Source organism: Zootoca vivipara, chromosome 2 (genome assembly GCF_965207765.1).
Source record: "Zootoca vivipara chromosome 2, rZooViv2.hap1.1, whole genome shotgun sequence".
NCBI lineage: Eukaryota > Metazoa > Chordata > Lepidosauria > Squamata > Lacertidae > Zootoca > Zootoca vivipara.
In genome coordinates, this window is record NC_142584.1 from 55785461 (window position 1) to 55929639 (window position 144179).

Here is a 144179-nt window from a genome sequence, read left to right on the forward strand (position 1 = left end):
AAAAATAAATGAAACAACCATATATTTATATTCTTTGTCTAATCCTTATATCATCATTGTACATGCCAATGTATTTATATGACAAATGGAGCATTATCCCTGTGTGCTCTTTTTGTTTTCTGTCAATCTGCTTTTCCCTAAGCAGCATCCTTCTTAACATATAACCCATAACACTGCACTCTACAGTGGTCCTATCTGTGGGGAACATTGATACTGCATATTGATGTTGAGACCACCATGAGACGGAGCAGAAGGTGTGTGTGTGTAAAGTCAAACAGGAATGGCTGAGCTCTGATGGCATCACCTCCCCCTGCTTTTGAGCTGATGCAGGAACAGTCTAAGGCAGGCACCCCCAAACTTTGGCCCTCCAGATGTTTTGGACTACAATTCCCATCATCCCTGACCACTGGTCCTGTTAGCTAGGGATCATGGGAGTTGTAAGCCAAAACATATGGAGGGCCGCAGTTTGGGGATGCCTGGTCTAAGGATAAGTAGTCCCCTCTTTTGGACTAAAGGCTGCCTGTAGCTTCCGGCCTCCTGGACCAAGGACTTCCCCACCTCTAGATCATCCCTCTGTCCACATGCAAGGAAATCTGAGAGTGGAGGCAAAGATCTTATTTGTTTGCTTTGCAAAGTAAGCCAGGGAAGAAGAGTATGGGCTGCTCTCTGCTGTCTTTTCCTTGTTGTTGATATTGCTATTGTACGTTTTCTGTGCGGCTCAGGGAATCATTAGAGGACTTAAACTGCCTGTGGTGATAGAAGCTGGCTACAAAACATGTAGCCCTAATGGTATGTGCCGGGCAAAATGGAGGGGTGATGATGGATGGAGAGAAGAATCGTATTTCCCCCCCTTGACGTTATTTGCACAAACCAGAACACAAATGAATGAAGTTTTTCATAAGTCAGTTGGCCATGCACATAGACAGCTGTACAACATGACAGAACAGACCTACAGATTAGATTGTTTATAAACAGGTTACTTGAAAGCCAGTGTTATGGCTTGCTTTGTCAGAACTTGAAAGTTTCTTTGATTAATCCAATGTTGCTGTTGATTACAGAAGGGGTAGTTTCCATCAAACTGTAGCTGCTTTAGAAAGCTGCAAGGTCTAGCATATGAGCCACTCACGTAGACTCCACTGCAAGGATGACAGTTGTGCAGCACTGCACTCTCACAATGGCAAGCCCCAAAGTGAGCCAGAACACACTTCCAGTAAGACTGACCATCATTTTACAGTAACCATCCTTCATATTGGTAGATAAGGATCATACTTGCTAGATCTGCCCCAACTCCTGATGAACAAATGTTTCATGCCCAGAGCTTCCTGCCCATGAGGTAGACTGAAGCAGCCACCTTGGGCAGTGAAATCCCATGGGACATTGCTCCCGTGGGTGTCCCGTCCGCCTTTTGCCACTGGGGTCATGTGGCTGCTGCTGCTGCTTCTAGCAAAATCACACGAGATGTTACAGAACTCTTGTTCCCGTGAGATCTCGCTGGAAGCTGCTGCCGCTGGATGGCAGGACAGTGGCCCCTTCCTGTTTGCCTCTGGCAGCAAAACTGGTTGGGGACTTGGAAAGCTTTAAAGATGATTGGATAAATTTGTGGAGGAGAAGGGTGTCAGTGGTTATTAGCAATGATGATCTATGCTTTGCCTCCACAGTTGGAAGCAATATGCTTTTGAATACCAGATTCCCATGGAAAAACTTGCCCTGCCCACCTGAAGAGTTATTTGCACATCAAAAATGGAATATATATGGCATAGTGTGCATATTGTGATGGCACAAGGGGAATACGGTAAATACTCTTTGACCTTGGAAAGGGGAGAAAGGGCAAATTGAAAATTGAAAATGTTGCCAAGATTTACAAATAGCTTTGCCTGAAGCAAATCTGTAGGGGTCCCCTAAAACTGCAAACATGCCACATTTTTATGCCATCTCTAGAGCTGTGGCAACAAAGCTCACCTTTACAGGTGAGCACCTGTAATTATTTGAAAGCATAGCTCTAAGTATAAAGGCATCTTTTTACCTGTAGCTTGTCAATTTCCATCCCTTTCCCCTTCTTTAAGGCAAATGCCAGTCTTACAAGGAGATGCTGAATGTAAGTTAATTACACAATAGGTGCATTCTTCCATTCAGCCCATCAGCTATTATTGAAGTGAAATGTCCTCATGACATAAGTAGCTGAATGCCAGGCTTATTTTTAGTAATAGCCTTGTCATTGCACGGTAGCCCTTGATAGCGGATTAGTGCTATTAGTTCAGGTTCACTACAGAAAGGCTATGCATTACAAGGTGATTCGATGCTGAACATGCCAGCAGAGTGAATGACATGCATTATATGCTGTGTTCATAGATAGAAAGACATCAGTGACACATGCCTTGTAGGAGAATATGGTGTCAATCTTTCATTTGACTGTGAAGAAGCTCCCCACTTGCCAACAGAGAGTAGGTATAAGAAGTCCTTAATATTGCACAACATCTGGCTTGTGGGGATTAAAGGGAATGGCTACTTCAGGCAAATTTCCAGAAGCTTGATATAGAGAGCCAGCGTGGTTTGTGGTTAAGAGCGGTGGACTCGTAATCTGGTGAACCAGGTTCGCTTCCCCACTCCTCCACATGCAGCTGCTGGGTGACCTTGAGCTAGTCACACTTCTCTGATGTCTCTCAGGCTCACTCACCTCACAGAGTGTTTGTTGTGGGGGAGGAAGGGAAAGGAGATTGTTAGCTGCTTTGAGACTCCTTAGGGTAGTGATAAAGCGGGATATCAAATCCAAACTCCTCCTCCTCCTCCTCCTCCTCCTCCTCCTCCTCCTCCTCCTCCTCCTCCTCCTCCTCCTTCTTTGCTATCCCTTTGGTAGATGGCAATTTTGATATACAACTTTCAACAAGCTGCCGCTCTGATGAGAAGGACTCTAAATAATGTTAATGATATATAAGATACTGCAGTGGCTGTCCATAAGATACCACCGTCATGCATGTATCCAGAGTGTGGAAAGGGAGATGAGACTCTGCTCCGCATTCATGATGCCCACACAATCAAGTCTGGTCCATTTCCACCTGATTTGGAAGGGCCTTGAGTGACTCTAGCTGCTGTTGAAGGTGCCAGAGACCATCTCACTGTACGTCCTGCAAGACCTGGTCCCTGCTCTCTGTCTGGTTCATTTCCACCTGGCTTGGGGCGAAGGGATGGGGTAGAAATTCAATTCAGTTTGCCTTTAAAGGCAAATCTACCCAATCCACAGTTTCTGGAACAATACACGAACTGAAACACAGCTATCCTTTGAAATTCAAACTTCTCTGAATTTTGCAATGCATTTCTGCATTCAAGACAACTGTACAAAATGCTTATAACAGGGTAAAGTGTGCATTAAAATGCACACATCCAGGAAATGCACACATATGCAAGCATGCAATTATATTAGGTAAATTTGCTTTGCAAAATTGCGTATATTAGGCACAATTGCATACAAAACCATGCTTATTAGGGGGAATTAACACCCAAGTGCTGAATTTTCATGATGACTTTTTTTAAATTGCAAACTCATGTGGAAATGTGGCGAACTGAAGATGAGAAAAGTAAGAAATGGAGAAACCAAAATTCACCACCTCTGTCTACTGTAGGAGGGCAGGACTCTTCCTGACTCCAGTTACAAAGGCTGTTCCTGTGGTTTAGATATAATCAGGGTCAGGAATTGTTTATGGGTTGTTACTGGGATTAAGATTTAGTTTTGGAGTTGTATTCTTTTTGCTGTTTTCTGAACATGATATCACATTTTTATTGTTAGACCTTGTTATGACTTGTCAGTGGATTTTTAAAATTTTGTATTGTGTGTTTATTAATAGGCGGTGTTTCCATGATCCTATTGTCAAACAAGTGTTATCCCACACATCCTAGCTCATTCCCCATGGCTTTTCTTATCACCAAAAGTCCAAATGTGAAAAGTTCCCTATCGCAAAAAGTCCAGTTGTGGAGGAAGTGACTTCTTTGTGCAAGATTGCCAGAGCCCCTTTAATTTGTGAAAGCACACAAAGTTTGTGTGAAACAGACACCACTGCTTTGAATCCAACCTCATTTATTTCAACAGGTTTTTATTCCGCATCAGAATTAATTATTATTATTATTATTATTATTATTATTATTATTATTCTGTGGTGCTGCATACTTCCTTTTTGCAGAGGTTAATTCGGTTCTTGGTCAATTTGTATTCTTGGTTTGTTGAGCATGTTGGGTGAGAGAGGTCAGCAATTGCTTGGCCATTTCTATTCTGCATTGTTGGGCTGCGCATTAATTCAGAAGCTTGCATGTTGGTGAGGGGTGAAATATTCCTGCTGCCTATCTTCCTTTGGATATGAATCTTTGTTTATTTCAACCCCCATCTCTCTCTCTCTCTCTCACTCACTCTCATTCTCTCTCTCTCTCTCTCTGTACAACTAAGTGTGCCTGTCACTGATGTGAGCTGAATAACAATTGTAAAATTCCCTCATGCTCCAGCTTGAATTCCTGTAACGTTTGGTAGGCTCAGTGGTGGAAAAACATTGGAAACAGATTTTTCTTGATGCAGAGTAAAGAAGGACTGAACAGAAGCCAAATGATAAAATAGATTTTCTTCTCATATTTCTTATTTTCACAACTTATGCCAAGGGCTTCTTAACATCACTCCCCAGTGCAGATTTTTTCCCCTAGTAGTAATGTTTGCCTAAGAGTTTGGGTGGGTTCTGTCTTGGTTGTTCTTTTTAAGCTTCCTCTGCTTTCATCACACTAAAGCATACTTTAAAAATAATTAAAAGACTTCAGTGTGGAGGGAAAAGTCTGTTTTATTAAACCAAAAAACAAGACGTCATAAGTGCCTGCTCCCTTTTAGGCTACATCACGTGCATTTAGGAGTAACACAGTGAGCCTTATTTCTGAAGAAGTGTGTTCTGGGATATGCCTTAAGTCCTACTGATTTCATCTGGAGAGAGTATGCATAACTTTCCCATTCAAATCAGTGGGTTTCAGATCACAAAAATCTTTCAACTTTTACTAAAATAAAAACAAATCATTCCTGTCCCATGCATGTTGACTGAGAAGTAAACTCACTGTGTTCAATAGGGCTTACTCTCATGGAAATTGGGGCATGAGATTGCAGCCTTAAAGTTTTTCCCTTTAGCTGGATTTTGTGTAACACCTTAGTAGGCGAGTAGTAGCAGTCTGCCAACTTACTTCCCTAGCTGACCAAAATTTCATTTCCACTATTTTCTAGAAAGAGGTGAACTTGGTCTTAAAACCTGAAACTTTAAAGCAATCTAATGCTGTTATAAGTGTTAACATTTCATAAGATGTATTGGTGAATGTCAGCAATGATTATGACACAGAAGACTACCTCCCCACCCCAACACTTGCACCCATACCATGGCATATATTCAGTCATTTACAGGATTGAAATAGGGATGGGGTGTAATTATTTACCAAAGGCAAAATGTTAGAATTTATTGAGATGAATGTATATCCCTAGCTGTACAGAGTCACACACAAATGTGTTATATACACATGGTTCACAGGACAGAGGATTGTTCCATCTAGTAAGACTATTGGCCCACCCACATTGATTCCCCAGTCCTATTGATAACCAAGGCAAAAAGTAAAATAAAAAAATTCCTTCAGTAGCACCTTAAAGACCAACTAAGTTTTTATTTTGGTATGAGCTTTCGTGTGCATGCACACTTCTTCAGATACAGTGAAATAGAAGTCCCCAGGCACTTATGTAGAGAAGGGGTGGGGATGGGGAGGGGAGGGGGGATCACTCAGAAGGGTGGTGGAAGTGGGTGATTGACTGACTGATAGCTGTTGATGACCGAAAACGACTGCAAATGGTTTTGCATGAAAAAGCAAGGGTTGAGATGGCTGAAGATCGCTTATCATGTATAATGAGATAAGAATCCGATATCTCTGTTCAAACCAGGTCCCTCCATGGTTTTGAGCTTGGTGATAAGTTGTAATTCAGCAACTTCTCTTTCCAGTCTATTTCTGAAATTTTTTATTTTACTTCGACCCAGACCAACACGGCTACCTACCTGTAACCAAGGCAAAAAGGTAAGGCAAAAAGGTAAGTCTTTACAACATGACTGAGGCATTCACAGTACGGAGCAACAGCAGAAAATGCCAGTTTTCAGGTCAACAAAATAAAATATAAGATGGCCACCTATAAAAACGCCCCAATATATTGAACTAATACTAGTGGTTCTATAAAAAAAGCAAAACATTTTTTTCAAAAAACCCCATAGAAATGCAAATATTGAAAATGAAGTAATATACCTGTATGTATATAAGGCTACATATACCTGTATGTATATGATTGAGGGCACTAGGAGAAGGGGACGACAGAGGACAAGATGGTTGGACAGTGTTCTCGAAGCTACGAACATGAGTTTGACCAAACTGCGGGAGGCAGTGCAAGACAGGAGTGCCTGGCGTGCTATGGTCCATGGGGTCACGAAGAGTCGGACACGACTAAACGACTAAACAACAACAACAACAAAAATGTATATAAGAGAAAATTCACACTGTGAAAATCAGTTCCAATGATTGAAAATAATTGGCAAGGTCCCATCTTGCCCAGGACGTTTCCCCTAACTGGGCAAATGGGGGTATAATTAGGAAAACAGAGAAGAGAGGAAGGGATAAACTCTCTCCTTACAGGAGTTTTGGTTTGTGACCATGAGTAAGATCCAAGCTGAACAGCCACTGTGGAGAATCTTCAGGCACTGTTTTAAACCCAACAAGAGTGACAGCCTTTGCTGTTAGCAAGGGAGAAAAATATGTCATGCCCTGGAAGGGTTAAATCAAAATAACAAGGGTGATTTATCTTGTAGCTTTGGCTGGCTATTCCCAAAGGGCCCAATCCCAAATCTACCTATTTGTCAAGTCACTGACAATAGCCTATTTCTTTCTTGCTACCATATGCTTTATTAAAGAAACACTTGACCTACCTGTCATATCAAGCGGCTCTCTTTTTCCAAAACAGAATAATATAGACATTTCCCTTAAGGGAATCCTGATGCAAATATATAAGGACAGGTTGCCAATTTGTTGAGCATATTAGGGTACTGCAAACTGTCAAGGGAAACAGCTGTAATACAGAGAGTTCTAACAAGCTCATTTTTCCGTTTCTCCCCAGCTGCATTTTGGGAGATTTTCTCTCTCTTTCTTTAGTTTATATATCACACTATTTATCCATTATATTTTTATGGACAGCTGTCAGATGCAACTCTCTGGTTCCCCCCCCCCCACTTTTGAAAAGAAGCCACTTGGAGATTTTGCAGCATCTCCCTCTTGGCCTTCGCCAATAACCATTGCAAATCTTTCCGCTACAAATAGTTGCAGAAAAAGTTAGAGTGGCAAACTTTAGATAGCTTCTTCTGTGAAGCAGGCGGACTAGGCTACAATTTACAAGAAGCCTGTGTTTTCAAACAGGGCTTTGTAAATGACTTCCTTTATTGGATCAATAGATATATTTTTGAAATTGCACAGGTAGTAGCCTAAATAATGCACGTTTCACCTTCAGCAGGGAGCTTTTTCTTAACAGAGTAGGCTGTACAGTTTAAGCTACGATATGGTTGAGGTTTTTCTTGTTTGAAAATCCTCCGCTCTTTTCATCTAATTTTCAGCTGCTTTGCACTTAAGATTTTCGGAAAGCATGCAAGATTTAAGAATTGATTGGCTATTTCACAAGGATTCTACACCAGCTTGGGGGAAAACACAAAGACTACACAGTGCAGCCACATGGAACAAAGCATAGATTAAGACATTGGCTGAAGCTCAGCTGAAATCAATACAGTTATAGCAGGGATTAATTTGGCCTGCTGCATTTCTTTACATATGTGATACTGTAGACTGTTTGCTGAGTGTAAACGATTGAGTGAGAAAGATCGAAAGTTCAGACCACAGAACGATAACGCAAATCCTGTAAATATATGGGGGGAAACACGAGAGAATCCAGTCCCTGTTTTAGTTGGTTTATGTCAGTGATTATTACAGATCTTGACTAGTGGATCATTTTCAGTCTTGTGGCTTGCCATTTGTTACCCTTACCCAGCTGCTGAGGATTAAAAATGGCTGTAGCAATTTTAGTCATCTATGGCAAAGCCACCCGATTTGTGACCTACTAAACTAAATGTAGCCCATCGGCCATAGATTGGACTTGCCTAGAACATAAGAAGACCCCTATATGATCAGGCCAAAGTCCTATATACCCACGGTGGCTACTGAGTTGCCTCCAGGAAGCAGGACAACAGCACTGAGTACAACAGCACTCTTCCCACTAAGGTTTCTCAACAATGGGTATTCAGGGGGTATAGCAATGGACTGATAGCCATTGATAACTTTATTATCCCCTTAAAAGCCATGCAAATTGGTGACCATAAGGGGTGGGGAATAAATTTGATGCAGTTCACTTTTAAAAGGCTTTCCAAAACAACTTTCTGAAATAACACATGAACGAAATCATAGCCACCCTCTGAGATTCACACTTCTCTGAATTTTGCAAAGCAGTTTTCCAGCCTTATAACACGACATATTCCTCCATTACTAGCGGCCATGATGATATTTTCTGGTAGCAAATTCCAGAGTATAACTTGGAAAGTTGCTTCTATTTGTTTGTCCTGAATTTCCAACATCTAGCATCACTGGAAACTGGGTTCTAGTCTTATAAAAGAAGTAGAAAATTCATTTGTTTTTAATACTCGAGCCACCGCTGGGAGCTGCCCAGAGTGGCTGGGGAAGCTCAGCCAGATGGGTGGGGTATAAATTATTATTAAAGGTAAAGGTAAAGGTAAAGGGACCCCTGACCATTAGGTCCAGTCGTGACCGACTCTGGGGTTGCGCGCTCATCTTTCATTATTGGCCGAGGGATCCGGCGTATAGCTTCCAGGTCATGTAGCCAGCATGACAAAGCCGCTTCTGGCAAACCAGAGCAGCACATGGAAATGCCGTTTACCTTCCCACTGTAGAGGTTCCTATTTATCTACTTGCATTTTGATGTGCTTTCGAACTGCTAGTTTGGCAGGAGCTGGGACCAAGCAAGGGTAGCTTACCCCGTCACAGGGATTCGAACCGCTGACCTTCTGATCAGCAAGCCCTAGACTCAGTGGTTTAACCCACAGCGCCACCTGGGTCCCCCCCACAGCGCCACCTGGGTCCTGTGGAGAATAATAATAATAATAATAATAATAATAATAATAATAATAATAATAATAATAAATTTCCTTTCTTTATCTACACCAAGGATGTACCTCACCAAAGGAGGTTCTCTGGTGCTCTGATAATTTGCACCAGTTCTACATATCCCTTTTTGAAATGCAGCAATCAGAACTATTCACAACATTCTAGGTGAAATCACACCATGGTTTTGTATAAGGCATTATGCTATTGGCAGTTTTTTTGTCTATCTGGTTTCTAATGATCCATAGCATGCCACCCTGTGGAATGCCCTCCCACTAGAGGTCAAAGAGAACAATTACCAGACCTTTAGAAGGCATCTCAAGGCAGCCCTGTTTAGGGAAGCTTTTAATGTTTGATGGATTTCTGTATTTTAGAATTTCTGTTTTTTTTTGGAAGCCGCCCAGAGTGGCTGGGGGAACCCGGCCAGATGGGCGGGGTATAAATAATAAATTATTATTATTATTATTATTATTATTTACCCTTTTCATAGGAACTGCACACTGGCTCAGTGTTTTCATTGACCTATTTATCATCACCCAAAGATCCCTTTCCTGGTCATATATTGCCAGTATATATGTGAAGTTGGTTTTTGTTTTGTTTTTTAATCTGAATGTTCATCATTTTACACTTGCATGCATTGAACCGCATTTGCCATTTCATTGCTTTTTCACCCAGTCTGGAGAGCTCCTTTTGCAGTTCTGTGCAATCCCTTTTAGTTTAGCCACCCTGAATAATTTGATGTCATCAGCAAGTTTGACCATGTCACTAGTCTCCCACCTACGGATCATATATGAACAAGTTGATGATCTACTGATTTGTTGTTTCTCCCAGATCCCTGCAACACTCCAAGAGCCTTTTGGATAAATTTTCAATGTGATAAGCTATACGGCTGCACCAATATTCAACCTATATATTTGCAGATAAACTCAAGCTGAAGCCTACAGTAACCTTCTAAAGCAGGATTCCTCCAACTCAGCCCTCCAGATGTTTTGAGACTACAATTCCCATCACCCCTGAACACTGGTCCTGCTAGCTAGGGATCATGGGAGTTGTAGGCCAAGAACATCTGGAGGGCCAAGTTTGAGGGAGCCTGTTCTAAAGGAAATTAAACCTGGATCAGCTCATGCAGCACATCTGGAATTTCTTCACTGCTTGGAGATATGGGAGAAGCAGTATCAATATGGATTCCAGAGAGGAAAGGGCACCAGGAGTCATTATACTAATGCCATTCACAGCACCCAGGTTATTAGAATCTAATGATTATCCCTTCAGTAAAGACCCTCATTATGTGTAGAAAGCAGGGGGGGAACCCATCTTAAATGAAAGCAACCTCTAGTCTAAAAAAACCAAGCAGAAGGCACGCAAAGGCTGCAATTCCATACACATTGATTTCAGAGTGAGACCACTAGTGCACCTAATGGGAGTTCCAAGTAAACAAGCATAATATCAGGTTGTAAATGTTCATTAGGCCAAATGCTGGAAACAATATTTGCAAACCATTGAGAACTAAGTTGGGATTGTCCCTCTCCATTTAAATGTCTGTGTAAGATGCAAACTGGATATAAAATGAGCTAAAAGTACTTTGTGCTTTCATCTTAATCGTCCCAGTGAAATCTTTATTAGGTTCTGAAATGCTACTTGCATGACCAATGCAATAATCATATGCTAGGGTTCTTAATGTGGAATATTCTCTCAGGCCAAAAGATCGTATGTTGTTAACATTGTATTTGTTATTTAGTTAAATAACAGGCGGGTCCAAGACTGTATCTAATTTCAAACTTTGCTCCCTCATTTATATCTGATGGTATGGTCTTACTGTCAGACATGGCTGCTGCCAAGGCAGTGAGGCAACAGCCTTAGAAGCAAGACAAGGCTATGGGGAGAAAGAGAGATTGAGAAGGGAATTTTGGGTAGGGAGTGATGGCAAGAGAGCATGCTTGACCCATAGACTTTGATAGGGGCACAGGCTTTCTCACACAACGCCCTCTGGCCAAATGCAGTTCAACTGGCTCCTTTGCTGATGTGGTTTGTTACCCAGAAATCATCTTCTTTGGCCAGACCTTCAAGGGGTTACTCAGCCTGAATCCCCACTTTTTGCTGCAGCCAGGGGGTGGCATGTTGTTACATTTATGCCATCAAAATGTTTTTTGTATGCTGTTGCATTTACTATATGCTGCTGTTTTATTATTGCTGCTGTTATGAAAATGTTCTTGTGACTGTTGATTTTTGTGTGTGTTCTCAATGTCATAAGCTGCTTTGAGATCCTGTTGAAGACTCTTGCTCAAGTTTGGGGACAGGGCTGTCTTAAGCATATGCGGAATCGGAGTGCAAAGACCTGCCCAGCACCCCCCCGGTTGCCCAGTCCAAGGCGCGCAGGAGGGCAGAGCTGACTGGCTGCCTCAGCGTCTCGCTGGCTCAGTCACCCCCGAACTTGTGGGCGCAGAGCATCCCGCAGCAGAAGAGCCCGCCGTGGCTCTCCAACCAATTGGCGGGCTCTTCCCCGGACTCAACTCTCAGGCCCTGGACTCCCAGCCTGCCTCCCCTGAGAGCCTGGTGCCCGGGTGCCCCGGACCCCTAGCACCTATGGTTAAGACGGCCCTGGTTGGGGAACCATAGGCCTGAAGCCATATGCATCTTTCTAGGTTTCTGGGAAACACACCCACTCTCCTTAGACCCTTTGCCAGGGTGCGCCTTTCCCATGACCTCCTTGAGTGCTGGCACGTACCCTTGAACTGCATTCAACCTTCTTGCTTGCATGGATGGAAGACAAATCAATGCATCTTATGCAGAAAGCCTCTGGTTTTTGCACGGATGGAATATAGCTTCCAGTACAAAGGGAAGAGTTGCACCTGTTGCTCTGCCCATTTCTGCCCCTGGTCCTGTCCATTACTGGGATACAGACCCCAGAAGGTTTCCTATGAGGGAAAGTGATCCTTGGAGTAGAGAAGGTTCTTCACCCCTGCTCTAGCTGCTCTTCATAATCCTTGAACGCACTGTGGATTTCTTCCTGGGTAAGAGTAGCATGACAGCTGTTCTGAGGCAGAAGACAAGGTCACCGCAATACACTAACAATGGGGTGGGGAACCTCAGGCCTGGTGCTAGACATCTCTGTCCAACCCATACTCTCCCTAGCTATGTCTCCTCAGGTCACACCTCCTCCCTCCCTTTACAGGTGCTGTTCTATGGCCTCCTCAAGTGCTCCTGCCTGGCTTGAACTGTCATGCCTCTTGACTGGACAGAGGGAGAATGTGTAGACACCCCTGACTTTTGCATTGCCAGAATGCAGTCCCCTGTACAAAGATTGCTCCAGTTGCTCCAGCCATTGCTCCAGTTGCTGTTTCCCTCTGGTCTCACATTCCACTAGCATGCACCTCTCTTCCTGAAGATTGTCCATGAGGGAACGTGACCCTCAGGATGGAAAAGGTTCCCCCTCCCTGAATACATATCAAAGCATCATGTACAATAGCTGTCTACCACTAATTCATTTCAAAATCTGAATAAATGGCCCATTTCTGAAATGCTCAATGTACATGACTGGTCAGCTGCATTCTGCCTGGTGGACCGCATGTTATGGAGGGCTTTTGTACAGAAGAGAGAATAATGGTAAATTAAGTGCCGCAAGTACTTTCTTGGGCTCCTTGATCACTGCAGATGGTGACAGCAGTCACGAAATTAAAAGACGCCTGCTTCTTGGGAGAAAAGCAATGACAAACCTAGACAGCATCTTAAAAAGCAGAGACATCACCTTGCCTACAAAGGTCCGTATAGTTAAAGCTATGGTTTTCCCAGTACTGATGTATGGAAGTGAGAGCTGGACCATAAAGAAGGCTGATCGCCGAAGAATTGATGCTTTTGAATTATGGTGCTGGAGGAGACTCTTGAGAGTCCCATGGACTGCAAGAAGATCAAACCTATCCATTCTTAAGGAAATCAGCCCTGAGTGCTCACTGGAAGGACAGATCCTGAAGCTGAGGCTCCAATACTTTGGCCACCTCATGAGAAGAGAAGACTCCCTGGAAAAGACCCTGATGTTGGGAAAGATGGAGGGCACAAGGAGAAGGGGATGACAGAGGACAAGATGGTTGGACAGTGTTCTTGAAGCTACGAACATGAGTTTGACCAAACTGCGGGAGGCAGTGGAAGACAGGAGTGCCTGGCGTGCTATGGTCCATGGGGTCACGAAGAGTCGGACACGACAACGACTAAACAACAACAAGTGCCGCAATAAATCTGAAGGAAAATACATTTGATGCAAGGCAAGTGTTCTGTTTGCGGATGCATGTGATTTGAATCTGAATGCAGAATTCCCTCAAATTAACTGTTCCAACCACCACAGCACTAATTAAGCAAGATGACAGGAAATGAAAGTGAGAGTTGTGCTCACCACAGGATAAGCCAGCAAATAACACTACATGGTGAGACTGGCAATTTGCATTAAAAAAATGAAAATGAAACAAATGAAACACAAAGTGGTGAAAGGAGTAGCTCAGTGAGAGAGCTTCAAAGATACAAAATGATTTCTGTCAAATGGAAGTTGCAAAAGGGAGAAACACAAGACCAAATGATCACTAAAATGACCACCTTTTGTCAACTTTTATTCACAAATTTGGAGACAAAACCCTTTTCATTTCAACTCTAGCCCAGCAGATCTCACAGTAAGATGGTTTTAATAGTGCAGGAAAACATCTAGCTGACATTTTTGTGTTAAACAGCATATCTTGATATGTTACTCATTTGGTTTTAATTCAGTCTGCTGCGCCATGTGGTTACAGGCTCGGCTTGTTTTCGTTCCTGCTTATTTTTTAGCTGCTTTCAGTTATTTCCTCTTTTTTCACTTCGGCTTGTGAATTTCAAGGTCAGGCTGAAGTCAAACGTTGCTGTTTTAGTGATGAAATGCAAGCAGATGTGGCCAGTTTGTGTGACATTGTCCACACCCTTTCAGCTGAGTTCTTTTCTGTGTGTAGTGTGTGGCAGTCTGAACAAAGTCTGATCATTTACAAGATCCTTCTTTTTTAGATTCAGATTTCAAAGGCAATGCCTGTCAGGCTAATGTTTCTCAAAGGACATCTGAATAGGGAAGTTAACTTTATATTAAACAACACTTTGTTGATTGGTTTAGGCGAAACAACAACACCCCCCTTCATTTTTGTAACCAAAAGTCCTGTTAAAGGCCATTTGCCCCCTAGATGCAGGTCTGTTTCTGTTTGCTATAAATGACTTCCTATTCAGTTGCTCAGCAGTCTGCCTTCTATGTTTTTTCAAAGTCAGTATGTTTCTGAAGCAAAGTGCAATATAATATTGGTTGATGAATAACTTGACTTGAAAATACATAATACAGATCAGTGCTTATATTCCAAAACCTACATACTATTAATAATAATTTACTTATACTCCTCCTTTTCTCCTGATGGTTCCAAGGCGGCTTACAGATAAAAACAAGAACCGCTAAAACAATTGATATTCAATCTTTTTTTAAAAAAAATAAATAAACATTGATAGAATTGATAGAATTAAAAACTATATACATATATAAAACCAGCTTAAGACAGAGAGGGAGTACCCAAGTCTGGGAGCAGCCACAGAAAAGGCCCTCTCCTGTACCCCTACCAAGGGTGCCTGTGAGAGTGGCAGGATCGAGAGCACGAGTCTCTTAATCTCAGGGACGTGGGTCCAAGTCCCACCTTGGGCAAAAAAAAAATTCCATTGGTTTATGAATAAAACCCCAAATTTGCACATGATCCTCTTTCATATCAGTTTTGTTCAAAAATAATATTCAAAGCTGACTATGTTGAATTTCCTTTCCTGGTTAGTCACTGTTGATGATTACAGCTACCTTATTCTTGTGCTTTATTGATATATTTTTTTGAGCTGCTAAAACAAACACACACATTCATTTCATTCTTTAAAAGAGTAAACCACACCTTTCATCCACACATGGATTCCTGGGTGGTGTACCTAAATATACAGAAAATCAAAATCAAAACAACATAATAAAATCTAAAGTAATAAAGCAGGAAGTACTCAACCAGTACAGTGTTTTAAACAGCACAAGCAAATAACGGTCTTGACCTGGGGCTGGAAAAGAGTACAATGTTGACACCAGTCTTACTTCCTTCAGGAGAGTATTTTCAAGCCAGGGCATCACCACAAAGAAGGCCCACACCTTCATGAAAAATTGTTTCATCTCATAATTGGTGAGACGGGGAGGAATTCAACATTGCACTCTTCTTATAACTCCATTAGCACAACCATTTCAGCTTGCAATGTTGAACTACACACCCACGCTATTCCAGGAGTTCCCCCAAGTTCCCCCAAGCTAATTTAGAGGACACTGGGGGCATGTGGAGGAGGGGTGAAGCTCTGTTGCAGAGAGCTTGCTCTGACAATTATCACCACAAAGACTATGACTAAGAATTCCCACCATTTTAAAGCCTTCCTGGAAAACTTGGAGAATTGAGTCCCTTTACCTAGTCTTTAACTACCTGGATTGCTGGAATGAAAGCTAGATAGAGGTAGAGATGACAATGAGCAATAATAATCATATTATGGTTTTATACTGTTTTAGCTTTGTGGATTTTATTCCTCTGGCCTCAATTTTAAACTGATCTGTTGCTGCAGAGAATTTATTTCCCACTCTGTTCTTGGATTTAAAGTGAGTTATCATTTTATCAAAGAGTCTCATGGTGCCTTAAGGAATAACAAATTTAGTATAACATAACCTTTTGTGGATCCTCCACTTCTCCTCAGATGCATGAAGTGAAATATTAGTTGGCAGGTGTATAAAGATGAAAATGGTAAGGGGGGATTCAAGTTAGAATGGTATTATTTCTAATGTTGTTCTATTTAATCCCTGCCAGCTATCTTTAAGTTATTGGGAAGCCCATAAATTGTGTGCATGTATTCAGAAGCAGCTAGCTGGGTGAGGCAGAGCTGCTATACTGGCTTTGGGGCTTGTTGCTTTTGCTTGCTGGGGAAGATGAGGCCTTGGGGAGGTTGTCGCAGTGCAAACTTACTGGCAGAGCCAATCTGGTACTCCTGCCAGTGTGTTTGCACCACATCACCCTGCCCACTCCCTCGCGCCTTTCTCTCCCAGTGAGGAAGAGTGACATGGAACAGGATCAAATGCTGTGAAGGGCTAAAGAACAAAAGAGTGAAGGGCTAAAGAACAAAAGTGGTGCATAGGTAAAATTAAGCCTCCCCCTTTGTTGTTACCTCCTCACTATCCATTGCCCTAGGCACTTTTCTCCTAGCTGCGCTCACCCTCCTAATAGGAAGATCTGAGCAATGGGAAGGAGTTTGAACATGGGATTGCAGGGTGGCAAGCTGTGCTAAGGGAAGGGTTTGGCTTTTCTCATGGACACACCTATTAAAAAACCAGGCACCTAGCTGCTGCGTTCATCTGCAAGCAGGGTAGACCTAAATTTAATCTGCTGCTGTCAGCCCTATTTGCTCTGCTGTTTGCTCCCGGTAGCACCTTCCCACAGCGTGGAACTCCCTCTGCTTTTTGTGTCAAGGAGTGGTGTGCTTGCCTGTTATTGCTGCAGCTAACAGTTAAAAAACAACGCTTCGTAGATGTTTTCCACCTGTTAAACTTCCTTCTTTTAATGAGCAGAGACCTACCTTTCCCCAGCTGTTATCTCAAGGTATGCACAAGATATTTAGTTCCCCGCCTGAGGTTAAACCAGTGCAGAAAACTGATGCTCTTTGTGGTTTGTTTACTCCAAGCTGATTTAGATTAGCACCTTGCAGCTGTAGAAAAGAGGCGCAGATATGAGAGAATAACGGTACACATATAAAAACTTTTGCCTCAATCTCCATAGGTTTTCTGGTGCTTATTTTAATACTTTAAAATAAGGAACAAAGACCCAGTTTTGCAAATGCTGGGGGTGGGGATGGGGAGAAGACACATTTCCACAGACAGTTAAGGGATGAAAGTTAATCATATGCACATGTATGATCAGCTCCTTGAAGCATAACATTATGTGGGGGAAAGGACCCATGCTAGAAGGATAATTCTAAGAATCTACCTATACCAAGACAAAGCCTTCGGTTTATTTGTGCAATTGCCTGCATTTCCTTGGCATAATTTATTAAGCGTCTTTAGGTTTTGGTGAAATGGGCGTCTACAGTTGCCATTGAACCTATATGCACTGGCTGCGAACCTGACATTTCCTGAGGAGGGATCGCAAGGGCCATTTATTACAACTCCATGGAGTAAGACAGATGAAACAAAGCAGAAACCATCCCTAAAAGACAACATTATGAGGTTTTCCTTAGGAGGCTGAGATGAAGTTAACTTTATAATTTCTCCACTCAACTCTTTCTATCATTGTCCAACTGCTAAGTCAGTGCTGAAACATCTAAATTTCCTTTCTCGCCTTCTTTTGGCTGTGATGTTTTGTTTTTCAGTATTGGATCTTAATGTGGGAATCTGTTTGTTTCAATTGGTTGTTAAGACTGTGCTTCATTTGCTCACATATATTAAATGCATGCTGGGCTGCAGAAAGATGGAGCTGTGCCTTTTGGTAAAAATTCTGGGTTAAGCTTATCACAGAATTCCATGCCACACGGGCAAGACTCCAGACATGTGTTTGTAATTTCCTCCATGTTGGTCTGCCTTGGTTCTGAGAAATGGTGCATTTTTTATATGTCTACTCAAAGGATTTTGGACTTCTTGAAGACCCATGTTTGAGTTGTTTTGATGATAACCACAGTAGTCAAACTCTGGTTCTCGGTTTGCCTTCCAGCAGACCTTCAAACACAGAGACATTTCATTCTCCCTTTCTTCCTTTATATGGTTAGGGAGAAAAAAAATTAAAGTATTTTCAGTAGAGGAACATCAGATTTCCCTTGCAGTGTTCTCAGGCAATGTGCTTTCTTCCAACAACAAAAAAAAGCTTTTTAAGGATTTCTGTCAAGAACCACAGAGTGGTTCCTTCTGTGAGCTGGAAAATTGCATGTTATGAAGAAGTTGAAACTAGAAACTATGGTGGAACTGGGGGAGTGACGGTTCATCTAAGCAATGAGAGCACTATCACACCCCATTTTCAGGTTTCTGACAAACTCTCATCATCAGGACCACAATCTGTGTCAAGTGATGTTTTGCCCATATAGACTACTGAGAAAACATTAGAGTAGCAGCTAACGTGAAGGTTAGGACTTCTCACAGTATTCAATACTTGGAAATGCATTAATGGAAAAATACCCACAATGAGTTGTCTTTGGACCAAAAATTAACGTGCTGGAAAAATTAAGAGAGTCAGATCCTTTGGTTCATAATATCCTGAAATATTTTCATAGTCTGTGAGCCAATATTTGTTCAGAAAGCAATGATACTGAATAAGAATGTGACATTCTAGCCAGTTTTTCTTCTTTGGGTGAAAAGATTGCATTTTTGGCCCATCTTTGTGTAAACTAAAGACAGAAAGTGTTTAAAATCCTAGAAGACCTATAAATGTATTGCAATATAATTATTTTGGGAGGGGGGGGGGAAGCAATCTTAATATTTGTACATTTATTTATATTACCAAAAAACTAACATTTCACATAATGGATTGCTATTTCAAAGGCTGATGCAAAACAGATTGCACAACTGATGTGTGAGTGTATACACCAAAAAAATTGCTTATATTTAATAGGGGGGAAGATGTAAACATGCTTAAATACCATTCCATGTTTAAATACCATTTTAAAAAAACTGGTTTTTTTTTAAAAAAATAGTTGAGTTTTTGTAAAATAATCTATAATTGTACACTAAATTTCTGACATTGTCTAATGATAAAAATAAAGGTCAAGGAAGTCATTGCAATATCTCAGAGAACTGAACAGTTACCAGAGGAAAGGGAGATCCCATTTGTATTGTTTGTGAACTGGTTCAAAGAATTAAGGCAGCACACATGGCCAAAGTAAACTGAACTAGTTTATAGTCTTAGGTCCTCTGGTACTTGTCCCATTTCTAACACTTTATTCATAATGTCTTTTAGGTGGGGGTCTAACTCATCCTGATTTTTTTGTTGTTGTGCCCACCACAAGACTCCATCTGGAACTAGGGCTTCCCCAGATTTTCCCTGACTTATCGCCTGGTATATTTACATCATAGAAATTTGTATTTTTAGTAGTCCTGCACTTTCTGTTGGGATACTACTCAATTTACTTCCTCTATATACTTCTCTATTGGTTTGAGATCTCCCCCCCCTCTTTTAATATAAATCTGTATAAAACCTCACAAATTCCCGTCTTATTTCTTTTGGGTTATTTATGTATACTCCATCCTTTATCAATTCATTAATTACTCTTTGTCTATTTTCTTTTTTAAATTGCCAAGCCAGTAACTTTATTTGCAAATTCAAAATTCCTTTGTTTTATTATCATAATCTTTCTTTCTATTTCTTGGTTTACAAGCATTGAATATTGTAGTAGTTTAATCTCTTGAAGTACCTCTTTATTTCCTGTTTTTTTAACCAATTCTTTCTCTTTCTTTATTAATTTGTCTGACATTTCCAATGTCTTGCCTTCTCTTACTTTCCTCTGATATATACTTTGCTGAATAAAATAATCTCCTAGAACTGCCTTGCTTGCATCCCAAACAGTCTTTAAATCAACACCTTGATTACAACTAAATTCAAAATAATCTTTAATACTTTTTTTGCCTTTCTCTATTATGTCTTTATTATTCAGCAGGTCTTCATTTACTCCTCATCTTCTATGTATTGATTTTTCTCCTTGAAATATAACTAGTCTTGAATTGTGGTCAGAGAGTGGTCTCGCTTGTATTTCCACTTTCCTAACTCTAAGAGCCAGATCTTTTGTTGCTCACATCACATCTTTTCTACTTGCAGAGTTCTTGGCATTGGAATAAAATGTACTGTACTGATATAGCGATCAGATGAGTGTTATGTGGTTTGATCTGGTCGGCTTTGCAGAGTCAAAGAATTTAAATCATCTTTGATTAATTTCATTTGGTTTGCTGAGTGACGAAATATCTTCCTGGAACACAGATCCCTTTAGTGCCCTTCCTTTTGCCGTGTGTATACATCCCAAGCTACCTCAGCACTGACTTTATCAGCTTTTCCTAATGTAAGGATTATCCACTAGCTTCTTTTATGTCTCAAATAAATGCAATTTCCAGAAATGGCTGCTTCTTCTGGTACAGCAACTTCAAATAGGATTATAACCATTTCCTCAATGATAAAGCACTGTGTTATTGAAAATGATTTCTATCTAAATGACCAGACTGTCAGAGTTTGGTTTAGGCAACAGCTTCATCTCACAATGCTCTCAGCAGCTATATAATAAATGGCAAGATCGGCATGAATAAATGCTTTCATAGTTTTTCAGATATTTGGGACTAGTCCCTGGGAACCCCCCCCCCCCGTGTGTGTGCATGCGCGGGCACATGTTTGCCTCTTTTGGGCATTCTTGTAGCTGCTGTTCTGAAAGTAGATACTCTCCATATTGTGCAGGGGATCCACATGGCAAAGTGTTTACTTTAGATATCGTTGCAGTGTCGACAACTCACCAACACGAAGATTGTTTTTGAAAATCTGTGTTCTTGACTTCGTCTCATAATTTCATTTTAGTGAACACAGATGATACTCGCAGTGAAATCATTCTAATTGGGAATGACAAAAACAACAACAACAAAGATTTCTGTAAAGTTTTAAAGGAAGGCTTGCAATTTGAGTTTTCGTTTTAAAGCACTGGTGAAAACGATGCGTTTGAAATTTGCTATCAGGAATCACTTTAGCTCAAGTAGGAATTAAACTGAGTTTGGCAAAATCTCAACATTTTGTCTTTTGTTCTCCTCGTTTTTGGCTTCCTGAGTCAAAAACCTAAGCATCCTTGACAAAATGTAGTATTGGTGGGTTTTTTTTTGCTTTTTGTTTAAATAATAACATAGTTCAAAAAGGCACAAAGATGGTTGTGGGCCCCATGTTTCAGACAAAGCCATTTCTCTTAAATATAAAGGTCACAGATTATAGGAGGCTTCGATTTTGATGGTTCTCAGATGAAAATCCAAAGAATCGTTTAAAGCAATGCAAGATTGCTCAATGATGTGGGGCATGAAGTGGACCTACTGGAAGGTCTGCTTTCTGTTAAATGCCTTTCCTTTGTATTATCATCTTAGAAAATGATCATTTGCGGCCACGAGTCTTCTTTTCGTTGTTGTCATGTGCAGTATTTATATTAATAAACTCATTGTTAATATTCTTCTCCTATAGAACAACCCAGTCTGGCTATCCACAGTCTGGCTATTAACGTTTGATTTTGGCTTCTGTGTCAGCACTTGTATATGGTTCTCTTATTGTTTTCTTTTTGGATTAATAATACTTGATTGAAACTTGATTGAATCTTGTGCCCTTGCGTGCTGCTTGTTTTGTATTGGACTTTTGAAGAAATTGGCAGCATTAGCCCATTATCTCTGTTTTTGTTGTATTGGACTATCCACAAGAGGCAGCAGCTGACCTCACTCCCACTTTCCTCCTTCCCACTTCCCTCCTTGTAAACTGCAGCAACACTCACCCTGGGGCACTGCAAATATGGGCTGCAGACCAGCAAAATATGGACTGAGAGAATAAAGAGCAAATTATCTACCTTTTATTAGCAGCAAGATTAACCAGTACAAGAATCTGGAAATATTTGGAAAATACCTCTATTATATACTATTATTCTATATATACTATTAAACTATATAATACTATTATAAACAATTGGGTGTGGTTTTTGGCTCTGTTTGAAACGTTAACCCCAAAGGCACATTTATATAATGGTATAACAAAAAAGAAAGAAATATATGTTTTATTTGATGTGGTGTGATTTTATTAAATTTGTCATTCAAGGAATTGAGGCTCCATTATCCCAGGCTAGGTATGTGGGCATATGGAATTCCTCATAGCAGTATTCCACACTTTAAGTATTTCATTTAATATATATATATATATATATATATATATATATATATATATATATAATGAGGGACTGACATCATAAACTGTTCAAAACAAATGCAATCTTTAAATATCACATGTGGTTGAATCCAGCAACAAAACAGATGAAATAACAAAAATAAACCAATAAATGCATTGATTTAATAAATTTTGATACATATGAATTAATTATCAGAGGATCTTGTTGACACTGTTCAGCAAATGTTTTAGAAACCACCCACTTCTGTGCTTGAATTTTTAAAAAATCTGGTGCTCTTCAGTGCTCTGTCGGCAACATTTTGAACAGTCTCTATTTGTATATAGCCTATAGACCTAGAGAATCAGAGATACATATACAGTAACTATAAGGTGTGGAAAAGCATAAGCAAAAGAGAGACAGAGTGATGCAAGTCTTTGTGGGAATCCTTATCCAATTGAGACAGGGTGTTATTGGCACTTCACTTCAACATGCATGGGGGAGATTCCCAAATCACTCAAATTTGACTCAAATCAGCATAGCTGCCAAGTTTTCCCTTTTCTCGCGAGGAAGCCTATTCAGCATAAGGGAAAATCCCTGTAAAAAAGGGATAACTTGGCAGTTATGAATCAGTCCTTCCACAAAGTCGATGCACACCTCTAGCGCATACATGTAACTTCACAATCAACCTGATAAGGTTAAACGTAAAATTTGCAAAATGTTTAGCGTTAGCTCCTTTGTCACAATTTCAGTTAGCTAATACGATTTACACCTTGACACTTACTAATTTATTGAATTCAAGGAAAGTTAAGCTCATTAACGAGTCTGCATGGGATGCAAAACTATTTGTATTATTTACTGCACTTTTCAAAGAGCCCCCAGGTATATTCTTCTCAACCAATGAAGGGCTGGGTTACAAAGCAACAACACTGAACATGATGCTCAGTTTTTATCACATGATATCATCACTGTACAGGAAAAGTGTACAGGTGCCTGCCTCTAAAAACAGAGATCTAGAAAGACTTGTGTCGGTGCCTTGCCATGTCAAGGAATGGAGTAATGGGGATCTTGCCCTATTACCTCTTTTTTATCCCTCCTCCGGTTCCACTCAGATAGTCATTCCTCTGAATTAATCTGCAGCTTCACAGACCTGCACATTTTCTTCTGGAAACTCAGCTTCCTAAGCAGTGCAGCCATTTTCTTGAACATGAGACCAGAAGGCGCAGTGAAGTTGTGGCTCTCTGGATGCAGAACTCCCAGGCTCCAGCACACAAACAAACTAAGCCACATTTGGATTTAATCTGGTTTAGTTCCATTGAAAACTAAGTAGCTGCCAGGCTGCCAGGGCTGAAAGCCAACTTTAAGTGTGTGTGTGTGTGTGTGTGTGTGTGTGTGTGTGTGTGTGCTATGAGAGGGGAGGGGAGGCGCATGTAACTGGCTCCATGCCACACTCTTCACACAGCATCAGAATAATGCATTTGATTGTGTTCAAAAGGTACAGTCCAAATGGCCCCATCACCATGAATGGAAACTGTACAGCAGTAGTTCTCGGTGGGTTGTATCTCCAGCTGTCAAAACCAAAGAATTGAAGCCGAAGCTACCAAAGCAAATTAAATTTAGCAGAAAGTATCAGATTAAATCACTTAATCTCAAAGGGTGCTAATGCAGACTCAAATTTGAGTGACTCTGAAAGGGGGTAAATTTTCCAATTAAATGCATAAATTGGGGGAGGCAAGGCAATTCGATGTATTAAGTGGGGAAAGTTAAAGAGGCAAGACCAGGACCACCCCCCCTCTTGCTAACTCTCAGCAAAGTAGTCTTTCAACATTAGATCAAATCAATCAATCACCATCCACGAGGCTTCACAGGATCCCATGGTATTTCCATATGTCCCAGTCACGCTTATAGAAAGGCCAAAGAAGAAGCCTTTCAAGAAGAAAGTCAGGAAACTAAATAGCTGCCGCTTGAAAATCCATGCCAGAGAGTGGGATTTAGAAAAGAGCCAGCTGCCAAGCATGCTGCCTGTGTGGCAAACGGGTGTTGTTTTTGGGGCTGAACCAGGGGAACATGTGGCTTTCAATGGGCAACCAAGGAGAGGGAGAACGGTAGGAGACACATTTCTCCAGCCATTGCTGGAGGGCCGTGGCTCCGTGGCAAAGCATCTGCACTGCATGCAAAAGGTTGCCAGTTCAACCCCCCATATCTCCAGATAGGATTGGGATATCCCCTACCTCAAATCCTGAAGGGCTGCTACCAATCAGTGTACACATTGCCGAGCTGGATGGACCAATGATCTGATTCAGTGTAAAGCAAACATACCTGTGGGAGCACCTGATTGGCTCTGCTGCTGTGCCTGCACCACACCAGCCTCGCCACTGCCTCTGCCCTCTGGCAAGCACCAGTGAGGTCCTAGCACACCATCTCCTACTGCTGCAAAGTGTGAGCAGGAATTGTATGTAATCATAACTGGGAACTGGTTTGTGTTTTTAGTTTCTCAGTGTACAGCAAAATTGGATATTCAGTGGGAAACCTAGGTGATTGCCGATAAGGGCTTTATATGGAGGAAGTCAACAACAGGGAGAAGGTGCTTTATCCTTACTTTGCTAACAACGTCTCTCCAGTGTTTTACCCTTTCTCCTTACCTGTGGAGCACATGTGTCTGGGAACTACAATGCAGGGAAAAGCTGTTGCTGGAGGCCGTGGCGGACTTAGGTACTATGGCACCCTGTGTGAGGCCAAAATTTGGAGCCGCCCCCAGTCCTTGCCCTGCCTTCCTAAAGGTGGGTAAGGAGGCATGGGGTCCCTGGCAGGGTCCTAGAGCCTTCAACCTCCTTTCCAAAGCTGGAGAGGCACTAATTATGTTTTGTGAAGGAGAGGGAGGACTCTAGGACCCCGTCAGAGCCCTGATGCCTCCTCCCCAAAACCCAGCATCTTGCTTACTGGGCTTTGAGAAGCTGCTTCCTTGGCTCAATGCCCAGTGCATGTGAACCACTTGCACGGACCTGAATCTGTCCCTGCTGGAGACGGCTACAGGGGAGAAAGACATGAAATTCACAAGGGTTAAGCGCCCTCACCTTGCCCACTGCTTCCTCCATCCAAATTGTGCTTTCCTGCCACTGCTTTTGAGCTGTCCCATTGTGTCCTGGGTCCCATGTGCTCCTAATTCAAAAGTGGAATCACTTTTTTTGATCTTTGACTCAATAAGAGGTCCATTTTTAGGCTCAATACTGAAATAAAGTATACTATGAAATAAAGTACTATTTTTAAAAGTACTATGCAGAACTGTAACGTGATATGCAAAACCCGATGAAAATGCGGCTTTTACATTTTTCTGAATCCATTTCCTTGGTGGTTTGCGGCATAGCTTCTTTTACTTCAAAGGCAGGCATGGAGCCTCGCCCAAAAGTCATGTTCTCCCATCTTTTGCTCTCTCTCCTGCAAATTTCCATAGCAACTTCTCCCTAAGGTAACTGCTGTTGACAGACATGTCTTATTAGAACAAATGTGCTTCTCAGGCAGCTTGTCTCTTGCACACCTAATGATTTGCCCATGAATATACTGAATGTAGAAACTCTTGTAATGCTTCAGCAAAGAGGAAATGAGATAACTTCCATGGCCACTTGGGGGCTTTTTCTTGGTGGTAGTGGAAAGAACCCAAATAGACATGGAAATACCTTATTTGACAGCCAGAGTGACCGCAACTCTCGGTTTTCAAGTCCTTCATGATGCTGAGAGACCAGCTCCTGCACATCAACACTCACTCCATCATTTCAAACAAGAGAATTGTCTACTCTCACTTTTGACTGTTCCTTTGTTCATTTCTCCAGGTTGATGGTGGCAGTTTTCTCAGTATGCAGGAGCCTTCCACATTTTCTTGACTTAGGTTTTCAAAACGTATGTCAGAAAGAGGTTTGCTGTGGTCACTATTGAGCAGATATGCCACAGAAAGAAAGAAAGAAAGAAAGAAAGAAAGAAAGAAAGAAAGAAAGAAAGAAAGATGTCACTATAGTTGGCCAGGCACTGATATTATTTTATGTACTTTTATTTATATCATTTATACCCTGGTGTACATGTGAGGGAGGGGAGTTGGTGTAAAACCCTGATTTGCCTGACCCTTTTATTTTCTTGTTTTTATTACTTGATTCCACATTCTACTACACACAGCAGCATGATACAGTATAGGATGAATAGACCCAGAGTCTTGTATGTGGGTGGGGGGAGGCATAACCCCCAAAGTCTCAGATATCTTCTTTAAAAAAAGGAAATGACCCAAGCATTTATATGATTTCTCTCCTCTGTGGAATCTCTGGTGGCATGTAAGGTTTGTGCTCAGACTGAAACTCTTTTCACATTCCAAATATTTAAATGGCTCCTTCCCTGTATAGAGTCTCTGATGAGATGCAAGGCAGTTGCACCAACAGAAACTCTTTTCACTATGCATTCAAAGGGTTTCTGAACATGCAAAGTCTACAATGAGTGCTAATTACTGAATCACAATGGAAGTTCCCACCCAACCAAGCAGCCAGAAATGCAAGGAAGTATGTGCACAGCTGTTATTGAGGAAATGGCCCTGTATTCCTAAACATATCCAAAGGACCACTTTCAAAATGATTATTGATCTGTATCTTCAGAATATTAGTTGTTCCAGCATGGATTGTTACAGCGTTTTCTGTAAACAACTAACTACAAAAACACACACTCAACAGAGGTTATGATAGTAAAGTCTACATCCCAAGAGCTAAGACTCTGGTTATTATGAAAGTGCCATTTTTTTATATATAAATCCATTGCATGTCTCCCCCACTACACTATGGGAAACATGCTTAGTTCTGTTCGTGCTTCAAAAATTCTTCAGTACTGCTTAAGAAAAGCATTTTGGCTGGGGCACTTTCAATTCAGCAGAGGGAAGACATTTCATCTGAACAAGGATTTTCTGTGAATTCTGCATGTAGAAATATGGCAATTTAGCTGGTCATGGCTTCCCATCCAAGCCCCTTTTCTCTGTTAGTAACAATAAATAGTCAAACATGAAAAGACTGTTAAACTAGATCAACTACAAAGGATATGATTATTTCTGTAGCGATTGAAAACCTTGTGGGTTCAGGTCCAGTTGAGACCCATGTTAAACCAGTCCTTCCATCTTTAACTGGTATGTATGTTTCCTCCAAGTCCCTTCATTTAAAGGCAATGCTTTTCAACAGCTTTCACCATACATTCCATTGCTATTATTCTCTGTGTAGATAAATGGCATGCAACCATGGGCTGGTATGTTATTGTAGGGCAGAGCTAATAAAACATCTGGCTCATTCTCAGGAAACTTTCTGATTTCAAAATACTCCCCTAATCTTCAAGGTTACCCTATTTTGCCTTTTCACCTTTGGACTATATGGTTTTGCTTTAAAACCTTTCATCTTAAGAATCTTTTCCGCTTTCGAACCTTTGCAACCTTAAATGAGAGCAAAATATTTCAGGTTACAATAACCGGTTAATGCTTTTAATCAACACAGACTAATATGTGTTCAATTTAGATGTACTTAAGAAGGTTATTAGAGTCCCACAGATTTTAAAAGCAGGAGCTGTCACAAGCGATGCATCTTCAAAGGGGTTGATAAATATTATATAACACTAGATTTATTTCTATTTCTTCTATTTATCTATGAGAGTATTTGTAAACAGCCAGCTCATTAAAAAAATTAAAATCATGGCGGTGTACAATAGCATCATTAAAGCATCATAAAGATATAAAATCAAATCATAAAATATGTAACAAATGATTAATATTGCATCAAATTAATTCATGCTACATTGTTTTAGCTGACATGGCACAATCAAGCTTGTACCACAGCAGCTGAAGCGGAGCAATATAAACTTGACTTCTCAATATCCTGAAGTGTTCATATTGTTTAATTTCCTTTTCAATCAGGTGGGAGTCCTAGGTGAATTCAGAAAATGATGAGTATGCTCATCATCACCATCATTTTATTTGTATTCTGCCTTTCCACAGTTAAAACAATGCTCAAAGCAGTTTACAATAGGAAAATATTTACATAATTAAAAACATAGCAAAGTAGTCATAAAAATAAATAAAACACATCAAAAACTACATAAACAAACAGAACAATTTCTACATAAAAATATACAAAAAATTAATATCAATAACAGCAGCAAAAACTCCCAGCAAAACTTCTGTCCAAATACCTATTGGGCTGGTTTCCCGGGTGCATGGTATTATTACATCGAGAGCCAGTATGGAATAGTGGCTAGAGTGTCAGACTAGGCCCTGAGAGATCAGGGTTCAAATTGCCGTGAAGCCCACTTGATAACTCACCCTAACCCACCTCACAGGGTGGGGGGGATGTGAGGATAAAATGGAGGGGTGTGTGTGTGTACACCACTTTGATCTGTTTGGGGAAAAGATGGGCTATACTAAAATAAAATAAAATGAAATAAAATAAGGATTGGAATGATTCTGCCAGTAGAAGAAGGAAAGAGGTGGATTAGTTGAGAACCTCAGAACTGATGGCCATCATTCTAAATTATGCAATAGATCCATGGTGGAGTTTGTAAAGAGCTACTCTTGGAAGAGGAGCGTAAGACTTTAAAGAGCAACTTCATATGGATAGGAAATTGGCAAGTCTTAATAGCAACAAGGAGCAACAGCCCCAAATCGAAAGATTCTTGCATTCCTCTCTCATTTTTAACCCACTCTATGTCTCTGCAAAATACATCTAGTGATGGTATAACCCCACCTCATAAATTTAAAATCATGTAAATTGTTCCATGGAGTCATTACATCTCCATAAATATATATTTAAAGTCAGCAGGACATTAAAAGAACACAGAATATAAGCTTCACTGGAAATAAACTCAGAGTTTGATAGAGTTTGGAGCTGAAAGCTAAAGTGCTGGAGAAACGTCCTGTGGTTTTTAAGTAGGTGCTACTGCAATATAAATTGTTACATATTAGTTATTTACCCAAGTTCCCGTTTTAAGAACTACCCAATGAATTACAGATAGTCTTTACTCTAGAAGCTACTTCAAACATGACTTACAGTGCAATCAAATGCATTCTTACTCAGAGGTAAGTCCCACTCTCTTTGATGGGGCATATTCCCTAGTTGAAATCAATGGGACTTTATCTATCTATCTATATTAAACCTTTCCAAATCTAATATAAACATTTCATCATTATACTAATCCAAAAATTTAAGGGGCTATCCAAGGCTGTCCATGCCATGCATGAATGGAATGGGCTTCTATTCTTGCAACTAGATGCTACCATTGTCTTTGCCCTCTTGTGGGTTCATGCCCTCAAAATTTCCTCTGGAGCTTTGCAAGACCCTTTGGCATGGATTTTGGAGAAGTGCTGGGGGAAAAGAAGACAGTGAAGTCTTGTGGTGTGCAGTACAACATTGGATTCTGCCTTTGGTCAAGAAATATAATTTTAGAGATGCAGTGATTGCTTTGACTCAGTAATCATCATGCTCTACCCATTCGGAGTGGCTTACTAAGATACATAGATTCAAATTAGAGAATGTACAGTGGATTTTGTCTAGGGTTGCCAGATTCAATAGAGGACAGGACTTCTGTGCCTTTAATTGCCCTGCTGTCCTTTGAGTCTGGAAACCTTAAAGAGAAACCAGCAGACCCTTTGTTTAATTTCCAAGCAAAGGGTCTGCTGGTTTCTCTTTAAGGTTTCCAGACTCAAAAGAGAAAAGGGCAATTAAAGGCACAGAAGTCCTGTCCTCTATGGCGTCTGGCAACCCTAATTTTGTCAGTGGTTTGAAAGCTATTGATTATATTTTTAACACACATATTTTATTTGCTCTATGTATATCTTAACATTTATAAATTAGCATTTACTTTTTTCCGATTCCCATTCACTGATTGCAGATTGGCAAATAGTTCTGACCTGGATCGTCCATGTCATTCTTGAGCATTAGTCAAGCCACAAAGTATGACTCACAATAACATCATGAACAAATACAGTTCCTTTATAGTGATTAGGGCCCATAAACAAATCCACTGTTCTCTTTTACCAATGGAAATGTGGACAGAAGGCACATGTAATAAATAGGTCTGAAAAAAAGATGACAACTTCCTCACTGTCCTGCAGCTTTTTGCAGGTTGCTACCGGTAATGAACAGAACTGAGAAAAAACTTTTTGTGAATATGGGAAAGTGGATCACATTTTCTACTAAATTTGGGCACTTTTGAGAACCCACTTTGTGGTATTTTAATTCTTTTTCTTGGCATCAATATTCCTTTTACTTTGCCTTCACAGTCCTTTTACTCTTTTTAAAAAAAGCTTTATAATCCACTCCACACCTCAGCACTGGTGACTACTTTTGTCTACCTGTTCACCAAATCCAGCAACCTTTCCATTGACACTGAGCTGGGCAAGCTTACTGACAAGGCAGCTACTGCAATGGCTCGCCTCTGCAAAAAGAAATGGGAGAATATGATGCTAACATCCAATACCAAGATGAAGGTCTACCAAGCTTGTGTGTTGAGCACTTTATGGAAGTGAGTCGTGGGCAACTTAGCCCCCCAAAAGGAGTGATGCTGCAATACCTTCCATAAGTGCTTCATCGGGAAGATCTTGGGCATCCTATGGCAGGGCAGTGTCTCAAGCAAAGATGTCTTCTTCCAAGCCCACAGTCCCAGCTTGTTTGCACTTTTGTCTCAGTGATGTATACATTGGCTTGGTCATGCCCACAGCATGGAAGATGGCAAGATCCCCAAAGATGTGCTCTACCCAGAGCTGGGTTCAGGCACTAGGACTTTTGGCAGACCAACTCTGTGTTACAAAGTTGACCGCAAACATGACAGAAAGCTGGCAACATATGGGAATCCTTTGCAGACAATTGCATTGCCTTGAGACAGTCAGGTCATTCACAGCAGTGACCAGAGGTGGAATGACCACTAGGAGGAGTGCAGAGAGAAGAAATGCCATGGTGCACCTGTAGCAGCAAAACCGGATGCCTCCATCTGCCCTACCTGCAACCATATATTTCTCTTTCGTGTCAGTTTCTATAGCCAAAGGCACACTTTTGTATTGTTTCCCGAGACAGACAGGTGCAAACAACTAGTGATGCACATGATTTTACTGATCATATCATGATGATAACTTGCTATTATGATAATTTGGATGCTCATAAACAAAACCACATGCATCCACAGACTGAATCAGATTAAACAGCAGTGTGGAGAAATGAGATCAAGGATATGGACAGTAACATAGAAAAAGCGTGGTTCTAAGATGAAGTCTCATCAGCCAGGAGAACGAAAGGACACTGAGCAATATCTAAACAATGCAAATATTCCTTGAAGTTCTGGAGGCACTTCCCCTAAAGATATGCAGTTTGACGGCACTCGTTGATCCGGCGTTGCCACCAAAGGCAGAGGTGGTCTTGGTGGAGTGGCATTTATCAGTTTCCTCTGACAAATCAGATCTGACCAAACACATTTTGATTCAATTGTCAGAGTGCCGTTGACATATTGGGTCACACCTTCTGATGAAGGACAACCATTTACAAGCTAACTGGAGCTGTAATGCACTATGCGAAAATGAAGTTCAAGCAAAAACAATGTGAGGAGCATTAATTCTATTGCATCAGACTTTTACCCAGATCTCCTGGGAAAGCAAAGCAAGTGCGTGCTCTCGATCCTTCTGTCATTCAGTGGCATTGGGAGGTTCATCTGGAGCAGGGCAGCTGCCGGGGGGGGGGGGAGATGTGACCAGAAGAGGTGGTGCCCTCAGTACTCACTCACCAATCAAAATGTGCCCACAGGGTTGATAAGCCCTGCTTTGCTGTATAGCAATGATAACAATTTCTCAAGTGCCCTGGCTCTTTCAATGAGTATGGTGCATGGCATAGTTTGCCTTCCAGCTTCAACTGTCAGCTTTTGAAGCTGTTCCTTTTTGGTGACAAGCGACTATAAAGCTCTTGTTTGCACTGAGTGTTGACTCATCTTAGGTGGAATTATGTACAGAAATAAGTCAATAGTTCTCCATTCATTGTGATCTATATACAGCTCAGGCTGATGATACAATGCAAAGCTCCTGTATAGACAAGATTCTTGTTTATTGTGTACTTTTCCAGGTCGCTTAGCACGTTGCTTCATAAACATGCTTTTAGGAGTGTAAAGCCTGGTGTGAATGGACTTTGAGTTTATGTAGAGCAATTCACCCTTAAAAACTAGCAAAGCTAATTTTTAAAAATTTGCACTGCAAACACATTAAGGATGAGCTAAGCTGTTCCCGACAAGCTTTGGGTACCTCCCAAAATGTTAGGCTATTAGAAGATGCTGTGTTTGTTTTTAAGGCTGTGCTAGTATTCTCCACCTTTGAAGGAGGTATCATCCAGGGACTGTCATTCTTGGAAGCAGTTCATGGAGAAAAATACTTGTGGGAATGAAATTGCAATCACTGGAAGTTTCTTTTGGAAAAAATGAGCCATTCTTTCCCCAAATATTTCCCAAGCACGGCCCAAATTATTGTCCCAATCACAGGCAAAACCTCTGTTTGGAGAAGGTGACACCATGACACAAATTGGCTGTTTGCATTTTGAAAAGAATATTGGAAGTCAAAAGGAAAATTGATCTCCTCTAATATTAACCACAGACATTTACTGTGTGAAAGAAAGGATCAAATATTTGAAGTAGATTATATAGTGGGAAGAGTAGGAGCATTGTTATGGCTCCACATTTGCTAAGCCGGCAGTTAAATGCCTAGTATAGACATCTGCCACACATTCTGGCCTTGATCCATAGCTGCCAAGTTTTCCCTTTTCTCGCGAGGAAGCCTATTCAGCATAAGGGGAAATCCCTTAAAAAAAGGGATAACTTGGCAGCTATGCCTTGATCCAGAGATCATCATGCACAGCAGTGGTGGCAAACATGCTACTATATACACCAGCTACCTGTCTGATGGCTCATGTGTGTGATGCTAAGGTGCATATTGAGATGCTAGATGCACATGCTTAGGAATATAAGAAGCTTCCTTGAACAGTCATGCACTTTTTAAAAGAATAAAATGCAATGGAATATAAAAATATTTCAGAACTTGTAAAACTAAAATAATAACAACAACAATTTTATTTGTTTGCCGCCCATCTGACTGGGTTGCCCCAGACACTCTGGGCAGCTCCCAACAGAATATTAAAAAAAATCAAATCAAATCTATGTTGACATAACTAATTTTCCTCCTCCAATTCTGTTGATCTCTCTCAGACTCAGCCACACTTCCACTTCCCCAGAATAGATATATAAAAAAATCAAATCAAATCTATGCTGACATAATTAATTTTCCTCCTCCAATTCTGTTGATCTCTCTCAGACTCAGCCACACTTCCACTTCCCCAGAATAGATATATAAAAAAATCAAATCAAATCTATGCTGACAGAATTACTTTTCCTCCTCCAATTCTGTTGATCTCTCTCTGACTCAGCCACTTCTCCAGGGAAACCTGGTGTTTATCACTGAATTGGAGCAAATGTCAATCAGGTATTTTCCAGATTGATTTTTGCTCCAATTTAGCACTAAAGAGCAGGTTTTCTGAGGGGAAACAGCAGGGCAAATGCAAAGCCATTCAAACTGCCTATAAAGCAAGGGAGAATTGGAAAACTGCTTGGACTCATGTTTTCTAGGCACAGGGACAAGTGTGGATAAGCTCTTAACAAATGCAAATATAGCTACCAGAGCCACGCTAGAATTGTATTTATTATTTGCATGCTAGTCTAATCACTGGTGGAGGAAGAGGAGTACGGGGGGAGCACACCACCCCCGGCAGTGTGATCCCAGTAGAGTGCCATGCCCCTGCAGGCAGCGTGCTCTGCCCCCAGGACGCCTGCCAGTCCTGCCAGTCCTGCCCCCGCCTGCTCTCCGCCCCCCCCCCACCGGTGCTGGAGCATGAAACTCCACCACTGCATCTAATCCTAAAGCAGATCCTTTGAATAATAGCCTAAAATTGGACAAGCAATGCTAATAAAGTTTTAACATTTTCAAGAAGAATTTTATCTATTTTCAGAATTTTATTTTTAAAAAATCATGAGCACTTGATTTAAAAACATATTGTTCATCAAAACCATGTTTTTCACATAGAAAGATAAGTCTGTTAAAACGCTGCTGCAATTTGCTTAGAGGAGAAGGCTGGGTAAACTGGGTTTGGAAAGGAAGAGAACTCAAAAGGTGATGGCTGTATTTACACATCATACTTAACCATAATTTAGTGCAACATGTACAAGCAGGAACAAGCCACATTGAGCCTCTGACTCATGTAGCTGCCCCCAACCCCCAACCTGTTGCTCTGCCTCTGTCCCAGCTCCTGCCAACCTAGCAGTCTGAAAGCACACCAGTGCAAGTAGATAAATAGGTACAGCTGCGGCGGGAAGGTAAACAGTGTTCCCGTGTGCTCTGGTTTCCGTCACGGTGTTCCCTTGCACCAGAAGCGGTTTAGTCATGCTGGCCACATGACCCGGAAAGCTGTCTGTGGACAAACGCTGACTCCCTCAGCTTGAAAGCGAGATGAGCGCCACACCCCATAGTCACCTTTGACTGGACTTAACCGTCCAGCAGTCCTTTACCTTTACCTTTCTTACCAGATGGGAGGAGGAATTTGGAAGCTTTGGCCCTGCTTTTTATTCACCACAGCTTGCCATGGTTAATTTTATCTATGGCTTGTTTAAATCAGGAGTGACTAACCTCCTGTTCAATGACCTAATGCGGCCCTCCAAGGAACAATTATTGTTAATATTATTTTAAAATTAATTTAATAAATTGCCTGAAGAGTTCCTTAGTGATTTGTCTTGGATGTTTCAGTGAGTGCACATTTTTTCTTATTCTGGCAGGCAGGTCCTCTCCTTTCTTCCAAAGGGTTCTGAATCGTCTCTGTGATGGGAATGAAGTACGGTTGTGGATAGCAAGTACGTGTTCACACACATACACACACACACACTCTCTCTCTCACTCACTCTCACCACTCACTCTCTCACAGACTTTGTGTGTGCTAAATGCCAGTTTAGCTGTTGAAAAGCTTGTTAATAACCATGGAATGTGGTGATGTGGCAATAGACCGCATGGATCTGCACTCATGCATGGGAAAGCAATGTGCGATAAGGACAAATGCAGCTAAGAACGTAGGTGTGATTTGCTTGATCTCCCCAATCCTTCTCCCCACACCACCCAAGGGTAGAAGGAACACATCTGGGTCTCGTATTACATCCTTTTCGTGACGGTGCATGTGCAAATCCTTGACGTATGGTACTGCATGCTCTCTCATGGGGGCTACTGAGGATGCCTTATACACAGTGCTTTTTTTCTAGGAGTGCTCAAGTGTGTGCTGTACTGGCAACCCCCCCCCCCCCAGTGTTAAAAGTGTGGCACTTACTGTAACAACTTGATGGCGAGTACCGACACTTCTTTTTTTAAAAAAATTGCATTGCTTATACACTATCAGACTAGTGATCCATTCAGCTCAGTGTTGCCTACTCTGATGATAGTACCTGTCCTGGTATTCAGGCAGAGGTGATTCCCAGTTGTCACCGGAGATACCTCGGATAAGAGGCGGGGAGTCTGCATGCAAATCATGTGCCCCACCAATGAGTCATGCCCTCTCAAAAATCCAGCACTGTCTGTAACAGGTCTTCAGTATTCATGCCCAGCTAGCCACATGGTGGGGGGAATCACCACGCCCCGATCATCTCCTGAGAATCTTTCTTGCGAATATGCACATGGTAAAGGGACCCCTGACCATTAGGTCCAGTCGTGACCGACTCTGGGGTTGCGGCGCTCACCTCGCGTTATTGGCCGAGGGAGCCGGCATACAGCTTCCAGGTCATGTGGCCAGCATGACAAAGCCGCTTCCGGCAAACCAGAGCAGCACACGGAAATGCTGTTTACCTTCCCTCTGGAGTGGTACCTATTTATCTACTTGCACTTTGATGTGCTTTCAAACTGCTAGGTTGCCAGGAGCAGGGACCAAGCAACGGGAGCTCACCCTGTCGCCGACCTTCTGATTCAAACCGCCGACCTTCTGATCAGCAAGCCCTAGGCTCAGTGGTTTAACCCACAGCGCCACCTGCGACCCACAGCGCCACTGGCAGATTAATACCGTATACATTCTCTGATTCAGATGGTCTACCCTATCTTTTAATGTAAAACTACTATAATGGATAAATGCTAAAGAATACTTGTAACTGTTAGTCAGTTTAGGTGGACATTGTTAGTAAAACCCACCTTTCCTCATGCAAAATAGACTGGAGCACTTACTCTTTCCAGTGTGTTTCTTTGGAACACACTGTCTCTGTTTGTTGAATATGCTATTCTTTAAAACCTTGTAATAGTTAGTAGCATTTGAGGAAGGCCAGGCCCTCTGATGCTATCTTTATTACACCAGGGGCTGGAGTGACACTGCTATTGTCAAGAGGATTGCTTCTCCTCTTTCAAATATTGGGATATTTTGAATGGCTCAAACATCATTTGGTGACATTATGACTTTACGACCCTTCGGCTGCTTTGCGATACTGCCAGGGCCAGAGCTCGGGACTACAATTGGAATATGGCACAGCACTTTAACTGTGTCTCGTCAGTTCATTCTAAGTAGTGAGAAGAACCTGCTTCTTTTTTTCCTGTTAAAAAAAATTGTTATTTAAACAGTGCAGGATAAGAAACAATAATATTTTAACATTTTAAAGCAAAATTAGTATAAAATACTAGAAACTGGATTTTTCATTGGCAATAGTAACTTGTACTCCACAAGAAGACTTCAGAGCCAGCATATTAGTGGAAAGGTTATATTTATTAAAATATAATGTAAAGGACCACTGCAAGTCAAGAACCAAATGAGTAAGTAAGCACAGGTGAGTTTATACATCATATAGAGAAGAGGATCTCTCTTATCAGTCCCTGGCCATGTCAGCTGCCGCTTGCACTGGTTTCCTAGCCAAGGACTGGGTGTACCTCCCCCCCCCCATAACCCTTGATAGGTGAGCTTTGGGATACGAGAGCCACGCGTGTTGGCTACCACTGGCTAACAGCACAACCCTAACCCATAGAAAATCCTACTGAATTTAATAAGGCTTGCTTACAGGTCAGTGACCCACTGAGCCAAATGCAGCCAGTCCTCTTGGGCTCAACAACACTTCCAGTTTTGCAGTGCCAGAAACGAGAACATTTATTAGAGGAACTTAGAGGGCTGCCTGTTAGCTGGTAAGTTGCCTTCAGCTTGGCATTTCATGAATTGTGCAAATCTCCTTGAGACTGCAATCCCTTATGGATTTGCCTGGGAGTAAGATCCACTGAATTCAACGAGAGAAGAACACGCGGAGAGTTGCCGTGCTATATACTGAAGGTATTTGAAACGCTTTACTGTTCAGTTCCATAAGAAAAGTTATGTATATACTGTACATACGATAAATTGCTGCATTCTTCTGAGGTGGAAAAGGAACGAGCAGATAATTCAAAATGTGAATTTACTGGACATGAATCAGACCTGTTCCTAACTTCTCTAAGCTGGGAGAGTCTGAATAAATCTCTTTAATGATGCAATGCAATCAACACCCTGGTCTTAAGCAGAAGTATATGTAAAAGTAAGCACCCTTGAAATCAATGAAACCAATTTCCAAATGTATGCAGGATTAGGGTGCATGGGATCAAGCACCAGATGATGTACCACAAAATTAATTGTCTATGTTGTTTAGTTGACGGGAGCGGTAATATCCCCAGAACATTCTGCGTTTTGACTTATTTGCATGGATATTGACTTCCACTCATGGAATGGGGCTCTGCAGCTTCCCTGTTGTTGTCCCCCCCCAAACCAACAACTGTTCTGAGCACTGGGACACCAGTGGGAATAGGTTGGTGGCCATCACTGCCTCCTGTGGGAGTGAGTTCCATAGTTTAGTGCTCTCTTTTGTCTTGAATCTTCCCACAATCAGCTTCATTGGATGCTGACAAGTTCAAATGTTAGGCGAGAGGGAGGAAACTAATCTCTTCCCAGGTTCTCCATGCCACGCATGATTTCATAAACTTCTGTTACGTTGCTTCTTCCTCACCTTTTCTCTAAAGAAAAAAAGCCCCATTTTGGTTCCTCTTTTCTAAACCTTTCCCAACTCTCTGCTATTTGAGGTGACATGACCAGAATTGCACACAGTATTCCGAAGGTCTTTGGAATGCAATGTTTGTGTGCCTTCGTTGTGGATTCGAACCCCTCCCCTCAGATGTTTGGGATGGTCTTTCGAACCTTGTCCCTGGAAGGCCCTGTGTGCTCTGCCCAGAGAGCTGTTCAGCTGCTGTATGATGATGTGTTTCCCTTCCTCTCCTTTATGTGGGATGTGCTCCTAAAACTGTGCTTGTGACTCAACTACCTGCCTGCCTGGGAACTGGCAGTTGAGGGGTTGCTGCTGGATCTGCCACTGATGCTGATGGAATGGGGGGTGCTGTAGCACTCTCTTGCACATTGTGTGTGTGTGTGTGTGTATGCCTATGCGTGTGCACTAATGCAGGAGTGGGTGCTAGGGGTGTGTCCTTGTAATCATAATTTAATTGGCTCCCTTCTGTGTGGAGGTGGTATGTGGGCATTCTTGCCTGCACAGTCCTTCTTAATTGGTTGTGACAGAGTCTTCAGGGATGCTGGAGGCATCTCTGTAATTTGAAGGCCATCTTTATTTCTCTCCCCCCACTACTTTGTCTGGGCCATTCCAATGTTGTAGTGGCACCGTGTCTCTGGTCCTGGCATAATGTGCGGAGGGATGGGGAAAATATGCCAATTTTGGTTCAGTTCTCCACACTTACACATTTTAGTGCAGATTTCTCCCAATTTTTATATGCTATTTTCGCAAATATATGCAAGTTTATGCACACTTACCCTATTTTGTGTGCACATTATTTGGCTGGAGATATTTTGTGTGCACATTATTTGGCTGGAGATATTTTGTGTGCACATTATTTGGCTGGAGATATTTTGTGTGCACAATATTTGGCTGGAGAACTGCACTGCAAAATTTGGAGATGTGCAAATGGTATTTTACACACACACACACACACACCCCAATTAGGTGGGTTTGTCTTTAAAGGCAAACTGAAATGAATTTCTTTCTCATCCCTAAATTTGATTATAGGATTATTATTCCTGCAACTTATATCCCCCCTTTCCCCCACAAAGTGAACTCAAAGCAGCCTATATTATATAACAATAATACAATGCATGCAAACAAATCCAGTGTCAGATATTTCAAAAACCAAACAACCAGTAGCGCAACAATATCAGTCACGAAGGTAACAGCATTAAAATAACAGGATCGGGATGTATGTGTCAGGAGGAGGTAGTTAAGCATTTAATTAATCGTTCAATCAAACTAATGCTCTCTTCAAATTTGATGACATGCATATGTTTACACAGACTGTCATGCAGGCCCAGGATCTGCAAGGAGGATTTCCCCAGAGCTTTCTGGGCTGTCACAACCCTCACAGGTGTCGTCGTGTCCTAGACAATACTTGCAGCTTATGATCAGAACTTTCCTGCACCTGAGCCAGAGAAGTGAGCACATAGGTGGAATGGTTTTCTCAATTGTGCGAAGCCAGAAGCATGCCGAGTGGTCTCCGAAAAGAAGCTCATTTGCCTGAAAGTCAGGTCTTGCGCATGGTTCCAGCTCCTTGGAACGACTATGTAGCACATACGCACAGGACAGCTTTGGGATCAACATAAACCCCATAAATCCTGTATGAAAAGAAGGTAATAGGAACCAGACACATTTTAGCGCATGGACTACAGATACTCTGAGTTATATAAGAATTACGTCAGAGAGGCATAGACTTTTGCAAGGAAAACACCTATTAGCCGATATTCGAGTTAAGCCCATGTGGACCACCGCAAAGTTATTTCTTGTATTACTGTAGGGTTTTGTAGGTCAATACTTAATCCAGTTTACTGCCCAATGTCTAGTTACGAGGTTCAAGGTAATGGGAATTCTACCACATAATGTACTGCATTATTCCCCTGTGGTAGCTTTAGGCCTATGTGGTTGGATAAGGTTTTGCCTTTTCCTGAGCCCTGGCTGTAGAAACCTGGCAGCTTCCCGTGCAACACGGTTTTACACATGATTGGCAACCTTCTCAGAACACATGCTACAGTCGAGGAAAAACTCTGAGTCGTATTTGAGTCAGTTCTCTTCATCAATAAATGACGGGGCATAGAATCAACCCTGAATATGCAGAACCAGGACTTGGAAATACGAAAGCGGGGAAAGTCAAGTGTTGGAACAATTTGCATGCATTTCACCCTCAGCTTCTTATCCTCCCTCAGTGACTTTGGGTAAACCGTTGCTCTGCCTTCATGAGCCAGTTTGGTGTAGTGGTTAAAGTGGTGGACTAGGATCTAGGAGACCAGGGTTCAAATCCCCACTCAGCCATGAAGCTCACTAGGTAACTTTTGACTAGTTACTGTCTCTCATTCTAACCTGCTCCACATGGTTGTTACGAAGAAAAACTGCCTTAGAGAAGAAGTAGAACATAAATGTAATAAATAAACCTTCTTTACACAAGTGACCACACAAAACTGCTTGGGGGGGGGGCAAGGAAGGAAGGTTTCTTTCCATCACCTGCACTTTCACTAGACATATTCATTACCTCAGTTATTAAAAAGTATGTGTGTTTATGATCTTACTTATCTTAAATAGCCAAGGTAACTCACTTTTCAATTATTGCCGAAGCTAAATTACATCTGAAGTACATTTACATTTTAAAATTGCATTCAGAAAATAGCTTCTAGGACACTAAAGTTTGCTGTTGTGAAGAAGCAGTGAAACTTTCATGGAGGTATAAAGGTAAAGGTAAAGGGACCCCTGACCATTAGGTCCAGTCGTGACCGACTCTGGGGTTGCGCGTTCATCTCGCATTATTGGCCGAGGGAGCCGGCGTATAGCTTCCAGTTCATGTGGCCAGCATGACAAAGCCGCTTCTGGCAAACCAGAGCAGCACATGAAAATGCCGTTTACCTTCCTGCTGTAGCGGTTCCTATTTATCTACTTGCATTTTGACGTGCTTTCGTACTGCTAGGTTGGCAGGAGCTGGGACCAAGCAACGGGAGCTCACCCCGTCACAGGGATTCGAACCGCCGACCTTCTGATCAGCAAGCCCTAGGCTCAGTGGTTTAACCACAGCGCTACCTGGGTCCCTATATATATTTTAAATATATTAAAAGCTAAATAAATACCTCATTGTTTTAAAACAGTAGTATTTGGTTTTCAGGACCTTAGAAATAATGAAACAATCCCTCGATAGTTTATATAGTATATAAAAGGAGATTGCTGGCTCACCTAATCTAGCGTCCTGTGGCTAATTAGTGCTGCTGTTTTACATTTCCAGTTTACACTAGTAGTAAGGCCCAATGCCGATTCTATGGCGTGGTCCCTGATTGACCAAACAGCAAATTTATATCAAGACAATGCTCATGTCGTGGATAGGTAGGGATGAGGATTATAAGGAGGTGCTCAGTTTTGAGACTTTGTCTTGCCTGCTTTGGTTGAATGTTCTGCTGCAGGTTTTTGTTAATGATATTGTGCTAGTCTGCCAAATGACCACTCCATGAGAATACAGTAACAGCAAACAAATTCAAACATTGTACAACTACAATAAAACAGATACGAACAGAAGAGCGCTGCTGGATCAGATGAATGGTCCATCTAGAGCTTCACAGCATCCAGCCAAATGCTTCCAGCACTGCCTTTTGGAAGGAGATAAAGCAAGTAATCCAATCAATCGCAGAAGCAACCATCTTTTAAAATTCTTATACCTAAAAACACACAAGCTTTGCACTCAAAGCTAACAGAAAGCGTGGAAGAAGATTAACGCTTAATCAGTCACCCAAAGCTTTTGAGAGAATGAACCTGATGAGTTTGAGAGCAAACTCTTTTCCAAGTTAAGGATCACCCCACCGCCAGGTTCTCTGGGTTCAGCTGAACACTGCAGGGGCCCGGTGTGTGTGTGTGATGTCACATGATGGAAGAGGCCCGATGGGGCCTAGTTGCAGCCCTAGGAGGGCTTGTCGGAGCCCACTGCAGCCATGGGAGGGCCCAATGGGGCCTGCCTGGATGCAGAATATTGAGGGAGCTCGGCTCCCTCACTGAATTTTTTTTTTGGGGGGGGGCTTCATCTTCAGCCCCACATAGATGGAGCACCACAGCTGATAGTGGTAGTAGGCTATCTGAAGAAGTAGTTTTCCTGAATGAAGTGGAAGCAGGGAGAGAAATTCCCAGAAATGTTCTGAGATCACACCATTCAGATTTCTATAGTTTAGAAACAGAACCATGAGTTTGGCCTGGAAACATGCTATTAGCATTATTGTAGCCATCTTTATTTTTCTGGTCTATCTGGTATATTTGCAAGTGAACAGCTTGCTATTTTTCACTGCTTTACAAAGAGAAAATAGAGAAAACAGATGTTGGAAACTGGCTTGCTGCTAAATTGAAGGTTTGAGGAATGGAATACATTGAGCTACTTCTGCTGTGACATCTGTTTGATTCCATATTCCTGAAACCTGAAGCTGGGTAGATAAAGAACTGTATCATAGGCTGATATCATCAACTGCATCATTGACTTGGATTGGTGTGGTGTCTCAATTTTTTATTTATTTTTTGGCCTGGTACTGATTTTTCTAGTTTAAAAATACCGATTGGACTTTCTCCATTTCCATCATGCCATTTCCAGGAAATGGTGGGGGGAAGTATTCCCGTACTTAGTGAGCATCCACAAAAGGCTATTATTGTCCCTGGTCCCTGTTTGGAAATAAAAGAGTTATGGGTCGTACTCAGTGCCCTGCCTTGCTATAGGAACATTACGACAAGTATGTACATTGTGAACAGACTGTCAAATGCAGTCTTGTTCTGTGGACTTGGAAAACTTCATGATCCCTGGCCAGTTTGGACAATGCCTAATGGTTATTCCTGGCCCTGTTTACCAGCAACCAATGTCCATCTTGTCAGTTTGCATTTCTTAGTACAGGAAGTATTGATCTGATGTGTAGAGATCTTTCCTATTCTGCTTAGTTCAAGACGGTTCTGGAAGGTTTCTTTCTGTGTGAAAGAAACAGGCAGGTTTCTGATGTTTGGGTTTTTCCTTCTGGGAAGCTGAGTACATCTGGTATAAACTGGTTCTGTTATCCTTTCTGTCAATGTCACGCTGATTATTCTGTAATAGTTAGGCAACCAGGAGCCTGGGTTTCACTCACTTTCTCTTTCTATCTCTTTGTTCTGGTGTGCTGTACATAGTATGCTTTAGTGTTAAGGTTTAGTCTTATTATAAGTTCTTGTTAAGTTTAAGTTAAGTCTGCTACAACTGGATTTCTTATGGACTGTGCCAATCCTGGATGTATTGAATTTGTGAGCATTATGCTCATCTGCTTCAGTAGCAGTAAAGCTACTGGCAATTGGATACAATTGCCTCTGGTCTATTTTTTTTGGGAACTGTGCAACGTGTTTTAAGTTTTCCTCCGCATGACACATCCAAGGAAGGATGTGTGGGCTTGCTGGCAGTGGCAGCACTGGTGATGATGTTGTCCAGGTACTCCTTTGTAGCCACAGTGCAGAGAGAAGGGAGTTAGTTTTCCCTCTGGCCAGTGCCCCACCTCCAGAAGCCAACCAAATTTGCTGATTGGCTCCCAACAGGTAGCTCGCGTCCATGCCTAGGCTTCACAGCCATCTGGGAACAGACTGGTTCCCTCACTTCCTGCATTGGGAGCAAGGCCCATCTTGATGAACCTGAATTTCTACAATACAGGTGTGACAAATCTGTGGCCCCCCAACACCCATCAGCCCCAGCAAGCATAATGACGGAGTTCAACAGCACCTGGAAGGCCACTGGTAAGTCAGTAATAGTTTTTCATGTTCTTGGTGAAGGTGTGTTAGAGAGTGCAAACAAACGTAGCAATTTCTGCTTCTAAAAGTTCCTTATTAAATGGACACCAATATGAAACGATTCATGGGAACAAAATGGTGTTCGCGGAACTCATATGGGTATTACCTCAGAGGAAACCATTTCAAGGGGCTTAGGCCGCAGCCTGTGGCATTGCTATTGGGATGCATATGGCGTATTATACAATGGAAGACCCAAAGTGCTGCATTCTGATGCTTTTCATATGGTAGTACTCTGCCCGTAAAGTCGCATCAGTACCATCACCAGCCCAATAAACCTCTGCTTTTGATCAAAGATACCCTTCAGTTGAAAGACAATAAATGGACGACTCTCTATTGCTAGAGAGCACAAAATGGGACCAAGGGGAGAGTGCTGCTGTTCCTTGGAGTGCAAAGCAACCTTAAGCCTTCCCTCAGTGGGAGGCAGGGAGTTATGTAGCTCATTAAACCTTAATAAAGCAAAGGGGGAAGCTGCTTCCAATTATCAGGATGAAAATTAATGACATTAAAAATACAGACCGACTGCAGAATTATGTAATAAAAGGAGCTTTGCTGGCATTAACAAGGCTGCGAGGAGCATTTGCATGGTTCTCCCTCAGGTTGGGTTTGAACCACATGGTGGCTCGCCACATAAAATGTATCCAAATTGATGGCTGAAAAATCCTCGATAATCTGCACCTTCCCCAACTATTTTTTATAGTGGTAATGACAAAGTGCTATTGGATTGGGAAAACTCTCAGGAAAGGATAAGAGAGCTTGGGCGTTAATATTTCTAATACTTCTTCATTAGTATTATTTCTCATACAATTGAAAGATAAGTCAAGGATTGAACTATCAAAATTAAAATAGTATTGTAGTACAGTGGTACCTTGGTTTGCATATGTCTTGGTTTGCATACCTTTTGGATTACAAACACGTCAAACCCGGAAGTGGTTTGCAACCTTTTTTTTGGATTACAGCCCATTTTTTTTTGGATTACGAACAAATTTTTTTGGGGAGGCCCCATTGGCGAAAGCGCGCCTTGGGTTACAACCTGTTTGGGTTTACAAACAGACCTCTGGAATGGATTATGGTTGTAAACCAAGGTACCACTGTACTCATATGGGAACTAGTATTTATCTGGATACTAGACTGCCCTTTCTGGGAAACTCAGGGTGACAAATGTGTAGCTCTTCTGTATGTTGCATATCAAATTTAACCTTTGCACCAGTTACATTCTTGCCACATTCTGCATACACACCATACATTTAAAGCAGGTTTTAAACTGTTTTTAGCTGTTTATACCTGTTTTTAATTTACAATCTTAATGTTTTATTTTATATGTTTGTAAACCACTTAAAAGTTTTCTTACAGTCAAACAGTATATAATTTTTGTTGAATAAATATGTAAATATAACTTTTTATATGAATAAAAATAACAAGCAAATGAGTTCCCACAAAGAATTCTGGAAATTGTAGCTATCAACATCCTTAACACAGTTCCCAGGATTCTTTGGGGCAAGTCATTTGCTTTAAATGTTTGAAATTGTACACAGCCTTCTTTGAAGGAATGAAAAGCAGCCTTCTACTACAAACTGGCCAAACTCGGTCCTGCCGAGTTTCAAAGGGAAAAATACCCCAGAATCTCAGATGATTCCCTGTATCTTCAAACTGTTCTGGAATGATAAGAGATAACTGCAACAAAATATTACAGTGTGAAGTGCTGTTGTTCAGTGCTCCAGCCAACCAGTTTACCTCCAGCCATTTCTCACCCCTAGTTTTACATGTTTCCTACCTCAGCAATCCTTCGACAACCTTGGTGGCTGTTGAGCTTGCTCAGGCTTCATCAGGCTTCTCTTCCCCTTTACATTCCTAAACATTTTTCTTTAATTTCTGCAAACTGCAAATTTCTGAGTTTTCCCAAAGCATACCTCCCTCTTGTTGCTCCAATGACCCCTTCTTGGCAGTCACACTCACCTGCCAGGCTTCCAGGATCCAGTAATCTAAAATCTGTATAATTTTTTTTAAAATTGTCCAGTAGCACCTTAGAGACCATTTTTTTAAAAAAAATCGACTGCATCAGAGCAACACGGCTACCTACCTGCATCTAAAATCTGTATATTACTCCTTCTGAAAGAGAATTTCAAAACCCCATTTACTTCTCACAATACTGGAATCTGAGAAACTAATAAGTGTATCCAAACTGGCAAGCCGGAACCTAAAAATCAAAACCTCAGCATTCTAAATAATTTTTGTTGTTATAATTTTGGCTATATTTCACAACAGACCATTTTCATTTCATATTATTTTTTGCTGCAGTTCACACACTGCTGTTTTGTCCACCAGCAGCCATAGAACAGATGTAACATATAGCCATAACAATGCTTGTTTCTTATTATTTATGAGTGTTTACTCACAATTAACATCATATAACTTAAGGGAGTGAATCTGAACTGTAACATATTGCGATTGTCACCATGGTATATACTGTGTACAATGTTTCAGCAGCCTCAATTGAGGCTTGGGAACTAACAAGCATTGAGCTGCAGCGAAAACAACGTGATTGATTAAGGCTATCAGAGTTTGTGGCTGAAAGACAATCAAGTTAGCCTTTAATAACTCTTCTTACACAAAAGACATGGCACAGTCAAAGTTAAACACTTGACTTCCCACTGATTTCAGTGGAAGAGCTGAAGGTATGCTTAACTTTCTCCCCATGAGACATATAAGGGCATAATGCTGACTGGGTTGCGAGCATAGTTGTTTTCTGCAAAATAAATACATTTGTAATGCATAGTTAGGTATTACATCACACTAATTATGGTTGTGGTCTAAACCACTGAGTCTCTTGGGCTTGTCAGTCAGAAGGTTGGCAGTTCAAATCCCTACAATGGAGTGAGCTCCTGTTGCTCTGTCCCAGCTCCTGCCAACCTAGCAGTTCGAAAGCACGCCAGTGCAAGTAGATAAATAGGTACCGCTCCGGTGGGAAAGTAAGTGGCGTTTCCGTGTGCTCTGGCACTCATCACAGTGTCCCATTGCGCCAGAAGCGGTTTAGTCATGCTGGCCACATGCTGGCCACCTGGAAATAATAATAATAATAATAATAATAATAATAATAATAATAATAATAATAATAATAATATATTATTTATACCCTGCCCATCTGGCTGGGTTTCCCCAGCCACTCTGGGCAGCTTACAACAGAAAAATGAAATAAAATAATCTATTAAACATTAAAAGCCTCCCTAAACAGGTGCCTGTGGACAAACACTGGGTCCCTCAGCCTGCAAGCGAGATTAACTCCACACCCTATTGTTCCCTTTGACTGGACTTAACCGTCCTGGGGTCCTTTACCTTTTACCTATGGCTATACAAACGATCTTGAGAACTTGAAGGACATCTGTACTGTGGTCATTGAGCTTATCCTGCTCTGTGTGCTGAGCAAGATGGTGGCCTTCACTAAAGATCTGGTCCATCCTGTAGCAGATCTTTGCTCCAATCCAGTGGTTCTCCTGAGTGCAGGAGTTCAAATCCGCATAGAGAGGACCTGCTTCCCTGTTTTTCTCTGTCAGGAAAAACATCTATGCAGGATCAGACCGTGCACAGAGTTCTGAATGAGGTCCTAATGCAACTGTTTCATTTGGAGAGCCTACTTATATGTTTGTGTTTCTATAGGACAATTCATACAGGGAGACTCAGCAAGTGAGCCGATTCCCTCCCCCACCAATATCCCTCCCTGTCTAGATTGCACTTTGCATAGGCACTTCCCCCACGGTAGCTTGTTGTGGATTCTGTGCTGCTCACGCCTGTGACATTTTTGTAGCATCCACACGACATCATATCACCATATGATTTCCCCATTTAAGCTAGATTTATTATTTCTGTGGGGAAATCTGATAAGTAAAAAAACTAAAACAGGGGGGACATGGAAACAGTAAATCCAGATTGAATTGCGGGGAGGTGTGGAGAACTCGTGAGCAGAGCCAACAATTATAAACTGCTGCGTAGAAGCATTCCATGTCTCAAACAGGCTGCATGCTCTACAATTCAGCATGCCAAATCCTTATTTAGGTGCCAAATTCAGATCCAAACCTACAGATTCAGATCCAAGACTACAATCCCCATCATCCCTGACCACTGGTCCTGTTAGCTAGGGATCATGGGAGTTGTAGGCCAAAACATCTGGAAGGCTGCAGTTTGGGGATGCCTGGTCTATACAGCTATTTGGACTAAAAAAGAAATGGGTGCTTGGCTACCCAAACAGAGGGGTTATGCGAATTGGCCATATTTGTAGTGGAAGACAAGTGGGAGATTCTGGACATAATTTGGCACATCTTTTAAGCTAGGTGTGGATACTCCTGTACACAATAGTCCTAAGTGCTCCCTTTATTTTGTATCTTAGCTAATTTTTGTTCCTGAAAGGACCGAGAATAGCATTAAACACACGCATACACAGACATGCATGGACTGGAAAGTATTTGCCTCTGAGTGATCAAAGTACAGTAAACACACTATAGGAACAGAAATATTTTAGTGAGATTGCTGCTCCCATGTTTGTAGAGACAGGATCCCTGGTGGTGTGGGATGTCACAATCTAAACATTTATACTATACAAATGGGAAATAATTTGCTTAGACATAAATTGGCTTCAGCGAGACAGATTTATTACTGCGTGGAATGTTTTAATGAGAGGGGAGACGGCCACAATCACAGGATACAGTTCGCATAGAAATGTGTGGACTGTAAATATGGATAGCCACCTTTTACTTTGAAATGTTTAGCACTTATCTGGGATATTTGAGAGGAATTTTAAGGACCAGAGATGTGTAAATTGCTCCCACAATTAACATTCTCAGCTGACGTCAGTCTGACGTGAAGGAGGTGTCATGCAATCTACTTGGAAGGCATGCAAAACAATCCCACCTCCCCCCTTCCTGCTGTCACCATTTTTTTAAAATTTTGCTCACTGAGATAGTTGGGGTAGTCCCACCTGGTTCAGATGCACAGCTCATAACTACTAGAAAATGTGCAGTTCCTGCTGTGGAACCAAGCCTCCTTCCAGAATGAGATTAGAAAGGCCCCTTCCTTCCTGAACTTCAGGAGAATGAAGAAGTCTTTTTCTACCTGTTTTCCCTGTTTAAGTTTACAAACTGAAGCACTTCTTTGATGTGTCTAGATCCAGCCTATGAAGTGGTCTAGAAATGCCTTCAATAAACAATTTCTTTCACTATGGAGTAATCACAGGAAGTCTCGCAGGAAGCAGGTGAGGGTGTGTGGACACTCGCACCTACGTTAGATACTAGCTGTGAATTGAGGACCCATAGTGGCAGAGCACATCTTTTGCATGCACATGGTCCCAGGTTCCAGCCATAGCACATCCAGTTATCATGGTCAGATGGCGATGGCTATCTCTGCCTGAGATGCAAGAGAACCACTACGGAGCTGGATGGACATGGTAGGAGGCAGCTTATCATGTAGGATAAGGCTATCAGTGGCTACTAAATTGGAGTGGAAGACTGATAACAGCTGAGAAGCTGGTCTGCTGTTACTAATCTTCTAACTGAGCCAGCCTCCAGGGAATCCTTAGACTTCCAGGAACATCGTTTTAAAATCACCGATCTACTTAGTTGTTCTTGGGTGGTCCTTGGGTGGTGGGGTTGCCACCTTTACTCACCAGGGGGATCAGCAGCTTGCCGTAATATAATTTAGCCTCATCACATTATCTTGTCGCTAGGAAAATCTTCATCTGCTTAGTTGTTGAATGTCAGGCTATTCTTAAAAGTACAGGACAGGCCTGGAGGGAAAATGTTGACCCTCCCCCTAAAAAAAATCACGAACCATGACAACTTTAAAAAAGAAATCAAGTCATCCTTTGATCTTCCTTTAAAAGGCTCCACATATCCAATATGTTCAAAGATTCTGTAAATCCCTCCAGGCTGGCCGGGGTTGATGGGAGTTGTAGTCCCATCTGGAGGGTGCTAGCTTTACCAAGGCTAAGCGTTGTAGATGTGCACTCGACAACGATGCCTGTAGCTCTTTCCATCGCTTCATGTCTTGTCACTCCAAAAGTGCGCCTTCAAACAGTTGCCTGTCTAGCTTAGCGATACTGTTCCCTGTCTTTTCTAAAAGGCATTCTAAAGGTATTAAAACTCTGGGTAGCACAATGGCAGCAACCCATCAGCCTTTTCACAACTCGCGCTTGCGGTTTAATGCTTTCATTCTCTCCCCATGTGGTCTGAACATGTTTAGGAAGCCTAAGCTTTCTTTGACAGGGATAGTGCCGAGAAAAGGGAAAACAAAACACAATCCTGCAATGCCAAGAGCTGTCTGGGTCCTGTGAAATAATAATTAAATCATAATATTACAGCGGTTGGAAGCAGACCTAAGACTTCCCACACTGCTTGCACGATGGAGACTTTACAAAAAAAATTAAATAACCATTCTTTGAATAAATAAAGACAAGTGAGCTATTGCTTTATGGCTCAGAGTAACTCAGTTTTCGCACCTACCAGAAATTTATGAGGCGAACAAGTAAAGCTAAATGTTGGCATCTGAAGAAGTATTCACAACAACGTTTGGCAAGGACCAGAAGTGATTTAGGCTTTGGACCGGAATTCAAAAGCTGAAGGATAGATTTTTCTTTCAACTGGGAGCACAGAGCATGAGTGCTTACCCCTGGTCTTGTGGCAAACCCTGTAACTGTTTGCTATAATTGACAATAGTTCACAGCCTTTACCTGGATAATTGGATAATATACCCTAGCACACACCACTACTGCTATAAAGGTTTGTTGTTGTTCTTGTTGTGTTGTTGTTGTTTAGTCATTTAGCCGTGTCTGATTCTTTGTGACCCCATAGACCAGAGCACGCCAGGCACTCCTGTCTTCCACTGCCTCCCGCAGTTTGGTCAAACTCATGTTCATAGCTTCGAGAACACTGTCCAACCATCTCGCCCTCTGTCGTCCCCTTCTCCTTGTGCCTCAATCTTTCCCAACATCAGGGTCTTTTCTCTTCTCATGAGGTGGCCAAAGTATTGGAGCCTCAGCTTCAGGATCTGTCCTTCCAGTGAGCACACAGGGCTGATTTCCTTAAGAGTGGATAGGTTTGATCTTCTTGGCTTCTCAAGAGTCTCCTCCAGCACCATAATTCAAAAGCATCAATTCTTTGGTGATCAGCCTTCTTTATGGTCTAGCTCTCACTTCCATACATCGCTACTGGGAAAACCATAGCTTTAACTATATGGACCTTTGTCGGCAAGGTGATGTCTCTGCTTTTTAAGATGCGGTCTAGGTTTGTCATTGCTTTTCTCCCAAGAAGCAGGCGTCTTTTAATTTTGTGACTGCTGTCACCATTTGCAGTGATCATGGAACCCAAGAAAGTAAAATCTCTCACTGCCTCCATTACTTCCCCTTCTATTTGCCAGGAGGTGATGGGACCAGTGGCCATGATCTTAGTTTTTTTGATGTTGAGCTTCATACCATATTTTGTGTTCTCTTTCACCTTCATTAAAAGGTTCTTTAATTCCTCCTCACTTTCTGCCATCAATCTGCATATCTGAGGTTGTTGACATTTCTTCTGGCTATCTTAATTCCGGCTTGGGATTCATCCAGTCCAGCCTTTCACATGTTGAATTCTGCATATAAGTTAAATAAGCAGGGAGCCAATATACAGCCTTGTCATACTCCTTTCCCAATTTTGAACCAATCAGTTGTTCCATATCCAGTTCTAACTGTAGCTTCTTGTCCCACATAGAGATTTCTCAGGAGACAGATGAGGTGATCAGGCACTCCTATTTCATGATTTTTTAATAAACAGGTACAGGGTAGGCAGAAATTGACAGGCACAGCTTTCCTCACTTCTGCATCTCCATACCATGTGTGAATATCTACCTGATTTCTGTCTGCTGTGTAAAGAATGTGAGCCTCAGACCATGTGCAGAGGTGGCAACCCTGTATAAGGAGAATATACTCTCAGAAAGAAAACGTATTCCTGGAAAATGGAGTCATGCATCCTACCCCTGCAGCAAAGAATATATATAACACCAAGCCGCAATGTCTTCCTTTAGTGCCCAAATCACCGGGCTGATTTACACCAGCTTTTGCTTTTACAGAGAGCTCAATTGATTCTGGCAAGTGTGGACGTCAGTTGTTTTAATGGAGCTATGCCGATTTGAACCATCTGACGTTGCACGTCACAGAAAAAGGAAGCAGAATATAGGGTGGAGGGTGTTTGATCATATTTACTCAAGCCACCTTTTCCCTGACTAAAGTCAAAATAGTGAAGGGTTCTGCACCCTTGAGCAAGGGATGGTTTCTCTGGGCGCAAGTACACTATTACAGTGACCGAGGGAAGGGAATTGTGGCTGCTGAAAACGTGCTGCAGAGTTCTGAAAAGGGATAGGAGCTCTTGAAAAGTAGGTGGAATGTTCGTTGTTGTAAAACTTACCTGCAAACCAATCAGAACGTTCAATAAGACCAGACACAGACCGTGTGCACATGACCAGCATAAAATGCAGCTACTGTAGGATGTTCCTTTTTCTCAATTCAGATTGAAGCTGGTTTGGAGGGAAAAACACATCAAAATGCAGGATTTCATAAGAAGCAGCAGGATAGACATGGATTGTGGCAAATGTTGTGAGTGCACTGCTTTCCAAACTAGCACTGGAAGCGCACTGAATGGGAATGTGTACACAGCACAGCTTTGTGCGAGCAAATCAGGATGAATGCTCAATAAACAGATAGTTTGTAGGAGGCCTTTGCCTCATTGCAAGATTATTGCTTCCTTTTAGGGTGGCCACCTTTTATTCCTGGCAAAATTCCATCATGTGCCTTTCACAGCTTTGTGATAGGCAGCAGTTCAATAGGTGAAGATTTTTGCCACTCCATACTGGCAAAATTTCATCCCTTGATTTTTCTACCTATTGTGTCATTGTTAAAGGTCTTGGAGCTTTGCCATGGAAAGGTGGCAACTCTACTTCCTTTTGTTGATAGAGAGAGCTTGTGAAAAAGCATAACCGCTGCGTTCGTAACATTTCATGTCAAATTGGCATCCAACTGCAACTAGTTTAGAAAAAGCCCCGCTAGATTTCTGGGACAAATAATACAACTAACACTCCTCTATATAGGCTCAATACAAGCTCTGTTAGAGAATATGAATCTTTATTATGCTGGTGTGAATTAAGTAGTCTCTGTTGGGCTCTTAACATGCATTTCAAGTTCCAGAAGATGTGGCAAAAAATGAAAAAGCAAACAGCCAAGTAGGTTTCCATGAATGATTCTTATTAATAAACTGTGGCTGAATAAACTAACAGTGTGACGAACTAAATACGTGGATTTTTTTTTAAAAAAAATGTTGACCAATTTAAAATACGTTTTCTCTTTAACACAGGAACAGGAATTAATTAATCCAAGTTTTAAAATGTGACTTATGCAGCGGAGGGGGGGGATACTGTGTATAATGTGGTATTATTATTTTGTAAGGTCAGCAGAACTTCATGATGAAGATCTGTTAAGGCACAACCAGAAGAGCCTCCATAGCATAGCTGTCAAGTTTTCCCTTTTCTCGTGAGGAAGCCTATTCAGCATAAGGGAATTTCCCTTAAACAAAAGGGAGAACTTGACAGCTATGCTCCATAGTATGATTGCTGGAGGAAAGTGCCACATTATGATTTATGTTAGGGCTGCCATACGTCCGGAATTTCCTGGACATATCCGGGATTCATCTGTCAGAAATAGCGTCTGGGCGGAATTACCAAAGATTAGTTAAAATGTCCAGGAAAATCCGGGCATATGGCAATCCATGTCGGAAGTGTTGATTTTTTGGTGAACAATTTTGCCCTCCCCTGGACTTTCATTATTTGAAATATGGCAACCCTAATTTATGTTGTGTTGTGTCCTGCTGAGAAACCAAGAGTGACGGACATGGAGTTGCCCCCTTTTATTCCCCAAACAACTTTGTGAGGTAGATTCGACTGAGACTCTGGGTCCAGACTTGAAGTTTCCCTTCAAATGTCCTTTCATGCTTCATGTGACCATTATACAAAACTGCCATAGAAGGGTGGTGGCGGAGGCTCCCTTAAAACTGTGGTGCCCTGGAAAAAAGTTAACTCCTTTATCCCTCACTATGATCCTGGCAGCGATGCGGGTGGTGCTGTGGGTTAAACCACTGAGCCTAGGGCTTGTCGATCAGGAGGTCAGCGGTTCGAATCCCCGCGATGGGGTGAGCTCCCGTTGCTCGGTCCCAGCTCCTGCCAACCTACTAGTTCAATAGCACATCAAGTACAAGTAGATAAATAAGTACCGCCAAAGCAGGAAGGTAAACGGCATTTCCGCGCGCTGCTCTGGTTTGCCAGAAGCGGCTTAGTCATGTTGGCCACATGACCCAGAAGCTGTACGCCGACTCCCTTGGCCAATAGAGCGAGAGGAGTGCTGCAACCCCAGAGTCATCCGGGACTGGACCCTAATGGTCAGGGGTCCCTTTACCTTTACCTTTATGATCCTGGCAAAAATATCTGCCCCAAAGTGGTCACTGGCATCTCTCCTGGAGCAAACAGAAGCGCTGCTGGCGGATGATTTTAGTCAGGGCCACAGTGGGAAGAAAGGGGTTAACAACCCCCTACACACTAAGTCCCATCAAAAATGTCCTCTCCGCAGCTGCTATTTATTATTGCAAAAAAAGAGAGGCATGGTGAATCAATTGATGGGTTTAGCAACATGCCTAGACTGACACAGAAATATTCATCTTGAAAATTGGGCTACAGAAATCAAGGAACATGTTGTTTACCACAACTATGGAACAAGATACAAATAATGTGATATAATAAGATATTTGGGTAAGGATACGTTCCAGGATTCCGGGTCAAACCAGATTCTTTCTTGCTTAGTATGAAAGCCAACAGAGAATCAAATCAATTACATAATAAACCAAACACACCTTGCTATCCAACCAGAGTCCAAGGTTTAACAGCAAAATGTCACCACATGTTCTAATCGCGTTGTCCAGTTCTTACTTTATGCTGTTTACAGTGCAGTTCTGTGCAGAAGTAAGTTGAGCTAGGCTTGCTCCCGGGTCATTGCATAAAAGACTGTAGGTATAGCCTTAGTAAGTACATGAGCTCCGTTGAACTGGAGTCAAATTGGAGCAGATTTTTGCATTGATGCTGAAATTTCTACTAAAGTGTTCATCTGATTTTGGCATTGATGCTTTTGGAAAATTTCAGCTCCCTTGCCAGCCATCCTTGAGGAGAAAAGCTGCAATATCTACAGCGAACCTAAAATAACAAATTAATCAGCTCCGATTTCTAACTTTCAGAGTTGCCCTAAGGTGAAGAAAACCTGAACTACAGAAGATCGTGTTGCAATTAAAACAGGTCTGTATGAATCACCCTAACAATACATGTGCTAAGTAAGCACCTATACAATTAAGGTGATTTAAAAGAAGGTGGTTTTTTTTTTTGGTGGGGGGCATCTCTATTGTACTGTGTTCACCTTATTAGCTTTACCTTTAAGACCTCGCAACAAACAAAAGCTCATTAGTGGATCAGCAGTAATTACCACTAGCAGCCATTATTCCCAAGGCTTAATGGGCCAATTTGCTGCTGTAATTGGACCCCCACTATTGTGACCCTTCAGCCCCAAAGCTGTGGATTTTGGAATCCACACCTGAAGCCATCACCATTCACTGGAACATCAGCTATACTTGAAAAACTCATGGTTACAGGTAGGTAGCCGTGTTGGTCTGGATCGAAGTAAAATAAAAAAATTCCTTCAGTAGCACCTTAAAGACCAACTAAGTTTTTATTTTGGTATGAGCTTTCGTGTGCATTGGTATCTGAAGAAGTGTGCATGCACACGAAAGCTCATACCAAAATAAAAACTTAGTTGGTTTTTAAGGTGCTACTGAAGGAATTTTTTTATTGAAAAACTCATGTTAGCAAACTGCTTAGCTGGTGTTAAGCTTTATGCTGAACTTTGGTAGCAAGCTAAGGGTGTACCTAATCGCAAGCCATCGGACATGTTTATTTATTTTATTTCTTTCTTAAAATTTATGCCACTTGATTGTGAAAACAAAACTCTCAAACTGGTTTACAAAATAACAACATATATTTAGTTGATATTTCAATACTGGTTTTTTAAAAAGACATTATATTATTATTATTATATTATTATTGCTATATACTTTTAAAATTTATTTTACATGCTGTCTTGTGAAATCAGGTCCTCCCTTAAAGAGGGCATGTGTTGCGGTGAGACCTGGCAACCAAACCCTGTGTTGTGGGTGGGTATGATTGGATAGCCACAACACCCAATTGGTAGGTCCCTCGATACAGGGTTTAATCAGGCCAAAGGGACGCAGGCTAAATGGATCAAGGGACCCAGAGCTCCCTTTTTCATTGTGTGCATCAGAACACCCGCCCACCTCTCCCTACTTTTAGGGCTTGTGCGCTTGACCTTGCTATGCCGTCGTGTGTCATCTGTCGTTGGGACAGGGGCATGGCAGGAATTTTCCCCACTTAGCTGATTGGCTGGTGCCATTTGCTGCATAGCAAATCATCACAATTTGTAAGGTTGCAGATAGGCTCTGGTTCAGGTGGGGGAACGCTCTCGCCATCCCTGTGTGAAGGGTATTCCATTAAAGGAATCCAGGGACTCAAATGGTTTGGTCAGCCTCTATGAGGGGGTTGTGCCCATGCCTGAGTCCAGGGGGACATCTGGGTGGTGGACATAGCCTGTTCCCGGCTTTCCGCCTATCTGGGTGTTCACCCTAGGCTGACCTATGGTAGTGCCCTGGGTCAGCACTACCTGCAATGGTGCAGGGGGCTAGTCGAACCAGAGCCTATGCAATGACTCACTTGCTGTAATCAATGAAGTTGTGGCCTAAATTCTGCCAAAAACCAAACCAAAATTTGAGTCTTGTCTGAATTTATTTAAGGGGGAGGTTTACATGTCTAAACACGCAAAGAGTTTCTGCTGTAAAATTGGAATAGAAATGAGTGAATGAATGAATTAAACAAACAAACAAACAAATGTGTAAATCACCTGCAAATTTTTAAGAGAATGGAAAGGAATAGTTCAGCATGGGATCCAGGTTAAAATCTATGAAATGCCACACGCCGCTGTGTATTATTTCTGTGTGTAAAGGACAGTTAAAATGTCCAGAGTCTGCCCAGTCCCTGTTAAACCCAGAGCCATGTAACATCTGAGATTGCTAAAGACACTTTCTGTGCTCTGCTCACAGCTACCCTCGAGGGCTGGGAATGCTTTTAAAGGATTTGGCAGCTCCTGGTTATCAGTTGATTGTGAGGCCTGTTTCCTCACTTTAAAGGGTTGGGGCCGAGAGTGCCTCCTTCATTGTAGTTTTCACCTCCAGGGAGGTTGGCATAGGCAATTGCTGCCCCAGGCTTCTGCTCCCCTGTTGGGCTTGTGCCTTACTCTTGTCTTCCCTTCTTGCTCCTTCTTGTCCTCTGTGTTGCAGGATTTGTAAACAGAATAAGAACACAAGGTGAGCCTGCTGGATCAGGCCAGTGGCCCATCTAGTCCAGCATCCTGTTCCCCACAGTGGGCAACTAGGTGGCTGTGGGAAACATGCAAGCAGGACCTGAGAACAAGAGAACTCTCCCCTTTGGTTTCCAGCACCTGGTATTCAGAAGCATTACTGCCTCTCACTGGATAGCCTAGTGTGCTCTTTCTCCCTCCCTCCCTCCCTCCCTCCCTCTCATTTAACTGTATCTTGGTTTGCTCCCGTCCTTAGTTTATAGGTAAAGGGACACCTGACCATTAGGTCCAGTTGTGACCGACTCTGGGGTTGTGGCGCTCATCTCGCATTATTGGCCGAGGGAGCCTGCGTACAGCTTCCAGATCATATGGCCAGCATGACAAAGCCACTTCTGGCGAACCAGAGCAGCGCACGGAAACGCCGTTTACCTTCCCGCTGTAGCAGTACCTATTTATCTACTTGCACTTTGATGTGCTTTTGAACTGCTAGGTTGGCAGGAGCTGGGACCGAGCAATGGGAGCTCACCCCGTCTTGGGGATTCGAACCGCCTACCTTCTGATCGGCTAGCCCTAGGCTCAGTGGTTTAACCCACAGCGCCACCCACGTCCCCAGTTTATATGTACCCAGTGCTTTTTTCCCTGGGTTACACAGTGCCAGCTTCTTTTTTCGAAGAAGAAACGCACTGCATGTACCACATATATTTAACTCTGTCTTTGTTAGAAATTGTAAGATTTTGGTGTCTTAATTTGTTTTTACTGGGTCTGTGACCATATAATAAATTTTGTACTGAATCTCTCTCTCTCTCTCTCTCTCTCTCTTTTCCAGGTGATATAAATTCCTTCAAATATCTTATATAGCCATAGCTTTTTGCCGAGGCTTTCCCTGTCTCATAAGACAGGATCCCATTTTTAATTTCACCGAGTTCCAGTTTTTATACTATTACTTTACAAGTTTTATGTTGCATTTCTGTTTTAATATTACTGTTTGTTATTTTTATGCTGTATACTGCTTAGAGATTAAAAAAAGAAATTAAGCAGATGCTTTAAATAATATTAGTAACAAATAGTATATCAAGCAACCAGAGGCCTGTTTCATATTCTATTCCTCTCTTGCCCTGAAACTTCCAAGCTTTTCTTTTAAGCAGCCATACTTAAAGCCCACTCACTTGACTATGCACAACAGGCCAAGAACTTGACTGGGTGAATTACGATGAGCATCTCCATTGTTTGTATGGGTGGTAAATGTGGTGATGCAGGTGAGATGTCTATGTTATCCCTGTATTGCACAAGGTAGAGTGATGCTACTGTATAAATGAAGATATTGTTGATGAGTATCTGGATGTCCATGTCAGGATGTCATGTTTCCAAGGGTCTACACAGTAATATCCAGAGTACATAGGTGCAAACCACACCTATATCTGTGTGGAAGTTTATGTCCTTCATGAAAATATTGCCATGCGGCCCGGAGAGAGACCAGCATTGTCTATGGGTGGTGTAGCAAATGTGACTTGATCTTCTCGTCACAGGCTGCTTCTGCTTTTAGAAATGTTCATCCAAGCAGCCCAATTTGGTATGAGTATACATAGATGACAATTAGCTTCATATTAGTTTTATAGAGAGCTATGCGGCACACTCCCATAAACTCCCACGGTATTTTTAAGCACATGAGATCTGAGTTGAGCACAAAAGTCTCTAAAAGTGAAGCGTTAGAAGATTCTATATATATGCATCATTTTAATCCTGTTAGTGGGCCAAGTAAAATGATCTTGGTGGCTGTGTTTTCCTTTCTTAGAATGAAGTTTTTCAGTCCTCCATTCTAGAATGCCCTATTATTTTTCTTCTTTAAAGAGAGGATTTTTTTAATTAAAAAACTAGCCTAATGCTGAATATAAGTGCTATTCCTTCAGATTTATGTCAAATCTGGTAATTTGGAGTAATTACCACTGTCAGGTTTGTGAAAGCAGTTTGATGTTAATAACCCAATATTTATCTATTCTTAGATATATCCTATGATATTTTAAAAGGGTTGAAAAATAGTGTAGGAATGAACAAGCAAAGTTAAAATTCCTTCATTTTTGTTTTTCAAATTTCCAACCATTTTGTTTCAGCTCATGTATCTCTACACAATGCCTAAGGATAGCTGAACTCAAGAGAACTTGATTCACTTTGCTGAGAAGGTAGCACACACTGCATAAACCTTCCACCGGGCTCAAGCAAATCCTAACCTCTCAGCTTCTTACCCCAGACAAAATTACTGTACCTTCAAATACAGTAGGATTTACAAATTATACTGAATTCTTAAGTGATAGTAATAAAATAACGAGGACCAGCAACTTGAAAAAGAATTTCAGAGCTTAAATGAAAGGGTTTTTTTGGGGGGGGGGAATGATATCCTAATTTATTGCACTGTTTTTCAATATCTTATTTTTGCTGCACTACTTTTTAACAATGTCTGCGTGATATTTGCAACCATTTGTTCTTGCAATGCCCTTTCACTTAATGGGAACAGGTCTAATCCATCCCATAAGATAATCTCCGTTCCCAGGGGCAAAGCACAGTGCCTCCTACAGCTCTTAGGAAAGCCTTCCTTCTTTAATTTGCCTCTATGTTTTTCATGGGTCAGATGAATTAACAGGTATTACAGAAGCTTCTGGATTGGTTTTGTTTGGTGTTCATCTTTTGGAAAACAGCCAGACATCTGCCATACCCATCTATGGCAAGCCAGGTTTCTGATGAGAACACCAGAGTGAGATATCTCATCAACTTGCTGCAACCCCAAGATAGCCTGTTAGCAGTGATCATCATAATACAGATTCCTGCATCTTAAAATGATATTGGCACAAAAAACTGTGTGCTGCATTTTTTCCTGAACTGTATGCTTGACAGTTGCTGTCTGTTTTAACCAAACACAGTGACTCATTATGGCTGCATTGTAAAGATGCTGTTCTTTGGCAAAGTAACAATAAACTGATTATTGCTATATAGCTTCCCTTGCTATTTTCACAGGTGGGTGGATTTCTTCAAAATTGCAGCACGATAAGAGAGTGCTGTATGTTTGTTTGGACAGGTAGGTAAGCCAGCTAATGGGGAATGAATTGGGCAAAAGACTATTGGGCGTTTACATCTTCTCTGTGTGTTTTTTCTTCTGAGAGCCAATATTTGCAAGAACAAGCTATTGAGTATCCACGTTTGAAGGGAATCGGGCCAACCAACTCATGAATGGTAAATGTACAACAGTGGATAAAGTTTTGCATCTCTCCACCCAACTGATTTATGTAGAGGAACTGTGGTGTGGGCTCACAGCTCCCTCTTCCGGAATGACTTCATTTTTTTAAAAAAAACCTAAACAAAAAAACCTACAACAGCGCAAAACTATTCCCCACTCATTTAAGTGGCGGGAACCAACACCAGATGCCCAATCCTTTGTGTCTGACTACACACACAAACTGACTACAACAATTAAACTCTGTGATTTGCAGAGAGCATTATTTAACCTAACATATTTTCATCACTATGGTATTAAAGACACACATCCACACAGAAATCACAGTGGATTGTGATCTATCCAATGGGTTGTATCTAAAGATGCTTTTGCACTAGTCAGTTTGCACCAACTCCCTTACTGATTGCAGTCCCCTGCCACATACCCTTCACCATTCCGGATTCCACACCCCGCCCCGAAAAAAAAAATGGGATAAACTTTGGGGGTCATGGGGACTGCAAATTGTAGTTAGCATTGGTGAAAACTGCAAGCACTTCTGATAGCACAACATCATTAAATACAAGTCAAAGATCGATATTATTTTGGTACTTTTACATGGTTCCAATTCAAATCTTTCCACAGCCCAAGCATACAAAATAACACAAGAATATGCAGTTTCCTCTCAGATTTTTTATTTCATAGAAAGAAAGAATGAGTGATTGTGTTAATAGGGAATGATAGTGAATAGACAATCCCCCCCCCACTTTCAGAAACAAATTGTTAATACATTCTGGATATGAGCAGGTCAAATACTTTACACCAATAGAGCAAACAGCAAAAGAACTATTGATGTTATTTCAGACATGCCACATGATATTCCATGTTGTTAATACAGAAAAAGGAAGGATGAAATAATCCATAAGAGATTCCTTTGGATTCAATGTGAATTTTCCAGTTTCTCACCTAAAATATTAATAATGTAAATGGTAAAGTCCAGTTTCATAAGTTTCTAAATCTCCTTTCTCTTCTCTAACTATATCACACCAAATATGTGTGCTTCGCCATATAAAGAACATAAAGAGATTTTATTCGACTAGGCAGTTCATCTAATATATTAACCACAATGTCTTTGGACCATAGCTTCAATATATCCGTATTGGTTTTAGTGAAACTGAATATGAAAATAGTATAGTAACAGCCACCTTTCCCCTACAGTTTTGAAGGTTTCACATTTCTGCAACACATGCATAACATTTGTACTAATACTAAGCACTTCACATACATCATGTAGGAAAAGGTTTTTTCTCTTATTAGTAGAGTGGAGGGATTGAGGTCGAAGTCACTGTGGCTTGTCTAAGGTCACTTGCTAAGTTTGTGGCTGAAGTATGATTTCAGCTAGGGATTTCCTTGCTCCCAGATCACCCTCTTAGTGTAATATACCAACCTGTTCAACCAGGTTTCTCCTTCGGGCAGAAAGAAATCAGTTCTGTGATTAAACATTTGCAGTTCGGAGATGCTGTTCCACAAATGTTTAGCCTTTTCTTTAAAAAACCATTAACTACCCACGCAAGTCAAAAGGCAGCCCGAATGAAGGGAAATGTAATTGCCCTTGTCAAGCTGTGACGATAAGTTAATTAAGTGCTATAATGAATGTAAGGTAAAGACAGAAGGTGGGCGACAAGAGAGGTTATTATTGAAAACTTATTATTTTTTGAGCAATGATATGGACAATTTATTTATTGCGCCTATCATTATCTAAACCAGAATTCATTAAGATGCTAACCAAAATATTGAATTTCTTTTTGGAACCAGAGAACTGAACAATTTCACAGTTGCTTTCTGCAGTGTTATTTTCTCCACGTGTGATTTCCTGTTATTAGTTTATTCAATCACCCTAATCAGGGACTCTTTTTATGTATACACGTGAAATGCACATTTTAAGATCCCTTGAGCATGTTTCTCCATGGCTTCAGTGCCAGGAAAACTCCACCGGCAAATATTCTCATAAGATGTGCAGAGTTGTTCCTGCTACTAAATCAGAGGAGATTTTTTTTTTTTGCACTTAGATGCATTGAACAGCCCAATAAATTTCAGACTGAAGATATCCAATTTTTAAATATATTATTGGGGGGGGGGAAACCCACTATCGTGACAAAGGGCTAAAATCCCAGAAGCAGCACTCTTATTCTGTAGCGAGGGCAGCAAGAAATCCTGTAGCACCTTCAAGGCAAATGAGTTGGATACAGAGTGTCCCTCCCATGAATGGAACAGATCCATTGCAGAAGGGACAGAGAATTGGGATATTCTCACCTGATTCAGCCCCACTTTCTGCAGTGCTCCTGGAGGTCCTCCAAACCCCCAAAGCAGCTTTTCAGAGAGTAGAGAGCCCTGCAGAAGACCAAATTCCACTATTTTTCTCTCAGAGTGTTCCCTAAGAAGAGTTCTACCCACAACAACAAGCCTCATATGTTTAGGGAGGCATAAGGTTCTGTAGAAAAGGCCACACGAGTTACAAGTTTATCTGTATCCCACCTTGCCATAGGCCAAGGTGTTCCATTCCACCGGAATGTGGGTCTCGCACCAGCAATGGATATGAGAATGCCAGATAATCAAGCAAGTTGTTAAGGCTGCACACCTTACATGGGAGTAAGCCTTAGTGAAACCAGCAAGACATACCACCAAATAAATGTGTTTAAATTCCAAGTGCTACTAAAAAAAAAGTCCCAGTCACTGTAAATGCCCACTGAAAGGGACTCGAATGAAAAATCTGGATTTGTTGTAAGTTAAGTTCTGCATTACTTTTGTTGGTAATAATTTGCCACCACAATATAAAAGTTATATTCTGAGAAATGCCAGTTGTTGTAAGTTCATTTATAGCTACATGGAGAGAAAACACCTATAAAAACATTATAGCTTTATGAATAATTACAATAAAATATATTGACATTATTTACAAACCCCATAAATATGCATATAAAGCCACTTTTTTTAACATGTACCATAGTGAGTGAAATATTTCTTCTAACTGCTTCTAGTCAGTACAAAATAGACATGAGGAGCGGTCTTCTCCACTTGATTATAAAAAGGATCCTTTTATCAGCCAGATGTTTGGAAGCACACACTGCTTCTGTAAATGGTTTTGGCTAGAAAATGTGTCTGCTTTTACGTGTGCATTATATATATCCATCAGGATAGCGAGAAGAGAAACTGCATTTTTAATTTTATTGCATGCTTATAGTGTTATTTGTGCTTTTAAATAAATCTCCCACCTGCCATTTAATTTTGAATGTTTTGATGTTGAATGAATGAATGAATGAATGAGTGTTTTGATGTATAAATTCTGCACACATCCTCATTTCTCCCACTGGATGGATGGCTTCTTGTCAGTCTTTTCCAGAATCCTTGTAGCCGATTGAGGCAGGATAAGATGGGTAGGATTTTCAGTCCTTTTAACATTGTTACACAGAGTCGAGTCCTTGATTTGCTAAGTGAATGGGTGGAGCAACTTGCTCCTAAACCTGATGGTCATTTCATGATAAGTGATAATGCTAATAATCCCCAGGTCCTTTCTGCCTTTGAAGTGAACAGTTTGTCTGTCTCGACCATGGTCGCCTTTTTGAACTGTCAGTTTCAGAGGATTAGATGCACGTTTAGACTGGGTGAACTCATGAATGAAAATATTTTGCTTGGCAGTTTCAAAAATGTGGCTTAACGCCCCCCCTGCCATTCCCTCCCCCATCTCCGTAGCTGAATGCTGAACCCTTTGGCAACAACCGGCTTTTTACTTAGATTACCACTGTCATTTGGGGAGGTCTTTTCCTGTAGAATAAACAATGGAATTCTAATAATGCTATAAAAGGAACTTGAATCCCTTTATTTATACTTGCTTTGTTGTCCCATTTTTACAGCTGGATCTTAGTGTGTAGATCTAACATAGCTTCTTGTTTTCCTTCGAAACGATATAGCAACCTTTCAGAAATTTTATTCATGGACAAAAAACCGATTTTGGTTAGTTCTCCAAAGCGCAATTGTATCAGAAAAGTAAGCAAGAAATTTAAAATACATTCCAGCCTCTCCATGAGAAAGTGATAGATAAAATAGATATTCTATCTCTCACTTGTACCTTCAGAACTGTAAAACAGAGGTGTTCTGTTGTTGTTGAAGCACTGTCTGCCTCCATCAGATTTCTCAATCCCACAGATGTATCAGTTATTCTAATAGACATTACCATCATAAATGACTGCACATGCTCTTAAAAATCATCCACCCACCATACATTTTTGAAGTTGGAACATGAAACAATAATTTCAAATGAAGTCAAAAAATAATGTCATGCAGCTTAAAAAATTGCTATTGTTGTTTAAAAATAAAATTAAATGAAAAAACAAGGAATCTTAATTTTGGCACATTGCTAACATTGTACCAGCGTGCAAAACGTCCAGACAAATAACCACATGGAAATCCCTGCAAGTACAGTAGTAACATTTTCAGGCTGTACAATAACTTCTGGTTGCTTTCGCTGTCTATAAAGTGAATGCAGAACGTGAATTGACAACTAGACAGCACATTCAATTTTAAGAAACATCTGCTTTCTTTCTTAATTACATTCATTCAAGGGCACGAGCAGCACAAGAGTCAAGGCACTCTTGTGTCATGTGTGAAAATGTCCTCAGTTGTAAGAAGATACTGTGCCATTTTACTACTTTATTATGTCATGAGCTTTTATAGTTAATCTGATGAAATGGAGTATTGTCCACACAAGCTTATACCAAAATAAGCCAATTAGGTCTGGTTCTGATATAACTTCCATGGCTGCATTACATTATGGATTCCACAGAAGGCAATGAGATGCTACCATTGTTAAAATTGTTATGGCTTTTAGTCTGAGCTACTACACAATTGTTTCAGCAACACCCATCCTAGCTATATGAACACATTGAGCTAGCCACAGGGCCATTTCCTTGCTGAGCCAATTTGCTTGCCAGGGCAAATTTCGCCATATCATCTCGATCAGGTTAACTGAAACACGTAGCCATTTTAGAACAAGTCCGCAGAAGTGTACATAGGGCCCTTGGCAAAGAGTTGTATTGGCACCCCCCACGCCCTGAGAAATCACTTGTCCCATGTTTGATTTTTCTGCAACAGTGGCGGTGCATTGTCACACACACACATATATACCATACACTCCAGTCCCCAGTGGACTATAAACTTGGATGGCATTAACAGAGGATTAGACAAATTCATTGAGTTAGTTAATCAGTTCCTACTTGTGGGTTTCCCACTGGGATCTGGTGGGAAGTCTACAATTCCATAAGGACATTTAGACATGGTGATTTCTGGATGCCAGGTGACTGACATAGAATCATAGAATCATAGAGTTGGAAGAGATCACAAGGGCCATCCAGTCCAACCCCCTGCCAAGCAGGAAACACCATCAAAGCATAGACATCTCCATCTGGCTGGCCCCTGCAGCTTTCCTAAGCAAGTAAGCAGTAGAACTTATTTATTGCATTTATATCCCAGCTTTTCCTCCAAGGAGTACATGGTCCCGTCCCATCCCCGTCCCCAGTTAATCCCTACAATGATCCTGTGAGGCGGGTTAAGAGGCCGTGACTGGCCCAAGGTCACTCAATGAATTTCATGACTTGAATGGGGAATTGAACCCTGATCTGCTTTAACACTCTAACCACTATACCACACTGGCTTCCTAGAGTACTTATGCTATGGGGCAGCAGCTATATAAATTAAGTAGGTAAATAAATATGAGGAAAGCAAGATGCCACTTAGAGAAGGATCTGAAACATTTTTTTGTGAAGCTTGAATTTGTTTTATTCTGGACTGTTGTATTTGATGTTTTAATATGTTGTTAGCTGCTTTGAGATTTTTTCTTTAAAATGTAAAGTGGTATAGAAATGAAGTGACGGCAGCAACAACAACAACAGGATGCTGGATTTGATGGGCCTTTGGCCTGATCCAGCAGGGGATTTCCTGCCTAGTATAAGACTGATGAGACTGGCAAGCATACAGGTCAGAATCTTCTTTGGGAGGCAATTTTTTAAAAAATACTTTAAGTCAGTATTTTGCATGTAAATCTCATTTTTAACATGATGTGTTTTAACACTGCGCTTTCAGCGCCGTTTTATTGCATTTGCATTGGCTATTATAGTATAACGTCTTGGGCTTTTGTCTGAAAAGGTTAACATAATAGAAACTTCTTCTTTTTTTTGCCAGCTTGACAAATGATTTTAAGTACCACATTCTTTTTCCAAGTGTTCATATGGGATTTTTTGAATTCTAATGTCAAATTGTAATTTTGAAATTTTCATGCTGATTGCGAAAGTCAAATTTTGACATCCAAAAGTTTGCAAAGTGTGAAAATGTCCTGATCTCTGAAATTTTGCTTTAGCTCTATCTCAGCTCTAGGAATGAATGCATTCAATTTTGTGAATTCCCTTTGTGAGCAGTCTAGTTATTAAATCTGTGAACGGGACAGAATATTTTATAAGGTGAACAAATACTCCATTTGACTCCTTGCAGAAACTTAGCTTCATAGAATGAGATTAAGTGACTTTAACCTGGTTGACTTTTTCAAACAGTTCAGCTAAAAATCTATGCCAGCTTTTCGGCTGCATGGCTGAACTCAGCTGAAGGGTATCGGAAGCTATTTCAATTAGTTCCTTCGCAAATGACCACCCACATGGGTAAATGTGGGTGTGAGGAAAGTCATAGACAGCTTGGCAGGCATAGGCAATAGTGATTAATTTCATATTGAATAAATCCAAGGCTAAGGTATCATACAGATTCCTTAGGTTTAGAAGAAACTGTAGCTTGATAAATACTCTCCAAATGTTTAGAATATATGCTTGAGTCTGTTCCAGGGCTTAACGTGTTAAATAAATAGCTTGCTAGCAGATATGTTATTGTAATACTGCTGTGTTGAATTAGCTGTAGATGGAATGAAGTGTGGTATAAATGGGAGGCAGCCAAATAAAATAGTTTTCTTTGTTTGGATTCAGAATAGATACTGAAAATCCAGGAGTATACTGGAAACAGAGCTTTACCAACAAAAAAAATTGGCGGTGGCTAGGGTATGCAGGGGCGGCGGCGGCGGCGGGGGGGGGGGTATTCCCGGCTTTATTTATTTGTTCTTGTACTTTGAGTAATTATGTATGGAGTGGGGCTAAGTGTTCGTCACTGTTCAGCAACAGTAGATTCCTCTACAGCAACAACACCTGATCCCACCCAGCCCACGTTTTGAGTGTTAGTGCTGGATAGATGTGGTTAGCTTGACAACTATGATATTTGGTTCAGTCATTATGGTTAGAGTAGATATTGTTATGCCTAAGATGTTCATGCAGCCATGTTTCTTGAGCTTTCAAAAAATGTTTTGATTAAACAATTAGAATTGTTTATGAGATGCTTCCATTTTAGTGACTACTGGGGTTTCATTAGATCCTTCAGGATTTGGCCTGAGTCCATATTTATATTTCAAAAGAGCACACATTTGCTTTTCATTACAGTATGGGCATCTTTGGGTAACAATTTGGATCTTGTCAACACTTGTTAGTAAACATGAACCAAGGACAATTGCTTCTCCAAATTCTAGCTGAGAACAAAAGGGGTTACTCACCAACCGCAACCCCATTGTCACAAATCCTTTAAATTTTGTGGCCAGCCAGCCTTGACTCTCCTTTTCCACTAGGTCTATCCAGCTCCAGATGTTTCCTTCCTCGCCTTCCTTAGGCAGACATAGCTACAATTGTCCTTTACATGACCAGGGCAAATTATTATGTTACTGTTGGAAAGAAAGCATTATTGGAGTCTACAGCATTTGAAATTTGAGTTATCTTAAATGATAAGGTCACAGATCATAGATATCAGGCAAGACTGACTCGGTAACAAGATGATAAACAAACTGCTTAGGAATCTTAAAATGTAAAGCAGAATACACATTTATGAATTTGGAATGTGTTCCCTCACACCAGCAGTTTGCTTGATAATCCATTATTACAGGTGCTCTTATGTGCCAATATATGTATATTAAGTACAGTAGCTTTAATTGGGGATAATCATTTCAGTTCTTTGTTGTCAAATAAAACATTTTCTTTCTTGTTGCCTCTACAAAATATGCAGCCATAGCTTAGGATTTTCCTGATATTCCTGCTCTCCTAGTTGCAGAGTCTTGGATGTAATCAATATTAAATGTTTGCTTATGTGTGCTCTGAATCACTGCTTGCATCAAGAACAACAAATGGCTCCCTTAATCTGCTTTCACTGCATTCAATATACTCTAATTATGTCATTTGGGGGCAGCGGGAAGAAACATATTTCCTGGCAGCAGCTCTTCAATTCATCACAACAAGTCAGTCCTGGAGTATGGACAGAGCAAGTTGTGATTGCTAGCACATGTGAACAACTGCCACAGGGATCATTAACCTGAGTCTTGAGGTGAGCTCTACTCCATTTTGTTTAATATTTCCTAATGATGGAGATCTTGGTCATTTAACAAGAACACAGCATTCATGGACTGAAATACTGATTTGTCCATTTTCACATCCTAACTTCACAACTTACCGCAGGCTCAGCCTAGAAAATAATGGCTCATTTGCTATTTCCATTTTATACTGAAAATTATATTCCCAAATATAAAACAACTGGCTTTTTAAACTGTAGGCAGAAAAAGTGCCTCTGAATATGCATAGGTCTTCCTTTGTGTCCAACTGGCCACCTCTTCCCAGGCCATGCCATTCATTGACTCAGCTCTTCACCTTCTTTGAGTGCTTTTGCATGGTCGGAAAGTGCTCTTGAATGCCTCTTGTTTGACAGATGGGAAGAGGGGCATGAGGGTTAAAGCCTTTGGTGTTTGCGTATGATAGGTTGGTTTCACACCTGTTGTTCCATCCATTTTTGCCTCTGGACCTGCTCACCACTGGCATATGCTTCCCCCCCCCCTATATAAAAGGATGTCATATAGAGGAGGGAGAAAGGTTGTTTCCTGCTGCTCCAGAGAAGCGGACACGGAGCAATGGATTCAAACTACAAGAAAGAAGATTCCACCTAAACATTAGGAAGAACTCCCTGACAGTAAGAGCTGTTCGGCAGTGGCATTTGCTGCCAAGGAGTGAGGTGGAGTCTCCTTCTTTGGAGGTCTTTAAGCAGAAGCTTGACAGGCATATGTCAAGAATGCTTTGATGGTGTTTCCTGCTTGGCAGGGGGTTGGACTGGATGGCCCTTGTGGTCTCTTCCAACTCTATGATTCTATGAATGTAATTGAGGACTACTGTGAAAATTGTACCCAAACCATGGAGATTCATCAGCCCAGAGGGCTTCACTGCCATCATTCTCTTCTCATGCTCTGCCAGTGACAGGAAAACCACTGAGCTTTTGTTTCCAGTTATGTTGTGCTTAACTTTGTTCTAATGCAGATGCAAATCACAGGAGTGGCCCTGCAGCAACAGCTGATGAAACAAGTTTTCATTATGTTTCCAACGTGTCAAGTACAACCCCCCCCCCAAATTACTAATTCCTCTTTCAATATTCAGGTTCCACAATGTGCATAACCAAACTGTCTTCTACCAATTACAAATCAGTTCATGCATGCTGAGACCCTCAGCTCTGGTTACGGTAATAACTACAATTTAATCTCTTTAGCACAAGTTCCAGTGCTCATGCCTTATATTCACTACAACACAGATTCTGATATAATGTTGATAGGAGCTTGCTCAGTTGCACAACCCTTCCCCCGGGTCCACATCCAGTCCTTCCCTCAAACCTGGTCCCTATGTAATTTGGTTTGCATTTGCAAATATATTTGAAGGGGTTTGGGAGGACAACACTGCTTTCGGTCACTCTTTCACGTCTGCAAATCGGTGTATAGGATATTAAAACAACATTTCCCCATGAATGATAAGTGTAATTACATTTATTGTGCAATAAAAGCTGGCACTTATTAAATGTAAATATTTTAAAAAGATTGCAATATATTTGCAGGAAATTTTATAGCTATATTTTAAATGCTTACATCTGGGTTGCCTTTCTTAAAACATGATACCACTCGGAGAAATGTTTAGTTAGTGGTATTTGGAGAAAAGATTATTACTTTACTTGCCCCCTGTTTCAATTTCAATTTCATCTGTTTTCACAGTTGATTGAAGTTCCAGATTCTGCGGCTGAAGTTAATCCATTGCTGTACTTGTGAAACATATAAGGAAAATAGAACTTCCAAATAGAACACCCAATAGAACTTTGATATTTTAAAGTATATTTTAGATTCCATTTTTAATTCAAATGGCACATTGATATACTCTGTCCTAGAGATCACAGCCATTGCATGATGGTAACTCCCATTGATTTCAATGGTACTTTTCCAAAACCTGCTGATCCAGCGTACATAGGATGCCCTTCCCCATATGATAATGGCATTCACTGCTATGGAGGGGGACCACCCTTTGCATTAAAGAGCTCCGCCTTTCATTTTACTGACGTGTGCCCATGCAAGTTGACCATTTACTGATGTTCACTATAACATAAGATCACACTCCCAAAAATCTGGTGCGAATGGTAGTTTGAGAGAGGAGCTGCGAGTGATTTTCACTGAGACTGTGTTGCAGCAGAAATGGGCAACCCTGCTCTCCTGCATACTGTGGTCCCAATCCTGATCAGAACACACAAAGGTACACACCCACACCTCTGTTAATGTAAAAGGATATGCACACAATTTAACATGTCATCTAGCTTGGCATTATCGGCATTTAAATGCATACCAGTTAACTATCCCCATCCCTTACTCATTCCGTCAACAATCAAGACCAGGCACCCCCAAACTTTGGCCCTCCAGATGTTTTGGACTACAATTCCCATCTTCCCCAACCACTGGTCCTGTTAGCTAGGAATCATGGGAGTTGTAGGCCAAAACACCTGGAGGGCCGCAGTTTTGGGATGCCTGATCAAGACCAAACAAAAGCAATAATTGCACTTTCATTGCAATATACAGTACAGACAAATCCTCCAGTCGCTTATGTACACGAGAAGTTTTTGCTGTTTGAAGTGATGTGCATTTTCCCAATCCAGTTTTGAAGGACGCGTCACAGTTAGGACACCCCAGTTCTAAACATCTATCAGCAATGATGGCTGTGTTTGCAAGCATTGCTGTTCGTGACCTTGTGAGCATAACATTAGGCTATGTACATTTTTGTGGTTTAAAAAGCAGCAAGGATGCTTCCTCCTGCTGTGCACTGAAGATTTATATAATCACGTTAGGAAAAAATGTTTTACAATCCATATTCCCAATGCAATCAAATTGCCCAATATTGACTTTGCCTGTTTCATTGGTGCAGCACTATAGACTAAGTCCTTTTTTTTCATTTTGAGTTTTCTGTTACAACACCAAGCAGCCACCCTACTAGTACTGTATGGCAATTATATGAAGGTAGGGGTTTTGATTCAACAGAAGTACCCACTAACAGAAAGGGAGATGTGAACTTTACGGTCTCCCTCCTTGTTGCAGTCCTCATCATTGTCGTCTAAAAAACAGCTCCAGATTCTTGAGAGATTCTCCAAAACAGGGTGGAAGATGGCATGAAAGCTACAGGGAGGAACCGGTAAAAACTGCCGTCTCCTTTTTTGTGGAAAGGCAGCCTTACTTGATCGAAAGCCCTTCTGTGAGAGGAGAGATGAGGTAGAGTCTCTTTACTTGTGGAGAACAAAGACTTGTTTGGTGCCCCAAACTCCCTTTGTGTTTCTCTAGGACTCACACCAAAGGTATAAGAAACCGCTTCATCATCAGTGGTTTCAGTGAGTTGTTGAATGCACTCATTAATCACAACCTCAGTTAACTTAAAGCCAACATTTTACAATAAAAAAGATTTTCCTTTTGTTTTAATGACATTTTGTGCTCATAACTGCAGTCTGGCAGCACAATTTTATGCATGCGTACTCCGAGGTAAGCCTCACTGACTTCAGCAACTCCCAGGTAAGTTTGTAGAGGATTGCAGCCTAAAACAGCCTGAAGAGAAGACTTAATAGCCCTGGAGTCATATTGATTTTTCTCTTTATGCTTTTTAGAGAGAAAGCAGATCCAATCAAAGTTGATGAACTCATGAGAATATTCCTGTTTATGTCAGAGCTTGCTGAGTTCAAGGAAAACATGCAGATGTTATACTGAATACAAAAAAGAAATCATAAGAAAATAAAAAGGTATGATGATGTCTGAGCACATTGCCTTGTTTAGAATCTGAGGTTAGTCTGTGTCAGATATTGTTTCCCCATCTTAGTGTGATATTTTTACACCTGTCCAATAAGGAGACAATTTTCTCTTGGCTTTTGTCTAGCTAATAACATAAGATTTTTCTCAATAGATACTGCATGAATGCATCTTCAAATAAAGTATTGATGAGCTTTGGTGGCTGGTGGCTTTTAGCTTGTCACTTTGGATTTTCAGGAACTGGCTTAAATGTTATGGCATTGAGTACACATTTCCTAATTTAGAAACCACTACCTCAAGGCAGACATTGTAAGTACTTGACTAAAGCTTTGATTCAAAAATAGTCTGGCTTCATGCTTAATGTGGTTTTGTTAAGGGACTTTTGATTCGTGAAAGCTCTCTGACACCAGTTCCTAAACATATTACGTGGAAATAAGTCCTCGTGATTTTATTCATCTGTTTGTTTATTTGCCTTCTTTAAAGGCTTATGGCTGGTTATAATATTCTACAAACCAAGGGCACAACCCAGCCAAAATTAAGTGCTTATGACTGAAATCCTAAACACACTTACTAGGAAGTAGTACACAGTGGCACGGTACTTACAAGTAAACATGAATAGGATTGTGCCACTTCAGTGTGAGAGTTAATCTTTTGCTTCAGTTGATAGAAATGCTCTTGAGACTTTGTTAAAGAGAGACTCATGATCAGCTATGTCTGTCCTAAAGCCCCATTAAACCATCATGCTAATGTTGCCATGATGTCATGGTCTGTGATATGTTGCTGAATTTCAGCCTTAGTCTTGCTTTCCATAAATGACCTTTGCTTCGCATAAAACTGGTCCAGTGTGTTAAATTACTACAGTACTTTAAATTGACAAACATTTTATTTTTAAACACAAACACACACCCCAAGTATGCTCCTGAAACAGAACGCTGCTTTAATTTGTTCTGCAATTTGTAGAGGAATACACCCCCCCACCCCAATAATGATAACAACAACAACAACAACAGCAACATATTATTATTATTATTATTATTATTATTATTATTATTATTATTATTATTATTATTTATACTCCGCCCATCTGGCTGAGTTTCCCCAGCCACTCTGGGCGGCTCCCAATCGAGTGTTAAAAACCAATATAGCATTAAATTTTCCTAAACTTCCCTAAACAGGGCTGCCTTCGGATGTATTTTAAAAATAGGATAGTTGCTTATTTCCTTAACATCTGATGGGAGGGCATTCCACAGGGCGGGCGCCACTACCGAGAAGGCCCTCGGTACACATTTAAGTTTTAAAAAATGAAATATACTTATGACCACAGGAGCCACCATTTTAAGTATAAACATTTGGATTTCATGTCTACCAAATCTAGATGAGAAAGGATACCTTATGCCAGTGCTTTTTTCTGGGGTTATGCAGGGGTACACATACCCCTAAACATTTTGTGAATCTAAGTTTGGCCTCATTGAGGGGCAGTATTTCACTATGAGTAGGAAAATGAGAGTACCCCTAAACATTTTTAAGGGAAAAAAGCACTGCCCTATTCCATTGGGATCATCTCTGGCGTTGCTAAATAGGTACAGGAAGACTTCTAAGGATGCAGATCTAAATGAGGGCCAAAGTACTTTTTAAAAAATAGAAAAATAAAGGACCCTTTATGGAACCCCAAATAACAGTTTATTAGTGACGTTTCACATTTTAAATATCACATTCTTTTCAAAATCCACCAATCTATAAATTGCTGTAAGCTAATCTTTATTATTTTGCTCTCTAAGAAAACCACAAGAGCAAATGCTTGAAATCTGAGCTGCAAGAAGCATTTCAATTACTATATACCGTAGATCATCTCCTTGAGCCACAGTCTTAGTCAAATAGTAATTCAGAATAGGATTCCAATAGCTCATTGTTACCAACATTTCTGCCAATATACTTGTTGCTACCTCTATCCTGAGAAACACAACACAAGTTTCATTCAAGTCTCGTCTATGTGGTCCCAGTAGCTTTCATGGTGCTACATGTACATAAATCTTGTCTGCATTGGGCCTTTGTTCTCCAAAAGGGTTGATGCTATCTAAACAAGTTCATTATGAAGCTGACTGGATATACACAAAACTATTTTGCGCCCTTTGCCAAACCCCAGTAATCTTTGTTTAATCTTAAGATCCTTCGGCTTGTTTGTCAAACATCCCCTAGCTAATATAGACCTTTCTGTCAGAAAGCAGGCTTAAGGGCCTCACTTTAGAATCCACATTCTCAAACATAACAAAATTGCAAGAATGTTGTTTAAAAATGAAATTGCCTATAGATTTCTGGAACTTTCCATAGGTGACAAATTATCAGCAATCTCTCTCTCTCTTTTTTTTCTTCAAAAAATGACAGTTTTGTATATATTGGCAATTCTTTACACAATTTACTATTGTGGAAAGAATTGTGCCAATAGAATTGAATGCTCTGATTCAATCTGTTCTCAAGCAATTAAGGGCTTGTTGTTTTGTGTCCATCCATTTCCTACATTAAATTGCTAAATTGCTCACATTCAAAGGACAAAATATATCAGCATTAACAAGAATCAACTACATATAACATACCTTCCAGCATTTCTCCGATGAAAATAGGGACATCCTAAGGCAAAGCAAGACAATCCGGGAGGATCAAAATCAGAAACTGGGATGGCTTCTGTAAATCCGGGACTGTCCCCGGAATAGGGAAAATAGGGATACGTAATGAGATACATATATACCAGGAATAATCTCTGAGTCTTCCTTCATTCCCCTTTTCTTTTGTCATTTCATTAGATCAGAAGTGGGGACCTCAAGCTTAAGGGCCAAATGTGCCCCTCTGAACCCCTCAATAGCCCTCCTTCACACATTCCTTGAGCGTCTTTTCCTGACTGGAATCTTTGAACTCTGATCCTGATTATTATTGCCTGCCCAGGTGGAGGCTAATGAGGTGTGCGCAAGTGTGCAAACAAACTATTCTATTGTGCAAAGGTAGTATTTGCATTAATTGCCCCACCCACTTTTGCTTTTGGCCCCACCCACCACTGGAATGCAGTCCCTGGAATGTAGCTCCGAAAGGAATGCTGCTCATGGGCTGAGCACCATTTCTCACTCCTGCAGGAGGCAATCTGCTTTTGCAAACCTGCTCCTGAACTACCCCAGTCATATGACACCACCAACCTCATCTCCATTATTATACATCCATGACCCTTTCTCCTCCTTTTCGTTTGAAGGTAGACTGTAGACCCTCTGAATAGAGATTAGCCCAGTGTGAGTCTTGGAACTCATATTCTTCAGCATGAGACTTTATTCCCCCTCTATTTTTTTAAAGCTAACTTCGATTACTTTTGATGTCCAAACTCTGACCAGTGTTAACTATGGTTTAGGGAAGCAAGCCAAACTTCAAACTGTGATTAATGTCCCCACATTAACCAAAGTTCTTGGTTTGGTCAAAGTACCAGTAGGTCTGAAAACAAGAGCAAAAGTTTCTGGTCTCCTTCTTATGGCTGTGCCAGAAGGGGAAACCTATTGCTCACCCAGATTCATTCCTATACTGTAGTGCTAAATTGTGGTTTAGCAGTACAGTACAGTCAAATACATCTGTGTTCTGTACAGCACCTTGCACTAACACAACCAAATAAATGCTTTTTAAAAAAGTAAATTGGTTTTAATTGAATGCAAATATGATATTGATAAGAGGCCATTTCAGATATTATGTAGGGGCAAACCCAAGTTTGTTATTGAGTGTAGACTGAACGGAAATCTGAAGCTAATCACAACCCCTTGGCAAGAAACTATCATTATTGATGTGTTTGCCACATTCACACATTACTTCTTTAGGTGTACACTTAAGACATCTTAGGTGTATGCCTCAAAATGCAATGTCTAAGTCATCCTGGGTTTTGGTGTCTCTCTCTGTGTGTTTCTAATAGAGATTGAGGGCTATGCTTCAAAGAACTGAAAATGTAAGTAACTGCACGGATCACTATTGTGCAGTTTATATGTAAAACGAATGAATCATTTCTGAGCCAAAAGAAAGAAATGGATTTAAAGAAGAAGCAGGTAATTTAAGTATTTAAAGAAAATCATGGCCTGAGAATGTGGTTACATTCAGGTGAGTCTTTTCGGCTGCCTCTGGAAAAAAACCAACAACTGGTAGTCTGCCCTGCCACCTGTTGGCAGACTGAAGTTTGTGAAATACGAATCTAGTGCATTGTATATCCATTATACAGAGAGGTTTTTGAGCTTTTTCAGTTGTTTTTGACTAAGGTGAGTACTATTCAATAATTATATACCCCAGAAAAGCTGCCATGTATAAATGAATATAGAAAGCATGTTGCATTAGTAGGTATGTCTCTCTCTCTCTCTCTCTCTCTCTCTCTCTCTCTCTCTCTCTCTCTCTCTCTCTCTCTCTTTATGACGTATTTAGGGGTACAAAACTATTTAATAACTTGTCTTGCATCAATAAACTCTGCAACAAGTCATTCTGGAGTAGTTCTACTAACCTGCCCAAGCATGATAAAAGGTAGATTTTAGGGGTTTTGCTTATGACTTAACTAATAAGTATTGAAATGCCAATATAGAGGATTTCTAGGATCTATGCACAGCAATGAGAACAGATGAGTTTTTGTTTCTTTGAAAGCCACATTTATTCTCTTACATTCTGGCAGTGACAAATAAAGACCAGGATACCTCAAATATGGGCTGCATCAACAGAACTATAGTGTCCAGGTCAAGGGAAGTAATAGTACCACTCTAGTTTGCCTTTGTCAGCCACACCTGGAGTATTGTGTCCAGTTCTGGGTACCACTATTTAGGATGAATATTGACAAGCTGGAAGGTGTGCAGAGAAGGGTGACCAGCGGCATAGCTAGCCACTCAGGTGCCGAGTGTGGCACGTGCGTCCTGCAGCTGGGTGCGGGACAAGCCGCCCATGGGGGCAGGGGCGTAGCCAGGATCAAAACTAGGGGGGGGGGCAAGCCATGGTCGTTCAGGGGCGGGGCCAAGGCACAGAAGGGGAGGGGCCACAAAGTGGGCGGGGCTAAAGGGCCAACGGGCCTGATGACATCGTGGCGGTGGCAGCAGCGGCCACCTTGTGCTTCTGGGGCTGGTAGCGTTGGCGGCTACCCTGCTTGGCTGGAGAGGACGGGAGGGTCGGGCAGGCGAGAGAGGGTGGCAGGGCGGGCGAGGGCGAGGCAAGACACGGCCGCAGCCACGACGGCTCCGAGGCGTTGCTGCATATCAGCATAATATTTCAACCATGGTTCAAGCCCCACCTTAGGAAAAAAATCCTGCATTGCAGGGGGTTGGACTAGATGACCCTTGTGGTCCCTTCCGACTACAATTCTATGATTCTATTGATATATTACCATAGCATATGCATCATTCTGCTTTCTTGAATTGTCCTACTCCTAGGCATAGCATCCAACTCCTAGAGGCCTAGGTGCCCCCCCCCCCCCAATTACTGGTAAATACCGTATTTGAAAGAGTCATCCCCCCATGTTGATGGGCTTTCTATGTGGGGCTTATCTGCCCCCCCGTATTTTATTAAGGATGGAAGAGGGAGGGAAGGAAGGAAGAAATAGAGAGAGGGATAACTCATATTTGTGGGTGCTTCTGGGTGACGCTGTGATGCTGGAACTCTGCATGTACAGGAGCCTTGTAAGCAGCTTTCTCTCTGCTTGATTTACAGCAGGCACGTCCAACAGGTAGATTGTGATCTACCAGTAGATCACTGGATGTCTGTGGTAGATCACTGGTAGGTCACTGGCACCCCTAAAAAAAGCTCACCCAAAATTTTCCTCCTCCCTCAAAAAAATTGAACTATGACCTGAAGCCCTAAACAAAAATGGGCCTCCCTCCCTCCTAAAAGAAGCTCAACAAGTTTGACCTAAACCCCCCAAAACAGGGCTTCCCTTCCTTTAAAAAAAACTCAACAGCTTTGACCTGAACCCCCCAAAAGGGGGTAGATCACCCCCAGTTTTAAACTCTGAGTAGATCAGAGTCTCTTGGGAGGTGGCCACCCCTGATTTACAGTATACAGATGCAGGAGGAGGGGCAGACTAGAACACCACTGCTTTTTATAAACATCACTGTGTCTGTCAAAGCTACAGCCCCCCCCCGTTCTTATTCACTTCTTTTTAGCCTTGCAGAGCCACCTTAGTCAAATTGAATCCTCTGAGTCTGCACCCTCATTAAATCGCCAATAGAACTCTTAATGCTCCTGAATGCTCATTAACAAGTCCCACTTAAGAACAATAGGGTGAAATGGTCAGCTATCAAATCTTGCCTGGGGATATATGCTCCATTGTCTTAACTGCTTAACTACTGGTAGCCACTTTGCTTTATTTATTTGATGTGTTTTTGTTACTGCTGTGTCCCCCCCCCCAGCAAGCGGAGACTTAGCTGCTCTTGCTAAAGCAAAGCCTTTTCCACTTCAGTTTTTGGAGGGGAAAAGTGCTGGTTATGGTCTGTAAAATATATTAATTTTTTTGCTTCTAGGGGGGGCAGCTGCCCCCTCCTGCCCCCCCTGCCTACGCCCATGCATGGGGGCAGGGGGCGCTGCGTGGAGCCACTCCCCCGCCTCCCCCTCAGCTGTAGGGTGGATGAGGGAGAGGCGGAGGGCAGACGCAAGTCCCACGCTGCTGTTTCAGGCAGTGCAGAGCCTGCAGGCACCCAAGCCACCACGTCACTCCCAGGAGAGATGCGTGGCTCAGGCACGCTGCAGGCCCCGCGATAAGTGCCGGCTCCCACGGTGAGGCGCCCAGTGCCAGCCACGTTTCATTACATTTGTTGACTGAACTAAAAAGTTTCATGAGCCCAATGTATATTTTTTTAAACTCATATTTTTGTTGTTTTGTCACTCCCCCCTCAGTGATGACACCCGGGGCGGCCTTCATCCCTCTTACCCCCCTTCCTCCTCCACTGAGGGAGACCAAGATGATAAAACCAAGCCATATGAGAAAAAGTTGAGGGAATTGGGTATGTTTAGTCTGGTAAGGGGGATACTGAGAGGAAATAAGATAGCCATCTTCAAATATCTCAAGAGCTGTCACATGGAAGATGGAACAAACTTGTTTTCTCCTGCTCCTGAGGCTAGGGCCCAAACTAATGGATTCAAGTTAGAAGAAAGGAGATTCCCACTAAAAATCAGGAAGAACGTTCTGGCAGTAAGAGGTGTTTGACACCGAAACGGACTCCCTCAGAAGATGGTGGAATCTCTTTCCTTGGAGGTTTCTAAGCAGAGGTTGGATGGCCATTTGTCCTGTATGATCTAGTTGAGATTCCTGCATTGCAGAGGGTTGGATTAGATGACTCTCAGGGTCCCTTCAAACTCTACAGTTCTGCATTTTACGTATGACACACCCAATCACTAATGGAAGAGAGAATGCAAAGTGCTATTAATGTTCTAATTTGAACACCAGCAAAGCTGGTGACAAGTGGAGATGATAGATACATAGACAGACAGACAGACAGACAGACAGACAGACAGATAGACAGATGATAGATGCAGTAGTTAGGTCTTTCTTTCTTTCTTTCTTTCTTTCTTTCTTTCTTTCTTTCTTTCTTTCTTTCTGAATTGCCAAATTAGTTTTATATAATCAGGCTTTCCACCCTTTTTTTCTGCCAGGACTCCTATATTTGTTAAGTATATTAAGCAAGAATTGGACCATTATTCCTGTCACTGAGCCTCTCTCCTCAGGAAATATTTGTTCATTGAACTTCTGCATGTCCTATAGCTCTTAACAGATACCAAAGCACTACTAGGAAGGGGAAAAATGAGGCAGTTCTAGTATATTCTTTTTAAAATGCAATAAATAAATAAATTCCTTGCTCATCTCTGGTTCCCAATTGCTTGCCACACCAATTGTATTATTCATTTTTGAAGTTATACTTCTACCCTGCACTGTTTTGTTTTTTTTGGATGGGGTGTTATATCTAATTTCATATGCAGGGTTCTTACACGGCCAGAAATTACTTCAATTCAGCAGTAGAACTGCATCATGAACTTTCAGGTTTTCCTTAAAACTCTTTCCTCAAGTCTCTTGAGGAAGAAGTTGCAAAGCTGGGGATCAGCTCTGAGGATACATCTTTCTGTTCTCAAGGAAGTCCACTCCCAACACAGTCCGAACCTTCACTTAGAGTGTTGCTCTCAACTTGATTGCCACTCTTTTCACCAATGCCTAGGGCTTATACCCTAGAGATGCTGAGGGAGAGCAATCACCTATATCCTCCACAGAAGATCAGGACCCAGAGCAGCTGCAAAGAAATTCAGGCTCTGTGCCACTGTAGATGTTTTTCATTTTGATTCTTTGCTGACTTACCAGTCTCCAAGAGCATCACTAACGGACTATTCTTGTCGGACCATAGAGTATGTGATGGTGTACAATTTAAGAGACAATTTTAAAAGCCCCAGTTGCTAGGAAAAAACAAGAGGAAAGAATGCTCATGTGCTTATGTCCTACTCACAGGTTTCCCACAAGCATCTGGCTGGCCACTGAGAGAACAGAATGCTGGACTAGACGGGCTATTGGCTAGGGCTGCCATACGTCCGGAATATCCTGGACATAGCTGGAATACAGCAGTCAGAAATAGTGTCTGGGTGGAAATAGCTGAAATCCAGACATATGGCAACCCATGTCGGAAGTCTAGATTTTGGCAAATTTCCTTAAGAATAGCTCAAAAACTTCATTTTTTATTGAGATTGTGAAAAACTAAAACTAAGAAAAGCTCAACAACTTTGCCAAAGAAACCCTCAACCATTGGCTTGATCCAGTAGTGGACTCTTATGATCTCATGTAATTTATAGTTTTGCCAGCAGCTTAAAGTTATGGGTTGTTCAGCTTTAGCTTCAATACAAATCTCATTTCAGATTACTAATAGATTTGGACTCTAACAATGTCAAGAAACTTTCTGTAAAATAAACTGATAATTATTTACAGATTTGTCATATAACTTTTTTGTTATACAGTACATCACTGTCTACCAAGTTGGTTCTTGGTGATAAAGATGTCCTTCCTTCCTTCCTTCCTTCCTTCCTTCCTTCCTTCCTTCCTTCCTTCCTTCCTTCCTTCCTTCCTTCCTATGGGAATGTTAGGGATGTGGATTAGGATATATTATTAGATAGATCCTATCCAAGCTTGTGTTAGCAAGCTTCCAATATTAGCAGAGTGACATTCCCCTTTTGTGCACAGCAAAGCATGTGCGTTAGATTCGCTAGAATCTCTATAACAATATTACACTTTATAGTTCAATATTACACTTCCTGGCAAAGGTCCCCTTTGTCCCTCTTAAAAGAAATACACAACACAGTGTTTATAAAATAAGATAGAGTTTACTTACAGTTTCATCCTGAGTTACAGCATAATCTCAGAAAGGCAGGCTTGCTTAGAAAAGTTACAAGTATATATACATCTAGAGACTACTTAGTAAAGTAAGACTCCATTTGGTCTCACTCTTGGCTGCAGGCCTAGAGTGAGAACCATGCTAACTGGAGATTCTCTGGAGAGATGTGTTCCCATCGAAGGAGGAAGTAGCTAAGAGAGAGAGTGATTGCAGGCTAGGGCTTTTGTCTAATCCAACTCATTTGCATGTCTGAGGGAACAGGAACTGACCTGTAGTCAGGTGTCCCTCCAGGTGAGTTCCTGTTAGTGGACACTCTAGGAACTGTTGTGACTTGTCTGCCCCAGTGTTCCATCCCACAAACCCCTTCTCAGGCAATTCACAACATTCATTACATACAAAACAAAACATAAGCAACTTTATTCAACCACCCAAGAGTCCCAGCTTGACACGCAGGTTCTGGAAACTCTGTCTTGGCAGGGGTTTTGTTAGGATGTCTGCTGTCATCTCCGATGTGCAGCAGTACGACAGTTCGACAAGTCCATCTTGTATCATCTGGCGAACGTAGTGATACCTGACCCCAATGTGTTTTGAGCGTGCTAGGAACTTCTCATTCTGCGCCAGCTTTAGACAGCTTTGGTTGTCCTCCAGCAGGCTTATAGGTTCCTTTCTCTCCACGCCAAAGTCTGTTAGGAGTTGGTCCAGCCAGGAAATCTCTCTGCACGCTTCTGTAGCCGCAACATATTCCGATTCTGTAGACGATAAAGCTATACATTTCTGTTTATAACTGCCCCATGTGATAGCTCCGCCCCCATACATAAAGACATGCCCGCTTGTGGATTTATAATCAGAATTATCACCCGCCCAGTCAGCATCAGTGTACCCAATGAGCTTAGGGTCACTGACAGCTGGTAACTTTAATTTACAATCCATTGTACCCTTAAGATATCGAACCACCCTCTTCACACCAACCCAATCATGCTCAGTGGGACTACTCACTTTCCTGCTGAGAATCCCTACTGCATTGGCTAAATCAGGTCTGCACGTGGTAACTAAATACAAAAGTTTACCAATTGCTGAACGATACTCGGTGTTGTTTGGCAGCAGCTTCGAATCCTCTTGGTTCTTTAAGAAGTCTGTAGCCATCGGGGTGTCAACGGGTTTTGCATCCTGCAATTGCATACTCTCCAACAGTTCAATTATCTTTTGCTTCTGATTAAGTAGAAATGAACCATCCTGTTCTCTTTCCACTTGAATCCCAAGGTAATACTCAACTGGTCCTAATTCCTTCACTTGCACTTCCTTGTTGAGGTGCTGGACTACATTTTTATAATCCCTGTCATTTGACGTTGCGATTAAAAGGTCGTCAACGAAGGCAAGAATATAAGAAAATTGTCCATTACTCTGCTTAGTGTACAAACACTTGTCAGCTTCACCTTGCTTGTACCCAAGTTTCACCAGCATTCCATGCAATTTCAAGTTCCAGGCTCTGGCTGCTTGTTTTAAACCATACAGTCCCTTTTGAAGCTTGCAAACCAAATGTGCCTCATTTGGCTTTATAAAACCTTTAGGCTGCTTCATGTAAATTTCTTCAGAAATTTCCCCATGCAAAAACGCAGTAGCTATATCGATGTGTTTCACCTCCATCCCTTTAGATGCTGCGATGCTTAAAAGTAATCTTACGCTACTGTATCTTACTGTCGGTGCAAAGACTTGGTCATAGTCGTGGCCATATTGCTGTGAAAAACCTTGTGCCACTAGTCTTGCTTTGTAACGTTGCACCTCCCCTTCTGAACCCCTTTTAACCTTGAACACCCATTTGCTCCCAATTGCTTTCTTACCAGCAGGCAATTCTGTGAGTGTCCAGGTCTTGTTCTTGTGCAGTGCGTCAATCTCCTCCTGCGCGGCTTTCCTCCAGAGACTGGCTTCGGTGGCTGGCATCTGCTCTACCTCTTCCCAAGTGGAAGGTTCTGGTGGAGACGCCGACCCTGCAAAGTAGGACAGTCGTAGTGGCGGAACACCCTTGTTGGTTCTGGATGAGCATCTGACCTCTGGTTGTGCAACCGCATCAGCATCCTCATCCTCCTCCAACGCTGGCATGTCCACGTACAGCTCCTCCTCTTCCTCTCTGGTGCCGCCAGGGGTCTGGACCTCTGCGTCTTCTGGGGTGTCGCCTGTAGGGGGTGTTGTGACACTCGAAGGTATATTAGTTCCTTGTGCTAGAGGAAAACTTATAAACTCTTCATCTGGTGACTCTCTAGAACAGTCAATAACTGTGTTCTTTGTATCAAACTTTCCTTGTTCATCAAAATGAACCACATGGTATGGGTCTACTCTGCCACTCTTTGGATCTAGAACTCTATATCCCTTTCCTCCAGGAGCATATCCAACCAGGATACCTGCTTTTGCTCTGGAGTCAAGCTTGTGTCTGCGCTCTTTGGGCACGTGGTAATAACAGACACTTCCAAACACACGTATGTGCTGCAGACTTGGGACTCTCCCGTGCCAAAGTTCAAATGGTGTGCGTTCTGCACCCTTTGTAGGCAATCTGTTTTGCAAATAAATCGCCGTATTCGCCGCTTCACCCCATAGCTTCTGTGACAAGTTGGCCTCTTTTAACATGCACCTTGTCATCTCCATAATAGACCTAAACTTTCTCTCAGCAATGGAGTTCTGTTGAGGCGTGTAAGCAACTGTAGTTACATGTGCTATGCCTTCTTGTGCCATGATGGCCTTCATCTGCCGTGAGCAAAACTCTCCACCATTATCCGAAATTAAGGTGGAAGGAGCTCTCTGGAATTTGTTCTTCACCATGTTTAAGTACAGTTTGAACAATTCCGGTGTCTGACTCTTTTCCTCTAGAAAATATCCAACACAATATCTTGAGAAGTCATCTATAAATATCAGAATGTACTTATTGTTTCCTAGGGAAGGTACATTCAGCGGACCACATAGGTCAGTATGAACAGTGTCCATGACTTTTGTGCTTCTCTTCTCTGTACAACGTGGGAAGGAAGGCTTGACTGCCTTTTCAGTTATGCAAGTTGTACAGTTTGGCATTGGTGTACTGCAATTCTTTACCTGTAGACCTTTTACCAGATTTTCCTTCTGCATTTTCAGGATAAGGTTGGTATCCCTGTGTCCAAGCCTTTTGTGCCAGAGTTCCAGATCTGGTTGATCCTTTCTGCTGGGTTGTGCAACCCTTGCAGACTCATTCTCTGAAATATCAATCTCATACACATCATTGATTAGTTTGGCTTGAATAAACACTTCACCATCTTTTATCACATTGCATTGTCCATTTTTAAATATAATTTCAAAACCTTTCTTGTCCAAGCTAGACACACTTATTAGATTACAGTTCAGCTTTGGTGCATACTTAACATTACTCACTGTAGTATCAAAAAACTCATTGTTCACTTTGAAATTCAAGTTCAAAGATCCTGCACCTATTGACTTTATAACATTTCCATCAGCAATTTCAATCTCAGACTGTTTATTATTGTCTATTTCATTGAAATATTCCCTTTTATAACAGAAATGGCTGCTTGCTGCACTGTCCAGAAGCCACTTATTGCGCTTTCCTTCACAGCTCTGGAAAGCTACATTTCTTTCTTGCAATAACATTGCACGCCCACGACCCCCCTTCTTTTCGCCTTTTGGTGGAAAGGGGCGGGATTCATTCTTTGTAGATGCTCCATACTTGCGCTCAATATCCTTTAAGATTTGCGCTGCATCATCTCTGCTATTAATTGACGTTAGATGCTTATTGCGAAGTCCACTCAAAATTATGTGTCTCGCCTCGCTGTTCATGCGTTTCCAAGTTGCTATCTTTGCTAAATCCTCTTCTGTTTCGCCAGTAGGCATAGGATTTTCAATGGCATCCAAAACATTCCTTGCATCTAAAAATGCTATCAGGCGTTGTTTCCAAAATACGTAATTGTGGTCATCTAAAGCCATTAATCCTAGGTTAACTCCACTATCAAAATCTGCAAAAGCCATCTTGGAATCTCAAAATTCTAAAAATTTCTCAAAATTCAAAAATTTGTCAAAAATTCCAAAATCAAAATCTCTAAAAATATCTCAAAATGCAAAATAATCTTCACTGCCTCTGAGTTCTCAGTGCTGTAAACTCTGAGGGAGGGGAGGGGTAGCTAATCCCCTAGGCACACTGGAGAACAATAGACCATGTGCTTACCAGGAAGTTCTAACTGAAAAATCCTACTCAGTTCAAAATCACAATCCAAAGCAATCCTTCAAAAATACACAAAAATACGCAGTCCTGGGCCGTAATAACCCTTTTATGGGAATGTTAGGGATGTGGATTAGGATATATTATTAGATAGATCCTATCCAAGCTTGTGTTAGCAAGCTTCCAATATTAGCAGAGTGACATTCCCCTTTTGTGCACAGCAAAGCATGTGCGTTAGATTCGCTAGAATCTCTATAACAATATTACACTTTATAGTTCAATATTACACTTCCTGGCAAAGGTCCCCTTTGTCCCTCTTAAAAGAAATACACAACACAGTGTTTATAAAATAAGATAGAGTTTACTTACAGTTTCATCCTGAGTTACAGCATAATCTCAGAAAGGCAGGCTTGCTTAGAAAAGTTACAAGTATATATACATCTAGAGACTACTTAGTAAAGTAAGACTCCATTTGGTCTCACTCTTGGCTGCAGGCCTAGAGTGAGAACCATGCTAACTGGAGATTCTCTGGAGAGATGTGTTCCCATCGAAGGAGGAAGTAGCTAAGAGAGAGAGTGATTGCAGGCTAGGGCTTTTGTCTAATCCAACTCATTTGCATGTCTGAGGGAACAGGAACTGACCTGTAGTCAGGTGTCCCTCCAGGTGAGTTCCTGTTAGTGGACACTCTAGGAACTGTTGTGACTTGTCTGCCCCAGTGTTCCATCCCACACTTCCTTCCTTTGAAATTAAGTTGCCAGTTATAAGACAATATAAGGTTACCAGTTCCTTATATGATTTCTCTCCTTTTCAATATGAGCAATTGAGCAATCTAAGTATTACAAGCAGACTCATTCATTAGGAACTGAAAATAAGAGGGTATTTAAATTTGCAGTACCCAATATGAGTCTAAAGTGGTAAAATCCAGAAAAGCTATACCATAGGATAGTACTGAACATGCAGTTCATCCATTTCCACAGGAACATTTACTCAACACTTTCTCCAAAATATGTTAGTGAAGGTAGAATCCAAAAGTCCATGGATATGAACGTAGATTTATTTGTTTAGTTAATGTTTTTATCTCTTGCCTTTCTCCCAAGTTGATTATGGCCCAACTATTTTTTTTAAAAAGAAACATCCTGACGCAAGTTCTTAATCCTTGTGGATTCGGGAGAACCAGATGCAAAGGTTGACAAGATTTCTGTATCTTTTATACATCTATAGAAGTGAGAATTGTACTGGGATAGGATGATTGTGTGTTTTGCGATTTCATTGCTTTTTGCATTACGGTACAATGCACTCATCTGAGCCCATCTTAGAGGTGTTGTTTGCATAAATAATAGTACTAATAACAAAAGGCGGTAGTGCAGCTTCACACAGCAAAAAGTTAAGGAACATAATGACAAAGTGAAAGGAATTCAACAAAAGATCAGTCCTGGCCGTCTACCAATAATTCTAAGTTGAGAGTTCAAAGAGCAACAGGGCTTTTTCCTAAAAGTTGGGAAAGTACCCGGGTTGTCCATTGACTGATTGCACAAAACAAAGGTGTGCAGCATTGCCAGGTGGATAATCAGACCGTAGATCAAATACCAGCCCTGAAAGAGGTGGCTTATTTTTGTTCCCTGTGTCAGAAACTAATTGCTTCCCGAATGGTGCTTTCTGTAAGATTGCTCACGCTGCTGGTACAGGTGGCCTGGGATCAGTGTGAACTTCAAACACACCTGACACAGGTGGCTGCTACCTTCAACTCTAGTTGGCAAGTGGCACAATGCAGCTGCAATGGGGGTGGGAATCATGTGGTACAGGGTTTGAGGGGGAAGGAGCTATCTTACAAACGCCATAACCCTAGAGGCTTTGGAGAAGGAGCTGTCTGGTTGTGTGTTGCCAAAAATAAATAAAAATGGCATCAATCTGCAGTAAATATGCATATGGTAATTTATATGTAGAGGTGCAAATCTAGAATTACTGTAATTTAATTAATTTTCCTTGAAGCCTTTCAGAAGTGAGGGAAGTTTTATGGATGGTTGCAACAGTGATGACGACGCAAAATTGGATAAAGGAGGAGAACTGGAGATTGTTAATGCAATCCTAGCAGGCACCATGGAGCCTGAAAAATCGAATATCTAAGAATAGTCTTTGATAGCAGGGCTACAGAAAGGAGGTAGCATAGCAGAACAGATCTAAAAGGGCTGCAGCACAATGCTAGAGTGCAGAAGGTCTGCATTCAATCCCCAGCTGCTGGTGGTGGGGAAATCTCCTATGGAGCTGCTGCCAGTGCATGTCAACAATGCTGAGCTAGAGGGACCAATGGTCTGACTCAGTTGAAGGCAGCTTCCTAATGCTCCTAAACAAGCATTCTGAATAAGGCCCATAACTCAGTGGCACAGCATCTGCTTTGTATGCTGAAGGTCCTGTGTCCAATCCCAATTCCAGATAGGGCTAAGAATATTCCTTGCCTGAAACTGGACAGCTGCTGCCAGACAGAGTAGACAACGCTGAGCTAAATGGAGAAACAAGTCAGTATTATAAGGCAGCTTCCTCTGTGCCATTTGCCAAACCTAGAACACCATCAGAGCTAATGTGACACAAGCCACTCTGTATGTCATTGCAGCTGCAACTTATATTGTTGCATCCTATTTCTTTTAACTGCCCTGTGGTTATTTTCCTCAAAACGGATCTTAATATCACTGCCATTGTTAGTTTCTACGCTGTATTGTTTTTACAACGCTGCAAACTGCCTACGGTGGGATATGCCCTCAAAATGTGTTTAGATATATAATGTGTCTACAGGATCAGAGTACAAAATGTATATTAGCATTGATCATAGAAACATGAACGACATTTCTGCACACTCCTGGGAGTGGGTGAAATCGCGGAGTTCTTTTGCCGCTGTGCTTTCTGATGGGTACCTTTGGAATTCTCCCCACTGACACTGGTATATTAAGGGTATATCTATGCAGGAATAATAAGGAACAGCCAGGGAGGAAAAGGTCTTGAGCTCAACACATCTCCCCCTGCTCCCCGCTTCAGTTATGGCTTATGTTGGATGGCTGATTTCCCTGTTGTTTTCAAATCAGCGCTCACCCTCTGGCCTTTTGATACCCGGCTGCTTTCTTTCTCAAGTGCAATTTACATTGTTACATTTAAGAAATGCATCTGGCAGTTCACACCGGAGTTGCTAGCCTTCTCGCACCTGAAATAGTTCAACTTGGCTTGGTTTCCTGTTCTTTTGTTGTTTTCTAACTATGAGATCAAAGTCTTACTTTCTCCATTTTCATCTTAACAATGATGCGTTGCCTGCTGTAGTGAGACTCTGGGAACCTCTGCTGCACATGAATTCAACTAAAGGTGCCCTCCTGATTATGCAGCTTTGCAAATGCAAGGCCTATCCTGAAAGACATCCTCCTTGTACAATCGCCATCTCACCTTTCCCCATCTGTATTCATTGCCTTTGCTGATGAATCTCAGCTTCCCTACAGCCATTTGTAACTTAGCCAGCACTGAGTTTAAAGCTTCAAGGATTTATCTGCAGTGACCTGTAAATCCCTTTCCTGGTCAGTATGCTGCCTTGCTATTCTGTATAATATCCTCCTGTTTTGGTTTGCTGGCCCCAGACTTATTATTTCATGTTTCTCTACATTAATCTTAATTTTCCATTCGCTGGTCTAGGTACCTAGAAGGCTCAAATCCCTTGCACCTTGTTAGTTGCTCCTTCAAGTTCCTATCATCCTCAAATTTTGATATTTTTGTGGTTCCTCTTCTCCTCCATATTCGTCTGTGATTTCTCTTCTGGGAACTCTTTCAAAGAATGTGTTGTGCTTCTGAGAGGGTGCATGAGATTTTAGCTGAAAAGATAGGCTGCGAGTAATGGGTTGTGTATAGCAAACTCTCCCCAGCATCGTAGACAGGATAGGTTGAGAGATGAAATTCCATTCGCTCTTACTGTTGCTGAGGTTTCAGAGACTAAAAGGAAATGGGCTTATAGCTCTATCTTGTGTGTGGTTCTCCTTCATCAAAAGTGTTTTTAGAGTACGCTCTGATGAACTGTTGAATTAGTGACTGACATGGTGTAGGCAACATAGGGATTATATATTCCTTTGTTTATTGCTGCAGTAACCAATTGTTTGAATCCCCAGACATGTTAAGAACAAACATTGTTGCCTCCAGCATGGGCAGCTGCAAGCAGTTTTCCAAGGGTGGGGAAAGTAAACAGTCCGAAGAAATAAATAAGCATACAAAACTAGAATCAGAGAACAAATCTGTCATCTGGTTGATCTGGTGACTGAGCAGTGGCAAGGCCTGGGTAGACCTGGCTTCTGCAACTTTCATTCCAGGTTGACACCTCTTTTACTCCTCAGTGGGTACACCCAATGTCTAGGTGACATTTCCCCACCTATGGCTGAGAAGCTGTATTATATTACCTACACCAAGTGACATTGGCTTTCCAGGGTTTCATCTGCAATCTTACCTAGGGATGCCGTAGAAACGAACCCGGGGACCTTTGCATGTAAAGTATCTGTTCTGTCACTGAGTGACAGCTCTTCCCTTGAATAGTAATTTCAATGTTCCTTTTTTAATTGTAATGTTTTGTTAAAGGCTAAATTGTGGACCCACTTGCAGTGACCTATTCCCCCCAGGGAGCCAAGAAGGGGAACCATTGCTACCTCTAATAGTAAAGCATCAGAAAGAAAATTAAAAGCTATTAGGTAACAATTACAAACTGCTATCTAAAATGTACAATCTACTTTTGGACTGGCATACTATGGACGAGGCTGTCAAGGACTCTATGATCAAATGGGCCAGAGATTTCGGGCACAACATCCCATCCGATATGTGGTCAAAATTGTGGAAACAAAATATAAACTTTACAGCCTGTACTGTACTAAAGGAGAATGTAATGAAACTTGTTTATCGCTGGTATTCAACGCCAGCAAAATTATCTAAGATGTACAGGAATCAGAACAAATGGTGTTGGAAATGCAGAACATCGGTGGGGGAATTTTTTCACATGTGGTGGGGGTGCGATAGGATAAAACAATTTTGGGATCTGGTTTATAACGAACTTAAAAAAATCTTGAAACTTACCTTTCCGAAGAAGCCTGAGGCTTTTCTGCTGGGTTTAGTCGATAAGGAAATCCCAAAATCAGATATAAGATTGTTTATGTACGCCACAGTGGCTGCCAGGATTCTTATTGCCCAGAAATGGAAAACAAATGATATACCATCTATAGTTGAGTGGCAATCGAAGGTTCTAGAATTTATGGAATTAGCCAAATTAACACACAGAGTACGTGATTCGGACGATGTGAAGTTCCAAGCTGAATGGAGTAAATTTATAGAATATGCTAAAGGAAATTATTTGGGCATGAGAGCGTTAGGGGTAGTAACATAACCTCTACAGTGTGATGAGTTGGTTGTAAATAGAAAATACGAAGTAGGATTGATAGAAGTTACCACTTATGGGTTGGAAGGAAGTCATATAGGTTGAATTATTTGTAATATGAATGATTGTTAAAATCTTTATGAAAAAAATGAAATAAAAATGAATAAAAATTTATTTTCAAAAAAGAAAAAGAAAGAAAATTAAAAGCCATGGGCATTGCATGGCCATTTTATGTATAAAAATCACCAGTGCTTTTTTTCTGGAGGAATGCAGGGGTACGCATACCCCTAAATATTTTATGAATCTAACAGGAGAAGAAACAATTTTTTTTGTTTTGTTTCTTCTCTAGCATGGCGAATACCCAGTTCCGTTGCTACCCCCTCATTTCCTGTCACGGTGTTTCCTGAGTCTCAGATGGAAGTGAGCATTTAATGTGTGAAGTAGGAGTTGGAACCTAGCACAGTGATTGGTCAGTTTTGTTGTTACCACCTCCAATGGGCTTTCCCAGTGTTTCCTGAGTCTCAGATATAAGTGAGATTTTACGTGTGAAGCAGTGTGTTTTATGAGGTAATGCATGTTCTTTGTACTTTTGTCCATTTACGGTATTTATTTCCCCCAATTTGAACTATAAAATGGTGGTTTTCTTGAGTCAAAATGAGAGTACCCCTAAACATTTTTCAAAGAAAAAAAAAGCACTGAAAATCACCTAAAAATATCTGGCATGCCACAGAAAATATGAATTCTGTGGCAACATGCAGATGATCAAAGAAAGTAATGCAACAGTTACATAAAAATTAATGTGTTTTATGGTAATAAAATTGAAAGTTTAAAAGAAAGGAAGAGGAACCAAGTAAGCAATGCAACAGATAACTATGAGTTGAACAGCTTGTCCCAGTTCTGACTGTCCGCAGCTCTTACAGCTACTCCTTGACCCATCGGAAAGAAAAGCTAAGTGCCTCTCTGTGAACTGCACAGGTTGTAACAACATGTGTTTGGGTCAGAGCCAACCGGGCCTGATTGCTATATTGCTATTCGTTCTTGTCTTTCACAATTTTTATCAGTCATCCAAATCAGACATGTTAGAGCTACTAAGGAAGGACTCACACAAACAATCCTTTAATCTTCCATAGGATCTCCAATCTGCATCCAATGTGCACACAGTCATTTCTGATAAACATCTCACTCCCATTTAGAGTCAGAGTATAAATAGGGGGATTTTGCAGAAGAATTTCAATAATTATTCTTCCCCCAATGTCCCCCAGATGTTGTGCTGTATGGGATACGTACCTGAAGAAATCACTCATAGCCCAAGTCCCTTTAATGTAGATTTTAAGAAGGGTGAACTTTAACTTTTAAACGTACCTATGAAAAACAGATCCATGATAAGTTTGATGCTATCCCCTTCAAGATGATCTCAGCTCTTAAAATATGATGGTTTTAGTTGGATTAAGAGCCTATAATGCTGCCAATGAGAAAGGAGGGTGCCTCTTCAAATTGCAGCTCAAATCTAACTAACAATTGCCACATGTTGAACAAGATTTAAGAGTTATTAAATATGGATGCCACTATTATGTTCTCCACTTGAAAGGGCTTTGTTTTCCATTCTGAAAAGCAGAAAAGGGAACGGGATGGTGTCACAGAGAGAACTCGAATTCCAACAGAATTATGCTGATTCCTGCTTAGACCCAATGCCCACCTGAAGGTTTACTTCCTTGTGCCGCTACATCTTGGTATTGTCTGATAGCATCTTCTATACTAGGTAACGAAAAGGCAATCAGGTTTTGCTGCATTCAGATCAGTCCAGGCAACAAACCCACATAGATAAATGGAGGCAGTCAAGACTACAGGTGCACTGGTTTAGCAGATACACTGTAAAAAGGTGGTGCAGGTTTATCTGCAAGTTTATCTTTAATCTTTTCTGCAACAACTGCTCTGAAAGTGCATTTGCAACTGATATAGATGCAACAAATGAACAATTAAGTTCATTACAAAAATGAACCATCAAAGCAAATAACAGAAAATATAAAAGAGTAATAGATTTATTACAGTAGACATGACTGGAAGCATCTACTTGCAATGACTCAGCAAATTCGTTTATTATTTCAGGGCACCTCCTACCCTCACCTGACACATCTTAGCCATCCTTTTGCCCCTTTCGCTCAAGATGCGAGATATTTTAACCATCTCTCCTCAAGAAACCATGACATTGACTCTCACAATCCTGACTGTTACCTAGTTCCAATTCATCTGGGGGTTTTGATTTTAGATCTGCAGTGCCGAAAGAAAGGACAAATCATGTTACGCAGCGGGACACAGTGTCAATTGGAATTTTCTGGAGGTCAAATGCACAGGACTTGGGCTATGGGATCTGGCAAAATTGCTAAAAAGCTGCCATGTAGGGCACGGAGAAGAAATTGAAGGGAAACCTGGTTCAAATATTATAACTGTCTAAAAATGGAGGTTATAATGTTTGAAAGTCACTCATGAAACAGATCACCCAGTCATGTGGAGAAGCTCCTTGATACCAGCACCAGCCATTACTAATGTGTGGCTGACTGCTCTGAAGATCAGAGAATCTCAGTCAAGTCTGTAGGAAGCACTTGGCCTTGGAACAGACTGTTCCACCCCCACCCCCTTTGTAGGCTGCAGGAGCTCAAGCTCATACAGAAATGATATCGCTTAGGTAATATTAAGTAAGTCAGTGGTAAATCCATTACTTTTGACCATCTGCTTGTCATCAGTTGCTTATGAACATGTCCAGGATACTGTTTGGAACAAAAACGACTGCGATAGTATTTTCCTTTTTGGAAAGAATACTTATCTAATTGACACCCGTGCCATTCTGCTCGCCCTGTTTGCCGGTGCATTGCTGTAATTTGCTCTTTGGAGTTTCCTTTCTTTCATATAAATGCTTGCTATATTCCACAGCAAAAAGCTCTGTGCACACACATCACTAGCAGTTCAACAAACAGAGCAATTGCAGTCAAGACAAAGGAAAACTTTGCAAGGTCTGTCTTGCAATTCTGATATGCCAATGAGTCTCTAGTGTCTTTTATAGCCATATTTATGAGGTGCTCTAGAAAGTCTCTTATCAAGGCAAGGGGGACTGTGGAGCCAACTAAAGCTCTTTAAAAATTATGGCTTGTTTAGGCTAACAAAATAAGATACGACAACACTTGGTGGGGGGATGAGAGATAGCTATCTAGCCTAGCCACTCTTCTATGACTTTCCTCACCCTCTGCTGTTTCAAGGAGGTGCTGATATACCCAACCAGAAGTATAGAGACATTATACCACTTCTTATTAAGCTCGTTCTTTCTCTTTCTCCCTGTGTAATAAACAACATTTTAAAATCTTTACCAAAGATTCACCTGTGTCTAATATGGCGGTACATTGGCCTGAATGTGAGAAGATACTTCTAGATATGTTGGGTGATGAAATCGGTTGGAATGATCACTTCTAAATCAATCCCAGACAGTTGATCCTAGTTGGTTCAAACCTAGCCTGATTGTTCCACTCTTAGCTAGCTGGGCTTCTCTTGCTTTCATTTCCTTAGTATTCCCTGCCTCCTTTCCCTTTTTATTTGTTCTTTTTACTGATGTTAGCTAGGGCTGCAGGAGAGGTACAAAGCACCTGTTTTCTCCCTTAATTGTGAAAGCAGTTCTGTACTCGAGGTTGTATTCCATCACTACAGGGGGTTCTCCTCACACAACAAAACATTCTCACCCACGGAATCTGCTCTGGGGTTTCCTGCAATCCTCCAGAGTGGATTTGATAATGGCGTGGGGCGTGACTAGGGTAAAAGGGGTGATGTCCTGCTGCGCTGGCGGTAATCTTTGTACTTGCACAGTTATTTTGTTGGATACTGTCCTTGGCCTTTAAACATGGTCTTTTCCTGGATGCTTATAGATATCAAAGGGTCCCAAGAATGTGTAAGGATTGGCCCAAGTAATCCTTGGTGTCAAAGTCATCTCCTGATTCACTGCAGCCTCTGAGAAAGAATTTCTTCATGCCTCTTAGATAGGTATATGCACTTCAGCATTCCTCTCTGTGTCTCTTCTCTAACACACACACACACACACACACACACACACACACACACACACTGCTTTGCAGCAAGGTACACAGGAGGTACCTCGATTTTCGAGTGTCTCAGAAGCCAAATGTTTCAGTTTTTGAACGCCGAAAACCCAGAGGTAAATGCTTCCGTTTTTGAACGCGCCTTGGAAGTCGAATGGCTTCTGCTGCGTGTTTTTCAATTTTCTCAATTGAACTTGCAGCCATCCCTTTGGGTCTCAGTTTTCAAACGTATCGGAAGTCGAACGGTCTTCCAGAATGGATTACGTTCGAGAACTGAAGTACCGCTGTATATCCATACTGACTTCCCTCTCCAGCCCAGTTCAGCTCTGCCACGTTTACCTGGTACCTGCTGCCTGCTCATCTCCACATTTGGCATTAAATCCCTCCTATCTTCATTGCCTCTTAGGTTCAACCTGAAGAGTCTCAAATGGATCCAAAAAGAGTCCAGCTGGGTCAGACTATAGGCCAGGCATCCCCAAACGTCGTCCCTCCAGATGTTTTGGACTACAATTCCCATCTTCCCCAACCACCTGTCCTGTTAGCTAGGGATCATGGGAGTTGTAGGCCAAAACATTTGGGGATGCCTGCTATAGGCCCATCTAGTCCAGCATTCTGTTCTCACACCAGCCAGCCAGATGGTGCAATGTGTCCTGCAACTCTGAGCTAAAGAGCCCCAGACACTTGCTCCTTTGGTATATGTGCAGCTCAACATATGTGTTCATTTATTTATTTATTGCCTATCCTATAGTTGCTACCTGTGTTTTGGCTTATGCAATAATCTTGAGACAGAATTTGAAGTAGAAATAGAATAAGAAGGCAGCTAAGCAAATATTGGTAAATGTACATAATTTATACAAGTTGCAAGGTTTATGCTGCCCGGCATTTCCTTTAGCCAATACACTGGCCTATTTGTAACCTCCAGAACAAAATTGTTTATGAAGATTTTGGGCAACCACTGAGTTAATACCCTTACCAGCTGAATAAGGTATATTATTGTTTTGGGAAGAGAGCAGTCTCAATACTCCTTTGGTAATGTGATGGAACATGGGAAGGAATCTGCTTATCATGCAGTCTGCCAGTCTCCAGAGAAAGTACAATCTGTAGCGAGTAACAAGTGCAGTTGTACCTAGCGAGTTCACAAAAGTGGAGTGAAATCGCATCTTACAACAACAGCATTCTTGTGTCCAATTACATCAGCTGCAATTTCATTGGAAGGCAAAAGAGCAATAAAATGTAACCAAGCTTTATTGAGCATTTTTCTGCAGCTCAGGTGGAGAGCTCCAGATAAGTATGGTTGCTATGGCATAGCTCTTAAGCTTATCATTTGGTCATTTTGAGCTCAGTTGACAGAAGGATCATGGGCGTAGCTGTAATTGAAGTTTACAGTGTTTGTAAGTATTAGGTGACTTGTAGCTTAATGCCATAACTATAGGGAAAATAAATTACCAGGTCATTAAAGGGCTTTAGCTATTCATAGAGCATTAAAGAATAATAAGGGGGACAGTAATGTTTCTCTAGCAACACATAAAACCCACTTTTGAATTAAGAGTGTAATAGGTTTGCCTGGGCATTATGTTACAGCCTCTCATAAGTTCCATTTGCAAAGAAATTTTTGAGCTACAAATCAGGCTTTCAAAGACATGCGCAGAGACACACACCAGGAGGTTTCTTTTGGGGGGGTAGGTAGGTAGGGGTTGTAATAAATTATTACAAGTGGGTTTAGACAGGAGCCCTGTAACCTCATAAAGAAATGTTGCATTTCAGAGCTCTGAAAGCTGACCAAAGGTTTGGAGAAATTGTTGTGCACATATGTAATGCTTTGGGTTCAGTAGTGTCACAGGCTACATTAAGCTTAATCAGGTACAATGGATAAAATATGCCAACAGTTGGAATTAATAACTAGGTCTCAGAGGCATAGAAAGGACTCCAGCACATCGGGAAAGGTCAACCATACAGTGGTGGTTCTCATGCTTCCCATTACCCAGAGATTACAAGGATGTGGTGGCGCTGTGATCTAAACCACCAAGCCTCTTGGGCTTGCCAATCGTAAGGTCGGCAGTTCGAATCCACTAGACAAGGTGAGCTCCTGTCGCTCAATCCCAGCTCCTGCCAACCTAGCAGTTTGAAAGCTTACCAGCATGAGTAGATGAATAGGTACCGCTGTGGTGGAAAGATAAACGGGGTTTCCGTGCTCTCTGGTTTCCCATTGCACCAGAGGCTGTTTAGTCATGCTGAGCACATGACCCGGAAAGCTGTCTGTGGACAAACACCGGCTCCCTTGGCCTGAAGCGAGATGAGCTCCGCAACCCCATAGTTGAACTCGATTGGACTTAGTTACAGGTAGGTAGCCGTGTTGGTCTGCCGTAGTCGAAAGAAAATAAAAAAATTACTTCCAGTAGCACCTTAGAGACCAACTAAGTTTGTGCGTGCACACGAAAGCTCATACCAATGACAAACTTAGTTGGTCTCTAAGGTGCTACTGGAAGGAACTTTTTTAATTTTATTTCAATTGGACTTAACCATCCAGGAGTCCTTTACCTTTACTTTACCCAGAGATTGATTTGATTTTGAGTCGATATATTGTATTTCTATGCTGCTTTTCATTCAAATGAATGGCAAAATGGCTTACAAACAACAAATAACAATAATGCAATAAAATGTAACAGAACACAATGAATACAGCATCAATTGGCATGGAAGGGAAGATCTGCCTAGGATGAGAGGCGAGGAGAAGAAAGGGAAGCTCTCAGGTGAGAGCTGGGAGGGTCTACCACTTTCTGTGCTTGACAAGGGATTCTGCATTTTCTCTTTCCAAATTCAAGCATAAAAGCAATAATTTTGGTGCTGCTGGGTTTTCCACATGTGGAAGCGGCTGGTACATTTATGTTACAAACCGTCCTGGGATTCTTGGATGAAGGGTGGTATATACATTTACCAAATAATAGAAGTATAAAAAATAATAATACCTGTGTAAAAAGTGGGTGAGGATGAAACAGGGAGGATCTATGGCCAGTGCAATGGGGATGCTGCCTCCCATGAGGTAGGCCTTAGTTGTTTCATGGACTTGGGGTATGAGTGGGCTGTATTTTGGGGTTCTGAAGAGATATTATCCAGTAAATAAGACAATTATCTGATTTTAGAGTCTGGACTTAATGGCCTAACAAGAGCCCTCCCCCTCTTTTGATGGTGATGTGCATTGCTTCAGTTGCTTCAAACTGTCTTACCCTCAGCTTTAAAATTATCATGTGCATATTGCCTCACATATTTCTACATGTGGTGAGGCAAACCAGCTGCATTTGAGAGCCCTCCTGCTCATTCTCTAGACATCTCTGTCCCAAAGTTCTGGGGCATCACTGGAGGTATTAAATCAGGGGGCTCCCAACCTAAGGCCCGGGGGCTGGATGCGGCCCAATCGCCTTCTAAATCCGGCCCACGGACAGTCCGGGAATCAGCATGTTTTTACATGAGTAGAATGTGTCCTTTTATTTAAAATGCATCTCTGGGTTATTTGTGGGGCATAGGAATTTGTTCATATATTTTTTTCAAAATATAGTCTGGCCCCCCACAAGGTCTGAGGGACTGTGGACCGGCCCCCTGCTGAAAAAGTTTGCTGACCCCTGTATTAAATAGCCTGGCTGGTTCGAGGGCCAAGGCGAATGGCCTCTGTGCCACTCAGAGAGACTCTCCTGAACCCGTGGCCTACCTGGCAGCAAGTCAGTATGCCAAGTCCAAAGTTCAAAGGCCAATCCACACAAGCAAAGTCCTAGTATGCTTTAAAAAATAAATTATTTGGAAAAAAGGTTTTCCAGCTATTTGTATCCCACTTTGTCTTATCAAAGATAACAAGTAGATTATGAAAAGAAGCAAATACTGAGTGTGTTATAACAACACAAGTAATAATAGTGGCTAGATGGTGGGGTAGAGTCTACATTTTACGACAAAACATATATAAGTGATAGGAGCAAAACCCTTGCTTTCTGCAGCCTTATTCTCTTGAACTAATTTATTTCCTTGCTTGGTTTTGATATTGGAAATAAATGCGTTGGTGGGGAAAGTGTCTGATGAACCAAGTGTTGGTTTCATCTCCTCTGTCCATTCATGTTGCATATCCATTTCAAACTACATCTCTGTGATTTGGGAAGGGTGATGCTGAAAGACTGCACTGCACCATGTCCAGATATATTTCAGAATTCCAACGGAAGGCTTCCTTGCATTTGAAGCCAATGGCAATCTGCAAGATTTCGCTCTTTAGGATTAACACGTGGGTATTGCTCTTGTTCTTCACTCTCTCATCACTTTTCTATCTTTCACTCAGTGGGTGTGAAGCTGAAACCCTGACTTACAAGCACAACATTTTCATGTTCAAGATAACTGCGTGTGTGTGAGAGCACTGGGTTGCAAACTAAGACTTTCTTGCGATCTTACTCCACACTCTTGCTTGATGATGGGATTAACAATCTAATCCTCTCCTCTCCTTTGCTTGTAAACTTCCCAGGCTATAAAGGTTGCTGACACATTTCCCATTTTAGGGGCATGCCATGAATTAGTATCATAGTCATAGAGAACATTGCAAAAACTCCTAATAAGAGGAAATGGAAAATCCTTAAAATTACTTATGGCAAATGTTGCAGTGCGTAGGGTATTTCAGATGTTGCAGGGTAGAGTGAGGATGATAAGATGTTTTAAATTAAATTTTACTCAGAGTAGATCCATTAACATTAATAAACCTAAGTTAATCTTTCTATTCATTTCAGTGGGTATATTCTGAGTAGGATCTAGTTGGATACAATCCAGTAAGTATGACCCCACTTTGTATAGTGTCTTACAGTAAGCAATTTATCTGGTTTGTTTTTGCTTGTTACAATGAAGCCTTAATGGAAGACTATCCTCTAATTTGAAGAGCTGTCTATTCCAAGTCTGGCTTAAAGGTAAAGAACCATTGGGAGCAGACTGAGGAGCCTCACAAATCACCAGGTAAGTCTTCTCCAGTATGGTAATATCTATTGTAGTTCTGCTTTAGTTACAACAATTATTTCTAAATTTGCATATATACATATAAATTAGCAACTTCACACAAACCTGTCCTCTTTTGCCTCTTATTTTATTTGCTACCATAGTTGCACCCGTACTCCATTCCTTCACCAAAAATCTCAGAACAGTTGAGTATGTGATACTCAACATGGGGACCATTTGAGGTCTCATTGAGAAGCAAATTGATTTTATTGAGACTGGAAAGATTCACAGCACTATGCCAAAGGCACCAGGAAAGATTAAACTGTTGCTCCAGAACAGGTTCCCAGGCAGTTTCTTCACCCCAACTCAACTCAGTATCAGCAGTTGATCTGTCCTGTGTCTCCAGGTCATACCATTCTCTCAAAGTAGGAGCACAAAGTTAGATAATTGGGTCCCCAAATCAATAAACTACCTGAAGTAAATGTTGGAATGGACACTAGACTGTTAGTTTTGAAGCAATTTTTAGAATATGGCAATACCCAAGGAAAGTCTTTAGTCCATCTTTTCTTTTCTTTTCAAAAAAGGATCCTTAAACTGATAATTTGTTTTTGTAAAAGGTGTTTGAAGTCCTTGAATTTACCCCTCAGGCACCTTTCTGACTTCTTTCTAAGCTCCTAATAACCTAAAATTAAGCCCTCTCTGTAGCTGAAATTGTTGTGAAACAACATTTGGGAGTTTATAACTTTCGGATTATAGGATTAGATATAGGATTATGAACACATCAAATAGACTTCATATATAATTGTGATGCAAATTTATAATCTCCAAAAACATGTTCATAAGAGATTTTACAACCTGGACTTAAGCATGGCTGCAAGACAATTTTTAAGGATGACCATAGAAGAACACTTTTAAGATGTTGTTTTCATATTCCTAAACCATAAATACAGTGCTGAAGATTACACTGCATGGCCCATAAGGAATATTGGAGCAATTCAAAGAAAATTAGATGGCCTTAGATCAGGCATTCCCAAACTGTGGCCTTCCAGATGTTTTGGCCTACAACTCCCATGGTCCCTAGCTAACAGGACCAGTAGTCAGGGATGATGGGAATTGTAGTCCAAAACATCTGGAGGGCCGAAGTTTGGGGATGCCTGCCTTAGATCTCACTGAGATATGACTTCAAGTTAATTTTTGACATTTCTACCACCAAGTAAATAAACTCTTCTTGAAGTGTCATGGGCCAGGAGTCAGCTTCACCTGCTGAACTGCAGCCTGAATGGGGAAAGGCAGAGTGACTCCACCTGCTCAGCCTTCAAGGACACAGAGGAGGAGGCACTGATGAGAACCAGCTGGCTTCAGCCTTTTTAAGCAGAGCTTTCAGCAGCAGTCAGGTGCTGGTAACAACACCTGCAGTTCCTGTCCCTGCCCTTGCTGCTTGTCTTGACCCCTGACCCCATGATCATTGGATTTCCTGATCCATGGACTGTCTGACCACATGGATTACTGTTTGCTTACCCTAGGACTGGATCTGTCTTCGGATGCTGCCTCCGCCTCCAAGCAGGTACATTCAAGAGACTCTTTTGTTTGGCTGGTCTTCCACTCCACTGAGCTCTGCATGCTTTTACTCAGCGATGAGACTACAACAGTAAGTACCGATGTGAATCAACCCACAGAACCTAACTTTCATTGGTATTATCATAGACCCTGTTGTCTAAATAACTCCAAACAACATAAGCACAAGCCTCCCAAATCTCTCTTAGGCTCCAGGGACAGTTTCTCCATGCACAAGGGTTGCTTCTGGAGATGCATAAGGGAAAACGCTCCAACTTTCTGCGACTAGTACAGTCATACCTTGGATCCCAAATGCCTTGGTCCTCGGACGTTTCGGCTCCCAAACGCCGTAAACCCGGAAGTGCGTGTTCTGGTTCGAGAACGTTGTTTGGAACCTGAATGTCCGACAGGGCTTCCGCGGCTTCCAATTGGCTGCAGGAGCTTCCTGAAGCCAATCAGAAGCTGCGCTTTGGTTTCCGAATGTTTTGGAAGTTGAACGGACTTCCGGAATGGATTCCATTCGACTTCCAAGGTACGACAGTAATTTAAAAGATTTTCACCCACAAGGTCTTCAGGGTTGTTGACTGTGTGAGGTAAAATGATTAGAAGATCAACAGAAAAAACAATATAAGAATTCTCTATCTAAAACCCATACAATTTAAAGAAATACTACCAGTAGCAGTACAGTACTCAGTAATGGCTTCCCAGGGGGCAGGTGGGGGGAGCATAGTTTTCACATTGTGGCCAAATAATAAAAGGTGCCAAATTAATATTTGTGGGGAGGATGCTTCCCTTTGAGATGCCATTTTAGATAAGGCCACCTGCCTGCAGGACCCAGAAATGTATGTGTGGCCTGTGGCCGCTGTGCCCTACCATACAACTGACACAGTGAGGCCAGGTGTGAACTGGCTGTTTGCCTTTCAGATAACTTTTTATTTATTAAAAAAAGCCAGTTGAAAAGAAATGAACTTGGCATAGGCTAAGATTACTGATAGCAGACATTAATGCCATATAGAACAAATTTAGATAGCCCCCTTGCCAGCCCTTTTTTGGGCTGTCGCTTTGCAAGTTTTATTGATCTAAAGCTTAGCTTATTTAACTTAAAGCCTTGTATTTACATTTCACCAAGGCAAGTTATGAATCACAAGTAATCCTTTTGATCCTGGGGGTTGCCATGGGTCACTAGAATGTAATATTCTAGTGGGTTAACTGGCTACAAAGAATAAATTAAATAAACTCGCCTTTAAGAAAGTCTGAACTATGATCAACGCAGTTTCTTTTTGACCAGAAAATATTCTGTTGTTGGCTCCCCTCCCCCCCTTTTGGTTACTGAAAATTAGGGCTTCTATTATAGTTGCAGTTGTTACTATTATTACAATTTATTACCTGCCCTTCACCCTAAGGTCCCAGGGCAGGTTATAACAATTAAAACACAATATTAGTATGAAAAGACAATATTAACCAGTTTAAAGCAACTTAATTTCAGAAGTAAGGTGGGTCCTAAAAAACAGACATCTCAAGTGCCAGAAGCTAGGGTGAAGACATTTAGTCATTTAGGAAACAGTTAAGGTTGCTGGTTCAAGCCCTGTATGGGACAGTTACATATTTGGGTTGGACTAGATGATCCTCAGAGTCCCTTCCAACCGAATAATAATAATAATACCCCACCCATCTGGCTGGTTTTTCCCAGCCACTCTGGGTGGCTTACAACACATAGCAGAACATACTAAAACACCAACCATTTAAAATTTCCTGATATAGGGCTGCCTTCAAATGTCTTCTGAAAGTCAGATAGAAGTTTATTTCCTTGACATCTGGTGGGAGGGCGTTCCACAGGGCGGGCGCCACTACTGAGAAGGCCCTCTGCCTGGTTCTCTGTATCCTCACATCTCACAGTGAGGGAACCATCAGAAGACCCTTAGAGGAGGACCCCCGAACAATGGGGGAGCAGACGCTTCTTCAGGTATACTGGCCCAAGGCCATTTCATGACTCTATGATTTACAAGGAGTAGGGTAAGGTAGGTTCAGGTGCTTTGCATTTGCATGAGAATAACACTTAGCATAAACTTAAACCAACACAATGACTCTTACACTGCTTCAGTTTTAATTTGAGTTAAATTAAATTGGCACCGCTTATCCCACAACTGTTTCTATCAGCATCTCCTGGCTTAATCACAGGGAGAGGTTAGATAGCCAAACCAACTGTCATTTGGCTCCTCCTCTCCCAAAACTGTCTCCATCAGATGCCATTCTAACCAGGTCATCATAACATTCCTGTAACTTTATGAGTATCTCCTTGCTTCCCTCTTTTCTCCTTGCAAGAGATCTCTGCTTGATCATCGGAAAATAGCACAGGTCTTCTACGACTGCCCTTGTGCATTTGGCACAACATAGAAGTCTACTGGGTTCATTGAGCTTTACTAGCTTCCTTCAATATCTTAGATTCAGAACGGCCATCAGAAACATATGATGTGTCCCAGATGTTCAACTCTAGGGGATTACTAAGGAAAGCAAATACAAAGAAAATTCTTTTAAAGGGGCTTTATGAAGTCTGGACTCTTTTAGGTTGTTAACTTGCTAAGAGCTGAGTGAGGGCCTCTATTCATATATGGATACACATAGAAGCCCTGAGGACATCAGCCCATGAACATTGAAAAAGCCCCTCTTTTGTGGATGGCAGGCTGTATAAGTATCATTCCAGGCTCTTGGTGGAATGATCACACTAATTCTATAATAAAATACTGAAGCTACTGAAGCTTATGGTAGTTAATTTCATCTGGTTGTTTTTTTCCATTTGCAAACATTTATGTTCCATGGAGTAACCACATAAATGTAGTATGAAAACCAATTCAATTAAAAGAAAATACTAGTGATGACTAGTTAAACAGTCAGAGATGACGAGGATGAGCATGATGGTGTGTAAGAGGGAGAAGAAATGTTTTTGGCAATTCGCCCTTCACCCCACAGTCCTATACATCCAGATTTAGGTATATTTGAGGGGTTGCTGGCAGAGAGAGACTGTCAGGTGCCAAGGCTGGTCCTGAGGTGTCCACCACAGGTGGCATGTGTTGAGGGTGGCAGCCCTCTGGATGTTTTTCTGGCCATACCCCTCTGTTGGAGGGCAGAGGCAATGTCATGTCCCTGTCCCTCTTTCAGTAGCCTGCTGTTTCAGTTGTTGCTGAAGACACTATCTCACCACAAGTGCTGAGTTAAAGCTGCTATTCTTCTCGATTGCTGTATGTGCAGTGGGGAGGGAGAACCATCTTGTCCTATGCTGAAGGCAGTATAATATCTTGGGTCATCCCTGCATTAGAGCCTCAAGAGACATCAGTGGCACAGAATACATTTCCCTAGCTTAGGCTGATAATTTAGCTGCAAATTTATCTGGAGGTGCATAATTTGCTGCTGTGACCCAGTCTTTGGATTACTGCAACACATTGAACATGGGCTGCCTTCAAAAACAGCCTTGAAGTTTCAGTTACTGCAAAATACGGCTGTGAGAATGTGGTTTTCCTCCCAGTTTTGTTTGTTTAGTGGCTTAAACTAACAAACAAAATTATTTGGGTCTGATCTGTGCCTGGATGGGAAATGACCTGGGAGCACCAGGTACGGTGCCTTGACTTTACTTACATAACTTTTATAGCACTTCATACTATAGTAGGAAACTTTATTTCAACTCGTGCCATATCTCCTCCTGGGCAATATTGCAAGGGCCACGTGCCCATGGAAGACCAGAAACAAAACAGGATGGAGCAAAGGATGTAAATTTTACCTTTGTACTGTGGGTTAGTTTCTACACACACTCACAACCACTTCTCTGTTCTCCATCCAGACATGCAAGAGGCATCATCAGAGTTTAAGGATGCATTCCGACCAAGCAGAAACACTTGGGGTGTGAACCAGGGCCACTGGGGGTGTGCAGCTTGGAGACAGTCCTGAGGCCCAGATGGAGAGGTCTGGGGGGGGGGGGTCTGCGGTTCACCACCTGTGGCTTTATATGAGCAATCTCTAAGCAGCTCACACAAGGTGGCACATAACTAAAAAACCCAGTAATGCAGTAAACATGGCGTCCATTCCCATGATCTTCAATGAGAGATCTGTGTGGATTCCACCCCACAGGGGTTCGAGGCAAAGAACTCCTGCCCTCCCCCTTCCCATTGGTGTGTAGTGGGGAAGGTACAGAACTGAACCTCTGTATTTACCGGCAGGCCTATTTTTAGTCCAAGCAGCAGGTACATGAAAACGATTAAATGTTTTGTTTAAAACCCTTCTAGCCTATAGAAATTCAGTGGTACCTCGGGTTACAAACACCTCAGGTTACAAACACTTTGGGTTACAGACTCTGCTATCCTGGAAGTAGTACCTCAGGTTAAGAACTTTACCGCAAGATGAGAACAGAAATCGCTCGGTGGCGGCGTGGCGGCAGCGGGAGGGCCCATTAACTAAAGTGGTACCTCAGGTTAAGAGCGGTTTCAGGTTAAGAACGGACCTCCAGAATGAATTAAGTTCATAACCAGAGGTACCACTGTAATAGTATTTATCCCTTGATGGTGGAACTCTGTCTGTACTGAAAAGCTGCCAAAGCACAGAAATTATTATAATAGCCCTGCTAAAGAGATGTGCGCCAGTTGTTGAGTAACGAGGAAATTAAAAACTGTGACAAATTCTTCCCATGTTGTCCTGCAGAAGATTCTTTGTGTCAAGCTGTACTTTGGCATTCTGGAGAAGTTTGTCTGTCTCGACAGGGGAGGGGATGAGGGGGTCTGAAGTGCACCTGCTGTAATCAGTAGTTTCTTTCCAGGGTTAACATTAGATTAAAATTTGCTTTGCCATACGAACCACTGATGCCGTAAACTGCAGTTTTTCTCCGCTTGCAGCTTCTACGCAAAGTGGAGGGATTAGCAGCATATGGATAGCATTGATGGGGACATTGTATGAGAAGTGAAGTCCGAGACTTAGATTTTGAGTTATCCAGGAGGGTTTCATTGCCCATTCCGGACTATTACATGGATGTATATGAGTCAAGATGGGGGAAAATAAAAAGTAGAAAATCTCATCAAGATTAATTATTACAAAGGATGCTTGGTGAATAATGGTGAATGGAATATTTGTGTCATCTTGTATGACGGCTAATTCATTATTAACGTGAGATCATTTAAATCATGGAGATATTTGAGAAAGGGGGGGGGGAAGGGTTAAGGAGCAGCCACCACAGTCGGGATGCAAAGGGCCTGGCTTGATCTACAACAGCTGATGAAATAATCATATGTACTTTCAAAATAAATCTTGGCTTTTGAAGAAGCTGTGGAAAATTGATTTCTCGCAGCTTCTATAGTCTTACAGGAGGATTCCACTGGATAAAAACTGGAAATATTGTTCATCTAGTCGTGCTATTAAGCAAAGTTTCTGTCCAGCAAGATAAATGTATATAAGTTGCAGGCACCTGGTTGTCCAACATATGCTATTATCTCTCAACCCATTTTTATTTTTTTTATCTCCGTTCAGTGGAAATACTAAAAAAAAAGAAAAAGAGCAACCTAAAAACAAACAGCCCCCAACTTAGATCAGAATCAGGAGCAAGGTCAGAATCTAGTGGTAGAGACTACAGAAATGCATGGATCTGTGATGTAACAATCTTGCTACAATTGATGCAATTTCTGTTTAGGTTTGAACTCAGAATTTGCTCTGGCTGCCTCCATGTTGGTTGTCAGGGAATGATGCTGGGACACAAAAGGGTAGGCAGTGGTCAGCTGCAGAGGAGAGGAAGGAAGACATCGGATTGTGCAACTTTCCCTCACTCCTTTTTCAGAGGAACTTCATGGGTTTTTTTTTCCTAACCCCTGGTTTGGGATCAGTCTGCCCAGTTCTCGCAGTCTCTCTTCTGCTGACTGGACATTGTAACATTTTGTGAGCTGTTTTGCTGTACAAATATCTGACATCCTCACCGAGACGGCCAACTCAGTCTGGAACCTGATTTTGGGTGTCATGAAAGGGCAGCAAATTGTTAGTCATTGAATTAGTCATTATTGTACTGTAGTTTTAACGGCAGGAAATGGCAGAAATCCTGCATGATTTTCTGCCGCAGGTGCCAAAATCAGTGAAATTGGACAAAACAGAAGCCAGTGGAGGTGGGGTGGGGGGTGGAGCCAAAAGTGAGTGGGATCACCCTCTTTCTCTCTTTCTAGCACACCCTTCTCCCTCCTTTCTCTCCCCCCTTCTTTTCCTTTCTTTCTCTCCAACTAATAGGCTGCCAAGGGAGGGACAGATCATAGAATAATAGAAATACAGTATAGAATTGTAGAGTTGGAAGGGACTCTGGGGGGTCATCTAGGATCACAGGTTGCCTGCCAGTACTTCCAGTCAAGACTGGATAATTGCTTGAAATTACTAAATGAGTTCTGAATTACTATTGGAGTAATCAATTAGCCTGTGTTTATCAGAAGGCTGGCTGATCATAACCAAGCTTCAGCCACTGGCAGGCTACTAATTCAGGATATGTGTTTGCATGCTAAGAGTCCCACCAACATCTGCCTTCTTCAGTTTTAACGTTTTGCTCTGTCATCATAAAGCTATGCAGCCACGATAACATATTCTTGTTTGGTTTGCACAGAAGTTGATCCTTGCCTTTTACTTATGTTCTGGGATTGCCAAGGCAGCATTATTTAATGACCACGAAACAGCTTTTCTGGGTCATTTTCAATTTTCAAGATTTTTATTACATTGCACAGATGTTCTGTGTTACACTTTGTACGAGTCTCTAAACCTGTGAGAGAACGAGAAAGAGCCTGCTTATTGTTGTCCTCTGCACTGAGTCGTACCATTAACGCACGGCTCGGCTGTAATGTGGATTGTATAATATGCAAAGAATATGACCCAACAGATTTATTGCACAATTGGCAACAATATTGGGCAATGAAGCACCGGCGAAAAAAAAACGTATGTGAGCTGGAAGGAAAAGAGGACAGAGGTTTCCATTGCAAATTCAGTATTGCATAGTCCTTTTGATTCGTTTGGATACTGTTAAGTGAATTAGGCTGTGGAACATAAATCCTATCTTTCCATCTGTTCTGGTTTACTATATAGCATGAATATGCTCTGTATATATGCATGTATAATCTCCTGTCACCATGAAACATTTTTCATGCGCGGAGCCAGCTTTTGGTGGGTGATCTGCTCTTTGAACCTTTACAGATTTAAAAGACGAAGTTTACAGAAAATAGTTTATCTCCATTCCGGCTCCCCCTTTCCCTTGTCCTCTCCCCCTACCCCGCACCCCCTGCCATGCATGCTATTGTTCTTGTAAGGAAGCTCTTTTTTTTTAAAAAAAGGCTGTTTTCTGCTAGACAGGAATAAATGAAGTGACAGAGCAGGTGCTGCCCTAATGTTGCATTTACAGAGATGACGTTCTGGCTTCAAGCAGCAGTGCTGCACAACACAACACAACACAGTTAAACACACACATTTCACTGTACAAGCCAAATTACAGTCTGGGTAAAAACTCTGTCCCCTATTTTTTGTGTGCTTCATCCTACTGTTTTATGACCAGGACTGACCCATGTGATTTGACAAAGCTGTTGGAGCTGGCACTAACACCATGGGCTGGATTTTCAAAGACAAACATGGCATTTAGGAGCCCAGCTCCAACTGAAGGTCAATGGGATTTAGATGGCAGCTGCTGTGGTTGTTGAGGGCTCCCTCAGGAACCTTCCCTAATGATTGTGTCATTTTGGTTTCTCTTTATATCTGGTCTCTGGAATAGTTTCCTTGGCTGTATGTAATCCTCTCAAGAAACCAGATCTCTGCAACTATAATATGTATAGGATCTCAAAGCTAGATGCAATGGGGGACGGGACGGGGGTGTACACAGTGCTAACACTTGAGGGACATATTTTCAAGCTCTAGTCACCATGCTACGAGTTTAATCCAATGGAAAAAGCTATCATTCTGGGGAAATGGAAGGTTCGGGTGACCCACCTCCATCTCTAGCACGGATATAGTGTTCAGCCTTGAAGGCAAGTCAACCTAACGCTAACCTTGGGAACATCCCGAGGAAAAGAAAACAGAAGTTCTATTTTTGTCACCCTGAAATTTCCATCCAACCATCATGCAACTATAATTGATAGAGCACCTCCCTTTCAGCAGTTTTTCAGGGATTTCTGTGAAAGGGTTGTGCTCATTTTGTGATCCCTGATGGCCTAAGATCACCATATGGGAAACTTTGGGGTGGCTCCATCCTTTTTCCTTCAAAACTTGCAGGGAAGCGGTCAGAATGGCTGTAATGGGTGGGAGCAGGGCCGGATTTAGGTTTGATGAGGCCCTAAGCTACTGAAGGTAATGGGGCCCTTTATATGTCCAGCTGTTTTTGTTGCTGTTTTTTGTGTTGAATATATGCTATATCAGGCACCCCCAAACTTCGGCCCTCCAGATGTTCTGGACTACAATTCCCATCATCCCTGACCACTGGTCCAGTTAGATAGGGATCATGTTGTAGGCCAAAACATCTGGAGGGCCGCAGTTTGGGGGTGCCTGTGCTATATGGTAATTTATGGACCTAATAGGTATCTAAAGCCATGTGCACATAACAAAATATATATTTAATCAAAGTAATTGTTGAACTGAAATACAATTAAGAAGTAGTATATTAATAGTGAAATACAATTAAGAAGTGTATTAATAGTGAAATAATTACTAAGCTCTAACTTAAAATGATTTTTTATTCATAACAATTATTTATTTGTTTTTTTAATCTTATATTTTGGAAATGTACATCCAGGTTTTTTTCCTTTAATTTTTTTTTTTTGGGGGGGGGGGTGCTAAGCTATAGCTTGTTTAGCTTATACGTAAATCCAGCACTGGGTGGGAGGGAAACTGAGAGATGAATTTCTGTGCTTTCACCCCAGAGTCCTAGCACACTGTGTACATTACTTTTTTAGCCCTTGGGACAACTACATCTCTCATGGGCCACCTGGGCTTTTATGGTGCACTGCTACGTGCTACGTCCAGGGAAGGAGTCAGAAGTGGCAGATTTCTGTCCTTACGCAGTGAAGAAAAGAAGAGCACGTCAATGAATTAGGCAGTTGTCAAGAGTTAGGTTAGTGACCGCAAGTAGCTCATGTTGATGGCCCTTGATGATAACATTTTCCACCTGGTTATCAAGCATGATGCTGTCAATTCTACTGTGTGGCTGGACTCTACAGCTAAGGACACATATGGACGCATCATTGTTAGGTAAATTGTTTAAAGACACCTACTAGGGATGAAGTCCCATTTGCCTGAAGTATAAACCTTTTGTAATCTTTCTCAGTGAAAAACTGGTCAGGTAGAAGTCATGATGACTTGAGAGAACAAGCCATCCTTTTGCAAAGGAAAGAGGCCTTGAGGAGGTGTTTTGACAACTGGTCAGATTGTATCACTAAGGCTCAGATCGCTAATACTGTGCTATTTAAATGTGTGTTTTAAAAGCTGGCCTTTACAAATTTGACACAATTGGTCACTTCATGGGCTTAACTGAGTGTAACCGTAAAATAAAAAAATTCCTTCAGTAGCACCTTAAAGACCAACTAAGTTTATATTTTGGTATGAGCTTTCGTGTGCATGCACACTTCTTCAGATACACTAGAAACAGAAGTGTCAGACCCTATATATATATATACAGAGGGTGGTGGGGGTGGGTGGGAATGGGTGATGGCCTGATGGGAGTGGTAAACCTGTAGATGGCTGTTAATGGCTGCTGATGGCTGCAATTAGTCCTGGGCTGAGATGGCTGTTAATGGCTGCTGATGGCTGCAATTAGTCCTGGGCAGAGGTGCTAAAGAAAGCTTGATCATGCATAATGAGATAAGAATCCGATGTCTCTATTCATCCCAGGTGCTTCCATGGTTTTAAGCTTGGTAATGATTTCCAATTCAGCAACTCCCATCAGCCCATCACCCATTCCCACCCACCCCCACCACCCTCTGTATATATATAGGGTCTGACACTTCTGTTTCTAGTGTATCTGAAGAAGTGTGCATGCACACGAAAGCTCATACCAAAATATAAACTTAGTTGGTCTTTAAGGTGCTACTGAAGGAATTTTTTTATTTTGCTTCGACTCAGACCAACACGGCTACCTACCTGTGAGTGTAACCGTGTCAGTTTGTTTTCTGCCCTTCTGTCGTCATGACCCTGCTTCACAAAGAGGATTCCCAGGCTTTTAAAAATGCCTACTTTCCACGTTGGTTTTGACATGATGTGCAGCCACATCAGGTAAAAAATGAAGTGCTTGTTTTGAAAACAAGAAATGCACAGCGGCAAGGGGAGGCAAGCAATTCACACCTTACTTTGCTTATAGAGACCCTTACTATGTGGCCTGTAACTGTCTCACCCATAATAAGGGTTTCCATGCTAGCGGACAGAATGAGGGAGGAGCTCATGGCTCATTCATAATAATGTGAATACTTTGCATGCAGAAAGTCCCAGGTTCAAACTCTGGCTTCTCCATTAAAGGATCAGTTAGCAGGTGATGGGAAGAATCTCTGCTCAACATGCTAGGCAGCCATTGACAGACTCAGAGTTGACAATATTGAGCTAGAACAGGCATCCCCAAACTGTGGCCCTCCAGATGTTTTGGCCTACAACTCCCATGATCCCTAGCTAACAGGACCACTGGTCAGGGATGGTGGGAATTGTAGTCCAAAACATCTGAAGGGCCGAAGTTTGGGGATGCCTGAGCTAGATGAATCAAAGCAGTTTTACATTTCTGATTGTCTCTGGAGTGAGAGTGATCTAGGAGTGTCTGACAGCTGTTGTCAATCAGCAGTTTAGTTCACTTGTGGAGGCAGTGGAAATTTGAGCTGTTGCAGGAAGTGAGTTGTCACCAGCAGGGCAGCTTTGGTGAGGACAACCCAAAAGGAATGACGGGCTCAGCCCTTTGTGGCTTCTGCTTCAGGGTTGTCTCAAGGGCCTCTAACTTGTGGGTTCTTGTCATGGGTATAGATGTGATACTTCTCTGGTGAGAAGAGAGAAGGAAGAGGCCAAAGTGAGAGCTGGGAATCTGGGTTTTCAGTGAAGTAAAATTTCCCATCTTTATTATGTCAGCCCTGCTAGTAAGTATAGAGCATATATTTGAAATAGTGTGGCCACTTGTGCCTCTTTCTGACCGTCACCCGACACCTATCGTTCTGTCTGTCTCTTTATCTCAATGATACCTATTTAGAATGTACGTATATATTTTCATTGTTTTTGTCAAATATTTGTTACCCTTCACATGCAGACCACTATAAGGGGAAATGGTAACCCAGAACTGGTGCACTGAAAACACCCAGAGGCAGCAAATAAATATATTTAAGGGACACTGCTAGGGAGAGGAATGGAAAAGGAAGGGGCCCACATGTTCAGTTGGCTAGATTTTGGAGGCCTGAACTGGACTGTATTGTGTCATCGAGGAGTACAAGGAGTAAAATAATAATGGTGATTATTTCATTATTTATATGCTGCCCATCTAAATGGGTTGCCCCAGCCACTCTGGGGGGCTCCCAACAAAATACTAAAAACACAAGTAAACATGTTCTGGTGTATCATTAAAAGAAGTACAGGAAATTCCAAGGAACCCAGGTAGTGAGTGATGAAGACAGAACAGTTTGTTCAATACAGAATAATATCATTTTTGCCCACGCTGTCTCCTACTCTGCATTAATGCAACCACATCAAAGAGTGCACAATAGTCTGACTTGTATTACAGTACAATTCCTTTATAACGCCAGTATTTGCCTATGATATGTAGAGCATGGAACTTATTTTCTTCTTATACTGTCTTAAAGGACTTAGCGCCCCTTTCCTCACAGTAATCTTCTATGCCTTTGCTATGTGCTGTGGTCCTCCTAATAAAACAAAATATTCAGACTCACATTTTTACAAGCTTTGGAAAGAACTCCAGACCCCAATGACTTTTTACATCTTTCCCCCCACTACCAAAGCTCTAAAACAGTAGATAACTTGGGAATGCATGGCATTCTTATATGCTTGAAAAAGACTTTGATATAATTCATCAGTATTTGCAGCTGGGGTCCTTAAATAGTTGTTCATGATGATAAACCATGCCTAACTAGTAATCATCTTTGCATACAGATGCATTTCTTTGGGTAAGCACCACTACTTTTTTGGTTGCAGATTGCTGTCACTGAAGCTAAGTGTCTCATTTCATAATAACAGAGGGAATGGGCAGGGCCGTCTTACCCATAGGCGCTAGGGGTGCAGGGCACCCGGGCGCCGGGCTCTCAAGAGCACCAGGCCAAGAGTCGGGGGAAGAGCCCGCCTACTGTTTGGAGTGCTGCAACGGTTGGCTCTTCTGCTGCAGGCAGCTCCACGCCACGAGTTTGGGGGTGAATGAGCCAGCGAGACACTGAGCGGCCAGCCGGCTCTGCCCTCCTGCATGCCTGGGACTGGGCAACCGGGGGTGGGGGGCGCCGGGCAGATCTTTGCACCCCGGTGCCGCATATGCTTAAGACAGCCCTGGGAATGGGAATATCTTTCCATGTCATTTGCCAGCCTTTCCATGTCATTGAGAGGAGAGTGGGAGAGACTTATGTGCATGCTTAACGCTAGTTAGGCACATAAGAATGTGCCTTATACCAAGTCAGATCATTGACTGTCTGATCACTGATCTCAGGGGCTTGGACAGAACCCTAGAGAGCTGCTGTCAGTTTTTGCAAACAACACTGAGCTAGATAGATCAATGGTCTAATTCTGTATGAGGCAGCCTTGTGTGTTCCTCAGTGAATATTTGCAATGAGAAAGAACAGAAGGCAGAAGTAAAGCAGGCAGACTGTTTACAGTACTGTTACTGAACTCTGATTTGGTTCATCAGTGCTGGGAAGAAGGAGCTAAAATGAACAGCTCACCTGCAATTTTCTTTACCACAAGGTAGGGCAAGGCCATGGAGGAAGAATGATGAGAAAACAGAAATCAAGGAAATACTATTCATTAAGTACATTTGTGTGCCACCCTTCATCCAAAGATCACAGGGTGGTTCACAACAGAAAAATACAGAATAAAAACACAAAATACATAATAAACCAAACCAACCAATAACTTCCCTCCCACAGATGCATTTAAAAGGCTATAGACTGTTAGATTCAGTACCAGGAGTTTGCAAATAAAACCAAACATGGTTTTTTGGCCTATGTTACAAGACTGTTGTAAAGAATACTGTGATAATGCACGTGGCAGACTTTGAACACTTGAAATGTGCATTATTATTATTATTATTATTATTATTATTATTATTATTATTATTCTAAAACCCCCAAATCTAAAACCAAGTATTTAAAAATAACAATCAGGAGTCTTTCTAAATAGTTTTGAAAAATGAGGAGTAGCACAACATTATTCCACACCTTTTATTAAGCCTACAATTCTATAACTTCTATTATTTTTTGAGTTCTCAACCAAACAGTAGTACAGTATTTTAAAGACTGAAATGAAGAGCCATTTGCTGCCCCCTCTATAAATAGCTTCATAGAACCAATTTCCTAGAATAATATTCAAAAGCTAACCTAGCATAGGAAAGACTTGGCTCAGCTGACTATGTGAGAGTTTTGAAAGCCTAACCATTTAATCAAGTGTATGTGATTCTGTTTAAGAAAAGACATTTCAGTGCATTGTGGGGAAATAACAGATGGAGAAACAAAGTTAAAAGCTGGTAGTAGATCATAAAATCTTCCCTTTTGCGCAGCTGAATAGTCTGCATGTGGCTTGCCAGCTCGTATGCTTTTATTCAAAAATGCCTATTGAGTAAAACATAATTCTTACTGCTTTTCACCCTTAAAACAGGAAATAATATACCCATTTAAACTTAATCACAATTTATATTACATGTGCATATTTTTAAACAAGAGCCGAAGATGGAGAGTTTGGTAGCAATAATATTTATGAATTACACTTTTAGTTAGCAAAGGAAAATGTGTGACCCCTTACATTTTGTTTGACATTTGAATTTGGTGTCCAGTATATGTGACACAAGTGATGGATGCTTATTAACAGATTGTATAAACAGGAAATGCTTCTAAGCTGACCATTTATTAACACAGTATGTATTACAATTTGAAAATTTAAGTTTGCTTTATCTTCCTCTGAAGGCTGCAAAGCTGGAATAGAGGGCAGGCTTCCTTTCTCTCGTTTGTTTCAGTGCAGATACTCTTGTGTATTCGACAACTACATCAAAGGAAATATTAATCAGGAATCACTCTGCTGCAGTAAAGGCATGTGTCTGGGTGAATGCTTCGGCACACACCAGCCAACGTTAGCTTGGTGCATCTTCAGTTAATTGTGAATGAGGCCAGCACGGCATGCAAAGTCAGGTAGGAAAAGCATGCAATAGGGTCAGCAGGGAGACGCTTAGGAAAGAGAAGGATATTGTTTTCCCCTCTTAAGGGGAGAGGAGTTTGTGTGTTGACAGTCTATCCACCAAAACATTGACTTCAGGTGTCAGCCTATTTATTTAAGGGGCAAACTTGTTGTCGTTTAGTCGTTTAGTCGTGTCCGACTCTTCATGACCCCATGGACCATAGCATGCCAGGCACTCCTGTCTTGCACTGCCTCCTGCAGTTTGGTCAAACTCATGTTGGTAGCTTCGAGAACACTGTCCAACCATCTCGTCCTCTGTCGTCCCCTTCTCCTAGTGCCCTCAATCTTTTCCTTCATCAGGGTCTTTTCCAGGGAGTCTTCTCTTCTCATGAGGTGGCCAAAGTATTGGAGCCTCGGCTTCACGATCTGTCCTTCCAGTGAGGACTCGGGGCTGATTTCCGTCATAATGGATAGATTTGATCTTCTTGCAGTCCATGGGACTCTCAAGAGTCTCCTCCAGCACCATAATTCAAAAGCATCAATTCTTCGGCGATCAGCCTTCTTTATGGTCCAGCTCTCACTTCCATACATCACTACAAGGGGCAAACTAGATGTTAACAACTACAAATGCTTCCTTTGCCATGTAGTAAAAGGAGCATACAGGAGAAAGGTCCTCATCCCTTTCCCCAATGATTCCAAAAAGGAAAGAAGCGGGGCGGGGATATCCCAGACATCCCAGCTCTATCTGGTACTCAGGCTGAGACCCTACCTGCCTGCGGACTTCCTCTCCAGAGTGGTGCATGCTCTAGTTATCTCTCGCTTGGACTACTGCAATGCGCTCTATGTGGGGCTACCTTCGAAGGTGACCCGGAAACTAAAATTAATCCAGAATGCGGCAGCTAGACTGGTGACTGGGAGCAGCTGCTGAGACTACATAACAGCGGTCTTGAAAGACCTACATTGGCTTCCAGTACGTTTCTGAGCACAATTCAAAGTGTTGGTGCTGACCTTTAAAGCCCTAAACGGCCTCGGTCCAGTACACTTGAAGGAGCGTCTCCACCTCCATCGTTCTGCCCGGACACTGAGGTCCAGTGCCGAGGGCCTTCTGGCGGTTCCCTCGCTGCAAGAAGCCAAGTTACAGGGAACCAGGCAGAGGGCCTTCTCGGTAGTGGCACCCGCCCTGTGGAACGCCCTCCCACCAGATGTCAAAGAGAAAAACAACTACCAGACTTTTAGAGGGCATCTGAAGGCAGCCCTGTTTAGGGAAGCTTTTAATGTTTAATCAATTATTGTATTTTAATATTTCTGTTGGAAGCCGCCCAGAGTGGCTGGGGAAACCCAGCCAGATGGGCGGGATATAAATAAATAAATAAATAAATAATTTATCTCTCCTTCCCCAACGCTCAACTCTCTTCTCTCTCACACAAACCTCCTCATGTTTTCTTTGAGTAAAAGTCTAGAAATTGGATCTGGATATTTCAAGTACAACCTTAACTTTTGAAGCTGGCAGCACATCTCAGGAAAGGATGCGGTCCTTCGTAGATCTTTGCCAGACAACTACCAGTGAATAAGTCACAAGTATCTATGAATACCAAGGACATAGCTAGGCACACAAATTTCAGAACTCAATTAATAGAAAGGTTAGAAACCTGGAAATTGAAAATGGCATATCTTTAATGTTCTGCTTTTCAGAGGGGGGAAAAATCCAATATCTTTATAGCCAGAGGTCAAAGGTTAAATTTAGTTTGTATCAAATTACAAAAATATGCTTCTGGTGAGGTTACATTCTCATGCTCAGAGCTATTCAAACGGTAATGAAAGCAAACATTGAAAGAGATAATCCCATTAAAGATGAACTATTCACTCTAACCTCAAATATTTGGTAACTAAAAATAAAACAATTGTATTATAAGAAGGATGAAGTCCAACCCTCAAGGAAAGCAGGAACTAAATACTAGGGCTTGGACTACTCAAAAAAGAAGTTAAAAATCCTGTTTTTCTAAAATAATTCTCAATGGAAAAACAAGCCACTTGATGTTCTGCTACTGTTTGCAACATAATAATTAAAATCACTTGATACAGAATGTTTTGATTTTCTTATGTTTAATAAGTTGCAGTAAAATCCTAACCATGTCTACATAGAAGTTATTCCTATTGAATTCAGTAGTTGCTTGTTTGTTGTTGTTTAGTCGTTTAGTCGTGTCCGACTCTTCGTGACCCCACGGACCATAGCACGCCAGGCACTCCTGTCTTGCACTGCCTCCCGCAGTTTGGTCAAACTCATGTTGGTAGCTTCGAGAACACTGTCCAACCATCTTGTCCTCTGACGTCCCCTTCTCCTAGTGCCCTCAATCTTTCCCAACATCAGGGTCTTTTCCAAGGATTCTTCTCTTCTCATGAGGTGGCCAAAGTATTGGAGCCTCAGCTTCAGGATCTGTCCTTCCAGGGAGCACTCAGGGCTGATTTCCTTAAGAATGGATAGGTTTGATCTTCTTGCAGTCCATGGGACTCTCAAGAGTCTCCTCCAGCACCACAATTCAAAAGCATCAATTCTTTGGCGATCAGCCTTCTTAATGGTCCAGCTCTCACTTCCATACATCACTACTGGGAAAACCATAGCTTTAACTATATGGACCTTTGTCGGCAAGGTGATGTCTCTGCTTTTTAAGATGCTGTCTAGGTTTGTCATTGCTTTTCTCCCAAGAAGCAGGCGTCTTTTAATTTTGTGACTGCAGTAGTTGCTTACTCCCAGGTAAATGGGGTTTGGATTGCAATCCAGATAAGACTGAGGCACTGTTAGTGGGGTGGTTCCCTAGACCAGATGAGTGGGAGATTGCCTGCTCTTGATGGAGTTACACTTCCTCTGAAGGAGCAAGTTCATATCTTGGAGGTACTGCTGTTGCTTGAGGCTCAGGTGGCCTCAGTGGCCCGGAGTGCCTTCCATCAGCTTTGGCTGGTGGCCCAGCTACACCCCTATCTGGACAGGAATAGCCTAACTACTTTTCTTTGTGCTCTGGTAACCTCAAGGTTAGATTACTGCAATGAGTTATACACAGGGCTGCTTCTGAAGATGGTTCGGAAACTTCAGCTAGTGCAGAATTCAGCGGCCAGGCTGCTCGCTGGGGAAGACTGTTTGAGCCTATTGCACCAATCCTGGTCCGACTGCACTGGCTATCAATTAGTTTCCGGGCTCAATTCAAAGTGCTAGTTTTGACCTATAAAGCCTTAAACGGCTGAGTACCGCAATACCTCAAGAACCGCCTCTCTCCATATGAACCTACCTGGACCCTGAGATCATGCAACACCAGATGGAGCCAGAGAGCAGGAATTTTTTATATGCGGTTTTCCATAGGTTTTTTTTTAAATAAAAAAAATCTTTTGTTATAACAATCTAATTTCTGATTTATTTATAGCGGGGACCCCCCCCCCATGTGTAGATCCACCCTAGGTTCCCACAAGATGTAGCAATGGCCAATAACTTAGATTGCTTTAAAAGAGGATTAAAGAAATTCATGGAGGGGAGGGCTATCAAGGACTACTAGTCACAATGGCTATGTTCTGCAAATGAGTTGCTGGGAATCACAAGTGGGAAGGGTGCAGTAACACTCAGGGTCTGTTTGCAGGCATCTGTCTGGCCCCTGTGAGAATGGGATGCTGGTCTAGACAGGGCCGTCTTAAGCATATCGGGCACCCGGGCACCGTGGTGCGATGATCGCTCCGCCGCCCGCCCCGCCGCCCCATTTCTCACCGCGGCTGTCTGGCGGGCGCAGCTGTGCGGCGCCCCCCTGGCGCCCTGCGTCACCCAGGCTTGCCTTAGAGCCGGCCCTGGGTCTAGATGGCTTTTGGTCTGATCCAACAAGGTTGTTTTTTATGTTCTTATGTTCATGTCATCAAAACCCCATACAGGATTCTGTGAAGAAATGTAACCATGTGAACAGGTCCTTTGCAAAGCAGAACACTCTGAAATCTATTAATGCCAAATTGCTCCTATCTTACTCGAAGTGGTAGTAACACTGCATTTTGGAACTGGCTGTTAAACTGAAGCATTTTGGAACAGGCAGACAGGCATTTATTTATTTTTTGGCTCTTCTGTACCTAAAAATAGATTAAGCTGTTCACCCCACCCCAGTCCAAATGAAAGAAAAATCAATTGAGGGTTGAGAATTTATTTTGAATGCCAAGTTTCAGCTGGTATGCCAAGTTTCAGTTCTTGCAGCAAATTTTTATGACTGGTTTATAATCCTTTCCCAAACCCTGGTTTATAACAGAAATACCGACACAGTGATAGCCATAGCAGTACTGATGGTGCTGTAATATTTATGATTCCCCGATGCCCGCAAGGGTCAATCCTTCAGAAACACAGTTGCTCACTGGTTTCAGAGAAATTTGATAATTTAGTGATCACATGAAGCCTTTTGCTGAGTTCCTAGTGGTGTGAGCAGAAAATCTTGCACTGAGATATAGCAGCAACCCAGCTTTCTTTGAGCGGACCTACTGTAGGTGATTCAAAGGATTAACCATTTTATGAGATCTGAGTTCAAATTCAGAAGTTATTATTTTTGTGCAACTGTGTTTGCAAGAGTAGAGCCACTCATTACAGCAGGTGTCTTCTCAACTGCCAAGGAAGCTGTGCAATGCTATGATGATGTACTTCCAATATAACTGCTAATCTGTTCAGTTTCACTTTTGTTAGATGCTAAATAATATGTAGAAAGCTTAAACATTTGCTGAACCAGATTAGTGCAGGACTTGATCTCCTTCTGCAGGGCCTGTAAGACAAAGCTATTCCGCCTGGCCTTCAATTTGAATTAGCCTGATCCTCCATTCCCTTTTCCCCTTTCCTTTTTCTATGAAGAAACCCTTCTGAGACCCCACATTTAAACTCTTCCCTGGTCTCCTTGCTGGCCCTAGCAGGACCAACTTGGCCAGTTAGCCCTGGTGATCACTTGATGCTTACTAAACTGATCCCCCCCCCTAAAAATGACCCTGAATTTTTTGGATTTTATTGACATGGATGCTACATTTATGTTGTATTTTATGCTGTTTTAAGTTGTTTTTAAAGTCACTTTTAATCAATGTTTATATTTGCTGTTATCTGCCCTGAGCCCGGTTTTCAAGTTGGGGAGGGTGGGGTATGAATAAAATAATAATAATAATAATAATAATAATAATAATAATAATAATTGCTTAGCAGTTGGTGGGATTGAGGATGCCAGCTGTAAATCTGAAAAGTATGCATACAACAGGGTCTCACAGAAGAGGAAAGACTTGCAAAAGGCAAAGAATCAATAGAAAACAACGAGAAAGCCCTAGCTGTAGTGTTGATTCACATTTGCTTATTCATGCACAAAATCTTAAATCAGTTTGAGTGTATTGTTTAAAAGGAACATTTTCCAAGATCCATTGTCAGCCAGCTAGGATCTGCAAAGCACTTCTTTTAGTGATGATCAGTAGTCATCATTCGTGTTGCCTTCATCCTCCTTGTTTAAACAACAACAGCCGACGTCCCTTTACTTAACTTCAGTGCATCCTGGCCTCTAATTTTAGCGGATGATATACTGAAGGCACCAGTACCTTGTATGTGGAATTGTGCTGTTAGTGTGATCTCCTGGGACTCTTTTTATCAGGTTGTGAGCAAACTTGTCAAAAGAAAGAGAACTGCTTGCAGATGGGGTCATGAAAAGGGATGGTGCAGCCCTCTCACTTATATGTGTCTCAATGTTTCTTTGGGGAGAAATAAAGAGAGTGAGACAAAATGCTCACTTAAGGTCTAAGTGAGCTTTTTGGCAAGGTGCAAAGACCCATGAAGACAAGCTGGCTGCTGCAGCATTTATTAGATCACCTTGATAAAATTCCTGACATCAAGAACTTTCTTCAGTGACTGACTTTTGTCAGAGTAATTGAAACAAAGTAAATGTGACAGAGTGAGGTTCTTTCTTTCTTTCTTTTTCTGCTTTCTCTCTCTCTCTCTCATACACACACACACACACACACACGTGAGACCTTGGTATTAAGGGCTAAAAGGGGAGAGCATTAAAACCTGGTGTCTAAAGCAGTTTGATGTGACCCTGGAGGAAAGAGCTGTTATCACCACTTACAAGTGGAGTAGCCATCGCAATGACGTAAAAGTCACTGAAAAATGTGTCGCGTAAGTCAAGCAGCAAATGGTTCATACAAACCTCTTATTCTACACAAGCCATTATTAATATGAAGAATAAAATGAAAGGGATTTCAGGAGGTGAAAGCGATGTCCGCAAAAGGGCTGTCTCATCTAACCGATTCTACTGAAGTAAGCAATAGTACGAACATCGACATTATAAAAGTAGATTGCCTTAAAGGCACAAAAACGACTAGTTCTGCTCCTTGAGAGATCCCCACTGGAATTTTTCAGGAATATCTGGATTTGCAGATATTGTACCCTTGGCTAGTTTCTATATGCACACCTCTCTGTATCCTCCATCCAGTCAAGCAAGTTGCATCATCAGAGTTCAAACAAACATTCCTGCCATGTAAAAACCCTCAAGAAGGATGTGAAACAGAGTCAGCTGGTGGTTTGGCTGGGGAAGGGGTGCTGAGGGTCAGATGGAGAGCCCCATTCATTCCCGAGGCCTGAGGTTTCCAGCAGGTAAACTGGAGACTTCCTTCTAGTAAGCAGCCTGCATAAGCAGCCAATCCCTAACAATCTCAAGGCATACCTAGTCAATTTCAGTTTCTGTCTGTTATTTCTCATACTCCCCAACATAAAAGTCAGGTCTCCACATTTGTGCAGCAGTTTGCATTAAACACAAACAAAAAAAACCATGAAGTATTTCAGCATTAATTTATTATAATGAGAAAAATATGCAAGTATGACTAATGGACACATTTCCCCCTAGTTTTTGTAAGTTATTTTCAAGAATGTGTTCATTTTTACACACAATTTCTCCTAATATATCAATTTTTGTAAGGACTGTTTGGTTCAAAAACTGCATCGCAAAATCCAGATTAGTGCAAATTTCAAAAGGTTGGTGTATTGTTTCAAGAATGGCAAATTAGTTATTTTCTCATGAAAATGATGGTGTCCAATGCCGTTGGTAGGTTGCCAGCCCTCTGGTGTTTTGTATCAGCTCAGGTCTGTGATATAACTAAGAATTTCAAAATGTAGCAATTTAACTGTAAGAATAACAAAAGGTGACAAATCTAAATTTTGGTTTTGTGGTGCCCACTGACTGAATCTTCACCATCTCAGGGCAAGAGGTTATTTTTAAAATTAAAAACAAGCCAACAACCCTTGGTCCTGGCATTAAACTGAAAATTCAAGAATGATCTACTGAAAAAATTGTTTCCAATGAGCCATTTGCACAGCTTCAGGCAGTCTTCAATCTGTCAAACATTACAGAGTATATATCTTCTCTCCTGTGTTATGTACATGGATAAGTAATAATCAGTGCTACAGCAGTGGAGAAATGAGAAATTAGGCAATACGCCGTTCCGTGGTTTATTGGATTGCAATATGGAATGCTTAATACTTCGTAGAAAGAGAATTCCAGTGCAATTAATATATTGAAAGATATTTCAGATACTATTTTTTTAATAAACCTACTCCTGGAAACTAAACAATTAAAGCAAGCCTGCACTTACTGGTACTAGCTTTTTAAGTTACTGGATGACGTTTATTCATTTCCAAACAATGTTGTTTTTGCTACTTTAATCACCCTTAGCTCGCTTGCTCTGGCTTTTCGAATCAGCACTCTTTGCTTGGGGGATGTCTACAGTGAAATCTTTGGCTTAAGGGAGATATGCATTTCTGCATCTCTTCTAGTTTAGAAACTGTCAGTTGAAAAATCTAAGATGCTGTAATACTGCCCTACAGCATGACTGTTATTTTAAACTCTGGGGCCAGTATATTAGCTGGCTACCCAAATTATCTCTGGGCACTGGTGCAGATTTCCACAGGCTGTATAAACACACACTCTCTGTTAAATCCTGCCTTGATTAACACCTCACAAAAGTTCAGCGGAGTTGGACAGCATGTCAATAAGGGCTGGAATTTACTCCATGAGAGGCAGACCTGTATGCAAAATATTGTCATGTCATACTAATTCCCAGGTCCTAAACACATTATAGAGAAATAAATTAAAATGCCATCAATGCAATCCACTTCTATGTTAAATGATCTTAATGATAACATTTAAAATGGATTCATACCATTTTCCTTCTCTGCCAGTCAGAAAACCAGAAATTACATATCTTTCTGAGCAGGAAAGTCTTGGTGCCTCCCTCCCTCCCTCCCTCTCTCTTATCTCTATCTATCATTTATCTATCTATCATCTATCTATATTTCCTGCTCGGCAGGGGGTTGGACTGGATGGCCCTTGTGGTCTCTTCCAACTCTATGATTCTATGATTCATCTATCTATATAATGTTAAATCTATTTGGAAAGTGGTTTGTCTGTCAGCTGGTCTGTTCTCTATGTGTTGGGATCCATCTTGAGAGATTATAACCCAATTTTGATGTGATAGTTCCCAAGACTGAGGAATGGGTTTTAGTCTGCATTTAGATACCGCCACACTGCATTTTGACCTACATGTGGATGCTGTCAGCTGCCACTTTGAATCAAGATGGTGGACTGAACCATTCCAAATTGCACTGCTTTAACCAAATTCTTCAGGAAAGTAACAGGGCACTTTGGGGGAGAGACAAAAAGACAAACCCATCAATTGATGAAAAGTTCCAGTGGAGTAATGGGAAGAACCACAGAAAAGAAAACAGCCTGGCAAAAGTTTCTAGCTTGGATTCTACCGGGCGCCCAACCATCTTGATTTCTGCCATCCACATTGTCATTGGGGCAGGTGTGACTGGCTGTATTTGGACTACATCAAGACAGAGCCTTCTAGAGTCAGATAAGAACCTGAAGGGACCATTAGGTCATGGGCGAACCTTTAGCAACTGTGGGAAGGTTTGAACATTTAGCAACTGTGGGAACCTTTGCTGTAATGACAAAGAAATCATAGAAGTGATTTATATGGTGAAGGGGTCAGAACAATCCATGTTAGGACTTAGAGCAAGTGACAGTCTGGAGCTGATTAAATGCTTGGGACAAGTCACATGAAATATTGTTAGCAGTCATCCCACAGACTGGGTACCTCATGCTCTTCTGAGCAAAATGGGAACTCCTTGTGAGATTACACTTAAATGAGATGCCAAAGCATTCTTTATCAATGCTACCAGAGGAGTGTCAATCCCACTCTTTGACCAAGTAAAGGAAAAGGTAGAATAAATCTTTGAAATGGAGATCATTGAAACCATTGATGAGCCAACAAACTGGTGCATTCCAGTGGTTTTCACTGGTAAGCCAAATAGAGGTAAAGACATAGGTGTTGATTTGATGCAACTGAATAGTGTTGAAAGAGAACTGTATCCCATGCCAGTGGTGGAACACATGCTGGAGTAGCTAGGCAAAGCCAAATTATTTTCTAAATTGGATGCCAGCAGTGGATTCTGGCAGGTTCCATTGACAGAAAGTTTAGTTAAGCTAACAACGTTAATTAGTTCCTGTAGGTGCTACTGTTTCAAAAGACTGTCCTTTGGTATGACCTCCACTCCTAAATACTTTGAGGCAGAGAGATGGTTCCTGAAAGGTCACTTAATAAAGAGTTATTTGCCTTGATAAATCTTGCTACTCTCCCAGTAAATGACTCTTAAGCATGTCTGCCAGCCTTGCCCGTGTTCAGGAATGATGGGAGTTCAGTTGAAGAGAATTGTGAGGTCCACAGGTTCACCAGCCCTGCTGTAGAAAGTGTATTCTGGCAGGTAACTAGAATTAGGATTTTAAAAACTAGTGAAATCTATAGCCAGCATGACAAAGATGATGGTGGTGGTGATTGATTGGTTGTGCTTTTGACCTTACACTTGAACCTGCCACAGTTACATCTTGACTCAACATGTTCTGTCCTGGCTCCACTCCTTCCCTCTCTCGTTAGATGCAGTCTCTGATCTTTCTCAGATGGACAATATATTTCCAATCAAAACTTGGCATCCCTAAACTAGAGTCTGTATTCCATGTATATTGTAGCAGTGCAAATGTATAGTCTGGAGAAAATATAACATACAGCATGTGTTGACTATGGAAGAATCCAACTCCAAGATGTGTGAACAAATGAGATTTTAAGGCACATAAAACTGCATCTCATTGTTTAAGTTAGATCTCTGGGAACTGGTTTAGTTGAGGTTCCATGCTGATGTCATCAATGCAGGGTCTTCTCCAAGGTACTTATAAGAAAAGTAACACAGATGCCTTCTTGTTTAATAACTTACCCAGAACAGGGAGAAAACCAGTGGGAGGAAACTCTTCTTCATGTTTTTAGTAGTAGCTTTTCTGGGTGAGTTTTATAGCATTTGCTTACAGTTTTATAGATTTTGCTCAAACTATATGGGCTTACATTAATGAAATGTACACTCTAAGCAAGCGTCTCTGCAGAATTTGCATTCATGGATAGAATTTCACCTGCAGAAATAACAGAAAGGGTTCAACTCAAGTGTGCAAAGTACTGCATTCAGGAGCAGATGAAAGGTAGCAGGTTGTACCATGGGAATAGACAGTGGCTGGTGCCTGAAATGGTGGTATGATAACATGCTGAAGAAACCACAAAAAACTCTTCCTAAGGATATTTAAAGAGCAAGCCTCTTGGCCACTGGGCAGAAAGATCTGGGTTCTTCACAAACTGAAACTTCTCTCCATTTTCAGTCCCACAGTCCCAGGCAGATGTTGCTGGAAGCATCATTAGTCAATCTCCAATGAGTCCTGTAAGCCAAGGGAAAAAAGTTAGGTTGCCAAAATAGAAAGGGACCGGAAACTTTTGCCAGAAGGAAGGCTGGGAAAGGGGATAATCTGGAGCCTCTGGAGATCTCCCATATAGGAATACATAAAGCAGTATATTGAGGAAAGTTAAAGAACCTGTACATTTCCAAAAGTCCTAGGGAAGGGTAGTGACATTAGCCAAATGTGGAGAAGGCTGGAGAGCACGCCTTTATCCAAAGCTCAGCCTACTGTAGCAGAGAAGCTAAAGGAGCTCTAACTCAATAATTCCATACTGAGTTAGGGGATTGTTCACTTTTTAAAAGTGTGTCCCAGGTTCTCACCTTCTGGAAACACATCTGGGAAACCATTTCAACAATCTACCCCAAGATTCTTTGCGCTGTTCTGGAAAAGAGCTTCAATGTTGTGTCTTTCACCTATATTTTAAAATATATTTGTGTAGAAATAATAGAAATCAGTAGAAATCAGTCCACAGGTGTACCTAGCACAGCAGTCTGTTTCACATGGTGGCCAACCAGTTGCCTGTGGGAATCCCATAAGCAGGACACGAGCGCATAGCCCATCCCATGGTTCCCCAGTGACTGATACTCAGAAGTGGGCTGTGTCTCATCTAGTATAAAGCTATCATGATTAATAGCTGATAATTTTATTGTCCAAGAATTAGTCTCGTCACAAAGTGATGGCTATCAACAGAACTGTTGAGTTCCATAAACATGTGTATCATCAGTAATGAAGTTCTGTGGTTTCCTCCTTACTTAGTGAGAGTGATCTGTTTCATACAGGGATGTTTCCTTGCTAATAGGATTTCCCCTTTAGCCCTCAGGGAGACACCCTGAACATAATTTCCTATGCGCAGATGGAAAAGGGATTCTTCTTACAGCCTCCATGAAATCACAATGTTGTGTTTTTCGTGAAATGTAAAACAAAGTCAACATCCCCTTTGAGCCTCTTATCCATGTTATAATAAAATCAGGCACTTCCCTTGGAAACAGGTTTTCAAATGCTTAAATCCAGCCCAATCCCATTTACTAGAGCAGAGTTGTAACTGAAGGCTAGGCCTTCATGCCTTGAAGTTTAAATTCCAGATCTTCCAATTTTCTGGATCTTTGAAATCGCAGAGAGCTGGTTAGAAGTTGATCCCCCTCCCATCCTGTTCAGATTGTGTCAGGCTTTGTTTGTCCCTATGCCACTATGCTATGAAGATAGGAGTGGCCTGGTCCATGAAAACTTAATGCTCAGATGATATACGATGAGAGCATTGTTGCCTATGAAGTTATTTTCTTGCTTCAAATGTTAAATTAACTTCTGTGCATGTGAGTTCAGCAAACCAGGGTGGGTTGCTCCTAAATTTCATGGGATAGATAGGTCTGAGTTAAGGCCACCAACCAACCTTTTTTTAAAAAAAAGATCTGTGAGCATATTTGTAATTTTGAGCGCCAACCCCACTGGTCACTCCCTCCCTGCCCACAGATGTTTTGCTTTTCCAAGTGATCTGGGTAAAAGCCATATCCAACAGAATAAATTGGTGTCTTGAAAACACTGGCGGAGGAAGAGGAGTGCGGGGGGAGCTCCGCAGCCCCAGCAGCCCCAGCAGCATGATAACGGCAGGGTGCCATTGCGGCTCCCCCCCCCCCGCGCTGGGTGCCCTGCCCCCACAGGCAGTACACCCGCCCCCAGGATGCATGCCAGCCCCACCCCCACCTGCTCTCTGCCCCCCGGTGCCGGAGCATGAAGCTCTGCCACTGCTTGAAAAGCACGTTGAGTTGAAAGAGGAAAGAACATCACTCTTCCCACTTCCTCTATGTACTTCTCAAGGTAGAGAAAAGTAACCACACTCACCACTTAATAACAAGGGCGTGTGCGCACAGGCTTTGTGGATACCAGGGGATGATCCCAAGGCTGTCACTGTGCCCATTGGCACTGTTTTGGCCACCCCTGTTCTAAATGCTTCTTGGTCTAATGACTGGGAACAATTTCAAGCTTCATTTCCCAGTGTAAATGGATGCCCAGGTCATGGTGCTCAGAAGCATCCATTCCTGCTGGGACATCTGGGAAGTGTATTTAAATGGTTTAAATTCTCCTGTGTTTTTGCTCCCATCAAAGACCAGGAAAACAAACAGGTTTCTTTGGAGGCGGGTGGGTGGACTTCCAGCTGTGACATGTTCTAGTTGGATCTGATTTTAATGCTCACACCATAGGAAAAAGAACAATTTTGTCTTACAAGATACTTCCCATTACTGGACCTGGGGACTTACTGTCCCTGGAGTAATGCACACCACACAAACAGATCAAAATAGGGGTCCCAGATCTCAGAATAGTTGTGTTCTTTGCACCTTGAGGCAGAAGAAGCTTTTTCATATGGTGTAAAAGAAAGGAAAGGCTCTCTGACTAGCGAGCTGTCGGAGGAGCTGTCCAGTCCTACCAATGCGTAGCTACAAAGAAAGCATACAGCACAGAGTTAAGCTATGGGATTCACTGCCACCGGAGACAGTGATGGCCCCCAACTTGGGTGGAGTATAAGGTTATCAGTAGCCAATAGCCATGATGACGGTGTTCTGCCACCACTGTCGGAGGCAGTGTACCTCTGCTTGCACAGATGCCATAGTTGGCCACTGTGGGGACAGGATGCTGGGCTAGATAGACCTTTGGCCTGATCTTATGATTGAGAAGCGATAATGAGAAAGACCTCTGCCTGACAGGTTGCCATTGGAATGCTTGGCCCCTTTCTAGTTTTGATCTGCACTCATCATTAGTTCTGCATCTGCAGGGACATTCCTACCAATATATTACCCATTTGTTTGTTATCCTTAAAGGTTTCCCTATAACAATAGTTCATTGGGTTGCTTCTACCTCAGGACCATTGGCCATGATAGCTGGGGCTGATGGGAGTTGTAGTCTAGCAACACCTGGAGGGCAGCATGTTGTCTATCCCTGATTTACCTTTTCCACACTGAGGGTGAAATAATCTAGAAACTGGCACCTGCTGGCACCTGGCTTCATTACACAACCCTTCTCATGCTGGATATTCTTTAATTTAATGCTATCCATTTTACATAATTCTTCAATAGTTTTATGATTTGTTGGCATCTCAAATGAAGGTCACTGATGTTTTGCTTTGCTTAACTGGAATGTATACAATGGCAGCATAAAGTGCCCAAGAAAGTGTTGTGATTATATTATGATCAGCTTTCTCATACCCTCATATTGCCACCAGGTTGGCAATTACATGTAACAGGATACTTGCCACTATCTTTTTATATGGGATTTTGCATTTACCATGAAAACCTGGATTACTGAGACATTTGGGTGAGAAAACCCTGCAGTTGTTTTGATGATATTTAATCCCACTGGATTATGGCTTTTCCACTGCCACTGAATTGCTGCTAATGCAATGAAAACAAAAGCCTTTACACTCACAACATACAGTAGATGTTTGAAAGACCCAAGTATATCAGATTGCGGGATTTCTTGAGATGGAACTTGATAACCCAGTGAAGGTGAAGATGGGTGGGTGGGGAGGGAGATAGCGTGGCAAGAGAGACCACAGCAGGCAGTTACTTTTTATCAGGAACATCTCCAGAAGATTGCTGGATTCTACACTTACTTTGAGATCTAATTTTAGGCACCCATTCATTGTTAATTAGAGCAACAGTGCCACACTGCCATCTATTGCTATTTGTCAGATATTCAGGGTATCGGTCTAAACCACTGATCATCAGGAATTAGGAATGAATGTCAAGGAAGAGATCAAATACAAACTCATGCAGCCGTCAGCAGAAGATGTGGTATGAAAGTACCCCCTTTTCCCTCCTGAAATGTTGTTATTTAAACTTATTAGTTGCTCACTGCTTAAAAGTTCTAGATGCAACTTACATTTAAAAAACATGAGCATAAATACATTATATGTGAAAAGAGAAAGGAAAATTCATATAAAACATTGACATTTTCTCACAACATGCACCCCCCCCCGTCTCATAAGAGCTTAGGAAACTCTGACAGCATTCTAACAACAGAACACTATAATCTCAGAGCATCAATGGTCTGGGGGGGAAATGTCAGTGTTCACCTGCTTCCCAAAAGTTGTCGGCGAAGGTGCCAGGCAAACTTCACTGCAGAGAGCATTTCAGATAAGCAACAACAACTGAAATAGCCCTCTCTCCTGTCCCCATCCTCCAAGCCTCCTTCAGAGGATGAACCTGGAGAATAGTCTCCAAAGAAGAGTCATAAATTATCTCTTTTCCCTGCCAGACTCCACAGGTATATAGAGCCTACTCTATATGCCAATGTTATACAGCAGAACAAGAGCAGTGGTAGAAACTTCAAATGAGCATATGGTGCATGCTATCTGCTTGACAGCAAGTATGCTGGCCTTGAAGGGAAAAAAAACCTGGAGAAGGGAAAATATTTCATTTTGACTATTGCCCATTTATCCTTTTTCTTAGTCCACATTGCTAAACTGCCTCCTTTTAGGGTGTGTCACTGCGTTTACTGACTATGATAGCTCACTTTGCAATAAAGTATTTATAGACATCTCTCTGTGTGTGCACACACTATATGAACGTTTGTTTCTAGACACATATAGATCATGTTAAAAACCAGAAGTCCATTGTTCAATCAATCAACTTAATCCTGCCTCTCCCTGATAACTATGGCTATCACATTTCAGAGTGATTTTACTGGATATTACTGGGATTATGTGGGGTAGCCATTCAGTCTAGACAGGAGTTTCTATTACAGCGAACACAGACAAAAGGGTAATAAGAAATATTAATTCCCATGCATAAACGGCATATCAGAAGATTAATTCTATTCACCAAGATCCACTTTTCCCTCTTTTGACTTATCTCATGTTAGGGCACTGGCTCATTCTTTTTAACAGATTAGGATATGGAAGGAAGTCGTTTGAAACGCTGCCACAAGGACCGGAGGGTGACTTAGTTACTTTCTGATCTGCTGCCAAAATGCACGGATTTCATATTTCAAGGGGAAGCAGAGTTGCAACCATTTAAAAAGTATAAGGTTATCAGTAGCCAATAGCCATGATGACGGTGTTCTGCCACCACTGTCGGAGGCAGTGTACCTCTGCTTGCACAGATGCCATAGTTGGCCACTGTGGGGACAGGATGCTGGGCTAGATAGACCTTTGGCCTGATCTTATGATTGAGAAGCGATAATGAGAAAGACCTCTGCCTGACAGGTTGCCATTGGAATGCTTGGCCCCTTTCTAGTTTTGATCTGCACTCATCATTAGTTCTGCATCTGCAGGGACATTCCTACCAATATATTACCCATTTGTTTGTTATCCTTAAAGGTTTCCCTATAACAATAGTTCATTGGGTTGCTTCTACCTCAGGACCATTGGCCATGATAGCTGGGGCTGATGGGAGTTGTAGTCTAGCAACACCTGGAGGGCAGCATGTTGTCTATCCCTGATTTACCTTTTCCACACTGAGGGTGAAATAATCTAGAAACTGGCACCTGCTGGCACCTGGCTTCATTACACAACCCTTCTCATGCTGGATATTCTTTAATTTAATGCTATCCATTTTACATAATTCTTCAATAGTTTTATGATTTGTTGGCATCTCAAATGAAGGTCACTGATGTTTTGCTTTGCTTAACTGGAATGTATACAATGGCAGCATAAAGTGCCCAAGAAAGTGTTGTGATTATATTATGATCAGCTTTCTCATACCCTCATATTGCCACCAGGTTGGCAATTACATGTAACAGGATACTTGCCACTATCTTTTTATATGGGATTTTGCATTTACCATGAAAACCTGGATTACTGAGACATTTGGGTGAGAAAACCCTGCAGTTGTTTTGATGATATTTAATCCCACTGGATTATGGCTTTTCCACTGCCACTGAATTGCTGCTAATGCAATGAAAACAAAAGCCTTTACACTCACAACATACAGTAGATGTTTGAAAGACCCAAGTATATCAGATTGCGGGATTTCTTGAGATGGAACTTGATAACCCAGTGAAGGTGAAGATGGGTGGGTGGGGAGGGAGATAGCGTGGCAAGAGAGACCACAGCAGGCAGTTACTTTTTATCAGGAACATCTCCAGAAGATTGCTGGATTCTACACTTACTTTGAGATCTAATTTTAGGCACCCATTCATTGTTAATTAGAGCAACAGTGCCACACTGCCATCTATTGCTATTTGTCAGATATTCAGGGTATCGGTCTAAACCACTGATCATCAGGAATTAGGAATGAATGTCAAGGAAGAGATCAAATACAAACTCATGCAGCCGTCAGCAGAAGATGTGGTATGAAAGTACCCCCTTTTCCCTCCTGAAATGTTGTTATTTAAACTTATTAGTTGCTCACTGCTTAAAAGTTCTAGATGCAACTTACATTTAAAAAACATGAGCATAAATACATTATATGTGAAAAGAGAAAGGAAAATTCATATAAAACATTGACATTTTCTCACAACATGCACCCCCCCCCGTCTCATAAGAGCTTAGGAAACTCTGACAGCATTCTAACAACAGAACACTATAATCTCAGAGCATCAATGGTCTGGGGGGGAAATGTCAGTGTTCACCTGCTTCCCAAAAGTTGTCGGCGAAGGTGCCAGGCAAACTTCACTGCAGAGAGCATTTCAGATAAGCAACAACAACTGAAATAGCCCTCTCTCCTGTCCCCATCCTCCAAGCCTCCTTCAGAGGATGAACCTGGAGAATAGTCTCCAAAGAAGAGTCATAAATTATCTCTTTTCCCTGCCAGACTCCACAGGTATATAGAGCCTACTCTATATGCCAATGTTATACAGCAGAACAAGAGCAGTGGTAGAAACTTCAAATGAGCATATGGTGCATGCTATCTGCTTGACAGCAAGTATGCTGGCCTTGAAGGGAAAAAAAACCTGGAGAAGGGAAAATATTTCATTTTGACTATTGCCCATTTATCCTTTTTCTTAGTCCACATTGCTAAACTGCCTCCTTTTAGGGTGTGTCACTGCGTTTACTGACTATGATAGCTCACTTTGCAATAAAGTATTTATAGACATCTCTCTGTGTGTGCACACACTATATGAACGTTTGTTTCTAGACACATATAGATCATGTTAAAAACCAGAAGTCCATTGTTCAATCAATCAACTTAATCCTGCCTCTCCCTGATAACTATGGCTATCACATTTCAGAGTGATTTTACTGGATATTACTGGGATTATGTGGGGTAGCCATTCAGTCTAGACAGGAGTTTCTATTACAGCGAACACAGACAAAAGGGTAATAAGAAATATTAATTCCCATGCATAAACGGCATATCAGAAGATTAATTCTATTCACCAAGATCCACTTTTCCCTCTTTTGACTTATCTCATGTTAGGGCACTGGCTCATTCTTTTTAACAGATTAGGATATGGAAGGAAGTCGTTTGAAACGCTGCCACAAGGACCGGAGGGTGACTTAGTTACTTTCTGATCTGCTGCCAAAATGCACGGATTTCATATTTCAAGGGGAAGCAGAGTTGCAACCATTTAAAAAGGCACCTGAGAGGTTGTGCTCGCTTGCCTGACATTCCATATTGTTCCTGAAAAATTCAGGATTAATGTTCATGCTGTTGAAATCTTCAGCAATTGCTATTCTTCCAAGAGGCCGCCAGATGAGCTTCTGAGGAATACCAGTGCGGCATTCTACAGGGCTGTTTTTACATTTTAAAAAAATGACCTAGGCGAAATTATAGCACACCGTCACCATGTCCATCAATGCTGGTGGACACGTCGCATTGTAATATTGTAAGACAGGCATCCCCAAACTTCGGCCCTCCAGATGTTTTGGACTACAGTTCCCATCTTCCCCGACCACTGGTCCTGTTAGCTAGGAATCATGGGAGTTGTAGGCCAAAACATCTGGAGGGCCGCAGTTTGGGGATGCCTGTTGTAAGAGCATGTGCCTTTCTTTCTAAAACTCTTCTGGCCGGCTAGATATCGGTGAGGTAATAACGGGGAAGTTCGAAAATTCACAATGAAATTGGATGGGGTTTCATGGCAACTCTAAAGCTTCTTTTCCGCTTTGGACTGATGTTTGAACAAAAGTGTGGCTTGAGTCACAGCACAGCCTTGCAATTAACAACTTGCCTGGTTGCCATAGGTGACAAGGAATCACAAGCAGAATCCAGCCTACAGATGCCTTGCTGATGTCACCCTGACTTGCAGAGGAGGGACAAATTGCTCCACACTTCCTCTCTCAGCTAATTTGGCAGAAGGCTTTGTTTTGTTTTGTTTAACTTGTCTACATCAGGCATCCCCAAACTGCGGCCCTCCAGATGTTTTGGCCTACAACTCCCATGATCCCTAGCTAACAGGACCAGTGGTCGGGGAAGATGGGAATTGTAGTCGCAAAACATCTGGAGGGCCGAAGTTTGGGGATGCCTGGTCTACATGCTGGCCAAGCAAGAGGCTGCTTCTGCTTGGCATTTGTGGTTGAATGTTTGAAAACCCTTCAAAAATTTTGTGGGGAGACCCTGCATTTGCATAATAACATAGATTAGAATTATTTCCCCTGATGTGCCAGTTTTTTAAGCGCAGGATTAGATAGAAAATAGATAAAATATGGGAAGCAGGGAGCATTTGATTGTGCATTCCACTGCCCATTTGCATTACTTTTACATAATCAAAACATACGTAATTAAATCCATGGTGGCTGAAATGGTTTTAGGATCTTGCATCAATGAGCTGCCCTCATTCCTGCCCTCAACTCTCTCCTCCTCCATTCTATTTTCCAATATGCCCCTTGTTTTTTTCCTTTACTGCTGCTGAGCTGCATCCAGCGTTGTTTTCCTGGCATGATGCCTTGAGTTAGTCTGAGGTGCCACTGCAACTCCTCATGTTGTCTTGGCATAGTAGGGATTTTTGCACCTCATCCTCACTACATTTCAATCTGCTGGTCCAGCTGCTCATATTGATTACGTGACTGACATTGTGTGGCGATATCCTAAAATATTTTGCTGCTGAAATTCTTTAGTAAGGGCTACTGCGCTTTTAAAAGAATGTGGAACTGGTAGCCATCACAGATAGGTCACACATCCCCTCCTTAGTCAAGTGATCAGTCTCAGATCTTTCTTTTAGTCTTTCACACAGCCTCTCACAATAATTCCCTGTAAACTGAGTGTATGGAAAGAAGATCTGAACACCTCACAGTATGAGAACATTTGCTATTCTCTGTAAGTGCTGCCAGGCTTTCATAACTGGAACCTCCTTTTCCACTATGAATTGCTGTATAAACACGAGAGCAACCCATACATGTAATTTGGGGCAATTTTTTAATAAAGAGTTTCTCTAGCCTATAGTTCCCACCAGTTTAAATGTCTTCTTGGCTTTCTGGTCAAATAAAAAAACAGCCCAGAACAATATTTTTAAGCAGAACCTGAGCTTGGAATTAAAGCAGCTCACTTGGCACTTGGCGCAATGGCTGGGGACTCCGTGGCTTTCACCACCCTTCAGAGAGATTTGACTCAAATGTGTGTGCGTTTCAAGTAAATGAAAAATGAGGCAACGAGGAGGAAAACTTTCACTGAAACTCCATCCAAGTCATACTTTCTGAGAATCGCAGCTAACACTTCCTCTGGGTGCCTGAGCTGACACAAAGGGATTTTCCTTCAGGGGGCTGGATTTTCTCAATCCCACTTTTTCGTTTAATTTTAAACCACCCCTATTTCCCCCCTTCTCCTTCTCCTTTCAGAATTACTTAACTTCTTTTTCCCTTCCTGCTATTTCTCACTTCTGCTTCTGAGCAGAATCACCCGCAGTGCCTTGCTTAGCACCTCTGCGCTTGGCACCTATTCCCTTGTTTCCTTCCTCTGCTTTGTTCCCCACTCATTTGGGTGTCAAGATGCATTGCCTTGACCCATCCTGCCAATTTTCCTGTCAGAATAAGCCCCAGGCCCTCTTGTTTCATTCTGAGTGCTTTCACACACTTTTAGGGCAGATAGTCAAAATGTTATCACCTACATTTACTAATGTTACTGTATACATCTTGCTCTGTAATGCAGCAGCAGCAGCAGCAGGAACAACAACAACAACAACAACAACAACACTTTATCATTAGAACATTTTTAAGTGTTCAAAGCACACAAGCTGTATTCCTTTCAACTCTATGAGGCAAGGGGGGGACAAGATATGGCCTGGGGCCGTTTGCCTAATTTCATAGAGGTGGCAAGGAGAGAGGAAAATTGGAAGAAAGGAGGTGGCTGAAAGAGAGGGAGAGGAAAAACATGGTGCCACACTCACTTTTGTCTCTGAGCTTGCCTGTCACTAGCATGAGGCCCCCAACAGACTAGACCCAACAGGGCTGGCTCTAGGTAGACCCCCGGTGGTGCAGTGCGCCGGGCCGGTAGGCAGGGCGCCGTGTGGAAGCCATGCTGCGCCCTGCGAAGGCGGGGGCACCAAAGCGATCTCCGCCCCTCAGCACCAGGGAGCGCGACCTGCTCGAGACTGCCCTGAGACCCAAGGAAATGCAGTGCCCAAAAGGAAAATCCTAGCTCTAAATTGGGAGAGGGGAGAAATTTAATTCAGTTTGCATTTAAAGGCAAACCTGTGTAATTTTCACTTTCCAAAGCAATACAAGAACTGAAGCATAGCCATCCCTTGAGATGTGCCCTGCACTATGGTTCTCTAGCCAAGTAATATGTACAAAAATGTGTATCCCAGGGTAAACTGTGCATTAAAATGCATATATTACTGTAAACAACATACTTTTTTTAATTTGGGAAAAATCACTTTGCAAAAAAAGGGGGGATTTGGCAAATGTGCACACATAAATGGTATTGGACAAATTCACACTAAAGTGCTAGTGAATTTTCATGATGACTTTATATCACAAATTGATGTGGAAATGTGGAGAACTGAACTTATGAGTAGAAAAATAAGAAACTGAGGGAAACTGAAATTGACAGATTTGCCCACCCCTAGCTATAAGGCTGTATTATTATTCCTCATATTGCAAATGGAGGAATTGAGGCCACTAAGCTAAGATTTTTCTTTTATTCTCACAGAACCTCTGATCCAAAGGTAACTGGGTGCCTTGCCTAGGATGCAAAAAATCGAGCTAGGGCTGTTGATGCCTAGCTCATCTCCTAACCAATACAGTAGTATTATTATTTTATTACATTTATCAGTTGCTTTATATTTTTAAAAAGCTTCAAAGCGACATGAAAGGGTAAAATACAACAAACAGATGTACAGTAATGTAAAACCGGACAAATGTAAAAGAATGAACAATACAAAGATATATAAAATGTTCACCCAGTAAAATATAAATAAGGATAAATCATTATTCTCTTGATCTGGGGGCAGAATTTACTATGGTGCTGAGAATTTACTATGATGCTGCATGCTTATGCTAGATCAAGGATTGGATCATGTTGGATAACACAGATGTTCTAGATCAGGCATCCCCAAACTCGATCCTCCAGCTGTTTTGTGACTATAATTCCCATCATCCCTGACCACTGGTCCTGTTAGCTAGGGATGATGGGAGTTGTAGTCCCAAAACAGCTGGAGGACTGAGTTTGGGGGTGCCTGTTCTAGATCTTGAGGGCTCAAACAAATCATTATTCTCTTGGTCTGGAGGGTAGGACTTGAACCAATGGCTTCAAGCTACAAGAAAGGAGATTCAAACTAAGCACCAGGAAGAACTTTCTGACAGTAAGAGCTATTTGACTGCGGAACAGACTCCCATGACAGGTGGTGGACTCTACTTCTCCTGGAGATTTTTAAGCAGCGTTTGGATGGGCATCTGTCATGGATGCTTTAGTTGACATTTCTGCATTGCAGGGGGTTGGACGAGATGACCCTGGGGGGTCCCTTCCAACTCTAGGATTCTATGATTCTTACCCACCCCGCTAAAAGCTGACCACCACTATAGGAGGCAACTTAACTACCAAATGCTTGCATGGTCCCGTCCCATCCCCATTTTTTTTAAACCCAGCACCTAAACACTAACACCAGGATGGCACCAGGCTCGTCATCTGCCTGATGACAGAATCACCAGCTAAAGTGGATGGAAAGCATTCCATGTTGCTACTTGTGCCTCTAGCATTGGAAGTGGTTCCAGAAGTACCCCCAAGTTTTGCGCCTGCTTCTTTGGGTCAGTGAAAACCATTCTAGAAAAGGTGGAGCCCCATTCCGCTACCCCTCCTTTCCTACAGTTCATATGCGGCCTTCACCATAGTTCCAAGTATCTCACATATACATGCATCCTTTCTGGCAGGGCACTTGGATTTTCCAGATACTCCGTTTCCGCAACTACCAACACCTTTTTTTAAGAACACAATTAGGAAACCTTAACATTGAAAGCAGACTCTAAAGACATTTCTTTCTGGGCAGGTATGGCAAGTGAGATAATTTGTCACTGCAGGGTTTCCCCCCCTTGTTTACGTTAACCTTTTGTTGTTTCAGTCTCTGCTGCAGTGTCTGTTTCTATGTTTATTTCAATATACAATGGATACTGACCTAACTCAGATTGTTAGTTGCTCTGATTTTTTAAAACAACTTGAGATATTAGTAATAATAATAATAATTTATTATTTATACCCCGCCCATCTGGCCGGGTTCCCCCAGCCACTCTGGGCGGCTTCCAACAAAATATTAAGATACAGAAATCAATCAAACATTAAAAGCTTCCCTAAACAGGGCTGCCTTAAGATGCCTTCTAAAGGTCTGGTAATTGTTATTCTCTTTGACCTCTGGTGGGAGGGCATTCCACAGGGTGGGCGCCACTACTGAGAAGGCCCTCTGCCTGGTTCCCTGTAACTTGGCTTCTCGTAGTGAGGGAACCGCCAGAAGGCCCTCGGCGCTGGATCTCAGTGTCCGGGCAGAACGATGGGGGAGGAGACGCTCCTTCAGGTATACTGGACCGAGGCCATTTAGGGCTTTAAAGGTCAGCACCAACACTTTGATTTGTGCTCGGAAACGTACTGGGAGCCAATGTAGGTCTTTCAGGACCGGTGTTATGTGGTCTCGGGTCACCTTCAAAGGTAGCCCCACGTAGAGCGCATTACAGTAGTCCAAGCGGGAGATAACCAGAGCATGCACTACTCTGGTGAGACAGTCCGCGGGCAGGTAGGGTCTCAGCCTGCGTACCAGATGGAGCTGATAAACAGCTGCCCTGGACACAGAATTGACCTGCGCCTCCATGGACAGCTGTGAGTCCAAAATGACTCCCAGGCTGCACACCTGGTCCTTCAGGGGCACAGTTACCCCATTCAGGACCAGGGAGTCCTTCACGCCTGCCCGCCTCCTATCCCCCAAGAACAGTACTTCTGTCTTGTCAGGATTCAACCTCAATCTGTTAGCCGCCATCCAACCTCCAACCGCCTCCAAGCACTCACACAGGACCTTCACTGCCTTCACTGGTTCTGATTTGAAAGATAGGTAGAGCTGGGTATCATCCACATACTGGTGAACACCCAGCCCAAACCCCCTGATGATCTCTCCCAGCGGCTGCATGTAGATGTTAAAAAGCATGGGGGAGAGGACAGAACCCTGAGGCACCCCACAAGTGAGATGCCAGGGGTCTGAACACTCCTCCCCCCCACCACCACTTTCTGAACACGGCCCAGGAGGAAGGAGCGGAACCACTGTATAACAGTGCCCCCAGCTCCCAAACCCTCTAGACGGTCCAGAAGGATGTTATGGTATAGTGAACTGTGGTTCTGGAGCCCTATCCATATTGAGTGCACATGGTCCAAAAAGATGGCTTACAAATGTTTAAAATAAATAACAACACTGATGAAACTAACACATCCGATTTCAGTAACCTTTTTCTGGTTATTTTGCTTATTGTAACCTACAGCAATAATTGGGCGGGGGGGGGGATGTAATTCGCTTGAATCCTTATTTGTACTCCTTCATGTCATGATGTCAGTTCTTTTCTTTCAAAGCTCTTGATTAGCTAGACATGAAAATCGAAGCTCTGATCTAACTTCTTTTTTACTTGTATTAACTCAGTAAAGTGCAAACACGTTAGAAGTTCACTTTCTAGCTTATTAAAGTCTATAAAAAAGCTCTGAAACTGGAGTCATATGGGTTTCGGGGAGACAAATGAGCCTTTTTGGATGGATTAGCCACCTAGGTGGTAGAAATCCTAAAATGCTAATTCAGTTAAGAGAAGTCACTCAGCCTTCAGGCCTCCAGCCATAAATAATGCCAAGGTATCTTTATGCCTCCAGTCATGAAGGAGCGGGCTGCTCGGAGGCATTAACAAGTATTATTATTTTCTGGATGCTTGACTCTCTGTGCGGTTAATTTTTCCAAAAGCCTAAGGTCGCAAGTGGTGCTGTTCAGTTATGACAATGATCTAACCAAACCTGCTTGCCAAATCATGTCTGAAGGAACTATTTTAAAGCAGCAATTAAAATAAGGCATTTGAAAACAATTCATAAGTAAAAACAAAGCAAACTCAACCCATCAGTGCATTATTGTTATCAATTAAATAATAAATTATCATTTGTTTAATAATAATGGGTTGTATCCAGTGGTTTTCATGTGCAAGTAAAATATACTACCAACTAATTGCATTGTTAGTGTGATGTGTAGTCAGAAAGCTGGTGTGGTGTAGTGGTTAAGATTCGTAATCTGGTGAACCGGGTTCGTGTCTCCGCTCCTCCACATGCAGCTGCTGGGTGACCTTGGGCTAGTCACACTTGTTTGAAGTCTCTCAGCCACACTCACCTCACAGAGTGTTTGTTGTGGGGGAGGAAGGGAAAGGAGATTGTTAGCCGCTTTGAGACTCCTTTGGGTAGTGATAAAGCGGGATATCAAATCCAAACTCCTCCTCCTCCTCCTCCTCCTCCTCCTCCTCCTCCTCCTCCTCCTCCTCCTCCTCCTCCTCCTCCTCCTCCTCTTACTTATGCAGTCCTAATTACAGGTAGGTAGCCGTGTTGGTCTGAGTCGAAGCAAAATAAAAAAAATCCTTCAGTGTAGCACCTTAAAGACCAACTAAGTTTATATTTTGGTATGAGCTTTCGTGTGCATGCACACTTCTTCAGATACACTTGAAACAGAAGAGTCAGACCCTTATGTATATTCAGAGGGTGGGGGGTGGCGGTGATGGGAATGGGTCATGGGCTGATGGGAGTGGTAAACCTGTAGATGGCTGTTAACGACTGCTGGTGACTGCAATTGGTCCTGCGGGGGGAACGTAAGGGCTGAGGCGCTAAAGAAAGCTTTATCGTGCATAATGAGATAAGAATCCAATGTCTTTATTCATCCCAGGTGGCTCCATGGTTTTAAGCTTGGTAATGAGTTCCAATTCAGCAACTTCTTTTTCCAGTCTGTTCCTGATTTTTTTCTGTAATAAAACAGCTGCTTTGAGATCTTGTATAGAATGTCCTGGGAGATTGAAGTGTTCTCCTACTGGTTTCTCTGTCTTGTGATTTATGTCCATTTATCCTTTGGCGTAGGGTTTGGCCTGTTTGTCCAATATAGAGAGCTGAAGGGCACTGTTGGCATTTGATGGCATACACAATGTTAGAAGATGAGCAATTAAATAGTCCTGAGATGGTATGATGGATGTTGTTGGGGCAAGTAATGATGTTGTCCGGGTGTATGTGGCAGCAAAGTTGGCATCTGGGTTTATTGCAGGCTCCGGTACCAGTGTCCATGTTAAGTCTGGTGGTTGTATTATTGTGGGTGAGGAGTTGTTTAAGATTGGGTGGCTGTCTGTAGGCAATGAAAGGTCTTCCTCCCAGAGCTTGAGAAATGGAGCTGTCATTGTCCAGGAGAGGCTGTAGATCTCAGATGATGCGTTGCACTGTTTTAACTTGGGAGCTGTATGTGATGACTAGTGGTGTTCTGTTATTTTCTTTTTGGGGTCTGTCTTGCAGCAGGTTCTCTCTAGGTATCAGTCTGGCTCTGTTGATCTGTTGTTTATCTTCATCAGGTGGATATTTTAGTTCTAAAAAGGTTTTTTTTATTATGCAGTCCTTTCACTTATCCCAAATGAGAGTCTTTCTCAGGCATCCCCAAACTGCGGCCCTCCAGATGTTTTGGCCTACAACTCCCATGATCCCCAGCTCACAGGACCAGTGTTCGGGGAAGATGGGAATTGTAGTCCAAAACATCTGGAGGGCCAAAGTTTGGGGATGCCTGGTCTTTCTGATACGAGGGATCACAAATCACATGGAGAAGGCTGGTTCTAAAGGCCCCAAATCTAGTAGAAGAGCAAATGGATAGCCCGGCCACTCCAACTTCTGTGCTGGTTGTCATTTTCATCATGACAGGGCAACTGGGCAGGACGTATTGATGATCTACCTACAACCACACTGTCTGGCATTTTAGCAACCAAAACTCTATGACCACCAAGTGGATGGTGGTATCAGCTTCTATACAACAATAGTCTGGGGCACATGTGGTAATAAGGCAGGATAGAAACAAAGAATCATCAAATCATAGAATTATCGTGTTGGAAGGGATCCCCAGGGTCCTCTAGTCCAACCCCCTGCAATGCAGGAATCTCAACTAGATCATACATGACAGATTGCCATCCAACCTCTGCTTTAAAACCTCCAAGGAAGGAGAGTCTACTACCTCCCGAGAAAGTCTGTTTCACTGTCAAACAGCTCTTACTGTCATGAAGTTCTTCCTGACGTTTAGTCAGAATCTCCTTTCTTACATTTCTGGTAAATATAAGATAGTCTGAAACAA